Source organism: Cynocephalus volans, chromosome 3 (genome assembly GCF_027409185.1).
Source record: "Cynocephalus volans isolate mCynVol1 chromosome 3, mCynVol1.pri, whole genome shotgun sequence".
Lineage (NCBI taxonomy): Eukaryota > Metazoa > Chordata > Mammalia > Dermoptera > Cynocephalidae > Cynocephalus > Cynocephalus volans.
This window is the reverse complement of record NC_084462.1, coordinates 186,386,303-186,528,956: the sequence shown is the minus strand read 5'-3', so window position 1 is coordinate 186,528,956 and position 142,654 is coordinate 186,386,303. Positions and strand designations below refer to the sequence as shown.

Here is a 142,654-nt window from a genome sequence, read left to right as displayed (position 1 = left end):
CCAAGCTGATTCAAGTAACTCAGGAGCCCAGGATGGGGCAGCTGGATGCTAATATCCAAGACAATGGGAGAAAGGCCCTGAAGGCATTTCAGAAGTTTGGAAGAGCGCCCCACCCATCACAGACCCAGAGGCCAAGGAGAATGGAGATTTTTCTGGAGGACAGACCTGGGCATCGTTGCCCTCATCCAACTGGGCCCTGAATTCTGGCTGCTCTGGCTACAGCAACTCTGCCTCAGCAGCTCTGGGGAGCATAAAGCTGAAAACCGTGGTGGCATCTGCGTCATGTTGAGTCTGCAGGCCAGTAGAAAATGAATGCAGTGGAGATGTGGCAGCCTCCACCCAGGGTCCAGAGGACATATGGAAAAGCCTGGGGACCCAGGCAGAGACCAGCTGCAGGGGCGGAGCTGCAGCAGAGGTCATCTACTGGGGAAGTGCCTAGTGCAGCCAGGATGGCAGGAGTGCCACCAGGAGCCCAGAACTGTGGGGTTTACTGGCAAAGTCAGCACTGGCATGGAAGAGCTGTAGGTACCAGGGCGGCTCAATGGGCTTCATCTAGCAGAGCTGTAGGAGTGAGGCTGCCCTGTGCTTTGGGGGCCCAGATGCTCCACTGCGCTTCATGTTTGCCCTGTTGGGTTTTGAATTTGTTCGGGGCCTCGTTTTTCTTTCTTCTTGTCTATTCCTCGCTTTTGGAATGGGAATGTGTACCCAGTGTCTGTCCCACTGTGCCTTGAAGTAGATAAATTTGTTTTTGATTTTTACAGGTTCACAAATAGAAGGAGTTTTACCTTTAGCCTCAGATGAGACTTCGGGCTTCTGAGCTGGTGCTGGGATAAGCTAATGACTTTTGGGATGGCAGGAATGGAATGTAGACCTGTGGTGACAGACCTCAAGGTGTATAGAACATACAGTAGGTACTGAGGTTATGTGAATGCAAGGGTCAGTTATGCTCGGTAAGGGAACATCACCGAAGATTCCAAATGTGTCGATTGTATTGCCAGGACCCCTGAAGGTGTGGATTGTAGGGAAAGCGAAGAGAAATGGTCAGGCTCCCTCGGGAATCTTGCTGAGTGTTTGACGTGAATATGTAACTGCGATGTGTGCCCAGGTGTTCCTTGGATATTGTCTGCTTATGCGGTTGTCTAACTGACACCCAGGCATTCGTGGTTGTTGGACTTAAATATAAAGGATGGGTGGATCTGATGCACAGTGACCCTTGCCACCAGGACGCCCCAGGTGGGCCACAGCAAGGCTGTTGCTGCCAGTGCCACTGGGATGCTCCAGGAGGCCACCACCACTGCTGCCACTGCTGCTGAGGAGGCTGAGGCCTTAGCTCATGTCATCTTCCAATGGCTCCCGGGATCTTTCCCAAATATCAAGCTCGTGGAACCATATGTGAGGGGTGGTGACCCAGCCAGACATGTGAGGGTTCTGTGGCCCATTCTGAACCATGGGTTTGGAGATTCTCTGAGCTCTCACCTGACAACAACCTATTACGACTGGGATGGACTAGGGTGCATAGAAACTGAACATTGAGTTTTAGATTTCATGGCCCATTAGTGAACTGAGAGAATAAATCACCTCGTGATATCTGTCCCCAGGGCCCTGTCAGGACACGGGCAGATAAGATCGTAGGGGCTGAAGGGTGAAGTGTCACGTGGTGGAGCGTGGGGATGCTCACTGCATCCTCACTGCATCCGAACTCACTCCACACTTAGGGCCTTCGTGCCTCTGGCTTCATTGGCTCCAATTTCCTTCCATGACCAAGGTAAAGGGAGTGACACCAGGGAGTCACAGGGGCAGCCCCATGGACAAGCAACAGGAGGCAGAGGAGCCCCTGGGCATCCTGCACTTCCTCCCAATTTCTCTCTTCCGCACAGCAGCACGTTTTCTCTGAGTCCCTTACAAGCCTCAACCCTCCACCTCCGCATCCTCCCAGGGTGAGGGGAGAGCATCTGCACAGCACTTGGATGGGCCAACACCCCACTGGATGTCTGTGAGTAATCACCAGTCAACACGACAATGATGACAGTAATCATAACAAAGCACCCTCCTACAGCACGTGGACTCATCCGCTTTGGTCTCTGCTCTCAGGACGCCCTTCAGTGAGGTGGGCTTCACATGCGAGCTCAGGGACACCCCACTTACATTCCTGCACCTGGAGCTGGAGTAGAGTCGTGTGCATGAAAGGATGCTGTGGAGGGTAATTTGTTCAAGTCAAGCTGTCATGCAGTTATATTTGGAGCAGGTAGATACATTTCTCAGATTTGTGAAACAGACAAGTTTTAAATTTCAACTGAGTTTCTTTGGTCAAACAAAAACAAAACAGAGCAAAGGAAAAGAAAGAAAGTGAACAAAACAAAAATCATGAACCAGGCAGCCCTCCAGACTACAGCAGGTTCAGAAAACCACACCAATCACATTCTCTTAAAGCATTTGTAGAAAATAAACTGCACTGTAGAAACAACATAATTGCTTACAGTGTAATTAATTAATTGGTTACAGAGCCTCCTCCAATTAACTGAAGCTCTGCTATGGCAGTAAAACGTCATATTTGTTCAGTCTGTGCGACCTGGCACAGAAGCCTAGTATAAATCACTGGCCCCCCACAAATTTTATTTAACATTCCCCTTCCCCGCTGGTCAAGCTGTAACCTGCATGAGACCATGAACAGCAGCTCCCAGTCACCGTCACCGTAGAGTTCAAATCTCAAAATGGTGTTCATAGATCATGGTGTCCTCATGATCATATGTTTCTTTCAATATGTCCAATTCATTCATTCATTCATTCATTTAAGACATTTAGATTTTACATATTTGTGGGGTACACAGTTGAATAGCCATACATGTGCACAATGTCTGTTGATCACATCAGGGTAATTAGCACATTCATCGTTACAAAACTGAATGACATGTTTGTGATGATGACGTTCTATCTCCTCTCTTCCAGCCAGTAGATGACATGCAGCAAATGAATGTTAATTACAGAGGCCTGGCTCCGCTGTGCACCCACACGACATACTTTTTTCTATCTGGGTGGCATGTGTCCACGAACCAACCACTCACTAAACCCCATCCCCTTCCTGCCTCTCGTAACCACAGGTCAGTTCTCTCCATCTGAAATTTAACATTATTATTATTGTTTCTCTTTACTTCCTTCCTTCCTTCCTTCCTTCCTTTCTTCCTTCCTTGCTTCCTTCTTTCCTTCCTTTCTTTCTACCCTCCTTCCCTCCTTCCTTCCTTCCTTCCTTCCTTCCTTCCTTCCTTCTTTCCTTCCTTCCTTTCTTCCCTCCTTCCTTCCTTCCTTCCTTCCCTCCTTCCCTCTTTCCTTCCTTCCTTCCTTCCTTCCTTCCTTCCTTTCTTCCCTCCTTCCTTCCTTCCTTCCTTCCTTCCCTCCTTCCTTCCTTCCTTCCTTTCTTCCTTCTTTCCTTCCTTTCTTTCTACCCTCCTTCCTTCCTTCCTTCCTTCCCTCCTTCCCTCTTTCCTTCCTTCCTTCCTTCCTTCCTTCCTTCCTTCCTTCCTTCCTTCCTTCCTTCCTTCCTTCCTTCCTTCCTTCCTTCCTTCTTTCCTTCCTTCCTTTCTTCCCTCCTTCCTTCCTTCCTTCCTTCCTTCCCTCCTTCCCTCTTTCCTTCCTTCCTTCCTTCCTCCCCCCCACCTCCCTGAGTGACAATCTGTGGAATTTCTCTTTCTGTGCCTGGCTTACTTCATTTTTGATGAAATTCTCCATGTTCATCAGTGTTGTGAATGACAAAACTTTGTTTTCCTTTATGGCTGAGTAGTATTTTACTGTCTATATGCACCACATTTTCATTATCCAATCGTCTGTCAACAAACGTTTATGCTGGTTCCAAATCTTGGCTATTATAAATATAGCCTCCATAAACATGGGCTGCGGGAGTTCCTTCCACAGATGATTTACACTCCTCTGGGTATACATCAGCGGTGGGATCTGCAGCGGTGTGCCGGGGGTCCTCGCGCAGACCCAGAAGGAGAAGGAGCTGACAGGATCATCCCCAGGGTGTTGGGACCGATGGATCTCGGGGAAAAGTGAGCCTGCTGCCCACCAACTCAGTCCCATGAAAGAGACACTCAGACACGGCAGGGGTTCTGGCAGGGCAGTTCCACTTTATTGCCGTTACACTGCAACTGATATAAGGAAGCAAGTAGGGGCTTTCCATGAACTAAGCAATCAATTCAAGGATCACGCGGGCATGCATTTTGTACTAACATGTTTAGCATAGTGATCACACAGGGTTCACGAGTGTGGAAATACTGGAGGACCAATAAAAACCTTTTGGAGCTATCTTGGGTTACACATCCCCTACTTCCTGCGGGCACCACCTTCATCCTCCATGCATAGGCACCATGTGGCTCACAGATAATGTTTGCTCCTAAAAATGAGCCCAACATCTCCCCCTGTTTTCTCTATAAAAAGAAGAACAACCCTGTAATGGGCAGTTGAAGGTGTCTAACCTCGCAACCTTGTTGGCTTTTTTGTGACTGTGCCTGTCTTAGGGTGTCCCCCTCTGGGGATCTTACCCATCATTGGCTAGCCAGCCACTGTGGAGAGCCAGCGGAGCCCCTTAAAGATTGCTGTGGATTTTTTGGAGGGCCATATTGATCCAAGTGTTTGGGGGCAATTTTCTTGGGCCACATTTTCTACCACTTGGGTGAGCATAGTTATGGATCCTAGATTTCGTCGAATGAGAGCCATGATTTTAGTAAAAATTAAAGGACCAAACTTTAGCACTAAGAGGAGGATTAAGAGGGGGCCCGCTAAGGCAGATATCAAGGTGGTAAGCCAGGGAGAACTGATAAAAATAGACTGAAACCAGCTCTCATTGGCCTCTCTTTCTCTTTTATGTCTTTCCAAGCCCTCTCTAAACTTTGTCATAGATTCTTTTACTATTCCAGAATGATCAGCATAGAAGCAACATTCTTCCCTGAGAGCTGCACATAAGCTTCCCTGTTGTAAACACAGGAGGTCTAATCCCCTTCTATTTTGTAATACAACTTTGGAAAGAGAAGTTAATGATTTTTGCAAATGGGTAATTGATGTTTCAAGCCTATCTAGATCTATGTCTATAGCCTCCCTTAAAGCTTGTGTGTGGGTGTAAGTATATCCTATTCCAGCAGCCCCCGCCCCAGTGCCTACAATCCCCAATTAAGTACTAATGGCAACAGCAGCCCCTAGTGCCCTTTTACTGTGGTGAGGAAAGGTACCTGTCCAATATTCAAACATTTCTTCCCCTTTATGCCATAATAATCGGGGAACATTATCCACTGATACTCAAGTTTCATGAGATAAGGATTGATTAAACACACAAGCAGTAAGCCCTGATTTGGCGCATAAACATCGCCCAAGGCTGGGTTTAGCCCAGGTGCTGTTGAGGATAATGGTATTGGAACAAAGGGAGGGGGTTCTTTACAACAACACATAATCCTTTTCCCAACATATGTTGTATGGTTAAACCAGGATGGGTTCTGTTGTAATTACTGGCACACTGGGTGCTGTTAGTGGTGAGGATGGTTACGTTACTTAATGCCACAGCCTCAAAATATGGGGGATGAACATCATAACATAACCAACAATCTTTTGTCCACGTTTGTTGCACTGGTAGGTCATTGGTTCCCCATGTGCCAAGAGCCAGATGGTCCATAGGATGACCAGGTGACGCATCATGCTGCTGTTGACGTTGTTAAGGACAAAGGCAATCAGGATTGGAGCGAAACTCTCCCACGTGGATTAAGAGGCAGGTTCACCCGGGTTGTCACATAAGTCTCCTGAAAGAGAAGAACTTGCCTCAGGGTTGTTGTTGTCCCTGGGCTGGATTATTGGTTCAAGATTTTGAGGTACAAATTTAAGGGTTTTGGCCGGTATCCATATGTGTCAGGGTTCGTCAAAGGGGAATACACACCCAAATCCCAATCCCATATTTAGGAGTGGGTCAGGTCCTCTCCAGTGTCCAGAAATGGGGTCCTTCCATCTAACGTGTACCTCGGGCTTTATGTCTTGATTAGACCAGTGCTTTTGAAAAGGTGTCATTAGATTATTTTTGGAAAAATTTATAATGTTTAATGTAAATAATGTAAGAACCCAAATGCCCCAAGGGATCACACCCTGATCACATAAGTCCTTCTCGGCCACACCCCATCATGGCGCTGGTTGCCCTTCTCTTCTGTACTCTCCTTCCCGCAGGCACAAATCACTCACCAGTCAGCTCTCCCCAAGCCCCATGCGGTATACTAAGTAGGGATTGTATTTTAAGCCAATCAGCCTTCCCTAGAAGCCCTATATATGTGTGTGTGTGCTGCCTAATAAATGAGCTCTCTCTGGTGGATCGTCAACTGGTGTCGACTCGTCCTTTCATTTGGTGCCTAAACCCGGGACCGAGCATCTCTCGAGCAGCGACACTTTTCAGATCGCAGCGGCAACATCTTCCAAGTCGCCCCTCAGGGCTCTCTCAAACTGTAACACTTTTCAAATTGCAGCAGCATCACTTTACAAGTCGCCCCTCGGGAACTCCGTCCCGCCAGGACCGGCCTCCCTTCCACCGCTCACCATTGACGGTCCACCCTCATCCATTCTTTTCGGCGCTGGCTCCTTCCACTCACCACTGGCTCATCATTAGGTAAGCCCCCTTTCCTAAAGGGCACCAGCCCTTTTTCAGGCTACCACAGGGAGTCTAGATCGTCTGGTAGTCCCTAACGCCCATACCCACCCCACCACAGTCTTCATGACCACCGTAAATTCCCAAACTATAACAGGTTCCAAAGCCCCGGTAAACTTTTATTTTCATTTTCAGAGGTTAAAAGCCCCATTCTGTTCTCTCCTTCACCCTCCTGTCCACCACTCTCTTCTCTCCACTTCCTGGGTCCGGGACCTGACCAGAAAATCCTGGTGCTCGGTTCCTTCAGGCACCAGGCTTTTGCCCTAGAGAAGTGGAGGTCTGAGTGACGACCCACACCTCCCTTCTCTCCTCCTGGTTCGTACCTGAACCTGCTGGGACTGACGTGACCTACTGGGGACGCCCTCTAGGATCCTGCCTTTCTCAACCGGCCGAAGGATCTGTCCTATCACTAAATCTCTGTCCGATTTCTGTCTAAATTCCCATTAAGAGACCAGAATGGGCGCTTCCTCCTCCTCCCTAGGGGACTCTCCACTTCAATGCCTTCTGAAAAACCTCACCAACCTTTCCCTCAGGCCGGATATTGAGCCCAAACTCCTCACCAAATTCTGTACACAAGATTGGCCTTATTATCCTTTAGATAATCAAAACACATGGTCCCCTGAGGGCACACTAGATCCTAACATTCTATGAGACCTCTTTAACTACTGCCAGCACCTAAAAAAATGGAAGGAGATCCCCTACATCGAGGCTTTTCACCTCTTGGCTCAGAACCCTGCCCTCTGCTCCTCCTGTGCTCCCTCTCAAGTCCTTTTAGCCTGTAAACCCTCTTCACAGTCACCCCTCGATTCTTCCACCTTCGACCCTGCTGATGAACCCCCACCCTACCGAACTCCTCCTCCCCCCGTGCCTCCGGTGCCCGCTCCTCCTCCCCCGTCATCCGCGTCACCTTCTGCACCTCCTGCGCCATCCACTCCCCCGTCTTTACCCTCCCCTACTCCTGACCCACTAAGCCCCCCTTTCACCCGTTCCGAGGACCTCCCCCCGCCCCTTCAACAATCGCCCCACTACGTGAGGTAGCTGGGGCTGAAGGAGTAGTTAGGGTCCATGTTCCCTTTTCCCTAGCTGACCTTACAGAATCAGAAAAAAGACTAGGCTCTTTCTCTACCGACCCTACCACCTACATTAAAGAATTCCAATGGATCCTGCAGGCCTACAGCCTCACACATCATGACATCTTCATGCTCCTAGCCAATACCCTCCTCCCCGAGGAACGCCACAGGGTCTGGGATACAGCCCAAACCCATGCCACTGACACCCATCGTACCAATCCGGATCACCCGCCAGGCCCCCAAGCAGTCCCAGAACAGGAACCTAACTGGGATTATAACACAGCCCAGGGAATCCAGGCTCGAGACCATTTTGCCTCTTGCTTAATAATTGGTCTCAAAAAATTGGCTCACAAGGTCGTCAATTTCCAAAAAATTCAAGAAATTGTCAAAAAAAAGGAGGCAACTCCCTCCGAGTTCCTCAATAGATTAACTCGGGCCTTTCAACAATACACTAACTTAGACCCCAACTCAGAAGACGGCCGGCATGTCCTTATGACCTATTTCCTGGCCCCATCCTACCCCGACATTAAAACTAAACTTAAAAAATTAGAGCAGGGTCCTGCAACCCCTCAGACCAAAATCCTGTCAGTGGCCTTCAAGGTTTTTCATAATCAGGAGGAGGAAAAATAACGTCGAAAACAAAAGGCCGACCACGCCAACTTCCAGATGTTGGCCCGGCTTATCAAACCCTCTGGGTGCCCTCCCACAGCCTCCACCTCTAAGCCTCCACCTGGAGCCTGCTTTAAATGTGGAAAGGAAGGGCATTGGGCAAAGGCTTGCCCCACCCCCAGGCCACCCACCACTCCTTGTCCAAAATGCAAAAAGAAGGGACATTGGGGATCTGATTGCCCCCTTGCCCAAAGGGGTGAGGGACCAACTGCCACACAGTCCCCCGAACCGTGGACACCACCTATGGTGGGCCTCACTGAGGAGGACTGATTAGGACTGAAGGAGCCTTGGGCCCTTCCCGACCATCTCTATAACAAAACAAGAGCCCAGGGTATCCATGGTTATGGACGGCCACCCAATATCTTTCCTCCTGGACACTGGAGCCACCTTTTCGGTCTTAAGGGAATATAAAGGCCCCACCACCTCCAGCAGCTCTCCTATAGTCGGGGTAGGAGGTAAACAAATCTTTCCCCAAAAAACCCCTCTTTTAACCTGCTGCCTTCTAGGCACTCAATCCGTTTTCTCCCATTCCTTTCTAGTCATGCCACAATGCCCTGTCCCCTTGTTGGGACGGGACATTCTATCACGGCTTCAAGTCTCCATTACTTTGCCCCTGTCCTCTTGCTCTTCCCCCATTTCCTTCCTCCTAGCACTAGTTCAAGCCCAAGATCCTACTAATTCCACCCCTCCAAAGAAGGCCTTACCCATGCTAACACACCCTGTAATCCCCACAGTTTGGGACACTGCCAGCCCCGCTCTGGCCCAGTGTTCCCCTGTACAAATAAAACTAAAAGACCCCTCCAAATATATTTGTCAGGCTCAGTATCCATTAACCACAACAGCCCTCCTCGGGTTAAGCCCCATCATTCAGGCAATACTCCCATACTCGCTGTAAAAAAACCTAACGGCGCCTTTTGTCTCGTCCAAGATATCCGCCTTGTACCTATCAAAACAGTTGGACCCGGGCCGAGCCCATGGCGCACTCGGTAGAGTGCTGCGCTGGGAGCGCGGCGACGCTCCCGCCGCGGGTTCGGATCCTATATAGGAATGACCGATGCACTCACTGGCTGAGTGCCGGTCACGAAAAAACGACAAAAAAAAAAAAAAAAAAAAAAAAAACAGTTGGACCCCACTGTACGAGGCTGGGCACCCTGTCTAAGAGCCCTAGCAGCGGGGCAGTTGCTGCATAAGGAGGCATCCAAATTAACATTTAGGGCACCTCTCACCATTCTCTCACCACATCACCTCAAAGACCTCCTTACCTATAAGGCTCTCCAATCCCTCCCACCTTTCAGAATCCTAACCCTCCTATCCTCGTTTCTGGAAAATCCTGCCCTATCCTTCACTACCTGCCCAACCCTAAATCCAGCCACCCTACTGCCTATACCAGATTCCCCCAACACCCCTTTGCACAGCTGCAGAGAAAGCCTTCAAAATTTTATACCTTACCGCTCTTCCATCACTGAGGGACCCCTATCTCACGCTGATCTCACATGGTTCACGGATGGGTCCTCATTCAAGGAAGGAAACACTCAGTACGCAGGGTATGCCATAGTCTCCCTTGATTCGGTTATAGAGGCCCAACCTTTACCCAAGGGTACTACCAACCAGCAGGCCGAACTTATCGCTGCCACGCGAGCCTGCGTTCTAGCTGAAGGAAGAAATTTTAACTTATACACTGACGCCAAATATGTTTTTCATATACTTCTCTCTCATGCCGCCATATAAAGAACGTGGTCTGCTTAACACCAAGGGTAACACAATCACCAACTCAGCATTAATCTCCACATTAATTGAGGCATCCCATTTACCTTGTGAATTAGGACTCATTCATTGCAGAGCCCACCAGAGGGATGATTCCCCAATCACTCGCGGGAATTGTAAGGCTGACCTCACCGCACGCACTGCGGCAATGCACCCACAGACAAAAAACCAACTTCCCATTCTTCCTTATGGCTCCCAAGGTTCATAGACACCCTCTCAGCCTCAACCCCCTAATGATGCCATGACCTGTTTCACTCTAGCCCCCAAGATTTATCCCAGTTTTTACAAGCCTTCTTCTCAATCACCCCATCTGACAAAGCCCTCTTGCAAAAAATTTCCTCCTCATGCACAATCTGATAGCGTACCAATCCTAACACCCCTCTCAAACCTGGGCCATACCCCTCCCACCAGGCCAGAGGTCTGACACCTGCGGCCGACTGGCAAGTCGATTTTATGCACATGCCTTCTGTCCAGCACCTCAAATACCTCTTGGTGTTTGTTGATACCTTTTCAGAATGGGTAGAGGCATTCCCTACATCCAATAAAAAGGCCTCCACCATAGCCCAGACTCTCCTTTCCCAAATCATCCCACGATTTTGGATGCCCACTTCCATTCAATCTGACAATGGACCTGAATTTACCGCCCAGGCAATACAGAAACTCTCGCAGTCACTCTCTCTCCCCTGGCACTTACATTGCCCTTACTGACCTCAGGCATCCGGAAAGGTAGAGAGAACCAACAGAACCTTAAAGGACATACTAACTGAATTGTCTCTGGAATTACACCTTGATTGGGTGCGTCTTCTACCTCTCACTCTACTCAAGACCAGGGCTCTCCCTAAAAGGCCCTCCAATCTTTCCCCTTTTGAAGTCATGTATGGTAGGCCCCTCCTACCCCCGGGGATCACAGCGACTGAAGGACCCATACCACCCACCATGGCCTTACCCTTGCTCTCCCACCTTCGCTCCGAGCTATGGAAGTACCAGGACTGGCTACTTCCAGATCCGTCACCTTCCAAAAATAACCTTTCACTCAGCCCAGGCCAATTAGTATTCTACACTTCCCCGGAACCTAAAACCCCACTAACCCCTAAGTGGGAAGGCCCATGTCCTGTCATCCTTTGCACTCCAACTGCTGCTTAACTTGCCCTGCCAGGTAAAGTGTATCCCTCATCCTACCAACCCTCTCAAACTCTGCCTATCCCGGACCTCAGCCCTACCCCCAATTCTGGAGACATGAACCTTCTCCTTGGCCTTCTCCTGTTCCTTTCACTTCACCCAGGGAGCCTTCAGACCCCTTCCTATATATGGCTCAACCACACCTCACCGGGTCTCTCCCCCGGAAATTGTTTTCTTTGTGCCTCTCTCATGCGACTTCTCCTGGCGGCCATCCCCTTAAATGCTTCCCTTCCTCTCGATGTTACCTCCTCCCCACCATCAGAACCCCTTAACTTTCCAGATGTCCCTCTCTGGGAGCCTGACAACAAACACAATAATACTTTGTTGCCCCGTCACTGTTTCATCGGAAACTCTTCCTCCCTAACTTTTCCTCTGTCTTATTCTAATCTTAAAACAACCATTCATACCCACACCGTCGCCCCATCAGGCTCTTTTTCTGGTGCAATGGAACCCTCTCTACCTCCATCCTGCCTAATCTTACTGCCCCATGCCTTCTTGTCACCATCGTTCCTCAACTCACTCTGTACACAAGTTCAGAACTGTTCCATCTTCTTCATCCACCCTCAAGGCAAAAAAAAGGGCTGCCTTCCTCCCGATCATGGTTGGTATTTCCCTAACAACATCAGCGGTCAGAGCCGGCCTGTCGGGAGGAGCCTTAGGACACAGTTTATGGGCGGTCGAAGACATAAATGCTAAACTTGAAGGGGCTCTGACCTCCACTGCCGAATCTCTTTCCTCTCTACAGAGCCAGATCACCTCTTTAGCTCAGGTCACCCTCCAAAACCGTAGAGCACTAGACCTCCTCACTGCAGAAAAAGGAGGTACTTGCATCTTCCTTGGGGAAGAATGCTGTTATTATATCAATGAATCTGGTCTAGTAGAAACAAACGTCATCAAACTCACCGACTTAGCTTGCAGCCTACGAACCACATCCAGTTCTAACCCCTTTCCTTTTTTTATCTTAAACCCTGTCCTAACTTGGATTTGGCCCATTTTGGGACCTCTAATCATTATCCTCATAACCTGCCTTTTCTTGCCCTGCATCATTAGGTTTCTTCAAACCCAAGTGGGAAAAATCTCTAATCAGGCCTTTAACCAGCTTTTGCTTAGAAACTACCAGCTTCTAGGTACCGATGAACCCCCTGCCTCATCTCGTGAGTGCCTCAGCCGATGCTGAAGAGACACCACCTTACAGAGGGAACGCGTCCTACACGCCCGCGCCACCGACGCCTGGCTGCTCCCTCCAGTCTCCAACTACGAACAATGGAACCAGTGCATATTCGACTTGTGGCTTCAAGGAAGGTTTATGGACTTTTCCCCTTTTGAAATTACTTGTTTCTCCACCCTCCTTTGGGGTTTCATAATGGGTATTTATGTACCTTCCTCCCTTTGCCCCCCCCACAACGCCCCAGTTCAGCACGAAGTAGCTCGATGACTTCAACTTACCTTTTCCTAAAACAAGAAAAAGGAAGGAATGTAAGAACCCAAATGCCCCAAGGGATCACACCAAGGAATGTAAGAGCCCAAATGCCCCAAGGGATCATACCCTGATCACATAAGTCCTTCTCGGCCACACCACATCATGGCGCTGGTTGCCCTCTAAGTAGGGATTGTATTTTAAGCCAATCAGCCTTCCCTAGAAGCATTATATAATGTGTGTGTGCTGCCTAATAAACGAGCTCTGTCCGGTGGATCGTCAACTGGTGTCGATTCGTCCTTTCAGCCTTCCCTGCCACAAGCTATCAGATGTAATCATTTATTACATTGATTACTTCATGCTGATTGGAACTGGCGAGCAAGAGGTAGAAACTGTTATAGACTTACGGTGAAGAATTTTGTGTGTCAGTGGGTGGAAAATAAACTCGCCTCAAATTCAGTGGACTTTACTTCCGTGAAATGTATTCTTCTTTTTTGGAACATAGTTGATTGTACATATCTGTGGGTAACGGTTTTGAATATCAATCCCTGTGTGCAGCATGTGTGTTCAAATCAGGATAATTCGAATATTCAACATTACACAATGTAATTGATTTAAGTGGACTTTTAACAATTCCTCCGTTACCCCTGTCACCCTCACCCTTTCCCACCTCTGGTAACCTCCGTTCTGTTGTCTTCTTTTGAAAGTTCAACATATTATTGTGATTGTTGTACCTCTTTTTTCTTCATTGTCAGCTCCCATTTCTAAGAGAGGCTATGTAGCATTTCCCTTTCTGTGCCTGGTTTGCTTTACTTAACGTAATGTTCTCTAAGTTCCTCCACGCTGCTGTGGATGACAGTACTTCATTATTTTTAAGCAGGGTCATATTTCTTTGTGTTTTTACAGCACATTTTCCTTATGCAGTGTTGGTTCTCAACCTTGACTACTGTTAATAGACCTAGATATGGGACTGCTGGTATCCCACAGACGGGATGGTTTCCATTCTTTAGGAATATTCCAGCAGTTGGATTGCGGGATCATATGGCACTTGTGTCTGTATTTGTTTGAGGAAGTCCCACTCTGTTTTCCATAAGGGGTGCGATTATTTAAAGCAGCACCAACAGGGTACAATAGTTTGTCTTTCCCCACATCCTCAGCTGCATATTTTATTCCCTGTCTCGTTGATAACAGCAAGTCTAACTGTGGTGAGATGACATCTCAATGTGGTTTGGATTTGCATTTGCCTGATGTGGAAAGATGTTGAGCATTTTTCCATGTGTCTGTTGGCCATTCGTAGATCTTCCTTTGGCAAATGTCTATGCAGCTCCTTTGACCATTTTTTAATAGGGTTGTTTTTTAACTGTTATGAGTTCCTTGCATATTTTGGATATTTATCCTTTGTCAGATTCATAACTTACAAATACTTTCTCCCACTCTGCAGGTTGTCTTTTCACTATTTTAGTTGTTCCTACTGCTATGCAGAGGGTTTTCGGTTGCTATAATAAGATTGGTTTATTTTTGTTGTTGTCGTGTGTACTTGTGGGGTCATATTCAGAATGTCTTTGCCCAGTCCTACTTTCTGAAGTGTTTACCCTATGTTTTCCTTTAGGAGTTTTATAGTTCCAGCATATAGATTTAAGTACTTAATACATTTTTTGTACTTAACATTCTACAATTTATTTTTTATTGGCTATAAATATTCATGAGATAAAAACCTGATTGTCAGCCCTCGTGCTGAAGATGTGAGTTCCAGATTCAGACTGGCAGCATGTCCATTACCACAACTTGCATTAATGCCCCGTGTCCCCCACACAATGATCCCGAGCGTCCCTCGAACTCCCACGTCCCCACCACTCCATTTTTTATCCCAATGTATGCTCTCTCCCTCTGCAAATCCTGTGCACCACTGTGGTCTTTCTTTCCTTCCTTCCATCTCTCTCAGCTCCCACTTATGAGTGAGTACATGTGGCAATTATCCCTCTGTGCTTTGCTTATTTCACTCAACGTAAGTTTCTCCAGGCTCCTCCATGTTGTTGTAAATGGGAGAATTTCATTCTTTTTTATTGCAGAGTAGTATTCTATGCTGCATATATACCACAGTTTCCTTATCCAATCAACCATTGATGGACATTTAAGATGGTTCCATGTCTTGGCTATTGTAAAGAAGAGCTGTGATGCATATGGGAATGCAGGTGTCCCTTCAACAAGATGATTTCCATTCCTCTGGATATATACCCAGAAGTGGGTTTGCTGGATTGTATGGAAGATCTATTCACAATCATTTGAGAAATCTCCACATTGTTTTCCATAGTGGTGGTACTAATTTACAGTTCCACCAGCAGTGCTGGAGCGTTCCCTTCTCTCCACATCCCCACCAGCCTTTCTTATTCACTGTCTTTTTGATTACAGCCAGTCTAACGGGAGTGAGGTAGAATCTCGGTGTTGTTTTAATTTTTATTTCCCTGATGACTAGGGATGTTGAGCATTTTTTCATGTATTTGTTGGCCATTTGCATGTCTTTCTTTGAAAAATGTCTGTTCAGCTCATTTGCTCATTTTTTAACTGGGGTATTTGTGTTTTTACTATGTAATTGCTTGAGTTATTCTGTAATATGGAATTAATCCCTTGTCGGATGCATAGTTAGCAAAAATTTTCTCCCACACTGTAGGTTGTCATTTCACTCTCTTGATTGTTCCCCTTGCTGTGCAGAAGGTTTTTAGTTTTATATAGTCCCATTTGTTTATTTTTTCTTTTGTAGCTTGTGATTTCAGGCTCATGGTCATAAAGTCCGTGCACTGACCTAGTTCCTGAAGTGTTTCACCTATATTTTCCCTTAGTAATTTTATGGTTTAAGGTCTAATATTAAAGCCTCTAATCCATTTTGAGATGATTTTTGTATATTTTGAGAGGTATATATCTAGTTGCATTCTTCTGCATATGGATATCCAATTTTCCCAGCATCACTTGAGGAAGAGGCAGTCTTTTCCCAATGTATGTTTTTGTTCCCATTCTCCAATATCAGATGGCTGCAAGTCTGAGGGGTGATATATTGATTCTCAATTCTGCTGCACTGGTCTGAGTGTCTTTTGTTATGTCAGTACCATGCTGTTTTTGATACTATAGCTTTGTAGTATAATTTGAAATCAAGTAGTGTTATGCCTCTGGCTTTATATTCTTTGCTCAGGATTTCTTTGGCTATTCGGGGTCTTCTGTTTTTCCACATGAAAATTACGACTGTTTTTTTTCCCCATTTCTATGAGGAATCTCATTGGCATTTTGAAGGGGATTGCATTGAACCTGTAGATTGCTTTTGGTAGTATAGACATTTTCACAATGTTAATTCTTACAATCCAAGAGCATGGAATATCTTTCCTTTTTTCGTGTCTCCTCTAATTTCTTTCAGAAGTGGTTTCTACATCTCATTTGAGAGATCTTTCACCTCCTTTGTTAAATTGATTTCTAGGTTTTTTTTTTTTCTTGGCGTTTGTAAATGCGCTTACTTTATTTCTCTTTCTGTTAGTTTATTAGTTCAGTATATAAATGCACCTGACTTGTTAATGAAGTTATTAAAAAGATCTAGGAGTTTTTTGATAGAGTCTTTAAGTTTTTCTATATAGAGTATCATATCATCTGCAAATAGAGACAGTTTGACTTTGTCTCTTCCAGTCTGGATTCCCTTTATTTCTATCTCTTGCCTGATTGCTCTGGCTTGTACCTCCTGTACTATGTTAAACAGCAGTGGTGAGAGTGGGCATCCTTGTCTTGTACCTGTTCTTAAGGAAAAGGCCCTCACTTTTTCCCCATTCAGAATGATACTGACAGTGGGCTTGTCATAAATGGCTCTTATCATGTTGAGAAACTTTCCTTTTATACCTAATTTGTTGAGAGTCTTTATCATGAAGGGATGTCAAATTTCGTCAAATGCTTTTTCAGCATCTGTGGAGATAATCATAAGGTTTTTGTTTGTGAGTTTGTTGATGTGATGCATCACATTTATTGACTTTTATATGTTGAACCATCATTACATTCCTTGTATGAATCCCACTTGATCTTGTTGTATAATGTTTTTAATGTGTTGCTGTATTCTGATTGCAAATATTTTGTTGAGGATTTTTAAATCTATATTCACCAAAGATATTGGTCTGTATTTTTCTATTTTTGTTTTGTCTTTACCTGGTTTTGATATCAGAGATATGTTCACCTCATAGAATGAGTTTGAGAGAGTGGCTTCTCTTTCAATTTTTCGAATAGTTGGAGAAGAATTGTCATTAACTCCTCTTTAAACGTTTGAGAGAATTCATCCGTAATGCTATGCAGACCTGGACTTTTCTTTGTTGGAAGATTGCTGATTTCCGATTCAATCTCCTTGCTTGTTATTGGTCCGTTCTGGTTTTCTGTCTGTTCTTGATTCAGTCTTGGTAGTTTGTGTGTGTCTAGAAACTTGTCCATTTCTTCCAGATTTTTATATTTGGTTTCATACAGTTGTTCATAATACTCTCTAGTTATTCTTTGCATTTCTGAGGTATTGGCTTTAATGTCTCTTTTTTCATTTCTGATTTATGTTATTTGGGTCTTCTCTCTACTTTTTTATTTTTTTTAATTTTTTGTCGTTGTTGTTAACCTAGCTAATGATTTGTCTATTTTATTTATCTTCTTAAAATAGCAACTTTTTGGTTTGTTAATCTTTTCCATTGTTTTTTGGGTCTCTATTTCATTTAGTTCTGCTCTGATCTTAATTATTTCTTTTTCCGTCTACTACCCTTAGGTTTGGATTGTTGTTGTTTTTCAAGTTCTTAGAGGTGTACTCTTATGTGGTTTAATTGAAGTCTTTCCGTTCTTTTGATGTATGCATTTATTGTAATAAACTTGCCTCTTAGCATTCCATTTTGCAGTATCCCACCAGTTTTGTTATGATGTATCTTTATTTTCATTAGTTTCAAGAAATTTTTTGATTTCCTGTTTAATTTCTTCTTCGACCTGTAGGTCATTTAGGAGCCTGTTTTTCAGTATTGATGTATTTGTATAGTTTCATGAGTTTTGCTTATTATTAATTTTCAGTTTTAGTCCATTGTTGTCTGAAAAGATACTTGGAATGCTTTAAGGTTTTTAAATGAGCGGAGACTACATTTTTGTCCTAGTATGTGGTCCATCCTGGAGAATGTTCCATGACCTTATAAGAAGAAAGTATATTCTTTTGTTGTTTGGTGAAATGTTCTGTATATATCTGCCAGGTCTTGTTGGTGTAAGGTGTAGATTAAATCCTGTGTCTCTCTGTTGATTTGTTGCCTGGGAGATCTGTCCCATATCATGAAAGGGTTGTTCAGATCACCCACTGTTAATGTATTAGAGCCTATTTCTTTCTTTAGGCCTAAGAGAGTTTGCTTTCTTATATCTGGGTCCTGCAGTATTGGATACATATGCATTTATGATTATTATGTCTTCTAGCAGTATAGATATATTTATCATTATATAGTGGTGTTGTTTCTTTTTATGCTTTTTGGTTTAAAGTCTATTTTGTCTGATATAACACTATGAATTCCTGCCCATTGTTGGATTCCACTTGTGTGGTATGTCTTTTTCCATCTCTTCACATTAAGTATGTGTGTCTCTAAGGGTGAGGTGGGTCTCTGAAGACAGCATGTACTTGAGTCTAGCTTTTTAATCCAATCAGTCAGTTTGTGTCTTTTGAATGGGGACTTTTATCCATTCACATTATGGATAGTTAAAGACAAGTACTGTTTAATTCCTGTCATTTAACTGCTTCTTGTTTAGATGATATAAATATCTTATTATCATTACTTACCCTTTATTTCTCTTCTCTACGGTGGCTGGAAATTTAAGGGGGCATGATTTAGCTCTCTTACTCGCTGTCGCTTTTTTTGTTTAAATGTTGTGTTTTGCTCTTTCTTGTGTATTTGTGATAGTGGTCATCCTTATTCAGATTCCAGAAGAAGGAACCCCATGAGAAATTCTTACAGGCCCCGTCGTGTGGTGGTGAACTCCCAAAACTTTAGTTTGTCTGGGAAATACACTATTACTCCCTCATTTCCGAAGGAGAGACTTGATGGGTTAATTTCTTGGCTGACAAATTTTTTTTTTTCTTTTAGTATTTTTTTTTATTTTACTCCTCCAAATACATTGCAGTTGATATTCATGTCCCTTTACCCATTCCTTTTCAACCCTTCGCTTCCCCCCACACCGTATCTGTTCACTTGACTTAAGAAGTTCAAGGAATTTTTGTGGTTACTCTGTCTTCTTCAACCCCACCCCTTTGTTTGCTTGTGGGTTTGTTTATTTTTTTATTTTTAGCTCCCAAAAATAAGTGAGAACATGTGGTATTTCTCTTTCTGTGCCTGACTTGTTTCAGTTAATATAATTTTCTCTATGTCCATTTATGTTGTTTCAAATGGTAGTATTTCATTCTTTTTTATAGCAGAGTAGAATTCTATTGTGTAGATGTACCACCGTATCCTTATCCAGTCATCAGATGATGGACATTTGGGCTGGTTCCAACTCTTAGCTATTGTAAAGTGTGCTGCAATGAACATTGGAGTACAGGTATACCTTTGATTTGATGGTTTCCATTCCTCTGGATATATCCCCAGCAGTGGGATCGCTAGGTCACATGGTAGATCTATCTGCAATTGTTTGAGGAACCTCCATGTCATTTTTCCATAGAGGCTGCACCATTTTGCAGCTCCACCAACAGTATATGAGAGATATTCTTTCTCCACAACCTCAACCTCGCCAGCATTTATCATTCACACAGTCTTTTGGATGTTAGGCATCCTAACTGGAGGGAGATGGGATCTCAAAGTGGTATTGATTTGCATTTTCCAGATGCTGAGTGAGGTTGAGCATTTTTTCATGTGTCTGTTGGCCATTCATATATCTTCCTTTGAGAAATGCCCACTTGCACAGGTAAGACAAACATAGGATTCCTAATAGAGACACCTACACTCCACAATTGGAGAAGTGGAGGCCCGTGCAAGACACTGGACCACAGGGATTCCAACCAGGGTCCTCTGTTCCTAGATCAGCACCTGCTTTTGTTGCTAGAGAGACTCTGTGTCCAGTGCCCTCTGTGGCGCTGTCCTGGCTGTGCCCTCTGAGAATGTGGACAGGGTTGGCTTCAGGTCCAGTGAGACCATCCCCACACATCAGGGGGCTCAGTGTGGTTGAACTGACTGGGCATAGATTTGCATGTCTGGCCCTCCTCATGGAGACCCTGGCTCCCTCTCAGAGGCATCTAAAGTGTTCCTGGGTAATGGAGGAACAGACAATCCCACCACACATCTCATTCCCAAGTCTACACCAGCATCATGTTTGCTTTTGTTCAGTTTGACAAAGCAAGTCACAAACCCAGGCCTAGGGTCAGTGTAGAGGCACTACCTATATGCAAGATACAGGAAAGAAGGACAAATTTCTTGCCCATTACGGTTAATACTAGTCCCATTGTGAATGCATGGTGGGGGTTTGTGTGTATGTGTGGATGTGTTTGTGTGTATGTGTGTGGGTGTGTTAGGGTGAGTGGGTGGGTGTTCCTGGGTTAGAAGATGCGGAGTGGGCTTTGAGACCCTTCATTCTGCTGTGTCCTTCAGTTGGAGGAGGTGAAGATGACAAGAGACTCTCCCAAAGCCCCTGAGAGTTCCTGGACTCACCGTGAGTGTCGACGGTGTCATTGCACCTGAGAGCTCCAGGGAAGAGACTCCCTGGTAGTTTTATCAAACATTTGCTTGGAGATTCCCTGCAGAGCACTTTGTGTTTAGTGAGGCCAAATCACTATCTCAAGAAATGCTGAAAAATTATATGGTGTCACTGAAAGAACACCCTGAAGCTGGGGCACAGACCTTCAGTACTGCAGTACAGGTGCTGTGACAAGAACACACTGTAAGCTCAGACAGGAGCCTCCACTGCAGGGCAAGGGCTGCACTGCAGGGGGCGCTCAGGAACTGCCCATGACAGGCTCCAGCAGGTGCAGAGGTGGCTGGTGAGGAGCTGCCTCTCCAAGCCTGGAACTTCATCTTTCAAAAATAGTGATATAAATGCAAATATTTACAGCAGTGCTGATGTTCCGATAAATATTTTACTGTACTGGGAGCATGTACCTCACACAATAATACAAGGATAGCCACACTTAGAACAGATTTTTAGCTCTTGTAGGTATCTTAATAGTAAAATAATGGAGTACTCGGATGCCTTCATTAATTCAAATGGTGCAGAATTTGGGGTGACACACTGATCCCAGGAATAGGAAATTCAGATTTCAGGTCTTGGTAATGTTACCTGGGTTGGTGTTTGACAGGAAAGTGGTGATTCACAGACAGCAGTAGATGAATGAGCCTGAGTGGATCATAAATAAATTAGTAATAGGTGGAGCAAAGCGCATGAATGGAAACTATGTAAATTCTGTGTGAATTCTATGATGTGAATTTGGTGATAAGACTCAAATTTATTCAAACTCAATTATGACTAAATATTTTGGAAGGTGTTAGCTTATGAAGAGCCCCATTCAACTTCTACTGTTAATGTGATCAGAAACACAGCCATGGATTATATGTATTAGGGTTATTCTGAGAACACAGGGTCTTTCTATCGATCAGCCTGGGAGCCCAGGTCACCAGACAGGTGCAGGGGAAACGAGCTCAGGTTGCCCAGTAGATCTCACAGCTACTCATGGCCCCAGCTGGACGCTCATGTGGAAAAGCCATTGGTCACTCTCTCAGAGCTTGCAATGTGCTCTTATGGTGCCTGGTGGGACCAGAACAGGGTCAAAGCAACTGCTCAGCAAAAGAGACCGTGATGGGCTCATAAGTGATCCAAGTTATCTCCACGCCATCAAATGTGGATCACAGTGAGGAGCGTGACCTGTGGGGGCTTGTTCCTCAGAGCGAGGGGCTCTGCCTGCCCAGAGTTCAGGGTGTGACAGGAGACGCATGTCTTCAAGGTGGATTCGGACGTGGGCCCTCCTCATCTCACTCCTGCATGGCCCATATGTCCCTGATCTCCTCTGAGGCTGAGGTCTTAATTGAACTTTAAGATATTCTACCTCATGAATATGCAAATCCTGAGTTCTACTGTGTTCGACTGATAAACACATCTGATAAATACAGGTGTGTCTGTGTCCTGAGAGCATCCAGGTAGACAAGTATCTGGGATGTAGGTGTGCTTCTAAAAGTTTCAAAAGTTGTCTATTGTAATGGTTTTTCCAGAAGATGTGAGAAACCTCTTTGTTTGCAATGTGTCCCTAAGACCTGCAGTACAACAAAATAATGTGTCCTTATTTCTGTTTTGGACTAATTGATGAGCTCAAATAAGTGCAAAAATTCCTCTCCTTGAGTTTTTTATATAAGGCAGAGGATTATCTCTAATGGAAAACTAACAACGTAGGAGAAATTCCTATTAATAACACACAGTTGTATTTAAAGGTATGAGTCATTAACACATTATTTCAAGGTTCTCAATGTGAGTCTCTAATAAATCTAAGAAATGCACAGCACTTCCTTACTAAAGATAAAACTATTTTGAGTACAATCATAGCATTTATTCACATCGTCTGCATGTGTTTGTATGCACAACTAACAAATTTTGACGTTAGGTTATTTTTCAGATTAGTTATTTCATATCACATTGTTGATTATTTTGTGTTGCTATTTAAGCACAAAGCAAAGAGAGGTGACTGGACCTTACTAAACAATGACACAAATCACAAACTATTGAAACAAGACGCCCAGATGTGAATGGATCCAGGCTTGAGTATTTCAACAGCCCATGAATCCAGGTGATTGACTTCCCTAGATTTGGACACTAATTCACCTGGCGTTTTAGCTTCATGCTACAGTTCACTCTTATGATTTGTGGACATGAATGACTTTCCAAAGAGTCACACAGAGATATGAAGATACCTTCTTTTATGCAAGAGAGGAGATGATTCTTCTGAAATGCCCTCCTGAAGAATCAGGAAAGCCCCAGCAGACCATCTCTCCTGCCTCCATGAGTAGAAATATGTCACGTGTCCACATGGACAGAAGTCCCTAATGGGAACAATAAAAATGCACCAATAAAGTTGGTCCTGTTAGTCATATGAGATCACTAGAGACTGATGTCAAGGTCCACATTAACTACATTTACATAGTTTGTGTTTAATCATACCCAAAGTCACTACATACATCTTCACCAAAATTTCCGTTGTCACAACTGAGTTTCATCTGTACAGATCTTCCTCAACTTATCATGGAGTTGCGTCTCAATAACCCCATTGTATGTTGAAAATATTTGAAGTCAATATACTTTTAATCCTTTGCTAAACACAGTGGTTAAGCCAAAAATGTGTTAATTCTAGACGTCATAAATGTTTGTCATTAAATATTTGCCAAGTACTACATCCTTAATTGTTTCCCTAAGTTCTCTTTCAGTAGTTTTACAGTTCGGGGTGGTATATTTAAGTCTCTATTCCATTCTGAGTTGATTAGGTATATGGTGAGAGGTGCAGATCTAGTTTGATTCTTCTGCACATGGATGTCCAGTTTTCACAGGACCATTTCTTTAGGGGACTGGAATTTCCCCAATGTATGTTCTTAGTGCCTTTTTGAAAGGTCAGTTGACTTTAAGTATGTGGATTGATTTCTGGGTTCTCTGTTCTGTTCTATTGCTCCGTGTGTGTGTGTTTATGACAGTATGATACCTCCAGCTTTATTTTATTTTATATTTTTTATTGCTCCGGATTGCTTTGGCTCTTCAGTGTCTTTTGTTTTTCCATATGACTCCTAAGATAGTTTGTTTGTTTGTGTTTTGTATTGTTTTTACATTTCTGTGACAAATGTCATCACCAGTTTGTTTGCAAAGTATCCATTTGACATGTACTACTCCAAAATCATACTTTCTATATGAATATATGTGTATGCTCTTGTGTTTAGAATTTGGGCAAGCTCACTTTATATAAATGTTGTCATATGTCAGACGGAAACAAAATAAATCAGCTTTTTATCAACTGATAGAGTAACATTTTTGCCAATGAATTATCTGAGATCATTATCAAAGTAGGCAGACAATAAATAAAACATATTTGCATCCTCTGAAGAATGGAAGCTGATGAAAATCTACCTGGAGATGTCTAAGGAGTCCTTGAGGCTTGTTTACCAGCCATGTCCCACCTTTAGAGAATCCCCAGGGTTTTCTTGTTGACTGGGTGCATATGGTGAAAAACAACCTCGGCTGTCTTTGTCAAGTTTCACCACAAGTGCTGATTTAAGATAGTAACCAATTTGTCTATATTTTGTACAGCTGATTAATAGAAACATTTAAGTAATATTAACTTGAATCAGCAGCAGCCATAAAGTAGCTTTCTTGAGAACGCAGTTTATCTGTGAGGACAGGGCAGCTGCGGACCCCTGGACACCTGTCACCTCACACACCTTGTGTCAGAGGATGTGCAGGGGGCCCCATGAGCTTCAGAGCAGTGAGGTGGAGGAGCCAATGGGTGGCTGGAGTCAGACAACGTCAGGGAAAGGCTGAATAGTCTGTCAAAACCACCATCCCTGGTGCCCCCTGTGGTCAGAGTCCACCAATAAATATCTCTGAGCCTGAACATTTGGAACAGACCTGAAGGAGGCTGGGATAGGAATATCCCACGTTAGAAAGTCTGACATGGAGACCCTGAGCAAGGTACAGCACGGTGATTGGTTTGTGACCAAGTACCACAGCCTTGCAGGTTAGATTATTGTCTGTAGGCATAATTGAACTTCAATAAAGCCTTGAAAAGTCTATGTTTCTTTTTCAGCATTGCTCTGGCAGGTATTTTTATTGCTGATTTCAGGTCATGTGTTCCCAACTATCTTACATTCAAATACTTACAACCTTGCAAGGCAAGTATTGCTAAAACCTGCACTTTTATGATGAAAGCTCCCATTTTGCCTTTTACTTTCACCCTTCATTCTATTTAAACCTCACACGATGACAGGCACATCTCGGCGTGGTTTGCTGCATTAGAATTTGCTCTGTAAGATCATTCTTGACCCCTGCTCCCGCATTTCTTCTTTGCCTTAAGGGTCAATTCTTGGATCTCTTCTCACTTTTCCCTTTTCTCTCTCCCCTCATGCTCATTGGAGTTTCAAAGGAAACAAACTAGAAACCTGAATTTACTCCACTGATGCTATGAACTTTCATTCCTTTATTGCCTCTAAAACCAAGACATAAAATCATCTCATTCCATGTTTCTGCTGGTTTCCAATGCAACTCTTTTTTTGTATTTTATTGTAATCCTATATTTTTTGTTTACATTTTCTTATTGATTCATTAAATATATAAATACTACTAAGTATTATTATTATTGGTATAATCATTGTTTTAATACTGTTTCTTTTATTTATAGCACATTTGCAATTTTCTCTGCTAGTATTTTTCTCACATTTCTCCCACTTTGAGACAATTTCATTTCCATGAATATATTTTCTCTATTCAGTGGTATGAGACTCCTGATTAATGACTTTTCAATATTATTTTTATGAAAATATATTTTTTTGCAAGAGATCCATCCACAAAACACAACATCCAGCATACACATCGTTGTAGCAGGATAATTATGATACAAGGAACAGTGTGCGATGCACTAAGTCCCCACAACACACAGTGTGGTCCTGCTCACTTTGTACCTCGGGAGATTCTTCCTGTACACTGTGCCTTCTTGAAGAACATCCATAAAAAGCCTGCAAGGATCACATTTGTGTCTGTTACAAGGAATTGCTCAGCATCAATCAGAGGCATCGCTCCAGGTAGATTTTCAAAAATGATCAGTGGTGAGTGTGTGTGTCTCTGTGTGTGTATGTCTGTGTATCTGTGCGTCTGTGTGTCTGTTTGTGTTTGTGCAGAAAGAGAAAAGGCAAGAGTCAGAGAGAGAGAGACAGACAGACAGACAGACAGAAGTGACACGTGCTTAGCGTGTTAGACTCCAGTGCACCCCCACCGGTCTCTTTCAATCTGAAGACAACACATAACATACATTTTGATCTTTTGATGTCAGTTAGAGCATATGATTAATTATGCCAAAATGAATGTGCACAGATGCCACACACACACTCACAGCCTGGTTCATTAAATTAAAGTTCAGCAGGCATCACATTCAGTTGCACAGGATGAAGAAGTTGTGTAGATTTGTGGTACAACACTGGGCCCCCCATTACCAATACTGTTTTGTGCACTTGAACTGTCAGTAGAGTCCAGGTTCAATGTCTTCATATCAAATAAAAAATAGTCTATCTGAAATTCCTCATTCCCTCCTCTTCTGTTTAATGTGACATGAGGGACTGTCCCTGCATGACATGGACCTGCCCTTGGGATTGCGAGGGAGCTCCCAGGGGCAGACTCAGCCCAGCATCCAGCCCAGCCCCTGGCCTCTTTCTCTGTGCTGGGCAGTGTTACACGGGGCAGTGACCACAGTCATGGAGGGACTGTCACGGACCCCAGCACATGAGCGTCAAGGGGAAGTTTGTTTTTACAAGTTTTATGCTCTGGATGGTTTTACTGCTTGCACATTAACCATTATAATTGAGGTTTTTAAAGGATATCTTAAAAAATCAGGGATAACTGATGAAATTGGAGGATTAAATGAAAGATTAACATCCATAAAATTTGGATGAGAACTGAATGTAGATAGGAAAAATTGACACTACAGATGGACATGGCTTACTCTGTGATGCGGGCGTTTAAAAGTCTTTTGCTCTTTCCCAAATACTTAGAATCACTTTACTGAGTAATGCACAAGGCGTCATTTTTTGCAGAGTCCCTGTGGGTTCCCATGTACTGGGTCTTGTATCACAGGGTGGACAGAGCTCAAGGTAGGCTTGAAACTCATGGAACAGCAACAATGTAACAATGTAACAAGCTCTCAAGTGTGATGAGAACCACATGACAGGACAGGGTACAGGGAAAGAAAGCAGGGGTTCTGCTGGGATCAGTGCTGGGAAGCAAGACCCAGAGCCTCGGTTTATGGAGCAGAGTTGGGCTGCAGCAAGATGACACAGAGGATGGGAGTTGAAGGAAGGGAGATCTGGGCTCAGAAAGCTGGGGACACATTTCGGTTATTTCAAACTCACCAGGTTCTCTCCTATTCCATAATTGCATGTCAAATAATTTTAAGAAAAATGAAACTATACAGGCACTTAAAAAATACAAAGTCTCTCACCTAAGTTTATAACCACTTATAAGAACACAGCTCCCCCACATGCAAATTTTCCTTCAAGCTCTAGGGTAAATGTGGATGCTTGGGTGGTGGAAGCTCACAGGTCTGTCCTCAGACAGGGCTCAGGTCTCTGTGAAAGGCAGAGTTGAGATCTAACAGAAGATGAGACTGTGGGGTCTTCTCCTTTACCTGGTGACAACTTCCAAATGTGAGTTTCTCAGATGTCAGGCACGGGTCTGTGGGATGGTCGTGACTGCACATGACTGACAGGTTCTGATTCTCCTTGTCTCCAGGTGTCCTGTCCGAGGTGCAGCTGCAGGAGTCGGGCCCAGGACTGGTGAAGCCCTCGCAGACCCTCTCCCTCACCTGCACAGTCACTGGTGACTCCATCACAACCAGTAATTCCTACTGGAGCTGGATCCGCCAGCTCTCAGGGAAGGAGCTTGAGTGGATGGGACGCATCAGTTATAGTGGAAGCACAGCTTATAGCTCATCCCTCAAGAGCCGCATCTCCATCACCAGAGACACGTCCACGAACCAGTTCTCCCTGCAGCTGAGCTCTGTGACCGACGAGGACACGGCCGTGTATTTCTGTGCAAGAGACACAGTGACAGGAAGACAGCGTGAGCCCAGACACAAACCTCCCTGCAGGATACAGGAGGGATCTGGGCTGCAGGGGGCGCTCAAGGCCCACCCAGCTCCTGTGCCCCATGGAGCAGGTGCAGAGAGGGGATGGGGGTTCCTCTTGGGATCTGAGGTTTCCTCTGCTCTGCTGACTCCCAGATGTCCCTCAGGGTCATTTCCTGCTTTGTTCTTTGTGACTCTAATTCCCATGTTCTCACTGCAGGCCACACAGAGTGAAGTAACTTTCCTCATTTGTAGAGAAGATGTTTCCTCTCACTGGGACATTTACCCCCCGCCAGGTTTTACCATGACCTGTTCTCTTTCCTGACACACAAATCATTGTATCGATTCTTTTGTTCCTTTGATCAAGAATATTTTCCCCTAAATTTTAGATAAGTCCAGATGCAAACTGTCCATAAATGCACTTTTTTTCTCAGCCAAGCCCACATCCCGTCATTGTTATAATCATGCTCCATGACCTCAACCCATAGGGTCTCTGTCCTCCCTGGGGCGGTTAAGCCTCTGGGTCCTCATCCACACCGTGGACACTGATGTTCAGGATTTGTCCAACTCTCTGTCCTTCCATCAGTTTCCCGGATGGAAAAGCAGTTTCTTGAGGGCCCGACACAGCTCTCATGTTTCCATGTGGACAATTCAGTGTGACAAGCACAGTGATAAATCCCACCAGAGCCCTGCTGGGCTGAATTTTTGGTCTGCATCTGTCAAAGTGTCCTCGGGAACTGTGTCCTAAGACGTATCTCTCAGCTTGCTTGGGAATAGTCCACGTAGATAATGAAAACCCGATGGACAGAATCCCAATCCCTGCCCACTCTCTAATGTCCCCAAAGTATCCCTCACACACTTGCCCTGATAACGCCATCTGAAGAGCTAGGGCTTAGGGCTCAAAGAGCACCCAAGTCTGTTGCACAGACTGAGTCACAAACCGTCCACACGCAGGTCTGTAAGCTGGGTAGTTGGAAAAATGTCCTGGGGGCCGTGGGTAAAAGATTAATTGACTTTATTCAGAGCTGGTAGCAGGCATCCTAGCGGCTTCTCTGAGAGTTTTGAGAAGCACCGTAGATCAGACCTGTTAGTCCTTTATACTTAGGTCCATAACCCAGGACACCTGGGTGCCCAGATGCAATTACCTTAAGTAGTAAAAAGAAACACCTGAGGATATTTACAGCAAATGCTCGGCAATATTTTTAACATCTGAGGGGCCCTGACCATTTTCCTATATTTTCCCAACAATCCACTGCTTCAGGGTCCCTTACCATATTATCCATGTGTTCAGAATCTTCTGGAATGTTCCCTTAGCTAGGATAAATGACCCTTACATTCATATAACTATTGTCTGTAAAATATGCCTTAGACTTGTACTGCAGTTCTGTCCTTTCAACTATTAGCCACACATGCCCAGTTAGTAGTCATCACTGGTGTGAACTTCAGTGCATATTCAATAAGCAGACACATTGGTAACACGAACGTATGCATGTGCCCAGTTGACTGTGGTGCCCACAGCCAGAGCACTATGGGGGAAAAGACAGAAGGGTTATTGGTACCAATAGGAGCAGTTCTCACCCCTCTGGTAAGGTGCATGCTAGTTTGCCAACCTGGGAAAGGATGGTTGCAGGAATAGTTATCTTACCTGATTTATGCTACCTTACATTATCGGCTAACACTGTTGGATCTGTAGGTTCTACATGTAACACTACAGGGGAACTCATAATTGGCCATAATGACAATATAAACATGCCCTTTGGAATAGAGTGCTCATCTGTTCCAGGCCATGTTACCTTTACTTGATTACGCCAGGTACTTGTCATCCAAGGTGAAATTTCCAAATCTTCTACTAGTCCTTTTCCCCAAGGCCCTATTAGGCCTACCCAGCGTATACCGGGGGCTTCTATTCTCCAAGGCCATTCCCATTGTACTGTCTGTTCCAGTAGTAAACAGGTTGGGGCTAGTAAGAGAATATTTCCATTCTTGCCAAAAGCTCAAGTAGTGATCTGCTCTTGTTTATGTGCTGCAGCCCCATGCAACAGATCTTCCACTGGAGAGGGCCTGCACTTGTGGGGTCTCTTATTTAGAATCCTGACTGTTGCCGGGACCACTGTGTCCACCCCTTCAGGGACGGGGGTTGGGCAGATAGCCTTAGCTCCTGTTTTAGGAGACCATTGTATTGCTCAATCATCCCTGCTGCCTGGGGATGATATGGCACATGCAACTTCCACTGAATAGACAGCTGGTAAGCCCACCTCTGAACCTCATGTCCAGTAAAGTGCATTCATTGTCACACTCTGTGACTACAGGAAGGTCATACAGGGCCTCAAGGCTATGCAGTGCCTTCACAGTGTTTACATTGTCTGAGGCCTTACAAGGCCATACAAGCAGAAGACCAGTAGCTGCATGAGCAGCAGTGAAGATGTATCTGAAATTCTCTGACCTGGGCAGTGGTCCAACAAAGTCCACTTGCCATCAATCCAGGGGCACTCTTCCTTGAGTTATTTGTGCGTCTACATGGGGCACCCACTGGGAGTGTGGACACTCTTGAGCACATACTGGACAAGCATGACAGGCATTCACTACATCTTCCCATTTTATAGGCAGGGCCCATCTTTGAGCCGCCATCCACATGGTCTTGCTGCCAGCATGTTGCATTCGTTGATGTAACCACTGGGCTACATCAGCATCTGCGGCTCTCTCCAGCCATCTTACCTTAGCCAAGGCAATGGCTTCATCATTTCCTGGACTGGCTAAACAGGAAGTGTCCTGTGACATGGAAAAGAGTTACTTCTTTCTCATGCCCCAATTCCCATAACTCTTGCCACATGGCTTGTCCCCACAGGGGTCAGTAGGCAAACATCCCCTGTTGATACTTCCAAGTAGAAATCCAAACGGTTAAACCTTTGTACACAGCCCAGCTGTCAGTGCAGATGGTTAATGGCCCAGGCTCATTTTTTATCACCACCCAAAGAGCTTTCAATTCTGCCCATTGACTGCTTTGCCCTGTGCCATTTTCATACCATATGGTATCCGTTAAGGGCTGGACAGCAACAGCTGCCCATGATGCTGAAGGTCCCATGCTAGAGCCATCTGTATACCAAGCTTGCTCTGTGATAGGTCCCTGTCCCTCATGGAAAGGTGTGGCCTCCACAACCACTACTCGGCCTAGCAGAGTTCGCAAGTCTTTGGACAGAGTACTCGCTGACACAGTGCTCCTTTGTTCTATATATGCTCCCCATGTAGACAGAGTGGGAGTCTGAGCTATGCCTGTTTTAGGGTTGGTTGCCCACATGCACAGCCAACCTAGTGTGAGATATGTTGTCCTTACTAGGATTTTGGCAGTTCCTGTGATAGCTTCAGTGGCCATCAAGGCAAAATATACGGCTGCTAGATGTTTTTCTATCAGAGAACAGCATAATTCAGCACCCTTCCAGAGCTTAGCGTAATTCAGCACCTTTCCAGAGCTGAGACCAGAATCATGCACGTGTTTCAAATCGGTCTTGTCTCTGCCACAAACCCCATCCTAACCCCTCCTGGGATATATGTACATCTAATTCAAAAGGCTTAGTGGGATCAGCCACTTGTAAGGCCTATACTTGCTATACTGCCCTCTTTGTAGATTGGAAAGCCTGTTCTACTTCCTCAGTCCAATGCCAGGGGGCTCCTTTCTTTATTAATGCATACATTGGGCATGCCATTTGAGCCATATGGGGTACGAAAGTTCTCCAATACCTCAGAATCTCAAATATGTCTGCAGCTGAGCTACAGTTTGTAGGTTAAGGTACACATGTATCTTATCTGTAACAGCTTCTGGGATGACCCCCTCTTACCCAACCAGACAACTCTTAAGAATTTGACTGACAGTCCAGGTCTTTGCACTTTGGCTGTGTTCATGGCCTGCCCACATAGTTCCAAATGGCTTAGCAGCATTGGAGCTTCCTGGGTTAAATTTGTTAGAGAATTAGAGGTTAACAACACATCATCAATGTAGTGAAACATTGTAACTATGCTGGACCTTGTCCTCTTGGCTAGTTCCCCAGCCACTAAACCATGACAGATGGTTGGGCGATACAGATAACCTTGGGGAAATACTTGAAAGTTTCCACTGCGTCCCATCCCAGGTGAAGGTGAACTTATCTTGGCTATCAGCTGAGATTGGAACCAACTCAGAATGTGTTTGCCATTTACTCACAATCTTGGGAGTTCTCTAGTATTCCCTCACATGGTTCAGGTAGCTGCACTCACCCATTCCATTAGGGAGTGATTACTTGGCACTTGTGCATATCAACAGCTGCTATATTCTGCAGCTGCTGCCTCAGGGAAGGGTGGCTGGTATTAGAGGCCACCTCTTCCATCTTCTCACCAGAGCACATCACACTATTCACAGATCTTATAACATCAGTAGCCAAGCAGCCAGGAGCTCCCCTTTTTCTGCCAAAACTGTCTCTGCAAGTCAAATAATTCAACGTGGGAATAAAGGACATAGGTAGTGAACTGGGTCACCTGTGGATTGTGTGCCGGGTGGCTGCCTTGTCCTATAGGGTGCTTGCACTTCACTTTTTGGTGCACAACAGGTCATGCCTGGAGATGCACAGTCTCCCCCAACTCAGCGCTGGGTTTGTCGTTAGCCCTGGAGTGAGAAGCAGGGGTGGCCACTCACTGCATGTCATCCTCCAGGACAGTCATTCATGCTTCCTTCAACTCTGCTTTCTTCTTCAAATCTTGATCAGTTTGCAGCACACTGAGTAGTAGCCAGGCTCTGGTCAGCAGAAAAGTGACCATCAGGCACCACATCCTCAAGGACAGCCACATTTCCTCTTCCTCCCAAGGGGTTCTCTGAGGACGCCCTGCTTCATGGAATGCCTGGTCTATGCTGACTTGCAGTATTGTAAGCAGCAACCAGATCCAGGTCAACAGGAAAGTGGCCAGAGGGTACAGAATATTCAGGAGGAGCCACATTACCTCCTTCTCCCAAGGGGCTCCTGTACGTGCCCTCAAAACCTGCTGACTATGCCAATTGTAGAGGTAGGGCTAGGGCTCACAAACTGGGTCACGACCCTCCACATGCAGGTCTTCAAGCTAGATAATAGGAAAAAGGTCCTGGGAGCTGTGGGTAAAGATTAATAGGCTTTATTCAGAGCTGGGAGCAGCCGTCCTAAGGGCTTCTCTGAGAGTTCTGAGCAGCACTATGGATAAGAGCTGTTAGTCCTTTATACTCAGGTCCATAACCCAGGACACCTGGGTGCCCATATGCAATTGCATTAAGCATTAAAAAGGAACACCTGAGGATATTTACAGCAAATGCTCGGCAAGATTCTGAACATCTGAGGGGCCCTGACAATCTTTCTATATTTTCCCAACATAAGACATTCAAAATTTACTGTCTTTGCTATTTTGGAAGTTACATTCGATCATTGGCTATAATTTCTGTGCTATTCTATGAATATCAAATATTCGTCAATTCTTGGGGGAAGGAGGGTATGATGAGATGTTGTTCTCCTTAACTTTTGAGGGATTATTTACCTGAATCAGGAATCGTGGGTGTTGGTGGTTGCAGCTTCCAACACTTTAAATATTTAAAACTTCTCGATTTTTGTTTGCATTGATTCTGACAAGAAGTCCTCTGAAATGCTTATGATTCTTCTTTTATGTGTAAGCGTTTCTAAACACAACCACTTTAGATATTTTCTGCAGTTTTAATCTGATAAAATTTAATATCTTGGTCATGTGTGTGTGTGCGTGTGTGTGCGTGTTTGTGTGCACACTTGCGTGTGTGTGCATGTGTGTGCATGTTTGTAAATGTGTGTGCATGTGTGTGTGTGTGCGTGTGTGTGTGCGTGTGCGTGTGTGCGTGTGTGCGTGTGTGTGCATGTGTGTGTGCGTGTGTGTGTGTGTGCACTTCATTTCTGTTGCTTTTATTTATGGTGTTGGTGCTCTGTGAACTTCCTTCATCTGCATTTTTATGTCTGCCATCAATTTTGACAAACTCTCTTCCATTAATACTTCCATGATCTTATCAATCCCTTAAAGTTTTCAATATGCAAATCTGTTATTAATTTTGTTAAATATGTTCCCAAGAATTTATTTTTGTTCTGATTCTGTTTTAAATGGGATTGTTTTACAGATTTAATCTTTAGATAGTTCATTGCTAGTGCTTCTATTATTTGTCACAGTTCATAGGTGGAGTCTTTAGGGTTTTTATATAATAGATCATGTTATCAGGAAACAAAAACAATTTTTATTCTCTTTCATAAGTGGATGTCATTTATTTATTTTTATTACCTCAATGCTCCTGACTAGAATTTCCAGTTTGATGTTTAATGGAAGTGGTGAGAGAGGGTGTTATGGTCTTGTTCTGATCACACATAGCAAACATAAACTTTCAATGTTAAACTTGTTATTAGCTGTGGAATTATCATATACGACCTTTTATGTAGTGAAGGATATTACTATGACAAATTTGTTGAATTTGTTGTTAATAAAAATAGGTGGAAATATGTCAAATGCTTTTTCTATCTCTGTTGAAAGGATCATATGCTTTTTCTCCTTCATTCTGTAATGGCATTGATCATATTTATTTACTTGCTTCTTTTGAGCCATCCTTTCATCCCAGAGATAAAAGCTACTTAATATTGGTTAAGAATATATTATAAATCTAAAATAATTGAAACAGCTCGGTGATGACATACAAAAATAGATAGAGCAGATAGAGCAGAAAGCCCAGAAATAAAACTAAAAATTTACATTCACCTGATTTTTAACAAAAGTGCCAAGAACCCTCAATGAAAAGAGCACAGTTTCTTCAAAAAATTTTGTTGGGAAAATTGGGTATTCAAATTAAGATTAATGAAATTGCGCCCTCATACAAAAAGCAACTCAAAATGGAATAAGAAGTACATTTGAGTCCTGAAACTATGAAACTATTAGAAAAGAAAACATAGAGGAAAATCTGTACAACTTTGGTCTGTGGAAAGCAGCAAGAGCTGTGGAAGGTGACACAGGACTGGTTGAGTGGGAAACTCAGGACCCTCTGCCCCCAGGGCCCAGCTCCATGGGCAGGTGCAGAGCAAGTCTGGGAGTGAGAATGGCTTTTTTGGTTGTTGGTAGGGGTCTGCATTTTCCTTTTCAATGAGCAAAACTATGCCTGTAGACATACTCCACCTTCCTATCTTTAAGTATACATGTCCCTAAACCCCAGACTCTGAGAAAATAGGACGGTACTCCAGTGACTGTGGCATTTTCTTATTTGGAATCTGCTGTTTTACACAGATGCACAGTCCTTGATTTTTATTAGCACCTCTTCTCCATTTCAAAGTCATTGTTCCTGGTGTGGATAGCTAAGATTACTCACTGTATGTCCTGGACTGTCGCAGGGGAACATTTTTTACATAGGCTTTAATACAATTACACAACCTGTAACTTCTCCCAGCTTATTTTAAATAAAAAAGCCTAAAAGAAGTAATCAACTGAAAATGACAATTTCAAATAGAGAAAGGAAATGTTCCTAACAGGGTGGGACTAGAAGCCCAAATAGTGATTCTGTGAGTCATGCAGTGTCATTCCCAGAAATAAGAAATGGACCAGCACCATTCAGTGGTACGTCATGCCCAACTAACGTTCAGAGTCGCTGTGATCCAGTGACTCCCACGTGCCTGGTATTAGCCTTTGAACAGGATGGTCTACAGTGGTCATCCTGGACGTGACTCTCCACAGGACATTGGGTTAAGGGGAGGCAGGGCACAGAGTGTCCAGCTCACAGGTCTGCAGATGTAGGAGGAGCTGCGCTTGAGAAAACACCACTGAGGAGTCACCTGTGACATGAAGCAAGTGACGAGATCACGAACCTCAAGACTGAGTCTGATGTGACAGTCAAGGCTGACATTGGAAGTGTCGGGGCAGGAGTGTGAACAGAGGTTTTCTAAATGAGATTGAGGAAGATGGAATCTCTAGAAATATCCACAGCGATAGTTCTAGTCCCACATGACTTTGTCATATAGTGGTGGGGGGGGCATCTTTTCTATGCATTTGCCTTAGTGACTTGTCTCAGGAACAGGAATGGGTAGGGGACTTTCTTTCTCTCTGAATAAATACATGCGTATATATGTACATGGGTATGTATATGCTTACACACACACACACACACACACACACACACACACACACTCACATCTGAGTGTGATAGGAAAGTCTACATCTTCTGGAAAGAGTCAACTAAAAGCGTCTAAAAAATTCCAACTGTCTCACTTGAAGTCACACATAACAGGTTTGTGTGCAGAGAGACTGAGGCCACCAGCTGAGAGACAGCATCTAACAACAGACACGGTCAATGGAGCACATGAGGATCAAAGGGTCATGGACCTCTCCTTGAACCTAGAATCTCTTTAATTCAAATGTTTCTTCATGTTCTGTACTGTCGAACCCTCCACCTTCCATCCCCCCTTCTCTTCATATTTGTCTGGAAACAGGAAGACCAGGCAGTGATGCAGAGAAGAGTCTCTGAGGTTCTGTCTCCCCAGTTCCTCTCAGCAGCACAAGGTAAAACGCTCTGCCCAGACAAGGACAGACAGAGACCGTCCCCTCGGCTCCCACACTTATATCCTCAGGGGCCTCCTCATGCAAAGCAGACCCCAGTGTCAGGCTGAAAGGCCAGCCCTGGGCTGAGCAGCCCCAGTCTCCTTCCACCAGGAGCCCTTCATCAGAGCATGGATGTCCTGGGGCTGCTTCTCTGCCTGGTGGCTGCTCCCTGCTGTGAGTGTTTCCGGGACTTCAGGAAATGGAACCTGGGAATGTGGTGGTTTCATGCATGTTTGACTGACGGTGATGCTTCTTGTCCCCAGGTGTCCTGTCCCAGGTGCAGCTGCAGGAGTCAGGTCCTGGCCTGGTGAAACCCTCACAGACCCTGTCTCTCACCTGCTCTGTCTCTGGATTCTCTTTAACGAGCTATGATTTGCACTGGATCCGCCAGCCTCCAGGAAAGGGGCTGGAGTGGGTCGGTGCAATATCGAGTGGTGGAAACACATATTATAATACAGATCTTAAATCCCGAGTCACCATCACCAGGGACACCTCCAAGAGCCAATCTTATTTAACATTGGGCAGCCTGATAGTCGAGGACACGGCCGTGTATTACTGTGTGAGAGACACAGTGAGGGGAAGTCACCGTGAGCCCAGACACAAACCTCTTGGCAGGAAGACAGGAGGGGACTTGGTGGTTGAGCGAACCCAGAACACACTACATGGAGAATTTCCACTCAGGAGCAGGTGCACAGGACACCCAGGGTTTCCTTTCAGTCCTTGGTGTTTCCTGTCTCTGTTCAGTAAAAGTCATACTCAAGAGCTCTTGTTTTTGTTTTCCTTTATTTGCTTTATGTGTTCCCTTAAAATGTGGTTTCTCTTACCTTAAAACGATTAATGTAAAACAAAAATTAAGTTTAATGTGCTTTTTTTTTGGTATGATGCTACAATTTACATGACATCATGTTCACCATTTTAACCATTTGATACTGGTTAGTGACACTTCATATTTTCACAAGGTTTGTCAGCTGTCACCACTGTGTAGTTACAGAACATTTAATCACCTGAAAGGAAACCCCACCCCCTACAAGCAGGCACTGCTCATCCCACCCTCTCCAAGCCCCTGAGGACAGCTAATGTGTTTTCTGTATCTATGGACACGCCTGTTCTCGATGTGTTGTATGAATGGGATTATGTAACACGTGGCCTTTTGTGTCTGCTTCTGTTGTGTGGTGTAATATTTCCTAAGTTCATTCATTTTGTAGCATGTGTAAATAACTTCATTTTTGGTAGGTGAATAGTTTCCAATTGTATCGATCTGCCACAATTGTTTATCAATTCATCAGTCAACGAACATTTGAGTTGTTCACTTTCTGGCACCATGAATAGAGCTGCTGTGAAGATTTGTGCACATTTGGGTTTGGACACCTCTTTTCCGCTCTGCTGGGCAAATACCTAGGGGTGTTTTTACTGGGTCATAGGGTTGTCCTGCATTTAACGTTTTATCTAACTGCCCAAATCATCACCACAGCACTTGAGCTTTTTCCCTAAACCCCAACACTATGGAAGCTTTCCAGTGTATACACATCCATGAGGACAATGTTTCCTTTAAAAACATACAGCCATCTTAGTGCCTCTGAAGTAAACCCAAGTGTTTATATTTGCATTTTCCTAATAACTAATGACGTTGATGATCTCTTAATTTGCTCTTCAGCTATTTGCCTTATTTCAAGAAATGTGGATTCTATCAGTTGCCCATTTTTAATTGAGATTTTAATCCTTTTGTTGATGGGTGTAAGATCTCGATATAAATCATTTTCTGGACAGAACCATGATGGCTGAAGTCCCTGTGGTCAGAGATGCTTCAGTTCTGCCCACATGGCACCAATACATGATAAAAACCAGGTGGCCCCCTTTCCTCCCCAGCCATCTTCTGATGGTGTGAGAATCTCTGGAATGCTCCATCTCTGCTGCATTCAAGCAGCAATAACAGTGAAAAGTCTGCCTTTATGGAATAAAGACAGGAAGAGAAACACCCAGGAAGAACAGAAAAGAGGGAGCAGCAGGGAGGGGAACAGCTGGGAGGAAACTGCTGCACCTGTGTGGAGACCTGGCTCACCTCCGGATCTGCAGGTGCAGCTAAAGGGGATTCACAAAACAGACTCTGAGAATGAATATGGGTGCAGAGCACAGTCAAGGGTCCAGGCTGCATCCTGAGAGGTGTGCACAGGGATCATGACTGATCTGTGCTTCAAAGACTGTGTGTGTGTGTGTGTGTGTGTGAGAGAGAGTGTGTGTTTGTAGCGTGCTGGGAAAGGTGAACTTACACCTGCTGAAAGCATGGCAGGACACTGAGTATGACTGAAAATGACTGTTTTAACCTTAAACTATTTATTTTTCCTATTAAAGGATGATAAAGCAAAGGAAATAAATCACAATATATAAATCGTTGTGAGCAAGAATGGTATTGTTATTCAAATCTACCATGGAGGTGCAGAAAGAGAAATTATAAAATGGAAAAGATATGAGAAAAGAATAAAATGGTGGGGGTTGATGGGGAGGGGGAGATCAGGGCTGCCTCAACAGGTCAGAGGTGGACAAGGTCTCAAAGGCTGAGAACCCTGTTGTCAAAAAAGGGGGGACACACTTCAATTTTCCCCAATCCTCCCTCCCAGAGAAGAGTGACTACCGGGCACTTTATGATGGAGTGTCCTCAGGTGGATACAAGAGCAGTGGGATGTCTCCAGCCCATGCACTTCGGCACAAGCATTACTTAGCCCCTCCCACTCTTCTGTCCTCTGCATCCAGCAAGCCACGTGTTTATCTGATCTGTGTCCCTGTGTCAAGGTTGTGATGACAGCTGCATACTCAGGGATGACAGCTGCATGCTCAGGGATGACAGCCTGCATGCTCAGGGATGACAGCCTGCATGCTCAGGGAAGACAGCCGGCATGCACAGGGATGACAGCCTGCATGCTCAGGGATGACAGCTGCATGCTCAGGAATGACAGCTGCATGCTCAGGGAAGATAGCCTGCATGCTCATGGATGACAGCCTGCATGCACAGGGATGACAGCCTGCATGCTCAGTGATGACAGCCCTGCATGCTCAGGGATGACAGCTTGCATACACAGGGATGACAGCCCTGCATGCTCAGGGAAGACAGCCTGCATGCTCAGGGTTGACAGCTGCATGATCAGGAATGACAGCTGCATGCTCAGGGATGACAGCTGCATGCTCAGGGATGACAGCTGCATGCTCAGGGATGACAGCTGCATACTCAGGGATGACAGCCGCATGCTCAGGGATGACAGCTGCATGCTCAGGGATGACAGCTGCATACTCAGGGATGACAGCCGCATGCTCAGGGATGACAGCCGCATGCTCAGGGATGACAGCTGCATACACAGGCATGACAGACCTGCATGCTCAGGGATGACAGCTTGCATACACAGGGATGACAGCCCTGCATGCTCAGGGAAGACAGCCTGCATGCTCAGGGTTGACAGCTGCATGATCAGGAATGACAGCTGCATGCTCAGGGATGACAGCTGCATGCTCAGGGATGACAGCTGCATGCTCAGGGATGACAGCTGCATACTCAGGGATGACAGCCGCATGCTCAGGGATGACAGCTGCATGCTCAGGGATGACAGCTGCATACACAGGCATGACAGACCTGCATGCTCAGGGATGACAGCTGCATGCTCAGGGAAGACAGCTGCATGCTCAGAGATGACAGCTGCATGCTCAGGGATGACAGCCGCATGCTCAGGAGCATGCAGAAGATTTAGATGAGGACAGTGTGCATCCTCTGGTGCCTGAGCCCAGCTCTGGGAAGCGGCTTGGATGCACATGGTCACTGCACTTCCTCATTCTTGGGTGTTGAGGGCTCCTGGCACATGCGAACTTCCCCCAAGCTCTGCTTATATCAGGGTGACAATGCTGGGGATTGTCAGATTTCTCCCTCAATCTCTCATCATCCTGTGTAGTTTCTCTGTGAAAGACATTGTTCTGTCTCTCAAGAAGATGAACATTTTACCCTTTTTCCTTTGTCTGCTGACAGCTTCCCCGTGTGAGCATCAAGGGTTTCAGAAATGTGATAGGAGGAGTGTGCTGTGTGACACTCACGAGGATTTTCCCTCTTTTTCCAGGTGTCCTGTCCTAGGTGCAGCCACAGGAGTCACACCCAGGACTGGCGAAGCCATCGCAGACCCTCTCCCTCACCTGCACCGTCTCTGGTTACTCCGTCTCCAGGGGTTGTGGTTGGAGCTGGATCTGCCAGCCTCTGGGGAAGGGGCGTCAACGGCTTGGATATGGTCACTACAGCGGATCATCATGGAGGACAAACTATGGCCCCTTGACTCAGGGCCACATCTCCATCACTGCTGAGGGGCCGAGAACCAGTTCTCATTGCAGCTGAGCTCCGTGACCACTGAGGACACAGCCATGAACGACTGTGCAGGAGACACAGTGAGTGTCCAGTTTTCCAGCACGATCTACTGAAGAGTCAGTCTTTTCCCCAATGTACGTTCTGGCTGCATTTGTCAAAGATCAGTTGGCTGTAAGTATGTGGTTGATTCCCGGGTTTTCTCTTCTGTTCCACTGATCTGAGTGTCTCTATTTATGCCAGTACAACACCATTGTGGTTGCAATAGCTTTGCGTTATAATTTGAAATCAGATAGTGTTATGCCTCCAGCTTTATGTTGTTTTTTTCTTAGGATTGCTTTGGATATCTGGGGTCGTTTGTTATTCCATATGAACGTTTGGGTTGCTTTCTGTATTTCTGTGAAGAATCCCATTGATACTTTGATGGGAATTATATTGAATCTGTAGATTTTGGGGGGAAGAATGGACATTTCCAAATGCAGTAAAATGAAATTGGACCTGTACATCTCACCATATACCAATACCAATACAAAACGGATTAATCTTAATTATAAAATCTGAAACCATAAAATTATTAAAGGAAAATACAGGGGAAACAGTCCAGGTAATAAGACTGGTCAAAGACTTTATGAATCCTACCCCAGAAGCACAAGCAACAAAAGAAAACTTAAATAAATGGTATTATATCAAACAACTTCTGTACAGCAAAGGAAATAATCCAAAGAGTGAAAAGACAACCTCTTGAATGGGATAAAATATTTGTAAATGATACACCCCAATACGGCAATAATATCCAGAATATACAAATAAACAGCTATACATTAAAATAAATAAATAAATAAATAAAATAATCATCGTCATCATCATCATCATCATGTTATTAAAAAATTAGCAAATGAAATTAATAAATATTTTTCAAAGGAACGTATACAAATGGCCAACAGGTACATGAAAAAATATTCAGCATCACTAGTCATCTGAGAAATGCAAATAAAACTACATTGAGATATAATCCCACCCAAGTCATCCTGGCCGTTGTTAACAAGACCGAGAACAGCAAACACGGGTGAGGTGAGGACGCAGGGAAAGGGGAATTCTCCTAAACTGTTGTTGGGACTGTAAGTTAGCACAGCCATTATGGAAAACAGTATGGGATGCCTCAGAGAACTACTGATATCACTGCCATATGATCCAGCAACCCACTGCTGGGTGTATATCCAGAGGAAGGGAAGTCATCGTGTCCAAGGGACACCTGCACTCCCATGCTCATCACAGCTCTATTTACAACAGCCTAGAGGTGGTGTCAACGTAAATTTCCATTGACAAATGATTGGATAAGGAAAGTGTGGTATATGTGCACATTGGAATACTACTCAGCCATTAAAAATAAGGAAAGTTTTCCATTTGCAGCAACATGGATGAACCTGGAGAAAATTATGTTAAGTAAATTAAGCCAGAGAAAGTAACAGTAATAGCACATTCTCACTCATAACTGTGTGCTAGGAAGGAAGGAAGGAAGGAAGGAAGGAAGGAAGGAAGGAAGGAAGGAAGGAAGGAAGGAAGGAAGGAAGGAAGGAAGGGAGAAAGAAAGAAAGGAAGGAAGGAAGGAAGGAAGGAAGGAAGGAAGGAAGGAAGGAAGGAAGGAAGGAAGGAAGGAAAGAAGGAAGGAAGGAAGGAAGGAAGGAAGGGAGGGAGGAAGGAAGGAAGGGAGAAAGAAAGAGAGAGAGAAAGACGGAATAATTCAATGCCACAACAATATGTTGAACTTTCTCAAGGACAGAACAGGGCTATGGATACTCACGATGGGGGTCAGGAGGGAGGGCGGTTGGAAGTAATAGGTCAGGTTGTGGACATGGGCAGAGATTATGATTTGGAATGATGACTATGCTAATAATAATAAATATTCAAAATATGGAAATATGTATGGTTAAAATATTGGAAAAACTTGTTTTGCGTATGAAGTTTTTGCTCATTTCTTACATTTTATTTTTTATTATTGTTATGTTCTTGTACTGCATCTTCTATATTTTATCATTTAGTGTGGTTACCTGAGAATAAGCATAATTAGTGACCAGCTCATGACCTGTCAGAGGTTATACTTAAGTGCCTTGATGTTAACAGTTCCACCCTTGATAGATCTGTCCCTGTCTTGGTTAATTCATCCAAAGTTCACAGAATCTAGATGTCTGTCAAAGGTTTTACTTTCTGTGTCCCGAGGCCTTTCATCCAGAAGCAGGTTGTTCACTGGGATTCTGTCTGGTGAGTCATGAATACGTCCTGGGTGGAGATGACAGCAGCCTCCACTAGAATTTCAGACAGTGACGGCCTCTTCTGAGGCTCAGGGCTTCTCACACATGAGCCCCTTCCCTTGTGTGCCTTTTGCCAAATTCAAGAGTCTTCAAATGTAGATTTTGACATTTTTATCTAGATTGTGTGTTGTTTTTCTTGTGGAGGGCATGTGACCTGGTTTTCATTGACCCGTTCCTGAAGACACACCGTGACCACTGTGAATTCATGTCCTCATGTCTCACTAGGAAATGCAGAAATCGTTAATGATGAGAACTGGACCGAGGACCCTGCATGATCACAACACTTCCCCTAGACGTGACCTTGATAACAGAGCCAGATGGTGGGACAGTGGAATGACTATCATCACAACTCCTCCCTCTGTCCGTCATCCAGAACTTCACCTCACATTTCCAACTCCAGCTGCAGGGCCCCTGGGAAATGAAGCTTAACTCCATGGCTGGGAAGAAAACGTGAAAAGTCCATTTGTTGTGCATGCGCGTCTTCCCATCTTTTGGTTTGTTCCATATCTAATTATGTCTGCCCAGGTGTCACTTACACTTGGTGAAATCAGAATACTCCTCCGAGTAGCCGGTCAAAGTCAACCTCTAAAGGTGCTTCTGGTTTCTTCTCAAACATTCAGAAAGCTTGGAAATTGTTACCCTTACTCTAAGAACAAGAGCAATCTAGACAAACTGAACATCAGTGCTGGTCATGGGCCCATCATAGCACTGAAATTGCAGATAAAACTGGTGCCCTAAAAACTGGAGAGACAGGCACATCCAGAATGACAGGTGAGAACTTTTAGCCTAAATCTGAAGCTGCCACAGGTCCAATCTGGTAAAAACGTTTCCATAAAATTTCTATAAATGGATGGGGACAGTTGTGGAGTATGTGAGGGTGAGACCTCCTGGGATTTGCACACCCCACATCACTGTGGCCTTTCCATGCAGGAATCTCCAGGTTCCCAGGTTGAGGACTGAGATAGGTCCCCTCATGCATCTGTCACGTGCAGGACTAATCCCTGAGATGTGCAGCCACAGCCTTCACCGGGAAGATTCTCCTTCCCAGTAACATTTTCAAACCTTACTGTGAGAGAGAGAAGAGACTTCTTCCCACTCTAGATCCATATGCAGTGATTCTGTGTCACCTAAACAGTTGAAAACACTCAGAGGAGGTGAGATTCAAGGAAACAGAGGAAGATGCTTTAGCAACTTGAGTAGAGGGCGGAGGAAAATGAGTCGTGACAGGAAGGGCCCTTGTGAAAGGAACATCGTGGAGACATGAGGACATTAGTAATCAATTTCATAAACATATGTAACATTCTCATACCCCACTCTTTTCCACTAGACCAGAAAAGTAAGAGTGGATTAAATCTGAAAGTTGCCAATGCTCAGATTCTGAGTAGGAGAGCTTAGGGGAGCCCAAAGACAACACGCGAGAAACAATTGTAAACAGTGGGTGATTAGAAGACTCTGAGAGCTGCAACTATTAAAGAACCTCAGCGCCGCTCTCTCAGGCAGCGTCAGCCTGTGATAACTCCAGGGTGAGACTCACGGGGACACCCATCCCATGCAAGCACCGAGCTGAAGTCGGAAGCCTAGAGTTACTGTAACTGGGCCAGGAAGCTGATGTGTCTCCTAAACTGCTGTTGTTAAGTGACGTTCTTTCCTGCCTGAGACTTGAGAACCACAAACACAATTCAGCAGCCTGTGAGCCCATCAGTGCAGAAAAGACATGGACACGATCCCCACGAGAGACGTCTCCAACAGAAAGATGTAGGGGCAGATTCCCATCGCAGACACTGGCCCACAGGGGCCCTGGCCCCCAAGCCCACTTTTCCATGTCCCCTGTTTCTAGGTCAACTCCTGCTTCTGCTCCTCCTCCTGGGGAGATGAACCATTGAACCCCCCTCTGCGGCTTTGCCCTCGGGTCCTGACTGTGTTCTTGAGTCAGGGGACAACAGGCGTGTGGGTCTGGTGAACCCTTTCCACACATCGAGGGTGTTAATTGTGGGTGCACTGACTGGGCTTGGCTCCTTGTGTGTGATCCTCTGCTCAGTGAGCCTGGAACCTTCTCATGGGCATCTGCAGGGGTCCCGGGCACTTGGGAAACAGGCAAACCAACTGCGTAGGCCCTTCCCAGTCTCCACCTGAGTCCTGTTGCTTTGGTTCTGTTTGACAAAGCAAGACACGCACCCAGGGCCAGAGTCATTGTGGGGAGCACTACCCATGTGCTAGGTACAGGAAGAAAGGACAGGTGTTCCACCCATTATGAAGATAACTATCCGCAGCGTGTGAGCCTGTGTTTGCAAGAGTGCATGTGGGCTGGATGTTGGGCCTCATGTTTCTATACTTACAGATATTCTATGATGTGAACTTTTATGAGAAGAGCTTGAAGGAGGTAAAAGACCCTCCCCAGGACCACCAGTTTCTGGAATCACTGTGTGTATCTTCTGTATCCACTTCAGTGAAGGGGCTGCCTGGTGTTTTAACAAAATCTTGTCTAAAGTCTTCTTTCAGAGTTGACTGGGTTTAGAAAGTCAAATTCACTATCAAGAGTTATGTCAAAATCATATGGTGTTATTGAAGGAGCTTCTTGAATCCCAGGTACAGCCATTTAATACTGAGCTAGAGATGCTGGGAGAACACACCTTGAGCCCAGACATAAAACTCCCCTGCAGGGCGAGAGATGGGCTGCAGGAGGCACTCAGGACCCACCCAGCACAGACTCCAGACCCAGGAGCAGGTGCAGAGGTGGTTGTGGAGGGGTTTCTTTGCAAAACTTTACTTTTTCTTTTTACGATATATAGAAATACAAACATGATACACACACACACACACACGTGCATTTTTAAAAGACTACTGATGTTTGTAAGTTTATCCTGTTATAATGGGAGCTATTGTGTAACTCAAAAGGCCATGAGAAATACACTCAAAGAGAGGATTTCTGAAGCTTTAGCAAGCTTAATTGTAAGAATGTGGAGGAATGAGATGGCTTTGTTAACTCAAATGTTGCAGAATTTTCAGTTTCACACTAATCTTAGCATTAAGACATTGAGATTTCAGGAATAGCTTATGCTGGCTGAGCTAGGTGTGTGAAGGGGAAACTATGGATCTGAGTTTGTAGCAGGCACATGGATCCAAGTTGGTAAAAAATAAAGAAGTAACATGCGAATCAATCAATATTCATTGAAAGTCTGTAAATACTGTCCAAAATTCGATTCCGTAGAGTCGGGAAAAAGACACAAACCTGTTCAAAGCTCATATTCCTGGACAAGGTTTGGAAACCCATGTGTTTGTCAAGAGCCCCATATGATTCCTATTGTCAGTGTAACCAGACGCACGTCCCTGCACCTCCGATCACAGGGCTAGTCTGAGAACTGGGCATCTCTGTTGAACACTTGTGGAGCTCAGGACCCTCAGGCAGGTGCTAGAGAAATAAACTCAGGGTGCCCAGGAGATGCCACGTCTCTCTGTGGGTCCTGCCGGCCACTCATGTAGAGCAGCCAGCGGTCACTCTCTGAGATGTCACAGGGCTCTTCTGTTCTGATGAAACCAGATGGAGTCAAAGTACCTGCTCGGCATCACGAACACTGACAGAGCCATAAAGAAATCAGGTGATCTCTGTACTATTCACCAAGGTAGGTTCCGAGTGAGAAAGTGTTTTGTGGGCTTTGTCCTCACAGGGAGAAGCTCTGTCTGCACAGCGTTCAGGGCATTGTAGGGGATGCACGTGCTCAATCACAATCTACTGGGACCCTCAGCATGGCCCTGCAGGTATATGGTGACAAGGTGAAGAAGGGGGCTAGAGATGGGTTTTCAAATGAGTCTATTATTTTCTATGCATGCATAAAATAATAAAAATAACTTTTCTAACAGGCATGTGATTCTTGTATTTGTATGGGCATGTTTTACTCTAGGTTTGTGTGTTATATGTTTTAGTATGTTAGTATGTAGGTTGATGTGTGCATTAGTGTGTGTGTCCATGTGTGCATTGTACTGAGCGTGCAAGTTTTGAGTTTTAATGTGCAGCTGTTAATGTGTGAGTGCATGTTTATGTTTCACTTAGTGGATGTTATTTTACGCATGTCAATATGTGTTATTTTGTGTGTGTCTACATTCTGTACTTCAGTGTATTTGTTAGTACGACTGTTTCTTGGTGGGTCTATTTTATAGCTTTTACATTGGCATGAAAACAATAAAAAAACTGGGCTTTTCTGTTTCTTCATAGTCGTTCTTGATTTTTCTACAAAAGGTTCAAGTGCTGCAAAAATCTTCCTAATCACAACAAATTATGTTTATGTCATTCATATCTAGTCTCTCAAACTTTTCACTAATAAATAACTCATCTGAATGGCATGAGTTTATTACAGATTGATTTTAGCGACATTTACACCTTTGTTTGCCTCTCAGAGATGTATCCAGATCTTCTCATCAATGTTTGATTGTTCCATGTGTCCTATCTTTCTATAAATTCTGGAAGATCAGCTGGGTCCTTCATCGGCTGAATGTATTGGTTACATTCAGGACCAATGGACCTCTATCCACCATCTCCAAAGTTCACTTTGATTCCAAGAAAAACTGACATCACAGTCCACCAAATACAGTGAACCCCACAACCCCCTTCAGGAAGAACCCAGCTGCCCTGCAGGAAGTGGTTTTTGCAACACCATGGGACATGTGACATTGAGTGATGGGGTGTGCATCACTGAAAGCTCCCGAATTAGTGATTCTGTATATTCTCGGTGGGTCAGATTATATAAAATAAGTGCTAGGATGTGAGGAGCTGTCTGTTTAAACCATCAGAATTTCTATTACCTGATGCTCTGGAGCACTGCAAGTGACCATGATGGTCAGAGAGGTTGCATGTATTTACAAAACACTTCTAGGAGAAATGCATGCCTACTTTAAAAACTTTAAATAGAATACCATATTGAATATTTCAACAAGCATAAAAAAAATATGCCACAGAGTGAAGAAACCTGTCATAAAACATGAGAAACTCTAAATGTTGTTCTCATAGCACACATGCAGCACACACACACAACACACACATGAACCTCAGGTTTTATTTTCACTCTGTTAATTGTTCCCTTCAATGCACAGTATTTGTCTGAAATTGCTTTGTCTATATTTGCTTTTAGTCTATTATTTAAGAAATTATTGCCAAATCTAATGTCATGATGATTTCCTCCTAAGCTTTCTTCTAGAAGTTTTACAGTTTTAGGTCTTATATTTAGGTATTTAAATGATTTGTGTTGATTTTTAAATATTGTGTAAAGTAATGGTTCACATTTATTCTTTCACATCTGAACGTTCAGTTTTCCCAATGACATTTCCTGAAAACAACATTTTCCCTCTGCATTGTAGTCAATAGATTCAGAATGTATGATAAGCCCACAGCTAATATCATTCCCAATGTTGAAAGAATGAACTTTTATTCCTAGATCTGAAACAAGTAGGATGTCCACTCTCAGCACTTTTATTCAACATATAAATTGTGACCAGAGCAATTCAACAAGGAAAGTTAATACAAGCTGTCCACGTTGAAATAGAAGTACTCGTGAAATTAATTATATCCACAGATCAGAGAATAAGTTCATGAGCTTGTCTGTGGATTTCCATTTATTCTCAATCACTAAATATGTTTTTTGACTTATGGAAGAGTCTGAAGTATGTAGACTGTCATGTTTGTGTTGCTGAGGTATAAGTTTGCAACATTTCCTTGGAGGAAGTGTTATTTAAAATGCTGACCTGGAAAAGCATTCACGTGTGAGTCTTCACATGAAATTTGTAAAAATATGAGATTTTTGTGCATGCAAACGTCCTGGGATGTTCAGCTTACATGCACGATATCAACAGTACTTGAGATTCACCAGCCCTTTAACTGTGGGTAACAGCAAATTGGTTTACTTTTGAAACTCAACTAGTTACACATAAATTATATTAAGAGAAATACGTGAGGTACAGAAAGAGAAACACCACGTGTTCCCACTTATTTGAGGGAGGTAATAAAAATGAATTATTAAATATGCAAACAAATGTGGGGTAAGAAGACACAATAATCACAATTGCTCAAATGTGTTAAGACAAGTGGACAGACACGATGTCAATTGTGGGAGTGGTAGGGGGAGGGGTGAAAGGAGGAACTGGCAAAGGGACATGAAAATCAACTACATTGTATGTTGTTCAATTAAAATAATAAATAAATAAATATAAAAAAATCTCATTGATACATATTTCCCGATGAGAGGCAAGTAAAAGGAAAAACTCACAACACACACACATACACACACACACACACACACACACACACACACACACGCAGAAGATCTGAAATTGTTTAGAGTCTTCCCATTAGCATTATAACTTGATCTGGTATCTGCTACATCTGTCATTAGTAATACCTCTAAATGTCAGGAGCTCTTTTTCCAAGGTGTCCTATTATCTTCTGGGATCTGAGGACACAGTAGCAACCGATCCACACCCACCTACGTACATGCACAACTATTCTATTTTCTTATTTGTGAGTAAGAATTTGAATCCGTGTGAACCCAGACACAGACCTCCCTGCAGGGAGACAAAAGGCAGCTGTGCTGAGGGGGCCCTCAGGGTCCACTCTAATCGTAACCACGCCAGGAGCAGGTGCAGAGAGGAGCTGAGAAGAGACGTTCTGTGGGGATCAGGGACTTTGTCTCTTCTTCTAGCTCTCAGTGACCCCAGGGACACTTTCTGATTTTTGTTTGTTTATTTCTATAATTACTCGCATTTCCACTGGAGGTGAGGAAGGAGAAAATAACATTCTTTCCAGGTGTGATATTTGCACTCACAAACATCATTTTGCCATTTTCTCATATGACATTTATTTTCTTTATTAAAAATAAATAAATAAATAAACCAGATCATCCAGAAGATTTTCATCCTACACGTGACTGTGAATTATTTCCCACAAAGAGAAACGCAATGGAGCCCATGTTTCTTCGGTCTGGGGTTCCAGCGTCTGTCTCAGGCAGTTGCAGGTCTGCCCCGTGTGTCATCCACCGGGACCTCTGTCCCACGAGCGTCGTGTTTTACTGTGGAAGTTCCACCTCTTGCTCCTCATCCACGCAGGTGGACACGGGTGTTCAGGGTGTGCCTCGCTGCCTGTCGATCCCTTGGACCTCTGGATGGAAGAGCAGCCAAACCCAAGGTGCGGCCGTCAGGTTTCCCTGTGAAGCATGAGGACGGGTGCAGAGAAGAAAATGCATCACAGCCCTGCTGGACTGTGTTCTGGGCAGGGGCTCTAAAATCAGCCCTGGGTCAGTGTCCTAAGATGTGTCTCTCAGTTTCCACACAGGAATTTCATGTAGATAAAGAGAACTATCTGGATGGAGACCTGGTCCCTGCCTGCCCTCTGCTGTCCCTTAAGTATCACACAGAAACTACTGGCCCCATAATCACCTCTGTCTTCCACTGTCTAAATTCAAAATAATCTGTCCTAGACACTGAGGTCCATGGAGTCTAAGCCAAGGTCACTCTTCCCAGCTCTGAGGCAGGAGCAGGGTGGAGGCTCAGCAAAGCCTGACCATCAGAGCACAAACCCACCTCACCTCCTAACATCTGTCTCATGTGTCCATCTGTCTGTGGACACCCCATGGCAAGTTACACTCAGGGGACCTGAGCTGCCTCAGATGTCCCGATGAGCCCCTGGGTCACATACACACATGATTCCAGGCCACGCAGGCACCACTGCAGGGCAGGATGGGTCATGTGGGAACACAGCCATCTGCTGCCCCCTGAGCTCCTCTCACAACCCACATGCCTGATGGTAGAGAATGTCTAGATGGTCCTGCCAGGGGTCCAGCTCTGTCATGGACACACTCCTGTGTGCTGAGGTCACAGAGTGACCAGCAAGTGGGCTGGATGGCCTGGGCACCAAGAAATCTCCAATGTCCCCAGGGAACAGAGCCCAAATATTCAGGTAAAATAAGAGTTATTAATGGAAATTCCTATATTAGGAAAAAGGGAGCAATCACAGCTGAAATCATATATGGGGAAATAACAAGTAACAATTAGCAGAAACGATGCAAGTGTTCTTATTTTAAATTTGAATACAGATAGAGAAATAATTGAAGAGTATTGAGTGCAGCACACACGTCTAGAAACAATGATTTCTGCCATTTCTTTATACTTTTGTCCTCTGAAGTTATCATTTAACTCAGCTGTCCTCTTAACGCTCTAACCACAAAAATTGCAATCATCAAATTGACAAGAGACACTCCTGTCCGTGTAACTAATAAGAACCTGGCAATGGTTCACTGTGTTCTCAGCGCATGTCTTCCTGTTCGTCTCCTCCTCACAGAGTAAAACCCTGACCTGTGTGTGAGCTCCTCACAGCACAAAGTCTTTGGAGGATAAAAAGGATGTTGGGTGAGACACCAGGATCACACAGCCCGTGTGGCTCAGAGCGACCTAAAGGGTTTCTACCACCTCGACTGCCTCACACCTGGACACCTCCCGACTGGTTTTCTTAGCAGCTGGCACAGGAGACACTTCTTGAGAAATCCCACCACCACCCACGTGTCTCACGTTATTCATCATAAACTGAACATGTGGAATGTCCTGGAGGCCTCCAGGTCTTTGCAAGTTGCATCCTCCTGTTAGCTTGTTACAACCCACGGTCTACACACACAACTCTACGCACTGCTCCTAGTGCGACAATTAGCATCCAGAGATGTCCCATCCTACTGATCCTGTCCTCATGCCTTGGGCTCCACAAACTCTGAAATATTAGTCCTCGGTGGCCACTCTGCCTTTCTAGAAATATTCTCTCAGTAATTAGTGTAATTACTTGTGCTAGAATTTCCTCGATTAGTTTACAGTTTGAATTCTAAATGAAAGCCATTCCTCTGCTGGGTGAGAAGTTCAAGGAATAAGAGTTTTATTATAAATAACTTAACCGATTCTTCTCCACTCTTTCTAGAACCCTGTGTGCATCTCAGGGCTTCCCTCAGCTCAGACCATGCAAGTGACCAGAGCTCCTCCCAGCAAGGCTGGCCCAGCCCCTCCCCTGAGTGCCTGTGGTCATGGTGATTGACATCCCACCCACCTGACACCTGGCCCTCTTCCTGTGAGGACACCCGCCATCCATCCACAGGGGGGTGAGCTGATCACTGCTGCCAAAATCCACTCTTGACAAGCAGCAATTTGTCCTAAGCATACCTTTTTCATCTCCTAATGTGGGTTTGCTCTGTTTCCACAGTGCTTCTGCCTAAACCTTGGGGAAATGGAGTTTTTTTGTGGCTGCCCCCACCTTAGATGAAAGGGATTCAGGACAAGTTTCCTGTCGGGACTGTGGCTCCTGGGCATTTCACACTGTAACTCGTTCACCACACTCAGCTGCAACAGACCCCGCGCATGTTTCTAGCTTCATCTGGTGCTAGTTGATGTGTCGTCCAGCAGCCTCCGCCCCAGATCAGCTGATGTGCTGACCTTGCTCTCCCTGAAAGTTCTAGTCTCTCTCCAGATTTCAGGGGCCTTGCTTGTATTATAAACTCAGTTATTGGAAAAACTGAATAAGGTTTCCTAAATCTCACCTTCTCCAGATTGTGTTTGATGTTGTTGTTATGATAAGAAACACACACAGGTACTCGGCTGCCCACCTCTCCATGCTGAGCAGCAGCTGTATTTGTAGGACCAAGAAACTAGAAAATATCCAACTATTAATCCACAGCTTAATAGATAAACTGTTTTAAATTCATGAAATGGAATACTGCCCGTCATTACATCCAATAAATACTTGATACACACAAGATGGTTAAATTTACAGGTATGTATCCCAAGTAGAATAACCAAAGCAGATAAAAGGACACAACACGTTATTCCACTTTTAAAATTTCCAGAAAATAAAACATAATGTAAAGTAAAAAAAGAAATATCAGTAGTTGTCTGGTGATACAGTAGAGGCAGGGAAGACTGGTGTGCAGTCATCCAGAGAGTGATGCCCCCAGACATGGACTGGCTCTCATGCCCACAGACAGGTGCACATCAAGGGAAAGTGTGCTTTTAAAAGTTTAGTAATAGGGATGTTATTACTGCTTTCATGTTAACCATTGTAATCGATTTTATTTTTTGATATCTGATAAGATTGGTAAATTAAATGAAGGAATAAAGTCTATAAAATGTGGGTGAGAAGTGAATTGAAGATGAAACTTTGTACACTTTAGATGGACAGGAATGACCATGGAATGGAGGCACTTAGGATTTTTATCTTTCCTAGATATTGAGAATCAGTGTCCTCAGTAACGCTCAGGGCACCGTTTTCTGCAGAGTCTCTGAGGGTCCTGATGTGCTGTGTCTTGTATGGCAGGATGGAAAACACAAGGCAGGCCTGGAACTCATGGAACAATAACAATATAACAACAAGCTCTGAGGTGTGATGAGAACCACATCACAGGAGAGGGTCCAGGGAAAGAACCAGGGGTCGTGCCGGGATCAGAACTGCAGAAGCAAGACCCAGAGCCTGAGTTTATGTGGGAGAGTTGGGCTGGGTCCCAGTCAGCACAGAACACAGGGGTTGAAGGAGGTAGATCTGGGCTCAGAAAGCTGGGGCCACGTTTTGGCATGTTTGAAGCTCACCAAGTTCCCTCCCATATTATAAATACATGTCAGATAATTTCAAGAAAAAAGAAACGTACGGGCATTTCAAAAAATACAATGGTTCCCACCTCAGTTCCTCAGCACTTATAAGGACTGAGCTCTCCCACATGCAAATATTCCTTCATGCTCCAGCGTAAATGTAGACTCATGGGTGGTGGAAGCTCACAGGTCTCTCCTCAAACAGGGCTCAGGTCTGTGCGGAAGGCAGAGTTGAGATCTAATAGAAGATGAGATTGTGGGGTCTTCTCCTTTGCCTGGTGACAGCTCCACAAGGTGAGTGCTCAGATGTCACGCATGGTTTCTGGGAAGTTTGTGACTGAAAGTGACTGAGAGCTTCTGATTCTCCTTGTCTCCAGGTGTCCTGTCTGAGGTGCAGCTGCAGGAGTCGGGCTCAGGACTGGTGAAGCCCTCGCAGACCCTCTCCCTCACCTGCACCGTCTCTGGTGACTCCATCACAACCAGTGATTATGGTTGGAGCTGGATCCACCAGCTCTCAGAGAAGGGGCTTGAGTGGATGGGACGCATCAGTTATAGTGGTGGTACAGCTTATAGCTCATCCCTCAAGAGCCGCATCTCCATCACCAGAGACACGTCCACTAACCAGTTCTCCCTGCAGCTGAGCTCTGTGACCGACGAGGACACTGGCGTGTATTAATGTGCGAGAGACACAGTGACAGGAAGTCAGCCTGAGCCCAGACACAAACCTCCCTGCAGGACACAGGAGGGGTCTGGGCTGCAGGGGGCGCTCAAGGCCCACCCAGCTCCTGTGCCCCATGGAGCAGGTGCAGAGAGGGCATGGGGGGTTCCTCTTGGGATCTGAGGTTTCCTCTGCTCTGCTGACTCTCAGATGTCCCTCAGGGTCATGTCCTGCTTTGTTCTTTGTGACTCTAATTTCTCACATTCTCGCTGCAGGCAACACAGAGGGAACTAACTTTCCTCATGTGCAGATAAGAAGGTTCTTTTCACTGGGGACTTTTCTTTTTCAGGTTTTTTCATGACCTGTTTTTTTTCCTGACACACAAATCATTATGATCTAGTATTATTTTCGTGAAACTTTTGATCAGTCCTGGAGCACCCTGTCCCTAACTCAGCATTTTTCCGTATACAAAGTGCAGCTACACCCACGTGGTTATTATCATCCTACAGGACCCCTGCCCATGGCGTCTCTATCCTCAGTGAGGCAGTTTAGCCTCTGGGTCCTCATCCACACTGTGGACATTGATGTTGAGGATTTGTCCCACTCGCTGTCCATTCCTCAGTGTACTCGATGGAGAAGCAGATGCCTGAGGGCCACACACAGCTCTTATGTTTCCATGTGGAGGATGCAGGGTGACAAGCGCACAGATATAAACCCAGCAGAGCCCTGCTGGGCTGAATTTTTGGCTGGGTCTCTCAAAGACAAGACATGATAAGATGACAAGATGAGCAACAGACTCTATAAAATGTCCCCTGACTTCCTTGTTTTTGTCTCCTCTGTGGACCACATTTTCATGGACACTTCTTAAATAGTGTCTAAGGTGCATGTGGTGCTTTAGTTTTTCTCTGTCATGATACAGAAGCCCTGTGGATGTGGGTAAGGTGTGGGGTAGGGAAGAAGTGCACAGTCCTAGGATGAGTTCTGTCCTGTAGTGAGCTGTGTCCTGGGTGGGACCTTCCCAAGTGCTTCTCCCTTTACCCTCCTTTAGGGGACACTGCAAGTCTCTTGTGGGAGGGGGAGGGGATTCATTTTTTTTCTTCTCTCAGGTCAATGATGCTCTGATGAATCTGCAGTCCATTAGGATCAGCTAAACTCGCTTCTCCTGAAGTCAAGGCGTCTTATAGAGAAAGTCATGCTCTGGGGTATTTCAGAATGGCTCCTTCCTCCCTTTCTCTGCTGTGAACATCAGGATTCTTCTCTGATATTTTCTTGGAGAACACGGTTGAGCCCCTGAGGTAGAGTTTAAAGTTTGGGGATCCCTGAGACCATTGCACTGGGCTGCACCCAACTCTCAGACTTCCCAGCTCTGAGTCTTCAGCAATTCTTCAGCTGCAGCTCTGGTTTATCTCCCCCAGTCCTGGGTCCCACGGAGGTTTCTGCTCATGAGTTTCTAATCGGACAGTTTATGACCCTCTGTGTCTTCCTGGCTGCATCCTCAGTTTTGGGGACAGCAGTTCACGCTGTGGCTTCACTTCTTTTACAGATATAAGAATTGTCACCAATTTCCATTTTGTTCCATGTTTTTCTTGTTGTCTGGATGAGAGTGATGACACCCAAGCTTCTTACGTGTGAGACCTGAACCCAGAACTCCTCGTGTCACACCTGGAGGAAAGGGCTGTGTTGGTGTTTCCTTCTGGTTGCTGCTTGTTTTCTTCCACTTGTCACATTGAAGATGTTGAATAGAAGCTGTGCTGGCCGCTGTCCTCAGCTCATTCGGGATTTCTGAGGGACGCCTTGATCCTTTACCACTGTGTGGTCTGAGAGAGGCTGTATCTCCTTCACTTTTTATGAATATCATCTTATGTGACAAATCATAATTGTGTTCATTTATGGGGAACACAATGATGTTTTGATCAATACATGATGTGGAATAATTGGATCTGTTGGGAAAATATAGGAAAATGGTCAGGGCCTGCCGGAGTCCAGCTCCAGCTGGTTCTTGGAGCCTGAGAAGGACGTGTGGAGTCGGTGAAAGAAAAACAAAGAAGAAAAAGACGATGGACAGTGATGTCTAGTGCATTAGCGACGACACACGAAAGCCGCTGTCCTTTATTTATATCATATCAGTCCTCCGATTACACAAAGCAAACATTTTTCATTAGGTTAATATTAAACTGTGAACATAAAACTGATCAGAACAATACTGAAATCATTTTCTTTCGATCATAGCGAATCATAAGATTTTAAGGAACTACATGTCATTATTTATAAATCATAATCTTTGGGAAAGTACATATTATTCTTCAAATTGAAAAAGGTAATGAATCATCTCAACCGATTGTTCTCAATCAGTCACAGGTCACAATCTCCCGATGAAGTCCCTGTCTTTCTTTAAAGGGAAACAAACTAAACCAGCAACAAGAGCTTCTAACCGAGGTCAGTGCAGTGGCCGGAGGCCTCACGGTTGGCAGCAACGGCAGCTTTTACGTAGAACATTCAACCCTTACAACATATGATTTTTATATATCCATCACCTATTTTGATTTTAAATTTTTATCTTAATCACCTAAAAGCAACAATTATTTAAAAAGCACATCTTTTTATAATATGATCTAACTATTTGTATAAAACAATTTTTTATTTAAAAATTTTTGAATAACTTAAAAGCCCAGATCTAACAGATATTTTCATAAACAGAACTTTGAATTTTTTGCTCATATTTAGTCTTATCATACCATACATCTGTCCTCTGTATATGGCCCTGTGTAAGAACCAGGGGGTCTGTCAGCTCGGTCTTGCCGAGCATTTGATGTAAATGTGCGTGTGTGCCCGGGTGTCCTGGGTTATGGACTTAAGTAGAAAAGATGAGTGGCTGTGACCCATGGTGCCCCCACAACCCTTGGAAGCCCAGGGGGCCATGGGGCAGCCTCTAATGCAGCTGGAGGGTGTTGCTGCAAGCTGTTGCTGTCATTGCCCCCAGGACACTCCACAAGGTGCTGCCACCACCACCACTGCCCTGACAATACAAATGGAAACATAGTAGAACTAAACTAATAAGACATTTTGGCTTCAGTTACAATTTGCCTTTCTCAAGAACTGGAATAGTTGTGTAGATTTACAAGGTCAAGCTGGTCAATATATCCATCACATCAACTTATTATTTATGTGGGAAGACATTTGAAATTTACTCTCCTTGCTATTTTGAAATATATTATTACTGACTATAGAAACTATTGTTACTGACTATAGACACTCAGGCCAGTGGAACAGAATTGAGAATACAGAAATCACCCCTCAGTCTGACAGCCATTTGAGATTGGACAAAGGCAACAAAAATCTACACTGGGGACAAGACTTCCTCTTCAACAAGTGATGTAGGGAAAACTGGATGTCCATATGCAGAACAATGAAACTAGGTATGTACCTCACACCATATACTAAAGTCAACTCAAAGTAAATTAAAGACAAGTATAAGACCTGAAACTGAAAAATTACTAAGGCAAAATATACGTGAAACAATTCAGGAACTAGGTGTGTGCACAGACTCTATGGACATGAGCCTGAAATAACAAACAACAAATGAGAAAATAAATGAATGGGACTATATCAAAATACCACGCAGTTTCTCATGCCCTCATATATTTAAATTACTGACATCCCAATATGTTTGCTGTTTATTTCACAAAACTGTGTTTCATGGGGGTTATAAACTATATACAATTGTATAACTGTATTAATATATGAAAATTGTGGATAGATTTTTTACAACTTATTGAAATATATTTTACTTCTGATAATATCTACCTATAAAAGTGTACAGTTTAGAAGACTTCAGTATATGTTACTCACAAAATAATTAACAGTATTTGTGCAACCACCAACAGAATTTAATTTTAGATTCTTTGAATATCCCAAAATGAACAAGTCTCTTCAGGGTCACTTTCCAGTCCTCCCTTCCCCCTGCTTATGCCGGTCCAGGTGACCACTAACCTAATTTCTGTCTCCATGTATGCCTATCCAAGATAACTTTTATAAGTGGAATTAATCACATGCAGTGTTCAGTATTCAGGTTCTTTTATGTTATAAGTTTCTGTTTTGTGCCATGTTGTATGAATATGATAAAAGTGAGTAATAATAAGAGATATTGATGAAGATTTGGAGCAATTGGTTTGTTCATAAAATGCTGGTGAGAACATAAAATTGTATATCCACTTTGAAGAACTGTTCAGCAGTTTCTCAAAATGTAAAGCGTAAATATTGGCTTTGCTGCCTCCCGTGCACATTGATAACTTGTTGTGTGGAGGATCTGGAGGAGGTGCTGGAGCACTAGGCAGGGGGCTCCTCCTCTCCCCCTTGAGCACCAACCCAGGAGGCCGGAGCTGAGTGATTCTCCCCAACCCTGGAGTAGCCAGAAAGAAGGTAGGACCCTGCAGATATGTGCATCCTGGCAGATTCACACTATGATGCTTTAGCACACTGGACATTTGGAAATTCATGAAATGTATCTAGTTTCATCTTTATTCTAGTGTGTTTGCCATCTAGTGATCTCCGACCCAGGTGAGCTAAGGTTTGGTCCTGTTTTCCCTGAAAACTACTCTCTCCAGATTTCAGGTTTGCTGTTTGTCTTGTTAACTTTGCTCTTTGATTTGTTTAAGAAAATGTGCTAATCTGCCACTTATCCAATGCACTTGCTATTATTGTTGTGTTTGTTGAAAGAATAAGAAAAAGCAGTTTTACTCAGTGTCTACATTTGTAATCTAAGAGCAGCTTACTTTATAATATCCAAAATCTGAGCATGATACAAATTCCCCTCAACAGGTAAACTGAGAAAAGGAAGCATTTTCACACATTGGAATACTATTCCGTAGTAAAAGCCATGAGTGTCTGATTCACACAAGAAAAGATTGCATCTCGGACCAAGATCGCGAGGAAGTATAACAAGGAATTAAATGCAGCGACTGCATATTCCATTGACTTAAATTCTAGATGAGAAAAAAATACTGTGAAGTAACATAAAGAAGTTCACGAGTTGCCTGGACATAGGGTGAGAGGAAGTAAGCAGTGGGACGAAGAAATCAGAAGAACAACAGGAAATGCTTCAGGATGAAATACTTGTACACTATTTCCATTGTGGTGGTGACTGTGCAGGTGCACATGTATGTCAGCACTCATCAAGTGCACACTTTAAAAATGTGCAGTGTGTTCTGTCTATTATAGCTCCTTATGATGGTTACAAATAAAACCAGGTGTCAATACAGAAAGAGAGATAGAGAAATACTGAAACATATAATTTCAGAGATCCTTTAAATTGCATCTGCATGAACTCTGGTTCTCTAAGTATGATGCGAATAAAAGACAGAACACAGGAAAATCACAAAGTGTTATTACAGGAAGGAGAAACTAACTAGGCAAATGTCACTAGGAAGGCCCTGCTCTGTCCTGGGGTTGGATCCGTGGTGTGGAGCACAGACCCAGACACTGAGGCTCCCTCTGACCGTACATGAAATCCTGGATACAGTGTATAATTTTTTGACGGTTTTGTTTATACCTGTACGTCTATATAAAGAATTAAAATTCATAAGTGACTCAAATACTTTGTTTCTGTGCAAAAATAACGTAAGTTGGATTATAGGTGTGTGTAAAAGGTACGGTCATATAATAAAAAAACATTGTCTCAAATATAGTTATTGCCACCAAACTCCCCTGGAGCCCTCACATCTGTTCTGGACTCTGCCCTCTTCATAGGCTCCCACCACAGAGCCTGCTATGTAGCAGGAGGACATGCAAATAGGGCCTCGCTCTGCTGATGTAAAGCAGCCCAGCCCTGACCCTGCAGCTCTGGGAGACGAGAACCAGCCCCAGATTCCCAGGTGCTCCAACTCGGTGATCAGGACTGAACACAGACGAGTCACCATGGAGTTTGGACTGAGCTGCGTTTTCCTTCTTGCTGTATTAAAAGGTCATATTAAGGCGAAATAGAGACATTGAGAATGTGTGTGGTTATGGGTGGGAGAAATAGTGGATTCATGTGAGAGTTTTTTGACCAGGGTGTCTCTGTGTTTGCAGGTGTCCAGTGTGAGGTGCAGCTGGTGGAGTCCGGGGGAGGCTTGGTGAAGCCTGGGGGGTCTCTGAGACTCACCTGTGTCGCCTCTGGATTCACCTTTGATAACTATGTCATGCACTGGGTCCGCCAGGCTCCAGGGAAGGGACTGGAGTGGGTCTCAGCCATTAGCGGGAGTGGTGGTAGCACATACTACGCAGACTCCGTGAAGGGCCGATTCACCATCTCCAGGGAAAACGCCAAGAACACACTGTATCTGCAAACTGAAAATGCGAGAACTGAGGACACGGCCACGTATTACTGTGCGAGAGACACAGTGAGGGGACGTCAGTGGGAGCCCAGACAAGAACCTCCCTACAGGGACACACGGGACCACCAGGGGGCGCTCAGGACCCACCAAGTTCAAGGCTGATTCCCTTGGGCAGGTGCAGAGGGGCCTGTGCTTCCTGTTGGGTTCAACGGAATCATCCACTCTCCAAGTTCTCAGCTGTCCCCTGAGACGTTTTATGTCTTGTTACTTGTGTCTTTAATTCCTCACACCCTCACGGGGTAATGAAGGTGCATCTGATGTGGTCATTTTGCAGATGAGATGTGGCAATGCACATGCTGCCAGCACGAATCTGCACTTCACGTCTTGGGCACTAGGGATGACAATCAGCTCTGTATCTCATGAATATTCATAACCAATAATATATAAACATATATATACATTAACTATTTTTAAAAAAAGTTTCACTAGGGTCATTTCCTTCCTGAATTCCTGTGACTCATGTTTCATTCTCTAGAAACAGACCATCCTGAAGATTCTCCTCATTTCTTTTGTGGAGCTAATTTCACTCATAGAAAAACAGCTGCATAGTCCAGTCGCTCTGTGTCCCAAGCTCACACTCTTTGGCCTCAGAGAAGAAGCTTTTGTCCCTTCATGGACACCTTCACTCCGACAGACTACCTGTTCCCCTCAGGGTCTCGAATAGATTTGATCGTCAAACATCCAACCCCACATTGTCTCCTAATGTGCATCGTTTGTGTCATTCCATTCATGGACACCCTGGACAGGTCACCTGAAGTGGGTCACCTGCAGCTTCTTCACTGTGCTGCTGAGCCCATGTGTCTCTCACATGCAGAACCATGTAATTCAGGCACTACTGCAGGTCAATCCTGCAGCAAGTTGGAGGCACAGGTGGCTAATGACCCCACAACACCTAGAACAACTCACGTACCTTATGCCTTATAATGTGCAGATGGCTCCACCAACTGTAGGACACACTGGTAGGCAAATCTCTGAGATGCTGTGTTTGCACAGTGATGCGTTGGTTGTCCAGGTCACCCTCAATATAAAGTTTGTCTCCAGTGAGCAGAGCACATATATGAAATCAAATATCTGTGAGTTCCAGTGTTATGGAACAGAGCTGAGGAAGGGCTAAAAGACTAATCTAAAACTCTGAAAAGCTTTTATAAAAACAAAGAAAATATACTAAATGTAAAGGATCTAAGCATTCTATTTAAGAAGTTGGACAAAGGGCAGAAAATGTGTATTTTAACCAAGCATACACCTTTTCTTTTAGATTTTCTTAACTTTTCTTCACATATGGCAGGGGAAGTGAAACACAAAGAAGCAGTGTCTCAAAGACTGTTTTGAGTAGATTCATTTCACAGAACAGAAGTTGTGATTATTTTATTTTAAATTATAACAACATGAACAAAGACTATCAGACATGAGGCAATAGATCATTTTTACATCTGCACTGCACTATGCTCCTCTATAAAAATAATAATATGTGTTTGAGACTCTGCTCTATGCCAGGCAGGCCCCACCCAACCATTATGTAGAACAGCCAAGATTTCCAATTTCTACATGAGCCAGTTAAAGTTTTATATTCATTTGACAAAACAAACCCTTCTGGAAAATGTCAGATAATCCCATTGAATCAAAAAACTGTTTTTGCAGAAAAGTAGATACATTATTGTCTTCTTTTATTGAATAGATGATATTGTAGCACATATATTAAAAGGTGACTTTTTAAAGTGAGTGTAATTTTTAATACTGTTTTAAAATAATGCCTTTCCGATAGTATATACACACTCACTGGCACTCTCTAAAAGTACCAATTAACTTTATTGCACAGGCATATTGCTAAACACAAAAAAGTGCAAATATTAAATCTAGGTCCTATACTAACAAATTTGTCATGAACAGGACATTGTGAATTTTGGAAGGTTTTTTCAACATCTGTGTCCTCGTTTTCTTCTTTTCTTCATAGAGTAAAACACTGACCTTAAACTTGAGCTTCCCCATCCCAAACTGTGGTGGGTGGAAAAGATTCTGAGTAAATCAGAATGATCACATGGACTGTGTGGTCCACAGTGACCCCTGGGTGCCACTGTCACTTATGCAGTCCTATACGTGGCCATATCCTGAGTGATTTTATTAACCACACACGTTTGGTATTCGTCTTAAAAAACAAAAACCCTCCATTTAGGAGGACTGTACCTCTGGGTCCTCACACACACACTGAAAGTGTGAGTATCCCGAATGTCTTCAGGTATAACATGTTTCACTCTCTCTTGGACTTGCTCTAATTTTTGTCCACACCAGCAATTCCACTCTGTGCTCTCACTGATAGAATTAACATTCTGAGATGACAAATCTGATGGCTCTTCTTTGGTCTCCGTCTACTCGACACTTTGGAAGCCTTTGTAGCTTTGGTCCTCCCTGGGCACTCATCTTCTTGAAATAATCTCTTCAGTTAGTTATTTTCTGGCATTTATACTTGGCAACTCCATCACATCCTGATATTTTTCCACATCTTCCTGAAAATTAATGTTGTAATTTCTCAGGGAATTTTCTAACAATCTATGACACAACTTTTCAGGGCAATTATAATGTTAAAGTCCAACCAAATGCATTGACATGTGAGAGTATCAGTACCTCATGAGAGGAAAACAGGTTCTGCTAAGGCAGTGGGTCCAGGGAATGAGGTCATTGATCTTTATATAACTATCGATATTTCTGTACCAACCTTTGTGCCTTTTCTGTATATATCACGCTTTCCTGAGAATACAAGATGAAGTTTGGGGACGCTCCCTCCACGACTGGCCTCGCTCCTCACACTGAGTGCCTGAGATGACGGTGACAAACACGACACCATCCATCATCATGGGACAAACACTAATCCTCTTGGTAATAAGTTGATTGCTTCATGTCACATTCACCCATGAGAGCCAGAAAATTGTCCTCATTAGAATTTTCTCATCTAATTTTTATTGGCATTATTTACCTATTCATTCATATTTTTCTTAATTTTTAAATGCATTTTGAAGTAACTTTAGGCTTATACATATCTTGCAGTAATAAGACAGAGAATACCATGTGCCCTTCACCTACACTTTTAGCTTTATATTTGTTTATGGTAGTTAGTCTCATCCAGTATGAGGATTTGCCTTTGTTGGCAAAGTCCTTTTCTCATGACCAATGTCCTTGGTGCTGAAAGTCTGGATCTTATATGAGATCCTGCAGGATGTTGTCTAAGACCAAGGACACTAGTTGTTGTTGAGTCATAGGACGTGAGGCCATGGGAACACACGCATGGGCTAAAGTTGTCATCTATCATTTCGATATTTCCAGAAGCAGAAAGACTAATAGAACAATGGAAGGGCCAATTCAAGTCTCTGAAAATAAAACCAAATTGATGTGTCTGAGGATGTTTTATGACATCGTCTTCCAGAAGAAACTCTCAGCTCTAAATTAATTCCATCACAGGCATTTCACTGTAATCTAGTGTCTAGCATATGGTCCAAATCAATCTGCACTATAGGACACTTTAGCCCAGTAGCTACAACACAGGGGTCTGGGAATAAGAGTGTTGAAGCAGGATTAATTCCTTTCACCATGTTTGCTGTGACTAAATGCAAAGTTTTATTTATGCCTTCACAGTCCTTCCACTAGGGCACAGAAGTGGTTCCACGTAATTTGAGTCTATGTTTGCTGTCTTCTTAAAGGGGATACTTATGACTGTGGCTCAGCTGATGAAGAGAGTGTCTCTACCAGGGATGGTAACTGCCCCATGTCTTTCAGGCTAAGATGGCACCTACGCACCGCGACAAAGAGGAGTCAGTCTGGCCTTTGTGGCAGAGTGGACTGAGTGGACCTGTGTGGAACCAACTAAGAAAAGAGAAATATAAGGACACGCTGGACTGGATTTTTGTTGTTTCCTTTCATGTCTCCCAGGCCAAGACAAATGTTAGCAGCAATTGCATTGGATATTTCTGTATGGACAAGATCCACCTTTACCTGAAAACAGCTCTCAGGTAATGCATAACTTCCTTCGCTGTAGTGGGAACTTTGACTCCCACAGGTCGCTACTGCCCTGATTTGTAGATAAGTTAAACCTCTCAGGGGTATCCACCAGCAGTGGAGGTTGAAACAGGAAGATATCGCCCCACTCTTAGTGCCCCAGGTCCACATGTGGCTTCTCAAGAAGTTCCAAGGGAAGGATCTCTATTTCCTACTGGTGGTGACCTGCATAACATCAAGCCCATCCATTCAACTTGATTTGCTATTTTAAAGAATAGAAATTTGTTTTAGTGCATTTTAAACTTTAGTTCCCAGACTATCTTTCTTCAGTGATCGAAGGATCTAACACTGAACATGATTTTATTGAGAACTTTTGAGCACTGATCAGCATAAATGGAAAATAATAATTGTCTCCCGTTTTCCTAGATTAATATTTATAATATTATTATTCTACGATTTAAATTTTTTTCTTTCATTTTTTTCTTAAAAGTAAATTTATTATATTCTTTTTATTGTTTTTATTGAATTTTTTTGTAAATATCTGAGGGGTATGGCTTTGAATATCCATATCTGTGTACAATATACAAGCTCATATCAGAATAAATAATATATTCAACATTGTACAGTGTGATATATTTTGGGGTTCTTTATCAATTCCATGCTAAACCCATCCCCCTCCTCATTTCACACTCTGGTGGCCTACGTACGATCTCCCCTTTTGAAATTTCTACAAGTTATTGTCATCATTGTATCTTTATTTCTTTTTCTGTTTTATTTTTAGCTCCCACTTATGAGTGAAGACATGTGGTATTTCACTTTCTGTGCCCAGCTTATCTCACTTAACATAATTTTCCCCAAGTTCATCCATATTGCTGCAAATGGCAGACTTTTGTTATTTATTTTATTGGCAAAGTAGTATTACATTGTGTACAGATACCAAAGTTTACTTATCCAGACACCCACCAATTGGCATGTAAGTTGGGTCCTAATCTTGGCTACGGTAAATAGAGCTGCGTTAAACATGGGAGTGCAAGTTTCCCTTCAACATGATGATTTCCTTGCCTATGGTTATGTACCCAGCAGTGGGATTCCTGGATCATATGGCAGATCTATCTGTCATTGTTTGAGAAACTTCCATGCTGTTTTCCATAATAGCTACAGTGATTTACAGTCTCACCAACAGTGTAGGAGGGTTTCACTTTCTCAGGATCCTGTCCAGCATCTCTTACTCTGTATTCTGCATAATGGCCAGTCTATCTGAATCATATGATATATAAGTGTGGTTTTGATTTGTATTTCCATGATGTTTAGTGATGTTGAGATTTATTTAATGTGTCTGATGGCCATTTGTATATCATCTTTTGAGAAATGTCTACTAGGCCCCTTTGCTCAATTTTTAATCTGGTTCATTATAGTTTTTCCTATGGCAACATTTTCTGGGTTCCTTGTGTATTCTGTATAATAATCCCATGGTGGATGCATAGTTTACAAATATTTCCTCCCACTCTGCAGGTTGTCTTTTTGTTTGGTTAATTGTTTCCTTTGCTGTGTAGAAAGTTTTTAGTTTGATATAACACTATTTGTTTATTTTTTTTTTCTTTTGTCACCTGTGCTTTTGAGATATATCCATAAAGTTTTTCCCCAGTCCTAATTCCTGGAGTGTTTCACCTGTGTTTTATTTTAGAAGTTGTAAGGTATCAGGTCTTACATTTAAGTCTTTAATCCATTTTGAGTTGATTTTCAAATATGGTGGAAGATACAGGTCTAGTTTTATTTTGTTATAGATGGTTTTCCAGTATCTCCAGCACCATATATTGAAGAGTCAGTCTTCCAAAAGCGTATTTTCCTTGTGTATATGTGTGTGTGTGCTCTTGTGTTTAGAATTTTGACAAGCTCACTTGATGTAAATGTTTTCATAATACAGGTTGTAAACACAAAATAAAGCATCATTTTATCAACTGAAAGAGCTCTAACATTTTTCCAATAAATTACTTCAAGACATTGAAAAAAAAATAGTAAAACAATAAATAAAACATATTAAAATCCCCTTATGAATGGAAGCTGAAGAAAATCCACCAGGAAATGTCCAAAGTGTCTTTGAGGCTTGTTTCATGACCATGTTCCACTTGTAGAGAATTCCCAGGATTGTCTTGTTGACTGGTTACACGTGGTGAAAAAGAACCTCGCGGTGTTTGTAAAGTGTCAAGGCCAGCGCTGACTTAAGATTGGAAACTATTCGTCTATACCATGTACAGCTGATTAATATAAACACTTAGCTAATATTAATTTGAAATCATCTGCAGCCATCATGCAGCTATATTTACTTTTTATTTATTTATTTTTAGTTTTTATTATTAGCATACTCATTATAGAAAATCTCAATTTTTCTTTATGCCCTTGACCCGCCTTGTCGCTCCCATCCACCCTCCCTCCCTTCCCCCGTCTCGAGTGTCCTTAGGTTTGTTCCCTCCTTCTGAACGTTCAACGTATTGTTGTGGTCTTTTCTTTCTTCCTTTCTTCCTTCCTTTCATCCTTCCTTCCTTCTTTCTTTCTTTCTTTTCTTTTCTTTCTTTCTTTCTTTTCTCTTTCTTTCATTCTTTCTTTCTTTCTTTCTTTCTTTTCTTTTTTCTTAAGATGCAGTTATGATTGAGAATATGCAGTATTTCTTTGTCTTTCTATGGCTTATTTCACTTAATATGATTTTCTCCAGACTCTTCCATGTGGCTTCTAATGGCAGAATTTCATTTTGTTTTTATTAATGAGTAATATTCTATTGTGTATATAAACCACATTTTCTTTCTTTCTCTTTCTCTTTCTTTCTTTCCTTTTTTCTCCTTTCTTTCTTTCTTGAATTCTTTCTTTCTTTTCTTTTTTCTCCTCTCTTTCTTTCTTTCTTTCTCTCTCTCTTTCTTTCTTTCTTTCTTTCTCTTTCTTTTTTCTCTTTCTTTCTTTCTTCTTTCCTTCCTTCCTTCCTTCCTTCCGTCCTTCCGTCTTTCTTTCTTTCTCTCTTTTTCTTTCTTTCTTTCTTTCTTTCTTTCTTTCTTTCTTTCTTTCTCTCTCTCTCTTTCTTTCTCTCTCTCTCTTTCTTTCTTTCTTTCTTTCTTTCTTTCTTTCTTTCTTTCTTTCTTTCTTTCTTTCTTTCTTTCTTTCTTTCTTTCTTTCTTTCTTTCTTTCTTTCTTTCTTTCTTTCTTTCTTTCTTTCTTTTCTTAGCATGCAGTTATGATTGAGAATATGCAGTATTTCTCTGTCTTTCTTTGGCTTATTTCACTTAATATGATTTTCTCCAGACTCATCCATGTTGATTCAAATGGCAGAATTTCATTTTGTTTTTATTAATGAGTAGTATTCTACGGTGTATATAAACCACATTTTCTTTACCCTGTAGTCTGTCGAGGGACATTTAGGTTGGCTCCATATCTTGACTATTGGAAATAGAGCTGTGATTAACATGGGAGTGCAGTTGTCCCTTTGACAGGATTTCCATTCCTTTGGATATAAATCCAGTAGTAGCATTGCTCGATCATATGACACTTCTATCTGTAGTTTGTTGAGAAACCTCCATATTGGCTTTACTAATTTACAGTCCTACCAACAGAGTAGAAGTTTTCTGATTTCTCCACATCCTCACCAGCATTTGTTATTCACGGTCTCTTCAGTAATGGCCAGTCTATCTGGGTTGAGATTATATCGCAACGTGTTTTTGATTTGCATTTTCCTAATGATTACTGATGCTGAACATTTTTTTCATTTATCTGTTAGCCATTTCAGTATCTTCTTTTGAAAAATGTCTACTGTCTACTCATCTCCATTGCACATATTTCTGTTTGAATATCTGTTTTGTTTTTTTTTTCTCTTTTGGCATTGAGAACCCTATGTATTCTGTATATTAATACCTTGTCAGATGTCTAGGCAAAGACTTTGCGAATAAGATCTGAAACGCACAAGGAACAAAAGCAAAAACATACAAATGGGATTATATCATTTACAAAAGCTTCTGCACATCAAAAGAAAAAATCAACACAGCAGAAAGACAAACTACAGAAGGCAAGCAGCTTTCTTGAAAGCACAGATTATCTGTGAGGACAGAGCAGCTGCTGACCCCAGGACACCTCTCACAGCTCACACACCTTATGTCAGAGGACATGCAGACAGCGCCACCAGCTGCAGAGCACTGAGGGGGACAAGCCTGTGGGAGGCTGGGGTCAGACATCAGTCAGGGAATGGGCTGAGTAGTGTGGTCCAAACAATCAAGCCCTGTGACTCAATGACCACAGGACACATATACAGCTAAATATAAGAGCCCTAAAGTTTGGGAACAGATCGGAAGCAGGATGGAGATAGACATGTTCCTCTGAGAACACTTTTAGGGGAAAATTACTAAATCACATTAGCAAATGAGCTCAGTTTTCTAATTTGGAACCTGGACACAGGACAGAAGAGTGTGTCTCTATGTTTCAACTGAGCATGATTATTAATGGAGACCTTTTAAAATGATTACATGCGGTTTTCCTTTACATACAGTGACAGTCTCAAAATTATCACACAGATCAGATGTGAACTTCCAAGGGCTGACTTCGTAATATACAAACAGCAAATCAACCAGTGTCACACTCACTTTTGTATTTAAAGGGGAAATCTGAGGTGACTCAGAGTATTTTAGTTAACATTTACTAATTTCCTCAAGACACTGTTACATTTGAAGTTGAACTGCATTATTCTGTGTTAGAAAGTCTGATAGGAAGACCATGAACAAAGTGTGACATGGTGACTGGTTTGTTACCACGTATCAAGAACGTGTAGCTTGTAGTGTTATCTTCACGCATAATTGAACTTCAGTAAAGCCTTTGTCTAACATCTAATGTTTTATATCTGCATTGCTCTGGCAGGTATTTTTATTGTTGATTTCTGGTCCTGCACTCCCAACCATCTTGTATTCATGTACTTACACCGTTGCACAGCAAATATTGCTAAAGGCATGCAATTTTTGTAATGAAAACCCCATTTTGCCTTTTCTTTTACCTTTCAGTCTACTTAAACTTCATCCAATTACAGGCACATTTTGAGAAGGTGTGGTGTATCACCGATTTATCTCTAACATTATTCATGATCCATATGCCCCCTTTCTTCTCTGCCGAGTAGGTCTATTCTTAAATCTCATCTCTTTATTCATCTTGACAATTTTCTTTATCTCTCTTTCTTCTATATCAATGATTCCACATATATAAAGAGATTATCTCCTCAGTTCATGTTTCTGCTGGTTTCTCATCACATTGGTGTTTGGTGATTTACTATTATTGTTTATTATTATTATTATTATCATCATTATTTTTTCCTTAGGGTTTCACTAAAAATGCAAGGAATATTAATTGTTAGTATTAATGACATAATAATAGTTTTTAATATTGTTTGATTTATTTAAAGGACATTTAAAATTTTCTCAGCTAGTACTTTTACCACTTTTCTGACATCCCATCTAAGACCATTTTTTTTCATGAAGATATTTTCTCTTTTCAGTGGTGTGTGAGTCTTACTTAATGAATTTTCAATACTATAATTATCTTAAAATATTTTTTTTAAACTAGGTCTATCCATAAAACACAACACTCATTCCAAGTTAGAAACCAGCATGCGCATGAGGCCTGCAGGACAATTATGATTCAAAGAAACAGGCTGTGATGCACTGATTCTCAAACACACAGGGCCATCCTGTCACTTTGTACTATGGGACATACTTCCTACACACTGTGACTTACTACAGAACAGGACTGTGAGGTTCACATTTTATTCTATGAGAAGGAGTTATCAGGATCAATCAAATGGACAGTTCTGGGTAGATTTTCAAAAGACCAATGGTGAGCGTTTGTGTGTATGGGTGGATGGGTGTGGAGAGAGAGAGAGAGAGACAGAGACAGAGACAGAGGTGACACGGACTCAGTGTGTCAGGCTCCAGTCCACACACAAACCTGTTGTTCTCATTTATCCGGAAAAAGCAGATAACACACACTTTTTAGCTTTTGATGTAAGTCAGGGCCATATGACATATTATGCCCAAGGAAGTGTACACACTTATAACACACATCCTCACAGCCTGGCTAATTAACGTAACGTTCTACAGGAGGAAAGTGGCAGTTATGCAGGATGAACAAGGTCTAGAGATCTGCTCTACAACACTGCATTCGTGGTTCACATCCTGTGTCATGCACTTGAATTGTGTTACTAGGGAGACCTCATGTTTAGTGTCTTTACAGCAGTTAAAAAACATTCCACCTGAAATTCACCATTCCCTCACCTTCTGATTTCTGTAAATGTCTGTCCACAAGTTGCAGATTCTGGTTCTGAAACCAGTGGGACTCTTGGTTCCTGAGTGACGTTATGAATCAGTCACCTCTTCTCACTGCAACTTCCCTCCTGAGCACGTTAGAACAGAAACGAGCAAGATGCAGGTCTTTGTCCTTGTCCCTTACTCGACTGAGAGGCTGCGCTGCTTCTTCATGAGGCGGAGCTTCCTGACAAGTTCTCCTGGACACACAGAGCTGGGCCACTAGGACGCTGGAGAGTCACCTGAGGGTTTGAATAAAAATTAAACATAGATGCACATACACAGAGTTATTTCAAATCTCCTCTCTGATAATTCCAGAATCTGTGTCATATCTTATTCTGGTTGTAATACTTGATTTATCATTTCAGAGTGTTTGTTTTTCATCATCTTTCACCAGGTCTTTCAACATTTTGATAAAACTCCAACACAATGTAGGAGTCAACAGGACCTGAAGAATCATCCCCAAATTGCCCACCAGCAGCTCCTGTCTTGTCATTCATTGAGGACTCTTGAAGGGCTGTCCCTCCTTGGGACTGACATGGAGCAGACAGGGGCAGGCACAGCACAGCGTCCAGCCCGGCCCCTGGCCTCTCTCTCTGTGGTGGGCAGTCATCCAGAGAGTGATGCCACAGACATGGACTGGCTCTCATGCCCACAGACAGGTGCACATCAAGGGAAAATTTGTTTTTAAAAGTTTAGCAATAGGATGTTATTACTGCTTTCATGTTAACCATTGTAATCAATTTTATTTTTTGATATCTGATAAGCTTGGTGGATTAAATGAAGGAATAAAATCTATACAATGTGGGTTGCAAGTGAATATATGTTGAACTTTTGTACACTTTAAATGAACAGGAATGACCATGGAATGGAGGCATTTAAGATTTTTATCTTTCCCAGATATTGAGAATCAGGGTCCTCAGTAATGCACTGGGCACCATTTTCTGCAGAGTCTCTGTGGGTTCTGATGTGCTGTGTCTTGTATGGCAGGATGGAAAACACAAGGCAGGCCTGGAACTCATGGAACAACAATATACCAAGTAACAAGCTCTCAGGTGTCACGAAAACCACATCACAGGAGAGGGTCCAGGGAAAGAACCAGGGTTTGTGCTGGGATCCGAACTGTAGAAGCAAGACCCAGAGCCTGAGTTTATGTGGGAGAGTTGGTCTGGGTCCCAGTCAGCACAGAACACAGGGGTTGAAGGAAGGTAGATCTGGGCTCAGAAAGCTGGGGCCACATTATGTCATGTAGCTCACCAAGTTCCCACCCATACCATAAATACATGTGTAATAATTTCAAGAAAAACAAACAAACAAACACATAAGCACTTCAAAAAATACAATGGTTCCCACCTCAGTTCCTCAGCACTTATAAGGACAAAGCTCCCCCACATGCAAATTTTCCTTCAAGCTCTAGAGTAAATGTGGACAATTCTGATGTGGAAGCTCACAGGTCTGTCCTCAGACAGGACTCAGGTCTCTGGGGAAGGCAGAGTTCAGGTGAAATAGAAGATGAGACTGTGGGGTCTACTTCTTTGCCTGGTGACTGCTCCTGAAGGTGAGGGTCTCAGATGTCACACATGAGTCTACGGTATGGTTGTGACTGCATGTGACTGAAAAGTTTTGATTCTCCTTCTCCCCAGGTGTCCTCTCCAAGGTGCAGCTACAGTAGTCAGGCCCAGGACTGGTGAAGTCCTCGCAGACCCTCTCCCTCATGTTCACCGTCTCTGGTTACTCCATCACCAGTGATTATGGTTGGCACTGGATCCGCCAGCCCACAGGGAAGAGCTTTGAGTGGATGGGACGCATAATTTATACTGGAAGCACAGGTTATAACCCATCGCTCAAGAGCCGCACCTCCATCACCAGAGACACATCCAAGAACCAGTTCTTCCTGCAGCTGAGCTCTGGGATTGATGAGGACACAGGTGTGTATTACTGTGGGAGAGACACACTGACAGGAAGTCAGCATGAGCCCAGACACAAACCTCCCTGCAGGACACAGGAGGGGTCTGGGCTGCAGGGGCCGCTCAAGGCCCACCCAGCTCCTGTGCCCCATGGAGCAGGTGCAGAGAGGGGATATGGGTTCCTCTTGGGATCTGAGGTTTCCTCTGCTCTGCTGACTCTCAGATGTCCCTCAGGGTCATGTCCTGCTTTGTTCTTTGTGACTCTAATTTCTCACATTCTCACTGCAGGCAGCACAGAGTGAAGTACCTTTCCTCATGTGCAGATGAGAAGGTTCTTTTCACTGGGGACTTTTCTTTCTCAGGTTTTTTCTTGACCTGTTTTTTTCCTGACAGACAAATCGTTATGATCTAGTATTATTTTCCAGAAACTTTAGATTAGTCTTGAGGACCCTGTACTTAAATCAGCATTTTTCCGTATACAAAGTGCAGTTACAGCCACGTGGTTATTATCATGCTACAGGACACCTGCCCATGGCGTCTCTATCCTCAATAGGGCAGTTTAGCCTCTGGGTCCTCATCTACACTGTGGACATTGATGTTCAGAATTTGTCCCACTCTCTGTCCATTCCTCAGTGTCCTGGATGGAGAAGCAGATGCCTGAGGGCCACACATAGCTATGATATTTCCATGTGGAGGATTCAGGGTGACAAGCACAGAGATGAAGACACAGCAGAGCCCTGCTTGGGTGAATTTTGGGGTGGGTCTGTCAGAGACAAGAGCCTGACGGGATGACAAGACAAAGAACAAACTCCATAAAATGTCCCTGATGTCCTTGTTTTTGTCTCCTCTGTGGACTACATTTTCATGGACACTTCTTAAATCGTGTCTAAGGTGCATGTTATGTTTTAGTTTCTCTCTGTCATGATACAGAAGCCCTGTGGATGTGGGTAAGGTGTGGGGTAGGGAAGCAGTGCACAGTCCTAGGATGACTTCTGTCCTTTAGTGAGCCGTTTCCTGGGTGGGACCTTTCCAAGTGCCTCTCCCTTTACCCTGCCTTGGGGGACACTGCAAGTCTCTTGCGGGAGGGGGAGGGGATTCATTTTTTCTCTTCTCTCAGGTCAATGATGCTCTGATGAATCTGCAGTCCATTAGGATCAGCTAAACTCGCTTCTCCTAAGGTCAAGGCGTCTTATAGAGAAGGTCATGCTCTGGGGTATTTCAGAATGGCTCCTTCCTCCCTTTCTCTGCTGTGAACATCAGGATTCTTCTCTGATATTTTCCTGGAGAACACGGTGGGCCCCTGAGGTAGAGTTTAAAGTTTGGGGATCCCTGAGACCATTGCACTGGGCTGCACCCAACTCTCAGACTTCCCAGCTCTGAGTCTTCAGCAATTCTTCAGCTGCAGCTCTGGTTTTTCTCCCCCAGTCCTGGGTCCCACAGAGGTTTCTGCTCATGAGTTTCTAATCAGACAGGTTATGACCCTCTGTGTCTTCCTGGCTGCATCTTCACTTTTGGGGACAGCCGTTCACCCAGTGACATAAATTCTTCTACAGATATAAGAATTGTCACCAATTTTCATTTTGTTCAGTTTTTACTTTTTTCTGGATGGGAGTGATGACACCCAAGCTTCTTATTGTGAGACCTGAACCCAGAACTCCTCGTGTCACCCCTGGAGAAAAGGGCTATGTTGATGTTTCCTTCTGGTTGCTGCTTGTTTACTTCCACTTGCCACATTGAAGGTGTTGAATAGTAGCTGTGCTGGCCGCTGTCCTCAGCTCATTTGGGATTTCTGAGGGACACCTTGATCCTTTACCACTGTGTGGTCTGAGAGACGCTATATCTCCTTCACTTTTTGTTAATATCATCTTATATGACAAATCATAATTGTATTCATTTATGAGGAACAGAGTGACGTTTTGAAAAACGTATATAATGCAGAATAATTATATCTGTTGGGAAAATATAGGAAAATGTTCAGGGCCCCTCAGATGTTCAAAATATTGCTGAGCATTTGATGTAAATGTGCACGTGCGCCCAGGTGTTCCTTGGTTATTGTCTAATGTAATTGCGCACGTGCACCCAGGTTTCCTGGGTTATGGACTGAAGTATAAAGGATGAGTGGCTCTGACCCACGGTGCTCTCCCCACCCCTGGGAGGTCCACAGGGGCTATGGGAAGCCTCTCCTGCTTCTGGAGGGTTTTGACCAAGCTGTTGCTGCCAGTGCCACTGGGACCCTCTGCAAGGCCGCTGCCACCACCACCTCTGCCACCACCAGACTTGTCAGCTGCTGGACCTGAAAGCTGCTGCTGCTGTTGCTGAAGATGGAGCTCATGTCATCTGCCAATGATACCGGGATCTTTCCAATTACCTAGTGTGGACCTGTGTGTGAAGTGTCTGTTGACCGAGCCTGGCATGTGAGGGGTTTGTGATGCAGCTTGTACAATGGGTTTGAAGGGTCTGAGCACTAGCCCTGACAATACAAATGGAAACATAGTAGAACTAATCTAATGAGACATTTTGTCTAGTGATGTTTTGCCTTCTCGACAACTGGAAGAGTTGTGTAGATTTTCCAGGTCAAGCTGGTCAATATATCCATCGCATCAACTTAGAATTTTGGGGGGAAGACATTTGAAACTTACTCTCCTTGCTATTTTGAAATATATTTTTACTGACTGTAGACACTATTAGTACTGACTATAGACACTCAGACCAGTGGAGCAGAATTGAGAATACAGAAATCACCCCTCAGGCTCACAGCCATCTGATATTGGACAAAGGCAACAAAAATCTACATTGGGGACAGGACTTCCTCTCAGCAAGTGATGTAGGGAAAACTGGATGTCCATAAGCAGAAGGATGACACTAGGTATTTACCTCACACCGTATACAAATTCAACTCAAAGTGGATTAAAGACTTAAGTATAAGACCTGAAACTGAAAAATTACTAAGGCAAAATATAGGTGAAACAATTCAGGAACTAGGTGTGTGCGCAGACTCTATGGACATGAGCCAGAAATCACAGAGAACAAAAGAGAAAATAGACAATGCACTCATATCCTTTAAATTACTGACATCACAATGTTTGTTGTTTGTTTCACAAAAGTATGTTTCATATGGGTTATAAACTGTAAAAAATTGTACAACTGTATTAATTGATGAAAGTTAATGATAGATTTTTTTATAAATTATTGAAATATATTTTACTTATGATAAAATCAACCTATAAAAGTGTACAGTTTAGAAGACTTCAGTATATGTTACTCACAAAATAATTAACAAAATTTGTGCAAACACCACCAGAATTTAATTTTAGATTATTTGAAGATCCCCAAATGAACACATATCTTCAGTGTCACGTTCCATTCCTCCCTTTCTACTGTTTATCCCGGTCCAGTGACCACTAACCTAATTTCTGTCTCCACGCATGCCTATTCTGGATAATTTTCATCGGTGGAATTAATAATATGCAGTGTTCAGTTTTCGGGTTCTTTTATGTTTTAGGTTTCTGTTTTGTGCCACGTTGTATGAATATGATAAAAATGAGGAATAATAAGAGCTATTGATGAGGATGTGGAGAAATCAGTTTGTTCATAAAATGCTGGTGAGAACATAAAATTTATATGCACTTTGAAAAACTGTTCAGCAGTTTCTCAAAATGTAAAGCATAAATATTGGCTTTGCTGCCTCCCGTGCACATTGATAACTTGTTGTGTGGAGGAGCTGGAGGAGGTGCTGGAGCACTAGGCAGGGGGCTCCTCCTCTCCCCCTTGAGCACCACCCCAGGAGGCGGGAGCTGAGTGATTCTCCCCAACCCTGGAGAAGCCAGAAAGAAGTTAGGATCCCTGCAGATGTGTGCATCCCGGCAGATTCACACTCTGATGCTTTAGCACACTGGACATTTGGAAATTCATGAAATATTTCTAGTTTCATCTTTACTCTAGTGTGTTTGCCATCTAGTGATCTCCGACCCAGGTGAGCTAAGGTTTGGTCCTGTTTTTCCTGAAAACTACTCTCTCCAGATTTCAGGTTTGCTGTTTGTCTTGTTCACTTCACTCTTTGATTTCTTTAAGAAAATGCACTAATTTGCCACTTATCCAATGGGCTTGCTAGTGTTATTGTGTTTCTTGAAACAATAAGAAAAAACTCTTTTACTCCATCTCTACATTTGTATTCTAACAGCAGCTTACTTTATAATATCCAGCATCTGAGCATGATCCAAATTCCCATTAGCAGGTAAACTGAATAAAAGAAGCATTTTCATACATCGGGATACTACACCGTATTAAAAGTCATGAGTGCTTAAGTCACACATTTTGAAAAAAAGATCAGAATGAAGTATAGCAAGGAATCCCAAGCACTGACTGTATATTACATTTACTTCAATTGTAGATGAGAAAAAAATACTGTGAAGTAACATAAAGAAGTTCACGAGCTGCCTGGACATACGGAGAGAGGAAGGAAGCAGTGGGATGAAGAAATCAGAAGAACAGCAGGAAATGCTTTGGGATGAAATATTTGTGCACTATTTCCATTGTGGTGGTGACTGTGCAGGTGCACATGTATGTCAGCACTCATCAAGTGCACACTTTGAATAGGTGCAGTTTGTTCTGTCTATTATAGCTTCTTATGATGGTTACAAATAAAAGCAGATGTCAATAGAGAGAGATAGGGAAATACTGGAACATATAATTTCAGAGATCCTTTAAGTTGCATCTGCATGAACTCTGGTTCTCTAAGTATGATATGAATAAAAGGCATAAGACAGCAAAATCACAAAGTGTGATTACAGGAAGGAGAACCTAACTAGGCAAATGTCACTAGGCAGGCCCAGCTCTGTCCTGGGGTTGGATCCATGGTGTGGAGCACAGACCCAGACACTGAGGCTCCCTCTGCCCAAAGATGAGCACTTGGATACACTGTATAATCCTTTGATGATTTTGTTTATAACTGTACATCTATATAAAGAATTAGTATTCATAAGTGCCTCAAATACTTTGTGTTTCTGTGCAAAAACAATGTAGATGAATTATAAGTATCTATCAAGTTATAATCGTATAATAAAAAACATATTGTCACAAATATAGTTATTGCCACCAAACTCCCCTGGAGCCGTCACATCTGCTCTGGACTCTGCCCTCTTCATAGGCTCCCACCACAGAGCCTGCTATGTAGCAGGAGGACATGCAAATAGGGCCTCCCCCTGCTGATGTAAAGCAGCCCAGCCCTGACCCTGCAGCTCTGGGAGACGAGAACCAGCCCCAGATTCCCAGGTGCTCCAACTCGGTGATCAGGACTGAACACAGACGAGTCACCATGGAGTTTGGACTGAGCTGCGTTTTCCTTCTTGCTGTATTAAAAGGTCATATTAAGGCGAAATACAGACATTGGGAATGTGTGTGGTTATGGGTGGGAGAAATAGTGGATTCATGTGAGAGTTTTTTGACCAGGGTGTCTCTGTGTTTGCAGGTGTCCAGTGTGAGGTGCAGCTGGTGGAGTCCGGGGGAGGCTTGGTGAAGCCTGGGGGGTCTCTGAGACTCACCTGTGTCGCCTCTGGATTCACCTTTGATAACTATGTCATGCACTGGGTCCGCCAGGCTCCAGGGAAGGGACTGGAGTGGGTCTCAGCCATTAGCGGGAGTGGTGGTAGCACATACTACGCAGACTCCGTGAAGGGCCGATTCACCATCTCCAGGGAAAACGCCAAGAACACACTGTATCTGCAAACTGAAAATGCGAGAACTGAGGACACGGCCACGTATTACTGTGCGAGAGACACAGTGAGGGGACGTCAGTGGGAGCCCAGACAAGAACCTCCCTACAGGGACACACGGGACCACCAGGGGGCGCTCAGGACCCACCAAGTTCAAGGCTGATTCCCTTGGGCAGGTGCAGAGGGGCCTGTGCTTCCTGTTGGGTTCAACGGAATCATCCACTCTCCAAGTTCTCAGCTGTCCCCTGAGACGTTTTATGTCTTGTTACTTGTGTCTTTAATTCCTCACACCCTCACGGGGTAATGAAGGTGCATCTGATGTGGTCATTTTGCAGATGAGATGTGGCAATGCACATGCTGCCAGCACGAATCTGCACTTCACGTCTTGGGCACTAGGGATGACAATCAGCTCTGTATCTCATGAATATTCATAACCAATAATATATAAACATATATATACATTAACTATTTTTAAAAAAAGTTTCACTAGGGTCATTTCCTTCCTGAATTCCTGTGACTCATGTTTCATTCTCTAGAAACAGACCATCCTGAAGATTCTCCTCATTTCTTTTGTGGAGCTAATTTCACTCATAGAAAAACAGCTGCATAGTCCAGTCGCTCTGTGTCCCAAGCTCACACTCTTTGGCCTCAGAGAAGAAGCTTTTGTCCCTTCATGGACACCTTCACTCCGACAGACTACCTGTTCCCCTCAGGGTCTCGAATAGATTTGATCGTCAAACATCCAACCCCACATTGTCTCCTAATGTGCATCGTTTGTGTCATTCCATTCATGGACACCCTGGACAGGTCACCTGAAGTGGGTCACCTGCAGCTTCTTCACTGTGCTGCTGAGCCCATGTGTCTCTCACATGCAGAACCATGTAATTCAGGCACTACTGCAGGTCAATCCTGCAGCAAGTTGGAGGCACAGGTGGCTAATGACCCCACAACACCTAGAACAACTCACGTACCTTATGCCTTATAATGTGCAGATGGCTCCACCAACTGTAGGACACACTGGTAGGCAAATCTCTGAGATGCTGTGTTTGCACAGTGATGCGTTGGTTGTCCAGGTCACCCTCAATATAAAGTTTGTCTCCAGTGAGCAGAGCACATATATGAAATCAAATATCTGTGAGTTCCAGTGTTATGGAACAGAGCTGAGGAAGGGCTAAAAGACTAATCTAAAACTCTGAAAAGCTTTTATAAAAACAAAGAAAATATACTAAATGTAAAGGATCTAAGCATTCTATTTAAGAAGTTGGACAAAGGGCAGAAAATGTGTATTTTAACCAAGCATACACCTTTTCTTTTAGATTTTCTTAACTTTTCTTCACATATGGCAGGGGAAGTGAAACACAAAGAAGCAGTGTCTCAAAGACTGTTTTGAGTAGATTCATTTCACAGAACAGAAGTTGTGATTATTTTATTTTAAATTATAACAACATGAACAAAGACTATCAGACATGAGGCAATAGATCATTTTTACATCTGCACTGCACTATGCTCCTCTATAAAAATAATAATATGTGTTTGAGACTCTGCTCTATGCCAGGCAGGCCCCACCCAACCATTATGTAGAACAGCCAAGATTTCCAATTTCTACATGAGCCAGTTAAAGTTTTATATTCATTTGACAAAACAAACCCTTCTGGAAAATGTCAGATAATCCCATTGAATCAAAAAACTGTTTTTGCAGAAAAGTAGATACATTATTGTCTTCTTTTATTGAATAGATGATATTGTAGCACATATATTAAAAGGTGACTTTTTAAAGTGAGTGTAATTTTTAATACTGTTTTAAAATAATGCCTTTCCGATAGTATATACACACTCACTGGCACTCTCTAAAAGTACCAATTAACTTTATTGCACAGGCATATTGCTAAACACAAAAAAGTGCAAATATTAAATCTAGGTCCTATACTAACAAATTTGTCATGAACAGGACATTGTGAATTTTGGAAGGTTTTTTCAACATCTGTGTCCTCGTTTTCTTCTTTTCTTCATAGAGTAAAACACTGACCTTAAACTTGAGCTTCCCCATCCCAAACTGTGGTGGGTGGAAAAGATTCTGAGTAAATCAGAATGATCACATGGACTGTGTGGTCCACAGTGACCCCTGGGTGCCACTGTCACTTATGCAGTCCTATACGTGGCCATATCCTGAGTGATTTTATTAACCACACACGTTTGGTATTCGTCTTAAAAAACAAAAACCCTCCATTTAGGAGGACTGTACCTCTGGGTCCTCACACACACACTGAAAGTGTGAGTATCCCGAATGTCTTCAGGTATAACATGTTTCACTCTCTCTTGGACTTGCTCTAATTTTTGTCCACACCAGCAATTCCACTCTGTGCTCTCACTGATAGAATTAACATTCTGAGATGACAAATCTGATGGCTCTTCTTTGGTCTCCGTCTACTCGACACTTTGGAAGCCTTTGTAGCTTTGGTCCTCCCTGGGCACTCATCTTCTTGAAATAATCTCTTCAGTTAGTTATTTTCTGGCATTTATACTTGGCAACTCCATCACATCCTGATATTTTTCCACATCTTCCTGAAAATTAATGTTGTAATTTCTCAGGGAATTTTCTAACAATCTATGACACAACTTTTCAGGGCAATTATAATGTTAAAGTCCAACCAAATGCATTGACATGTGAGAGTATCAGTACCTCATGAGAGGAAAACAGGTTCTGCTAAGGCAGTGGGTCCAGGGAATGAGGTCATTGATCTTTATATAACTATCGATATTTCTGTACCAACCTTTGTGCCTTTTCTGTATATATCACGCTTTCCTGAGAATACAAGATGAAGTTTGGGGACGCTCCCTCCACGACTGGCCTCGCTCCTCACACTGAGTGCCTGAGATGACGGTGACAAACACGACACCATCCATCATCATGGGACAAACACTAATCCTCTTGGTAATAAGTTGATTGCTTCATGTCACATTCACCCGTGAGAGCCAGAAAATTGTCCTCATTAGAATTTTCTCATCTAATTTTTATTGGCATTATTTACCTATTCATTCATATTTTTCTTAATTTTTAAATGCATTTTGAAGTAACTTTAGGCTTATACATATCTTGCAGTAATAAGACAGAGAATACCATGTGCCCTTCACCTACACTTTTAGCTTTATATTTGTTTATGGTAGTTAGTCTCATCCAGTATGAGGATTTGCCTTTGTTGGCAAAGTCCTTTTCTCATGACCAATGTCCTTGGTGCTGAAAGTCTGGATCTTATATGAGATCCTGCAGGATGTTGTCTAAGACCAAGGACACTAGTTGTTGTTGAGTCATAGGACGTGAGGCCATGGGAACACACGCATGGGCTAAAGTTGTCATCTATCATTTCGATATTTCCAGAAGCAGAAAGACTAATAGAACAATGGAAGGGCCAATTCAAGTCTCTGAAAATAAAACCAAATTGATGTGTCTGAGGATGTTTTATGACATCGTCTTCCAGAAGAAACTCTCAGCTCTAAATTAATTCCATCACAGGCATTTCACTGTAATCTAGTGTCTAGCATATGGTCCAAATCAATCTGCACTATAGGACACTTTAGCCCAGTAGCTACAACACAGGGGTCTGGGAATAAGAGTGTTGAAGCAGGATTAATTCCTTTCACCATGTTTGCTGTGACTAAATGCAAAGTTTTATTTATGCCTTCACAGTCCTTCCACTAGGGCACAGAAGTGGTTCCACGTAATTTGAGTCTATGTTTGCTGTCTTCTTAAAGGGGATACTTATGACTGTGGCTCAGCTGATGAAGAGAGTGTCTCTACCAGGGATGGTAACTGCCCCATGTCTTTCAGGCTAAGATGGCACCTACGCACCGCGACAAAGAGGAGTCAGTCTGGCCTTTGTGGCAGAGTGGACTGAGTGGACCTGTGTGGAACCAACTAAGAAAAGAGAAATATAAGGACACGCTGGACTGGATTTTTGTTGTTTCCTTTCATGTCTCCCAGGCCAAGACAAATGTTAGCAGCAATTGCATTGGATATTTCTGTATGGACAAGATCCACCTTTACCTGAAAACAGCTCTCAGGTGATGCATAACTTCCTTCGCTGTAGTGGGAACTTTGACTCCCACAGGTCGCTACTGCCCTGATTTGTAGATAAGTTAAACCTCTCAGGGGTATCCACCAGCAGTGGAGGTTGAAACAGGAAGATATCGCCCCACTCTTAGTGCCCCAGGTCCACATGTGGCTTCTCAAGAAGTTCCAAGGGAAGGATCTCTATTTCCTACTGGTGGTGACCTGCATAACATCAAGCCCATCCATTCAACTTGATTTGCTATTTTAAAGAATAGAAATTTGTTTTAGTGCATTTTAAACTTTAGTTCCCAGACTATCTTTCTTCAGTGATCGAAGGATCTAACACTGAACATGATTTTATTGAGAACTTTTGAGCACTGATCAGCATAAATGGAAAATAATAATTGTCTCCCGTTTTCCTAGATTAATATTTATAATATTATTATTCTACGATTTAAATTTTTTTCTTTCATTTTTTTCTTAAAAGTAAATTTATTATATTCTTTTTATTGTTTTTATTGAATTTTTTTGTAAATATCTGAGGGGTATGGCTTTGAATATCCATATCTGTGTACAATATACAAGCTCATATCAGAATAAATAATATATTCAACATTGTACAGTGTGATATATTTTGGGGTTCTTTATCAATTCCATGCTAAACCCATCCCCCTCCTCATTTCACACTCTGGTGGCCTACGTACGATCTCCCCTTTTGAAATTTCTACAAGTTATTGTCATCATTGTATCTTTATTTCTTTTTCTGTTTTATTTTTAGCTCCCACTTATGAGTGAAGACATGTGGTATTTCACTTTCTGTGCCCAGCTTATCTCACTTAACATAATTTTCCCCAAGTTCATCCATATTGCTGCAAATGGCAGACTTTTGTTATTTATTTTATTGGCAAAGTAGTATTACATTGTGTACAGATACCAAAGTTTACTTATCCAGACACCCACCAATTGGCATGTAAGTTGGGTCCTAATCTTGGCTACGGTAAATAGAGCTGCGTTAAACATGGGAGTGCAAGTTTCCCTTCAACATGATGATTTCCTTGCCTATGGTTATGTACCCAGCAGTGGGATTCCTGGATCATATGGCAGATCTATCTGTCATTGTTTGAGAAACTTCCATGCTGTTTTCCATAATAGCTACAGTGATTTACAGTCTCACCAACAGTGTAGGAGGGTTTCACTTTCTCAGGATCCTGTCCAGCATCTCTTACTCTGTATTCTGCATAATGGCCAGTCTATCTGAATCATATGATATATAAGTGTGGTTTTGATTTGTATTTCCATGATGTTTAGTGATGTTGAGATTTATTTAATGTGTCTGATGGCCATTTGTATATCATCTTTTGAGAAATGTCTACTAGGCCCCTTTGCTCAATTTTTAATCTGGTTCATTATAGTTTTTCCTATGGCAACATTTTCTGGGTTCCTTGTGTATTCTGTATAATAATCCCATGGTGGATGCATAGTTTACAAATATTTCCTCCCACTCTGCAGGTTGTCTTTTTGTTTGGTTAATTGTTTCCTTTGCTGTGTAGAAAGTTTTTAGTTTGATATAACACTATTTGTTTATTTTTTTTTTCTTTTGTCACCTGTGCTTTTGAGATATATCCATAAAGTTTTTCCCCAGTCCTAATTCCTGGAGTGTTTCACCTGTGTTTTATTTTAGAAGTTGTAAGGTATCAGGTCTTACATTTAAGTCTTTAATCCATTTTGAGTTGATTTTCAAATATGGTGGAAGATACAGGTCTAGTTTTATTTTGTTATAGATGGTTTTCCAGTATCTCCAGCACCATATATTGAAGAGTCAGTCTTCCAAAAGCGTATTTTCCTTGTGTATATGTGTGTGTGTGCTCTTGTGTTTAGAATTTTGACAAGCTCACTTGATGTAAATGTTTTCATAATACAGGTTGTAAACACAAAATAAAGCATCATTTTATCAACTGAAAGAGCTCTAACATTTTTCCAATAAATTACTTCAAGACATTGAAAAAAAAATAGTAAAACAATAAATAAAACATATTAAAATCCCCTTATGAATGGAAGCTGAAGAAAATCCACCAGGAAATGTCCAAAGTGTCTTTGAGGCTTGTTTCATGACCATGTTCCACTTGTAGAGAATTCCCAGGATTGTCTTGTTGACTGGTTACACGTGGTGAAAAAGAACCTCGCGGTGTTTGTAAAGTGTCAAGGCCAGCGCTGACTTAAGATTGGAAACTATTCGTCTATACCATGTACAGCTGATTAATATAAACACTTAGCTAATATTAATTTGAAATCATCTGCAGCCATCATGCAGCTATATTTACTTTTTATTTATTTATTTTTAGTTTTTATTATTAGCATACTCATTATAGAAAATCTCAATTTTTCTTTATGCCCTTGACCCGCCTTGTCGCTCCCATCCACCCTCCCTCCCTTCCCCCGTCTCGAGTGTCCTTAGGTTTGTTCCCTCCTTCTGAACGTTCAACGTATTGTTGTGGTCTTTTCTTTCTTCCTTTCTTCCTTCCTTTCATCCTTCCTTCCTTCTTTCTTTCTTTCTTTTCTTTTCTTTCTTTCTTTCTTTTCTCTTTCTTTCATTCTTTCTTTCTTTCTTTCTTTCTTTTCTTTTTTCTTAAGATGCAGTTATGATTGAGAATATGCAGTATTTCTTTGTCTTTCTATGGCTTATTTCACTTAATATGATTTTCTCCAGACTCTTCCATGTGGCTTCTAATGGCAGAATTTCATTTTGTTTTTATTAATGAGTAATATTCTATTGTGTATATAAACCACATTTTCTTTCTTTCTCTTTCTCTTTCTTTCTTTCCTTTTTTCTCCTTTCTTTCTTTCTTGAATTCTTTCTTTCTTTTCTTTTTTCTCCTCTCTTTCTTTCTTTCTTTCTCTCTCTCTTTCTTTCTTTCTTTCTTTCTTTCTCTTTCTTTTTTCTCTTTCTTTCTTTCTTCTTTCCTTCCTTCCTTCCTTCCTTCCGTCCTTCCGTCTTTCTTTCTTTCTCTCTTTCTTTCTTTCTTTCTTTCTTTCTTTCTTTCTTTCTTTCTTTCTTTCTTTCTCTCTCTCTCTTTCTTTCTTCTCTCTCTCTTTCTTTCTTTCTTTCTTTCTTTCTTTCTTTCTTTCTTTCTTTCTTTCTTTCTTTCTTTCTTTCTTTCTTTCTTTCTTTCTTTCTTTCTTTCTTTCTTTCTTTCTTTTCTTAGCATGCAGTTATGATTGAGAATATGCAGTATTTCTCTGTCTTTCTTTGGCTTATTTCACTTAATATGATTTTCTCCAGACTCATCCATGTTGATTCAAATGGCAGAATTTCATTTTGTTTTTATTAATGAGTAGTATTCTACGGTGTATATAAACCACATTTTCTTTACCCTGTAGTCTGTCGAGGGACATTTAGGTTGGCTCCATATCTTGACTATTGGAAATAGAGCTGTGATTAACATGGGAGTGCAGTTGTCCCTTTGACAGGATTTCCATTCCTTTGGATATAAATCCAGTAGTAGCATTGCTCGATCATATGACACTTCTATCTGTAGTTTGTTGAGAAACCTCCATATTGGCTTTACTAATTTACAGTCCTACCAACAGAGTAGAAGTTTTCTGATTTCTCCACATCCTCACCAGCATTTGTTATTCACGGTCTCTTCAGTAATGGCCAGTCTATCTGGGTTGAGATTATATCGCAACGTGTTTTTGATTTGCATTTTCCTAATGATTACTGATGCTGAACATTTTTTTCATTTATCTGTTAGCCATTTCAGTATCTTCTTTTGAAAAATGTCTACTGTCTACTCATCTCCATTGCACATATTTCTGTTTGAATATCTGTTTTGTTTTTTTTTTCTCTTTTGGCATTGAGAACCCTATGTATTCTGTATATTAATACCTTGTCAGATGTCTAGGCAAAGACTTTGCGAATAAGATCTGAAACGCACAAGGAACAAAAGCAAAAACATACAAATGGGATTATATCATTTACAAAAGCTTCTGCACATCAAAAGAAAAAATCAACACAGCAGAAAGACAAACTACAGAAGGCAAGCAGCTTTCTTGAAAGCACAGATTATCTGTGAGGACAGAGCAGCTGCTGACCCCAGGACACCTCTCACAGCTCACACACCTTATGTCAGAGGACATGCAGACAGCGCCACCAGCTGCAGAGCACTGAGGGGGACAAGCCTGTGGGAGGCTGGGGTCAGACATCAGTCAGGGAATGGGCTGAGTAGTGTGGTCCAAACAATCAAGCCCTGTGACTCAATGACCACAGGACACATATACAGCTAAATATAAGAGCCCTAAAGTTTGGGAACAGATCGGAAGCAGGATGGAGATAGACATGTTCCTCTGAGAACACTTTTAGGGGAAAATTACTAAATCACATTAGCAAATGAGCTCAGTTTTCTAATTTGGAACCTGGACACAGGACAGAAGAGTGTGTCTCTATGTTTCAACTGAGCATGATTATTAATGGAGACCTTTTAAAATGATTACATGCGGTTTTCCTTTACATACAGTGACAGTCTCAAAATTATCACACAGATCAGATGTGAACTTCCAAGGGCTGACTTCGTAATATACAAACAGCAAATCAACCAGTGTCACACTCACTTTTGTATTTAAAGGGGAAATCTGAGGTGACTCAGAGTATTTTAGTTAACATTTACTAATTTCCTCAAGACACTGTTACATTTGAAGTTGAACTGCATTATTCTGTGTTAGAAAGTCTGATAGGAAGACCATGAACAAAGTGTGACATGGTGACTGGTTTGTTACCACGTATCAAGAACGTGTAGCTTGTAGTGTTATCTTCACGCATAATTGAACTTCAGTAAAGCCTTTGTCTAACATCTAATGTTTTATATCTGCATTGCTCTGGCAGGTATTTTTATTGTTGATTTCTGGTCCTGCACTCCCAACCATCTTGTATTCATGTACTTACACCGTTGCACAGCAAATATTGCTAAAGGCATGCAATTTTTGTAATGAAAACCCCATTTTGCCTTTTCTTTTACCTTTCAGTCTACTTAAACTTCATCCAATTACAGGCACATTTTGAGAAGGTGTGGTGTATCACCGATTTATCTCTAACATTATTCATGATCCATATGCCCCCTTTCTTCTCTGCCGAGTAGGTCTATTCTTAAATCTCATCTCTTTATTCATCTTGACAATTTTCTTTATCTCTCTTTCTTCTATATCAATGATTCCACATATATAAAGAGATTATCTCCTCAGTTCATGTTTCTGCTGGTTTCTCATCACATTGGTGTTTGGTGATTTACTATTATTGTTTATTATTATTATTATTATCATCATTATTTTTTCCTTAGGGTTTCACTAAAAATGCAAGGAATATTAATTGTTAGTATTAATGACATAATAATAGTTTTTAATATTGTTTGATTTATTTAAAGGACATTTAAAATTTTCTCAGCTAGTACTTTTACCACTTTTCTGACATCCCATCTAAGACCATTTTTTTTCATGAAGATATTTTCTCTTTTCAGTGGTGTGTGAGTCTTACTTAATGAATTTTCAATACTATAATTATCTTAAAATATTTTTTTTAAACTAGGTCTATCCATAAAACACAACACTCATTCCAAGTTAGAAACCAGCATGCGCATGAGGCCTGCAGGACAATTATGATTCAAAGAAACAGGCTGTGATGCACTGATTCTCAAACACACAGGGCCATCCTGTCACTTTGTACTATGGGACATACTTCCTACACACTGTGACTTACTACAGAACAGGACTGTGAGGTTCACATTTTATTCTATGAGAAGGAGTTATCAGGATCAATCAAATGGACAGTTCTGGGTAGATTTTCAAAAGACCAATGGTGAGCGTTTGTGTGTATGGGTGGATGGGTGTGGAGAGAGAGAGAGAGAGACAGAGACAGAGACAGAGGTGACACGGACTCAGTGTGTCAGGCTCCAGTCCACACACAAACCTGTTGTTCTCATTTATCCGGAAAAAGCAGATAACACACACTTTTTAGCTTTTGATGTAAGTCAGGGCCATATGACATATTATGCCCAAGGAAGTGTACACACTTATAACACACATCCTCACAGCCTGGCTAATTAACGTAACGTTCTACAGGAGGAAAGTGGCAGTTATGCAGGATGAACAAGGTCTAGAGATCTGCTCTACAACACTGCATTCGTGGTTCACATCCTGTGTCATGCACTTGAATTGTGTTACTAGGGAGACCTCATGTTTAGTGTCTTTACAGCAGTTAAAAAACATTCCACCTGAAATTCACCATTCCCTCACCTTCTGATTTCTGTAAATGTCTGTCCACAAGTTGCAGATTCTGGTTCTGAAACCAGTGGGACTCTTGGTTCCTGAGTGACGTTATGAATCAGTCACCTCTTCTCACTGCAACTTCCCTCCTGAGCACGTTAGAACAGAAACGAGCAAGATGCAGGTCTTTGTCCTTGTCCCTTACTCGACTGAGAGGCTGCGCTGCTTCTTCATGAGGCGGAGCTTCCTGACAAGTTCTCCTGGACACACAGAGCTGGGCCACTAGGACGCTGGAGAGTCACCTGAGGGTTTGAATAAAAATTAAACATAGATGCACATACACAGAGTTATTTCAAATCTCCTCTCTGATAATTCCAGAATCTGTGTCATATCTTATTCTGGTTGTAATACTTGATTTATCATTTCAGAGTGTTTGTTTTTCATCATCTTTCACCAGGTCTTTCAACATTTTGATAAAACTCCAACACAATGTAGGAGTCAACAGGACCTGAAGAATCATCCCCAAATTGCCCACCAGCAGCTCCTGTCTTGTCATTCATTGAGGACTCTTGAAGGGCTGTCCCTCCTTGGGACTGACATGGAGCAGACAGGGGCAGGCACAGCACAGCGTCCAGCCCGGCCCCTGGCCTCTCTCTCTGTGGTGGGCAGTCATCCAGAGAGTGATGCCACAGACATGGACTGGCTCTCATGCCCACAGACAGGTGCACATCAAGGGAAAATTTGTTTTTAAAAGTTTAGCAATAGGATGTTATTACTGCTTTCATGTTAACCATTGTAATCAATTTTATTTTTTGATATCTGATAAGCTTGGTGGATTAAATGAAGGAATAAAATCTATACAATGTGGGTTGCAAGTGAATATATGTTGAACTTTTGTACACTTTAAATGAACAGGAATGACCATGGAATGGAGGCATTTAAGATTTTTATCTTTCCCAGATATTGAGAATCAGGGTCCTCAGTAATGCACTGGGCACCATTTTCTGCAGAGTCTCTGTGGGTTCTGATGTGCTGTGTCTTGTATGGCAGGATGGAAAACACAAGGCAGGCCTGGAACTCATGGAACAACAATATACCAAGTAACAAGCTCTCAGGTGTCACGAAAACCACATCACAGGAGAGGGTCCAGGGAAAGAACCAGGGTTTGTGCTGGGATCCGAACTGTAGAAGCAAGACCCAGAGCCTGAGTTTATGTGGGAGAGTTGGTCTGGGTCCCAGTCAGCACAGAACACAGGGGTTGAAGGAAGGTAGATCTGGGCTCAGAAAGCTGGGGCCACATTATGTCATGTAGCTCACCAAGTTCCCACCCATACCATAAATACATGTGTAATAATTTCAAGAAAAACAAACAAACAAACACATAAGCACTTCAAAAAATACAATGGTTCCCACCTCAGTTCCTCAGCACTTATAAGGACAAAGCTCCCCCACATGCAAATTTTCCTTCAAGCTCTAGAGTAAATGTGGACAATTCTGATGTGGAAGCTCACAGGTCTGTCCTCAGACAGGACTCAGGTCTCTGGGGAAGGCAGAGTTCAGGTGAAATAGAAGATGAGACTGTGGGGTCTACTTCTTTGCCTGGTGACTGCTCCTGAAGGTGAGGGTCTCAGATGTCACACATGAGTCTACGGTATGGTTGTGACTGCATGTGACTGAAAAGTTTTGATTCTCCTTCTCCCCAGGTGTCCTCTCCAAGGTGCAGCTACAGTAGTCAGGCCCAGGACTGGTGAAGTCCTCGCAGACCCTCTCCCTCATGTTCACCGTCTCTGGTTACTCCATCACCAGTGATTATGGTTGGCACTGGATCCGCCAGCCCACAGGGAAGAGCTTTGAGTGGATGGGACGCATAATTTATACTGGAAGCACAGGTTATAACCCATCGCTCAAGAGCCGCACCTCCATCACCAGAGACACATCCAAGAACCAGTTCTTCCTGCAGCTGAGCTCTGGGATTGATGAGGACACAGGTGTGTATTACTGTGGGAGAGACACACTGACAGGAAGTCAGCATGAGCCCAGACACAAACCTCCCTGCAGGACACAGGAGGGGTCTGGGCTGCAGGGGCCGCTCAAGGCCCACCCAGCTCCTGTGCCCCATGGAGCAGGTGCAGAGAGGGGATATGGGTTCCTCTTGGGATCTGAGGTTTCCTCTGCTCTGCTGACTCTCAGATGTCCCTCAGGGTCATGTCCTGCTTTGTTCTTTGTGACTCTAATTTCTCACATTCTCACTGCAGGCAGCACAGAGTGAAGTACCTTTCCTCATGTGCAGATGAGAAGGTTCTTTTCACTGGGGACTTTTCTTTCTCAGGTTTTTTCTTGACCTGTTTTTTTCCTGACAGACAAATCGTTATGATCTAGTATTATTTTCCAGAAACTTTAGATTAGTCTTGAGGACCCTGTACTTAAATCAGCATTTTTCCGTATACAAAGTGCAGTTACAGCCACGTGGTTATTATCATGCTACAGGACACCTGCCCATGGCGTCTCTATCCTCAATAGGGCAGTTTAGCCTCTGGGTCCTCATCTACACTGTGGACATTGATGTTCAGAATTTGTCCCACTCTCTGTCCATTCCTCAGTGTCCTGGATGGAGAAGCAGATGCCTGAGGGCCACACATAGCTATGATATTTCCATGTGGAGGATTCAGGGTGACAAGCACAGAGATGAAGACACAGCAGAGCCCTGCTTGGGTGAATTTTGGGGTGGGTCTGTCAGAGACAAGAGCCTGACGGGATGACAAGACAAAGAACAAACTCCATAAAATGTCCCTGATGTCCTTGTTTTTGTCTCCTCTGTGGACTACATTTTCATGGACACTTCTTAAATCGTGTCTAAGGTGCATGTTATGTTTTAGTTTCTCTCTGTCATGATACAGAAGCCCTGTGGATGTGGGTAAGGTGTGGGGTAGGGAAGCAGTGCACAGTCCTAGGATGACTTCTGTCCTTTAGTGAGCCGTTTCCTGGGTGGGACCTTTCCAAGTGCCTCTCCCTTTACCCTGCCTTGGGGGACACTGCAAGTCTCTTGCGGGAGGGGGAGGGGATTCATTTTTTCTCTTCTCTCAGGTCAATGATGCTCTGATGAATCTGCAGTCCATTAGGATCAGCTAAACTCGCTTCTCCTAAGGTCAAGGCGTCTTATAGAGAAGGTCATGCTCTGGGGTATTTCAGAATGGCTCCTTCCTCCCTTTCTCTGCTGTGAACATCAGGATTCTTCTCTGATATTTTCCTGGAGAACACGGTGGGCCCCTGAGGTAGAGTTTAAAGTTTGGGGATCCCTGAAACCATTGCACTGGGCTGCACCCAACTCTCAGACTTCCCAGCTCTGAGTCTTCAGCAATTCTTCAGCTGCAGCTCTGGTTTTTCTCCCCCAGTCCTGGGTCCCACAGAGGTTTCTGCTCATGAGTTTCTAATCAGACAGGTTATGACCCTCTGTGTCTTCCTGGCTGCATCTTCACTTTTGGGGACAGCCGTTCACCCAGTGACATAAATTCTTCTACAGATATAAGAATTGTCACCAATTTTCATTTTGTTCAGTTTTTACTTTTTTCTGGATGGGAGTGATGACACCCAAGCTTCTTATTGTGAGACCTGAACCCAGAACTCCTCGTGTCACCCCTGGAGAAAAGGGCTATGTTGATGTTTCCTTCTGGTTGCTGCTTGTTTACTTCCACTTGCCACATTGAAGGTGTTGAATAGTAGCTGTGCTGGCCGCTGTCCTCAGCTCATTTGGGATTTCTGAGGGACACCTTGATCCTTTACCACTGTGTGGTCTGAGAGACGCTATATCTCCTTCACTTTTTGTTAATATCATCTTATATGACAAATCATAATTGTATTCATTTATGAGGAACAGAGTGACGTTTTGAAAAACGTATATAATGCAGAATAATTATATCTGTTGGGAAAATATAGGAAAATGTTCAGGGCCCCTCAGATGTTCAAAATATTGCTGAGCATTTGATGTAAATGTGCACGTGCGCCCAGGTGTTCCTTGGTTATTGTCTAATGTAATTGCGCACGTGCACCCAGGTTTCCTGGGTTATGGACTGAAGTATAAAGGATGAGTGGCTCTGACCCACGGTGCTCTCCCCACCCCTGGGAGGTCCACAGGGGCTATGGGAAGCCTCTCCTGCTTCTGGAGGGTTTTGACCAAGCTGTTGCTGCCAGTGCCACTGGGACCCTCTGCAAGGCCGCTGCCACCACCACCTCTGCCACCACCAGACTTGTCAGCTGCTGGACCTGAAAGCTGCTGCTGCTGTTGCTGAAGATGGAGCTCATGTCATCTGCCAATGATACCGGGATCTTTCCAATTACCTAGTGTGGACCTGTGTGTGAAGTGTCTGTTGACCGAGCCTGGCATGTGAGGGGTTTGTGATGCAGCTTGTACAATGGGTTTGAAGGGTCTGAGCACTAGCCCTGACAATACAAATGGAAACATAGTAGAACTAATCTAATGAGACATTTTGTCTAGTGATGTTTTGCCTTCTCGACAACTGGAAGAGTTGTGTAGATTTTCCAGGTCAAGCTGGTCAATATATCCATCGCATCAACTTAGAATTTTGGGGGGAAGACATTTGAAACTTACTCTCCTTGCTATTTTGAAATATATTTTTACTGACTGTAGACACTATTAGTACTGACTATAGACACTCAGACCAGTGGAGCAGAATTGAGAATACAGAAATCACCCCTCAGGCTCACAGCCATCTGATATTGGACAAAGGCAACAAAAATCTACATTGGGGACAGGACTTCCTCTCAGCAAGTGATGTAGGGAAAACTGGATGTCCATAAGCAGAAGGATGACACTAGGTATTTACCTCACACCGTATACAAATTCAACTCAAAGTGGATTAAAGACTTAAGTATAAGACCTGAAACTGAAAAATTACTAAGGCAAAATATAGGTGAAACAATTCAGGAACTAGGTGTGTGCGCAGACTCTATGGACATGAGCCAGAAATCACAGAGAACAAAAGAGAAAATAGACAATGCACTCATATCCTTTAAATTACTGACATCACAATGTTTGTTGTTTGTTTCACAAAAGTATGTTTCATATGGGTTATAAACTGTAAAAAATTGTACAACTGTATTAATTGATGAAAGTTAATGATAGATTTTTTTATAAATTATTGAAATATATTTTACTTATGATAAAATCAACCTATAAAAGTGTACAGTTTAGAAGACTTCAGTATATGTTACTCACAAAATAATTAACAAAATTTGTGCAAACACCACCAGAATTTAATTTTAGATTATTTGAAGATCCCCAAATGAACACATATCTTCAGTGTCACGTTCCATTCCTCCCTTTCTACTGTTTATCCCGGTCCAGTGACCACTAACCTAATTTCTGTCTCCACGCATGCCTATTCTGGATAATTTTCATCGGTGGAATTAATAATATGCAGTGTTCAGTTTTCGGGTTCTTTTATGTTTTAGGTTTCTGTTTTGTGCCACGTTGTATGAATATGATAAAAATGAGGAATAATAAGAGCTATTGATGAGGATGTGGAGAAATCAGTTTGTTCATAAAATGCTGGTGAGAACATAAAATTTATATGCACTTTGAAAAACTGTTCAGCAGTTTCTCAAAATGTAAAGCATAAATATTGGCTTTGCTGCCTCCCGTGCACATTGATAACTTGTTGTGTGGAGGAGCTGGAGGAGGTGCTGGAGCACTAGGCAGGGGGCTCCTCCTCTCCCCCTTGAGCACCACCCCAGGAGGCGGGAGCTGAGTGATTCTCCCCAACCCTGGAGAAGCCAGAAAGAAGTTAGGATCCCTGCAGATGTGTGCATCCCGGCAGATTCACACTCTGATGCTTTAGCACACTGGACATTTGGAAATTCATGAAATATTTCTAGTTTCATCTTTACTCTAGTGTGTTTGCCATCTAGTGATCTCCGACCCAGGTGAGCTAAGGTTTGGTCCTGTTTTTCCTGAAAACTACTCTCTCCAGATTTCAGGTTTGCTGTTTGTCTTGTTCACTTCACTCTTTGATTTCTTTAAGAAAATGCACTAATTTGCCACTTATCCAATGGGCTTGCTAGTGTTATTGTGTTTCTTGAAACAATAAGAAAAAACTCTTTTACTCCATCTCTACATTTGTATTCTAACAGCAGCTTACTTTATAATATCCAGCATCTGAGCATGATCCAAATTCCCATTAGCAGGTAAACTGAATAAAAGAAGCATTTTCATACATCGGGATACTACACCGTATTAAAAGTCATGAGTGCTTAAGTCACACATTTTGAAAAAAAGATCAGAATGAAGTATAGCAAGGAATCCCAAGCACTGACTGTATATTACATTTACTTCAATTGTAGATGAGAAAAAAATACTGTGAAGTAACATAAAGAAGTTCACGAGCTGCCTGGACATACGGAGAGAGGAAGGAAGCAGTGGGATGAAGAAATCAGAAGAACAGCAGGAAATGCTTTGGGATGAAATATTTGTGCACTATTTCCATTGTGGTGGTGACTGTGCAGGTGCACATGTATGTCAGCACTCATCAAGTGCACACTTTGAATAGGTGCAGTTTGTTCTGTCTATTATAGCTTCTTATGATGGTTACAAATAAAAGCAGATGTCAATAGAGAGAGATAGGGAAATACTGGAACATATAATTTCAGAGATCCTTTAAGTTGCATCTGCATGAACTCTGGTTCTCTAAGTATGATATGAATAAAAGGCATAAGACAGCAAAATCACAAAGTGTGATTACAGGAAGGAGAACCTAACTAGGCAAATGTCACTAGGCAGGCCCAGCTCTGTCCTGGGGTTGGATCCATGGTGTGGAGCACAGACCCAGACACTGAGGCTCCCTCTGCCCAAAGATGAGCACTTGGATACACTGTATAATCCTTTGATGATTTTGTTTATAACTGTACATCTATATAAAGAATTAGTATTCATAAGTGCCTCAAATACTTTGTGTTTCTGTGCAAAAACAATGTAGATGAATTATAAGTATCTATCAAGTTATAATCGTATAATAAAAAACATATTGTCACAAATATAGTTATTGCCACCAAACTCCCCTGGAGCCGTCACATCTGCTCTGGACTCTGCCCTCTTCATAGGCTCCCACCACAGAGCCTGCTATGTAGCAGGAGGACATGCAAATAGGGCCTCCCCCTGCTGATGTAAAGCAGCCCAGCCCTGACCCTGCAGCTCTGGGAGACGAGAACCAGCCCCAGATTCCCAGGTGCTCCAACTCGGTGATCAGGACTGAACACAGACGAGTCACCATGGAGTTTGGACTGAGCTGCGTTTTCCTTCTTGCTGTATTAAAAGGTCATATTAAGGCGAAATACAGACATTGGGAATGTGTGTGGTTATGGGTGGGAGAAATAGTGGATTCGTGTGAGAGTTTTTTGACCAGGGTGTCTCTGTGTTTGCAGGTGTCCAGTGTGAGGTGCAGCTGGTGGAGTCCGGGGGAGGCTTGGTGAAGCCTGGGGGGGGTCTCTGAGTCTCACCTGTGTCGCCTCTGGATTCACCTTTGATGACTATGCAATGAGCTGGGTCCGCCAGGCTCCAGGGAAGGGGCTGGAGTGGGTCTCAGCCATTAGCTGGAGTGGTGGTAGCACATACTACGCAGACTCCGTGAAGGGCCGATTCACCATCTCCAGGGAAAACGCCAAGAACACACTGTATCTGCAAACTGAAAATGCGAGAGCTGAGGACACGGCCACGTATTACTGTGCGAGAGACACAGTGAGGGGACGTCAGTGGGAGCCCAGACAAGAACCTACTGCAGGGACACACGGGACCACCAGGGGGCGCGCAGGACACACTGAGCTCAGGGGCCTCGTGGCAGTGGCAGGTGCAGAGGACACTGAGGTGTTTCCTGAAGACATCAACGGTTTCGTGTCCTCTCCAAGGTCGGAGGTGTCTCCTGAGACACTTCATGCCTTTTTCTTTGTGTTTTGAACTCCTCACATCCTCTCTTGGTTAACGACGGAGAAACTGACGATGTTTTTTGAAAATGAGATTTGAGCAGTCACTAAGGTGACTTTTCCGTCACCGAATTTCTATGACTCATGTTTCATTCATGACAAGCAGATCTTCCGGAAGATTCTCATCATTCTTGACTGGAAATAATTGAACTAAAAAAAGGCCCTTTGGCTGTGTGTTCTAAGCTCACATTCTTTGACCTCTGACAAACACCGTTTGTTCATACATGATCTCCTTACCTCAGATACACACAACTCTGACCCTTGTGGATTTGAATAAAGGTTTGTCCATCGATGAACTCAACCCCACTCAGTCCCCTAATGCCCATATGGTGTGTTCATCTATCTACGGAGGCCTGAACAGGTGACAGGCGGGTCAGCTGAACCTTCCTTACCTATGAAAGTGAGCCCTTGTGACTTTCAGACATGTAACCAGGCAATTCAGGCGCTAGTGCAGGACAGGCCTGCATCTTGTGAGGGGAACATGCGGCTGGTGGTGCCAGGCCACCTATAACAAGTCACACAACTTATGGCAGAGCATGTCCAGATGGATCCACCAGCTTCACAGCACCTGGTGGACAAGACCAAGAGACGCTAGTGTCACGCAGTGATTAGGTAATGGACCAAGCAGGCTTGTGACCCTTAATGTAACCAATGTCCCCAATGAGCAGACCCCATATATGCAGTCAAATTCACAGGGCAGAACGGTGGTTTTCAGAGAATTGGAGTTGTAGGAATAGAGAGATACTGGAAAAGGTCGTAAAGCTTTTATTTAACAGGATGAATGACTTCTGGAGATCTGATGTACACCCTTGTGACATTAGTTACTAATGGTGTATTTTATACTTGATAACTTCTAAGAGGGTATATGTGAACTGTCCTCGAGATACACATACAAGTGATAAGTGTATGAAGTGATAGATACTTTGGTACTCACATTGGTGTATCATTTTACAATGTATGTGTATATCAAAATGTATCAATTGCACACCCAAAATGTATATAACCAATGTCCCCAATGACCAGGAGACATACATGCAGTCAAATACCTATGATTGCCAATGATGTGGATTAGATATGAAGAAAGGCTGAGAGAGCAATCCACAACAGTGAGTGCTGTTAGAGGAAATTAATGTACCCTGAATTCAAATGAAACGTGCATTCTTTGTAAGAACGTAGGGAAAGGTGGAGAATGTGTATTATAACTGAATCCAGGGGCTGCCACTGAGCTGATTTGGTTAGAGTGTAGCCTTATAACACAAATGTCACATGGTTGGGTCCCTGTAATAGCCAGTCTCTCTCTCTCTCTCTCTCTCTCTCTCTCTCTCTCTCTCTCTCTCTCTCTCTCTCTCTCTCACACACACACACACACACACACACACGCGCGCACCCACAAGGCTATAACTCTTAGTACACGAGATATATGAAAAATTCATAAAATTCAACACAAAAAAACAGCCCTTTTAAATTCTTCTTCAGTGCACGGTGGCTCTTACCTGCATGTTAGTTTCATGATAAGGGCATCGGTGACCTTGAATGTCTGATGCAATGTTAACTAAATTAACTAACACATTTTAACAATGTCATATATAACAATGAAAAAGTACAGTGACAAGTGTGAACTTCTTATTTCAGAGATGCTAATGCAATGTGAATTTAAATTAGATTTAAATAAATAGTAATTTTTCTGTATATTTCTCACAGAAAATGTGCAGTCTAGCAGCATGTGGAAAGATGCACAGTCTCTGACTTATGATGATTCAACTTAAGATTTCTCAACTTTTCCATCGTGCAAAAGAGCACACATTCTGAAAAAAAACTGTATTATATGGAGATATAATGTGCTAAGGAATGCACGAGGTAAAATATCTATTGGGACATCAAAAACATAAAATGTGTCTGAGGGGAGTTAATTGCTGGGTTCTTCTCAATCAAAAGTAACTTGTTATTGCAACCAAAGGAACTTTGATAACTACTGCATGTTGTGTATGAACCTCGTGCTAACCACTAAGCAAGAAGCTATAGGGACACACGAAAGTGAAGCAGAAAGGAATCAAAGCATACTGATGCTGCATATCATCAAGTCAGAAAGGAAGACCGCAGGAGAGAAAGACAGAATCACAGGATCATCAGAGAAATCCGAAAAATAAATAAATGAAAAGGCTATAGTAAGTCCTCACCTATCAATATATACATTGAATGTAAATGGATTAACGCTTCAGTCAAAGACATAGATTAGCAGAATAGCACGCAAAATGTTCACAGTGAAAGGAATAAAAGTGATGTAAGGAAGGAGAATCTGAAAGATAGGAGGGGCAGCTACACTTACTTAAGACCAAATAGAGTTTAAGTCTGAAATTGTAAAAAGAGATTAAAAAGCTATTCATAATAATAAAGCAGTTCATTCATCAAGAACATTTAACAACTCAAATACGTATGTGTACATAAGTACATACATAGAGAGTGTATGCAGACATAAATATGTAAATAAATATTAATAGACCTGGAGGGAAATATACAGCAATTGTCACAGTGGGTTTGGAATGCCCTACTTTCAAAAACAGATCATTCAATCAGAAGTTCAATAAAGAAACATCAGACTTGAACTACATCTAAGACCAAATGGACCTAAAAACAGTGAACAGAACATTCCATCCATCAGGGGCAGAGCGCACATTCTTCTGAAGCCCACATGAAAAATCATTCAGGATAGATAATATGTTAGGCCACTAAAATAGTCGTAAACATATTTACAAAGATTAAGTTTATTGCAGATATTATTCAGCAAGATCAAGTTCACTTTAATGCTGGATGCAAAGATCGTTCAACACACGCAATGAATAAATGTAGTTCAGTACATTAAAAGAACGAAACCACAAAAGAAAATTAAACAAATGGGACTATGTGAAAATAAAAATACTTCTGCTCAGCACTGGAAACAATCAACAGAGCAGAAAGACAACCTACAGAATGGGAGAAAGTACTTACAAAATATACACCTGGCAAGGGATTTATATCCAGAATGTGTAAGGATCTCAAACAACCCCACTGTAACTTCTCATTGTTTGAGAAATGGCCGTTCTGTTTTCCATAACAGCTGAACTAACTAACAGTTCCACGGGAAGTCTAGAAGTGTTCCCATTTGTCTGCATCCTCACCAGCGTTTGTTATTCTGTGTCTTTTTGATTTTAGCCAGTGGAACTGGAGTGAGGTGATGTCACAATGTGGTTTTCAATTGCATTTCCCTGATGCTTAGTGATGTTGAGCATTTTTTCATGACTGCTGGCCATTTGTATGTCTTTTTTGACAAATGCATTTTCAGCACCTTTGTCAATTTTTAAAATATGTATGTACATATGTACTTTACATATATATGTACATATGTATTTTACTGTGAAGTTGTTTGAATTCCTTGAATATTCTGGGTATTAGTCCTTGTTGGATGAATATTTTGTAATTTTTTCCGTATCTGTAAGTCATCTTTTCATTCTGTTCAATGTTCCCATTGCAATGCAGAAGATTTTAGTATGATATAATCCCATTTGTTTGTTTTTCCTTTTGATTCTATTTGATGTCTTTTGTTGTTCCATATGAATGTGAGGATTGTTTATTCTATTTCTCTGAAGAATGCAATTGCATTGAAACTGTATATACCTTTGGGTAGTATGGACATTTTCACATTAACACTTCCAAACCATGTACATGACATGGCGTTCCGTCTTTTGGTGTCCTATTTAATTTCTTTCAGCATTGTTTTGTAGTTCTCATTGTAGAGATCTTTCACTTCCTTGGTTAAATATATTTCTAGGTATTTTATTTTGGGGTGAGTATTGTAAATGGGATTGCTTTTTCAATCTCTTTTCTGATAGTTTGTTCTTGGTGTATTAAAACACTACTGTATTTTACATATATTGATTGTGTTTCAGACTAATTTATGGAATTTGCTTGTCACTTCTAAGAGTTCTTTACTAGATTCTTTAGGTTTTTCTTTATATAAGATCATGTCATCTGCAAAAGGGAAAAATTCGACTTTGTTTTGGCCCATTGGGTTTCCCTTTACTTCTTAGTCCTCTCTGAATGCTCTGGCCAGCTCTTCCGATACTATGTTAAATAGGAGAGGTGACAGTGGCCATCCTTGTCTTCTCCCTGCTCTTAAAGAAAAACAAACAAACAAACAAAAAGAACACTTTTGTTTTTTCTCTATTCAGGATGATGTTTTTGGTAGGTTTGTCATGTTTGGCTTTTACTAGTTTTTATTAATTTTTATTTTTTCCTGCTATACCTAATTTGTGAAGAGTCTTTATCATGAAGGGATTGCGTATTTTATCAAATGCTTATTCTATGTCTCTTGAGATGACCATATGATTCTTGTTCTTGATATTTTTTAAATTTTTGAAGTAATGAATCATGTTTATTAATTGAGTATATTGAACCATCCTTGCATCCTTTGGGAGAATCCCACTTGATCATGTCAGGGTGCTCAGTGTGGTTGCACTGACTGGGCATGGCTTTGTATGTCTGGCCCTCCTCAGGGAGACCCTGGCCCCCTCTCACAGGCATCTAAAGAGTTCCTGTGTGATGGTAGAGCAGGAAATCCCACAATGTGTGCACTTCCCAAGTCTACACTGGCATTGTGTTTACTTTTGTTCTGTTTGACAAAGCGAGTCACAATCCTAGGCCCAGGGTCAGTGTAGAGGCACTACCTACATGTAAAATACAGACAAGAAGTACATATTTCCTGCCCATTACCATTAACACTAGCCCGTGTGTGTGTGTGTGTGTGTGTGTGTATGTGTGTGTGTGTGTGTGTGTGTGCGCGCGCGTTTACCTGCATTATTAGCTGTGGAGTGGGCTCTGAGCCCCATAATTCTGTAGACTCAGGTGTTTTCTGCTATGACCATCTGCAAGATAACCCTGAAGGAGAAAAGAGACTGTCCCAACCCCCCGAGAATTTCTGGACTCACCGTGAGTGTCAACTATGTCACTGCATCTGCCAGCTCCAGGGAACAGGCTTCCAGGTAGTTTTATAAAACGTTCACTTGTTTTTTCTCTACAGAGCATTTGGGTTTAGTGAGACCAATTCACTATCTTAAGAAATGCTGACAAAAGCATATGGTGTCCCTGAAAGAAAACTCTGAAGCTGTGGCACAGACCCTTAATACTGCAGTAGAGACGCTGCGAGGATAACACACCCTGAGCCCAGACAGGATCCTCCCCTGCAGGGCCAGCACTGGGCAGCAGGGGGTGCTCAGGACACGCCCAGCACAGGCTCCAGCATGTGCAGAGCTGGCTGGGAAGAGGCTGTCAAGGCCTGGAGCTTCATCTTTCAAAAATACTGACATAAATGCAAATATTTAAAGCAATGCAGATGTTCCTATAATATTTTATTTTACTGGGAGCATTCAGCTGAAACGATAATGCAAGGAGAGCAATATTTAGAAGGAATTTTTAGTTCTCGTAGGTGTCTCACTAGTAAAATTCTGGAGTACAGGGGTGCCTTCATTAATTCAAATGGTGCAGAATTTTGGGTTACACACTGATCGCAGTAACAGGGCATTCAGATTTCAGGTCTAGTGATGTTACCTGGCCTGAGTGTTTGACAGAAAAGTGGTGATTCAGAGATGGTGGCAGATGAATGAACCTGAGTTGATCATAAATAGATTAGTGATATGAGGACCAATGTGCATGAATGGTAACTATGTAAATACTGTGTACATTTTATTATGAGGAGTTGGGGACAAGATTCAGATTTATTCAAAACAGAATTTTCAAGCAATATTTTGGAAAACATTTGTTTATGAAGTGCCCCATTCAACTTCTTGTCAATATAATCAGGGACCCAGCCCTGGATCACACAGTCCATGGTTATTCTGAGAATCAGGGGTCTTTCTACTGAGCAGCCTGGGATCATAGGTCACCCAGACAGGTGCAGGGAAACAAACTCAGAAGTGCCCAATAGATCTCACAGCCACCCATGAGTCCTGCTGGACACTCATGGTCACTCTCTCTGAGTTACAGAGGCTGCTCTGGTGCCTGGTGAGGCCAGCATGGGGTCAGTGCAACAGCTCAGCAATAGCGACACTGACAGGCTCATAAATGATCGAGGTGGTCTCCATAATACTCAGATGTGGGTTCACAGTGAGACAAGTGTCCTGGGGGGTCTTGTTCCTCAGAGAGGGGAGCTCTGCCTGCTATGAGCTCAGGGGTGAGGCAGGAGATGCATGTCCTCAAGGTGGATTAGGACCTGGACCCGCAGCCTCTCACTGTGGCGTGGCCCATGTGCCATCGGTCTTCTCCTCTGAGGCCGAGCTAGTTATTGAACTATAAAATACTCCACCTCATGAATATGCAAATGACCTGAGTTCTACTGAGGTGAACAGAGTTGTGTGTGTCCTGAGAGCATCCGGACAGCCAAGTAATTGGGATATAGGAGCGGTTCTGAAAGTTCCTGAGCTTGTCTATTTTAATGTTGTTTTCCGGATGATGTGAGAATCCCCTTTGTTTGAAAAGTGTTCACCGACGTGCACTTCTCCAAAATCACGTGTGCTTATTCCTGTTTTGGCTAATTTATGAGCTGTAATAAGTGAAATAATTTCTCTCATCTGGAGTTATTTTACATAAGGCAGAGGATCTTAGTCTAATGTAAAGATAACATTGGAATAGCAATTCCTGGTTAATAAAATAACCAGTTGTGTTATAATGGCATAATTAATAAACACAAAAAAATTATTTCAAGGTTCTCAATGTGAGTCTCTAATAAATCTAAGAAATCTGCGGAATTGCCATAAATACGATAAAATTATTTTGAGCACATAGCATTTATTCACAACTTCTACCTGTATTACTACCAACAAAATAATTGGTACCTCACCTCGAACTCAGGTTATTTTTCAAGTCAGTTATTCATTTTCCTTTTAATCTTAACATCTCTAGATGATTATGTGCTCTGTTTCAGCAGAAAGTAAACAGAGGTGACTGGAACTGACTAAACAATGACACAAATCACAAGGTAGTGAAACAAGAAGAACATATGAGAATGGATCCAGACTTAGGTATTTCAACAGTTCATGTATCCAGTTAATTAATTTTCTCAATGTTAGACACTAATAAGCTTCACAATTTAGCTTCATGACACAGTTCGCTCTTATCAAGTGTGGACATGAATGACTTTCCAGTCACACACAGATATGATGATATTTTGTTTTATACAAGAAAGGGGATCATTCTTCTGAAATGCCCTACTGAAGAATCAGGAAAGCCCCAGCAGACCATCTCTCCAGCCTCCATGAGTAGAACTGTGTCATGTGTCCACATGGACATAAGTCCCTAATGGGAACAATAAAAAGGCACCAATGAGGCTGCCCATTTTTTGTCTTATATAATCACTAGAGACTCATGCCATTGTTCACCTTGAATATATTTATGTAATTTATGTGTAATTAGGTACATCCTCAATAAAAAATTCCTAGTCACGACTGAGTTTCATATGTGTGTGCTCTTGTGTTTAGAATTTTGACAAGCTCACTTTATGTAATTTTTTTCATATCACAGGTTGGAAACACAAAATAAAGCAGCTTTTTATCAACTGAAAGAGCTGTAACATTTTGCCAATGGATTATATCAAGACATAGAGAAAAGAGGCAGGTGTTAAATAAAACACCTCTGAATCCTCTGAAGAATGGAAGGAAGTTGAAGAAAATCCCCCTGCAGATGTCCAGAGCCCTTGAGATTTGTCTCTTGGCCATGTTCCACCTTCAGAAATTCCCAGGATTATCTTGTTGACCAGTTACATATGACCAAAGCAATATTAGCTCTCTTTGAAAAGATTCACCACCAGTGCTGATTTAACATAGTAACCAATTTGTCTATATCAAGTAGAGCTGATTCATAGAAACATTTTTTGGATTTTGTTTTATTTTATCAATATACAATGTATTGATTATTAAGGCCCATTACCAAAACCTCCCTTCCCCCTGCCTCGCCCCCTCCCAACAACCTCATATCTGTTCACTTGTTGTAACAACTTCACAAGGAATTGTAATTGTTGTGTCTTCTCCTCCCCACAGATTAATTGTGTATTTATTTATTTATTTTTAGCTTCATGAAATGAGTCAGGCACAGAAAGAGAAATACCACATGTTCTCACTTATCTGTGATTAAAAGAAACATTTATCTAATATTAACTTGAAATCGTCTGTAGCCATCAAGCAGCTTTCTTGAGAACACTTTTTCTGTAAGGACAGAGCATCTGCTGACCCCAGGACACCTCTCACAACACACACACCTGGTGTCAGATGACGTCCAGCTGGCCTCAGAAGCTGCAGAGCACTGAGGTGGACAGTCCCATGGGTGGCAGGAATCAGACAACAGAGAAGGAACGGGCTGAGTATTCTGGTCAAAACCATCATCCTTGGTGTCCTCAGTGGTCAGAGGACACATACAAATATCTCTGAACCTGAAAATTTGGGAACAGACCTGAAGCACGATGGAGATAGGAACTTTGCACTGAAAACACTTTTAGGGAAAAATTAATAAATTACATAAGCAAATGAGCTGAGTTTTCTACTTATGAACCTGGACACAGGACAGCAGGGTGTGTTTATCCTTTGAATTGAGGGTCAGTATTAGTGGAAACATTTTTAAACAATCATTTGTGCCTTTCCTTTAAACACAGTCATGCTCTAAATTTACCAGGCTAGTGGAATGTGAACTTCCAAGGGCTGACAACATAACATACAAATAAAAAATCAACCAGTGTCAATCTCACTTTTGTAATTAAAGAGGAAATTAAAAGTGTTGCTGAGTATTTTTAACCTTTTACTAGTTTCCTCATGACCCTGTTACATTTGTTTCCTCATGACCCTGTTACATTTGAAATTGAATTGAATTATCCCATGTTAGAAAGTCTGATGGGAAGACCCTGATAAAGTGTAACATGGTGATTGATTTGTTACCAAGTACCACAGCCATGCAGTTTAGGGCATTATCTTCAGACATAATTGAACTTCAATAAAGCCTCGTCATAACATCCGTGTTTTTATGTCAGCTTTTCTCTGACAATATTTTCATTGCTGATTTCAGGTCATGCATTCCCAAACATCTTACCTTCAAATACTTACAAACTTGCACTGCAGATATTGCTGCAAGCATGCATTTTTTGCAATAAAAGCTCTCATTTTGCCTTTTACTTCTTTTATTCAATTTTTTTTATTTTCTATTTTATTTTATTGGTTATGAATATTCACAGGGTACAAAGCTTACCGTCGGCACTTGTGGCCAAAATGTGGTGGCCAGATCAGTACTATTAGCATGCCTATTACTACGAATTGTGGTTATATTCCTCATGTCCCCCACACAATTAATCCCTTATGTCCTTCCCCCTCCGTCTTGTCTCCACCCCATTACACAACCCCAGGTCTGCTCTGTCCCTCTGCAAGACCAATGCACCCCTGTGGCTTTTCTTTCCTTCCTTCATTCTCTCTTACCTCTCACTTATGATGGAGAACATGCGGCATTTTTTCCCTTTTGCTTGGCTTATTTCACTCAACATTATTTTCTCCAAGGTCATCCATGTTGTTGTGAATGATGGAACGTCATACCTTTTCATGGCAGAGAAATTTAACACAGTTACGTGCACATTTTGACGTGATGGGGTGTGTTGCTTTCTGATCTCTAAGGTTATTCTCAATCCATGACCCCCTTTCTTCCTTGCCTTGTAGGTCTGATTCTTGAACATTTTACCTTTTTTCACCGTGATAGTTTTCTCTTTCCCTCTCCTTGTCTCTCTCTCTCTCTCTCTCTTTCTTCTATATTTGTGTTTCAGAAGAGAATAACGTACAAATCTCTGTCCTATCCAAGTCTAGTGATGCTCAGAATTTTGATCCCTATAATTCCTAAATCCATGAGATAAAACCTCAAGTCACCTCTCTGTTGGTCTCCAATGCCATTGCTGTTTAGTAATTTATTTTTTTGCTGTTGTTTAGGTTTGCCTACTGATTCATTAAACATATCAAAACTGCTCATTATGGTTATTATTTGTATAGTCATTGTGTTTAATATTGTATCATTTAAAGCATAATAAAATTCTCTCTGCTAGTATTTTTTCTCCCTTTTCTGACATTCTATATAAGACATTTTTTGAATATATTTTATCCTTTCATTGGTGTGAGAGTCCTGCTTAATGAATTTGAATATTATTTTTTCTTTAAATAAATAAAAAATAGATCCATCCACAAAACAGAAACACTCCTAATGCAAGTTAATATGCAACATGTATATGAGACTAGCAGGAAAATTATGATACAAGGAACAGCGACGATTCACTGTCCACAACACACAGGGCTGTCCTGCTGAATCTGTACCTTGGGAGATTCTTCCTCTACATGGTGACATATTTCAGAACAGGGCTGTGAAGTTTCACATTTCACATTTGTGTATGTTACAAGGAATTGCTCAGCATCAATCAGAGGCATCGCTCAAGTTAGATTTTCCAAAAAGACCACTGGCGAGTGTGTGTGTGTGTGTAGGGGCAGGAGAGAGAGAGAAACTCAAGTGACACATGGTTAGTGTGTTACCCTCCAGTTCCCCCAAACACCTGTTGTCCTCTTGCATGCAGAGTTGACAGACAACATACGTTTTTGATCTTTTGATGTAAGTCAGGACCATATGATTAATTAAGCCAATGGAAAGGTACACAGATACACAGTCACAGCCTGGATAATTATATGAAAGTTTAACAGATACAAAGCTTCAGTTACACAGGATGAACAAGTTCTAGGGATCTGCTCTATAGCACTGCACCCACAGTTAACAATACCGCATTGTGCACTTACAATGTGTTAACAGAGAAGAGCTCATGGTAAGTGTATTTACAACAGTTAAAAAATAGTCCACCTGAAATTCATCATTCCCTCACCTTCTGTCTTCTATTAAGCATCAGTCCACAAGCTGTAGGTTCTGGGTCTCAAACCAGTGGGAGTCTGGGTTCCTGAGTGACTTTATGAATCAGACACCTCTTCTCACCGCAACTTCCCTCCTGGACACATTAGAGTAGAAATGAGCAAACACTACGTATTTGTTCTTGAAACTTTATTGCACTGAGATGCGGGAGTGTTTGCTACACTAGGCAGAACGTCCTGATAAATTATCCTGGGCTAATAGACATGGGCAGCTGGGATTCTGCATAGTCAGCTGAAGGTTTAGAAACAAACCGAAACAGAGTTGCACATACACCTAGTTATTTTAAATCTCCTCTCTGATAATTCCAAAACCTATGTCACATCTTATCCTGGGTCTGATACTTGCTTTGTCATTTCAGTGTGTTTGTTTTCCTTTGCCTTTTTTCAGGTCTTTTACCATTTTGGTAAAATCTCAGCAAAATTCATGAGTTAACAAGAACTGAAGAATCAGCCCCGAATTGTCCATCAGCAGCTCCTGACTTATAATCCATTCAGGAGCCTTCAAGGGCTGTCCCTCCATGACATGGACCTGCTCTTGGGACTGAGAGGGGGCTCACAGGAGTAGACACAGCACAGCATCCAGCACAGCCCCTGGCCTCTTTCTCTGTGGTGGGCGGCATCTCAGAGGGCAGTGACCACAGTCATGGAGTGGCTGTCATGGGCCCCAATGCAGCGACATCAAAGGGAAGTGTGTTTTTAAACTTTCATATTAGGGATATTATTACTGCTTGCATGTTAACCATTGTGATTGATATTTTCACAAGCGGGGATATCTGATGTGATTGTAGGACTAAATGAAAGAATTACATCAATGTTTAAAATAATAAGGGTGAGAACTGAATTTCTGTTGAAAATTCGAACACATTAGAAGCACAGGATTTACCTTGGGAAGGCGCATTTAAAAGAGTCCATTTATCTTTTCCAAACAGTGAGAATCAGTTTCCTGAGTACTGTACAGGATGCTGTATTTTGCAGAGTCCCTGTGAGTTCTGATGTGCTGTGTCTTGTATCACATGGTGGACAGAGCACAAGGCAGGCCTGGAACACGTGGAACAGCAACCATGTAACAATGTAACAAGCTCTCAGGTGTGATGAGAACCACATGACAGGAGAGGGTGCAGGGAAAGGAAGCAGGGGTTGTGCTGTGATCAGAACTGTAATAGCACGACTCAGAGCTTGAGTTTGTGGGAAAAGCTGGGCTGGGCCCAAGACAAGGCACAAGAGAAGGTAGAAGGAAGGTAGATCGGGGCTAAGAAATCTGGGGCCACATTATGGAGTGTTCTTTCACATCTGATAATTATATGTCATGTAATTTTCAGAAAATAATAGAATATAGGCCCATCAAAAATGCAGAAGTCCCACCTCAGTTCCTTACCGCTTATAAGGACAGAGCTCTCCCACATGCAAATTTTCCTTCAAGCTCCAGGGTAAATGTACACTCATGGGTGGTGGAAGCTCACAGGTCTGTCCTCAGACAGGGCTCAGGTGTCTGGGGAAGGCAGAGTTGAGACCTAACAGAAGATGAGACTGTGGGGTCTTCTCCTTTGCCTGGTGACAGCTCTCCAAGGTGAGTGTCTCAGATGTCACACATGGGTCTACGATATGGTTGTGACTGCATGTGACTGACAGTGATTGATTCTCCTTGTCTCCAGGTGTCCTGTCCGAGGTGCAGCTGCAGGAGTCGGGCCCAGGACTGGTGAAGCCCTCGCAGACCCTCTCCCTCACCTGCACAGTCTCTGGTGACTCCATCACAACCAGTTATTACTACTGGAGCTGGATCCGCCAGCCCACGGGGAAGAGCCTTGAGTGGATGGGAATAATTGCTTATGATGGAGGCACAGCTTATAACCCGTCCGTCAAGAGCCGCACCTCCATCACCAGAGACACGTCCAAGAACCAGTTCTCCCTGCAGCTGAGCTCTGTGACTGATGAGGACACGGGCGTGTATTACTGTGCGAGAGACACAGTGACAGGAAGACAGCGTGAGCCCAGACACAAACCTCCCTGCAGGATACAGGAGTGGTCTGGGCTGCAGGGAGCGCTCAAGGCCCACCCAGCTCCTGTGCCCCATGGAGCAGGTGCAGAGAGGGGATGGGGGTTCCTCTTGGGATCTGAGGTTTCCTCTGCTCTGCTGACTCCCAGATGTCCCTCAGGGTCATTTCCTGCTTTGTTGTTTGTGAGTCTAATTCCCATGTTCTCACTGCAGACAACACAGAGTGAAGTAACTTTCCTCATTTGTAGATAAGATGTTTCCACTCACTGGGACCTTTCATTTCTCAGGTGTGAACATGACCTGTTCTCTTTCCTGACACACAAATCATTGTAAAGATTCTTATCTTCATGTGATCAACAATATTTTTCCCTAAAGGTTAGCTCAGTCCAGGCGCACAGTGTCCCTAAATGGACGTTTTCCTCAGTCAAGCACACATGCTGTCACATGGTTATGATCATCCCTCAGGAAATCTGTCCATGGGGTCCGTGTCCTGCCTGGGGCAGTTTATCCTCTGGTTCCTCATCCACACCATGGACACTGATGTTCATTATTTGTCCCACTCTCTGTCCATCCTCCAGTGTCCTGGATGGAGAAGCAGCTGCCTGGGGGCCAGACACAGCTCTTACACTTCTCTGTGGAGGTTTCAGGGTGACAAGCACAGAGAGAAATTCCCACCAGGGCCCTGCTGGGCTGCATTCTGGGTGGGGCCTCTCAAAGCAGCCCTGGGAACTGTGTCCTAAGTTGTGTATCTCAGGTTCCCTGGGGCGATTCCCTGAGGATATTGAGAAGCAGCTGGACAGAGCCCTGCTCCCTGCCCACTCTCTGCTGTCCCTCAGACATCACGGACACTTGCCCTAATACCATCCTCTGTCTACCACTGTTTAAATTCTCACTAGATCTGTCCCTAGACACTCAGCTCCCTGAGTCAAGGTCCCTGCTCAATTCTTACCAAGTCTCCTGTGCAGGTGCAGATGAGGGGCCCAGTAATGAGGCTGATCATTGAAGGTAGGGACCTCACGTGGTGCTGAGCAGGCACCTACGGCTTACGAATGTTTCATAAAAAGAGAAAATACCACATGCAATGGAGGTGAGACAACAGCACAACGCAGGAAAGAAACATTGACAGGCTGGAGCTATTAATTAGAAACTGTGTCTCTGCAAAAGTCACTGTAAAGTCACTGTAAAGAGGATGACAAGGCAAGCTACGGACTGGATAAAATGTCCTCTGGTGTCCTTGTTTGTGTCTCCTCTGTGGACTAGGTTTTCAGAGACTTCTTAAATAGTGTCTAAGGTGCATGTGGTGTTTTGGTTTTTCCCTGTAAGTATGCAGAAAATCAGTAACTCTTCTAATATCTGTAAAAGAAGTGAGTTCACAGGGTGAACTCCTGTCCCCCGAATTGAAGATGCAGTCAGGAGGACACAGAGGTCACAACTTGTCAGATCACAACGTTGTGTGTAGGGTGTGGGTAGTGTGGGTGGTAGGGAAGCACTGCACAGTCCTATGACGAGTTCTGTCCTTTAGTGAGCCGTGTCCTGGCTGTGACGTTCACAGGCGCTTCTCCCTTCATGAGGCTCTTAGGCGAGACTGGAAGGCTCTCAGGGAAGGGGACAGAGTGGGGTGTTTCTCTTCTCTGTGGTCAATTATGCTCTGAAGAAGTAATCACCTCTTGGGATCAGCTAAATTAGTTTCTCCTGAGGTGACCTTCTGACGAGCCTCCTGCTCTGGTGAATCTCAGAATGGCTCCTTCCCCCTTTCTCTGCAGGGAGCATGACGGTTCTTTTATGGTATTTTCATTGAGAACCTCATCGTACCGCTGAGGTGGAGTTTAAAAGGTTGGGATCTCTAAGACTGCCCCCTTGGGACGGACCCAACTCTCAGATTTCCCCACCCTGAGTCTCCAGCAATCCTTCACCTACAGCTCTGGTGTATCTTCCCCCATCCTGGACCACACACAGGTTTCTGCTCATGAGTTTCTGATCAGACCAGCTGTGACCCTCTGTGTCTTCCTGATTGCATCTTCAATTTGGGGACAGTAGTGTACCCTGTAACGTCACTTCTTTTAGATATTTAAGAAGAGTCACTGATTTTCTGTCTGTTCAGTGATTTTCTTGTCTGGATGGGAGCGATGACGTCCAAGCTTCTTATGTGCAAGACCTGAAACCAGACCCCTTATGTCGCACCCGAAGGTCAAGGACTGCGTGTGTGTGTCCTCGTGATTGTTGCTTGTCTACATCCACTTGTCACATTGAAGGTGTCCAATAGGAGCTTTGCTGGCAGCTGTGCTCACCTCGTTCGTGATTCTGAGGGACGCCTTGATCCTTCACCAATGTGTGGTCTGAGAGAGGCTATTTCTCCTTCACATTTGTTATTAATGTTTTTGTAAATGACACATCATAATTGTATTCATTTGTGGGGAACTATGTGGTGCTCTGATAAACGTATATAATGTGGAATAATTAGGTCAAAGTGATCAACGTATTTATCACCTCATTTTATTTTTGTGGTGAGACATTTGAAATTCACTCTTTGCTATTTTGAAATATATAATCTATTCTTATTGGCTATAGTTGCTGTGCTATTCAATTTATATCAAATATTTATTCCTTTCTGGATGGAAGGTGGATACGAGGAGTTGTTGGTCTCTGTCCATCTTGGAGGATCATTTAGCTGAATTGAGAGTCCCAGGTGGTGTTGGTTGAAGCTTCCAAACTTTAAACATTTCAAATCTCTCAATTTTTGTTGGCTTTGATTCTTACGAGAAATCCGCTGTAATTCTTACCTTTATTCTTTTATGTGTAAGAGTTTCTTAGCCTGACCACGTTAGGTATGTTCTGAGGATTTAATGTTATAACACTTAACATCTTGGTCATGGGTGTGTAAGTGTGTGTGTGTGCATGTGTGTGCGCATGTGTGTGTACGTGTACATATGTGCATGTGTGCATGTGTGCATGTGTGTGTACGTGTACATATGTGCAGGTGCGCATGTGTGTGTACGTGTACATATGTGCATGTGTGCATGTGTGTGTGTACGTGTACATATGTGCATGTGTGCATGTGTGTGTACGTGTACATATGTGCATGTGTGCATGTGTGTGCATGTGTGTGTACGTGTACATATGAGCGTGTGCGCATGTGTGTGTGCGTGTACATATGTGCGTGTGTGCATGTGCGTGTACGTGTACATATGTGCGTGTGTGCATGTGTGTGTACGTGTACATATGTGCATGTGTGCATGTGTGTGTACGTGTACATATGTGCGTGTGTGCATGTGCGTGTTTGTGCTTCATTTCTTTTGCTTTGATTCATCCTGTTAGGTGCTCTGTAGCTTCCTTGATCTGCACTTTTGTGTCTGCCCTTTACTTACAAGTTTTTTTCAATGCTTTAGAGTTTTCAATATTCAAATCTTTAAGCAATTTGGTTACATTTATTCCCAGGAATTTAATTATTTTTTCTGATGCTACTGTTAATAGAATTGTTTTACTGATTTATTTTTAGATAGTTTATTGTTAGTGTATAGAAACACTACTGCTTTCTATGTGCTGATTTTTTATGAGCAATATTACTAAATGTGTTTGTTGGTTCTCACAGTTAACAGACAGAGTCTTTACGGTTTTTATATATGAGATCATGTTATCAGCAAACATACAGTTTTTATTATCCTTTCATAAGTGGATGCCATTTATTTATTTTTATTACCTCAATGTTCTGGCTAGACTTCCAGTTCTATGTTGAAAGGAAGTGGTGAGAGAAGTTCTTATTCTGATCATGTTTAACAAACGTAGACTTTCACTGTTAAGCATGTCATTAGCTGTGGGATTGTCCTATATCACCGTTAATATAGTGAAGGATAATATGTCTATCACTAATTTGTTGAAATTTTTGTTATGAAAAGATATCGAAGGATGTCAAATCCTTTTTCTGCCTCTGTTGAGATGATTATAGGTTTTTCCCCTTCATTCTGCAATGGCATTTATCATATTTATTTACTTGCTTCTTTTGAACCGTCTTTGCATCCCAGAGATAACTCTGAGTTAATCATGGTTCAGAATCTATTATAAAGCTAAAATAATCAAAACAGTATGGTGATGACATACACACAGACATACAGACATATAGTCCAGAGAGCCCAGAAATAAAACCAACATTTATGTTCAACTGATTTTTAACAAAGGTGGCAAGAACACATAATGAGAAGAGCAAAATGTCTTCCAGAATTTTGTTGGGAAAATTGGATATCCACATGCAAAAGAATGAAATTGCACCCTTACACAAAAATCAACTCAAAGTGGAATAATAATTAAATTTCAGTCCTGAAACTATGGCACTATTAGAGTAAAACACAGAGGAAAATCTCCACAACATTGGTCTGGGGAAAGCAGCAAGAACCCTAGAAGGTGACACAGGACTGATCTAGAGTGGCACTCCTGACCCTCTGCCCAAAGGGCCCAGCACCTGGAGCAGGTGCAGAGCAAGTCTCTGAGCATGTTTTTGTTGTTGTTGTTTCTTATTTGTTTGTTTGTTTGTTTTCTTTTTTGTGTGTAGGTTTCTGTATTTTCCATTTCAATGAGCAAATCTTTGCCATTACACCTACTCCACCATTCTACACTTGAACCTAAATTTTTCTTAAACCCCACACTCTGAGAAAACAGGTCATTTACTCCAATCACTTTACCATTTTCTTATTTGGAATCTGATGATTTACACAGATGTAATGTATAGTCCCTATTTTTTATTTGTACACCTTCTCCATTTCAAAGTCATTGTTTCTATTGTGTTTACCTAAGATCGTCTGCTGTATGACTTGTACTGTCATAAGGGAGCAATTTGTACATCTATTTTAATACAATTTCACAACTTACAACTTCTTGCAGTTCATTTTAAATAAAAAGGGCTAAAAGAAATAATCAACTGCAAACACAAACAATTTCAAATTGAGAAAGAAAGTGTGCCAAAAATGGTGGGACTAGAATCCCAAAGACAGAAGCCGTGGGTCATGCAGTGTCATCACCAAACAGTAGAAATGGACCAGAACCCCGACACTGGCACCCTATGCCCAGCTGACATTCAGAGTTGCTGTGATCCATTGAGTCCCAGGTGAAAGTGATGGGATATAGTCATCATCCTGGACATGAATCACCAGAGTACATTGGGTAAGGGGAGGCAGGGCACAGAGCATGTCCATCTCACAGGTCTGCAGGTGCAGGAGGATCTGCCCTGGAGAAAACACCACCGAGGAGTCACCTCTGAGCAGAAGCAAGTGATGAGATTATGAACCTCAAGACTGAGTCTGATGTGACCGTTAAGACTGACGTTAGAAGTGTTGGGGCAGGAGTGTGAACAGATGATTTGTGAATGAGACTGAGGAAGATGGAGTTTTCTAGAAATTTCCACAGTAATATTTCTAATCCCATGTGGTTGTTCCAAAAGTGGAGGGATATTCGTGTCTACATGTTTGCCTTGGTAACTGTCTCTGAGAAGCAGGATGTACTAGAGGCCTCTCTGTCTCTCTGTCTCTCTGTTTCTCTAAAATACACACACACCCCACAAAGGCACATACTCGTATCTGTCTATCTGAGGAAAGTCTGCCTGTTCTGAAGGGAACCAACTCCAAGATTCTCCAGAAGCACAACTGTTTTATTGAAGTCACACATAAGTGATGTGTGTGCAGAGAGACTGAGGCCACTAACTGACCATCAGTTTCAAAGACCAGACATGGGAATAGAGCACGTGAGGATCAAAAGGTCACGGACTTCTCCTGGAACCAGAAATCACTTGAAACATTTCTACATGTTCTGTGATGACAAACTCTGCATTCTCCATTTCCACTTCTCTTAATATTTTTCTGGAGACCGGATGATGACCAGGCAGTGAGGCAAAGAAGAGTCTTTGAAGTTCTGCCTCCAAATTTCCTTTCAGCAGCAAAAGGTAAAACATTCTGCACAAGTGAAGGGTAGGTCGACACCCTCCTCTCACCTCCACACTTATAACCAGTGAGACCTCCCTCGTGCAAAGCAGACCCCAGTGTCAGGCTGAACGCTCAGCCCTGGAAGAAGCAAACCCAGTCTCCTTCCACCAGGAGCTCTACATCAGAGCATGGATGTCGTGGGGCTGCTCCTCTGCCTGGTGGCCACTCCCTGCTGTGAGTGTCTCTGGGACTTCAGGAAAGGGACTTGGGCATGGGGTTTCCAGTGTGTTTGACTGATGGTGATGCTCCTTAACCCTAGGTTTCCTGTCCAAGTCGCAGCTGCAGGAAACACGGCTGTGCCTGGTGAGGCCCTCACAGAACCTGTTCCTCACTTGCACTATTTCTTGATTCTCTTTAACCAGCTGTGATGGGCACTGGATCCACCAGCCTCCAGAAAGGGGACTGGAGTGGGTCAGTGTGATATGAGGTGTGTGGAAGCACAACTCTTAAATCCCAAGTCAGCATCACGAGGGAAACCTCCAGGAGCCAAACTTATTTAACTAGGAGTGGCCTGAGATCCCAGGACACCACCATGTACTACTGAGCAAGAAATACAGTGAGGGGAACTCAGTTCAAGCCCAGATACAAACAAACCTCTGCTGGAAGACAGGCGTGGACTTGGCGGTAGGAGGAGCTCAGTGCACACTTAGTACGGAATTTCCACTGAAGAGCAGGTGCAGAAGATAAACAGGGTTTCATTTCAGTCCTTGTTCAGTAGAAGTCTTTCTCAGGAACTCTTATTATTATTTTTTTCATTTCCTTTGTGGGTTCCTTTAAAATGTGGTTTCTGTTACCTTAAAACGATTAATGTAAAAACAAGTTGAATTTACACGGGCAACCAAAAGAAAAAATAAACAAATGGGATTATATCAAACTAAAAAGCTTCTGCACAGCAAAAGAAACAATTAAAAGAGTTAAAAGACAACCAACAGAGTGGGAGAAAATATTTGCAAAATATATATCTGACAAAGGATTAATATCCAGAATATATAAGGAACTCAAACAACTGTACAAGAAGAAAACAAGCAACCCAATTAAAAAATGGGCAAAAGAGCTAAGTAGGCATTTCTCTAAGGAAGATATACAAATGGCCAACAGACATATGACAAGATGCTCAACATCAGTCCGCATCCGGGAAATGCAAATCAAAACCACATTGAGATACCATCTAACCCCAGTTAGGATGGCCAAAATCCAAAAGACTATGAACGATAAATGCTGGCGAGGCTGTGGAGAAAAAGGAACTCTCATACATTGTTGATGGGACTGCAAAATGGTGCAGCCTCTATGGAAAATGGTATGGAGGTTCCTCAAACAATTGCAGATAGATCTACCATACGACCCAGCTATCCCACTGTTGGGAACATACCCAGAGGAATGGAAATCATTAAGTCGAAGGTATACCTGTTTCCCAACGTTTATCGCAGCACTCTTTACAATAGCCAAGAGTTGGAACCAGCCCAAATGCCCATCATCGGATGAGTGGATACGGAAAATGTGGTACATCTACACAATGGAATACTACTCAGCTATAAAAACGAATGAAATACTGCCATTTGCAACAACATGGATGGACCTTGAGAGAATTATATTAAGTGAAACAAGTCAGGCACAGAAAGAGAAATACCACATGTTCTCACTTATTGGTGGGAGCTTAAAATTAATATATAAATTCACACACACACACACACACACACACACACACACACACACACACACACAAACCGGGGGGGGGAAGAAGATATAACAACCACAATTATTTGAAGTTGATACGACAAGCAAACAGAAGGACATTGTTGGGGGGGAGGGAGAAGGGAGGGAGGTTTTGGTGATGGGGAGCAATAATCAGACACAATGTATATCGACAAAATAAAATTTAAAAAAAAAATATATGTTTTCTTTAAGGCATGTGATGGTACAATTTATATAAAATTACATTCACCATTTTAACCATATTAAACTATACAGTCTAGTGACACAATATTTTCACACGGTTTGTTAGCTATCACCAGTGTCTAGTTACAGAACATTTTCATTGCCTCAACAGTAAAGCCCACACCCTACACACAGTCACTTTTCATTCCTGTCTCTGAATGCCCCTAGAAACCTCTCATATGATTTCTGTCTCTATGGATGCACCTATTCTGCATATTTCATAAAAATGGAATTATATAATATGTGGTCTTTTGTGCCTGCTTCTTTTACATGGTGTAATGTTTTCAAAGATCATTCTTGTTGTAGCGTGTGTCAGTACCTCATTCATTTCTATAGGTGAATACTTTCCAATTCTACCACATTTGTTTATCAACACATGTGAGTGAAAGTTTGGAATTATTTACTTTTTAGCTCCTGTGAATAGTGCTGCTGTGATCATTCATGGAAATTTCTGTTGGGCACCTCTTTTCACTTATCTTGGCATATAAATAGGAGTGGAATTACTGGGTCATGGCGAATTCTGCATTAAACTGTTTACTTAACTGCCAGAATCATGGCCACAGTAGTTCTACCATTTTGCCTGAACACCAGCTCTCTGCAATTTTTCCAATGTTTACATATCCATGAGGATACTTATTCATTTCCTTTAAAAATTGGGGCCACTTTAGTGGATCTGAAGTGCTACCTTGTGTTTTTATTTGTATTTTCCTGATAACTGATGACATTGACGATCTTTTCATTTGCTCTTCAGATATTTCTCTTATTCACTTTTAAGGTGTATTCCATTCCTTGCCCATTTTTAATTGATCATTTAATCCTTCTGTTGATGGGTTATGAAATATCTTTATATATAACATTCTAGAAGGTAGAAAGATGATGACCGCAGTCCCTGTGAATCGGAATTGTTTTTGCTGTGTCCACAGGACACCATAAGTGCCAACAACCAGGCAGCACCCCTTTCCCTCCCAGCCATGTCCTGGTGATGTGAGAATCTGGAATTATCCATCCCTGCTGAATTCATACACCAGCAACATTGAAACTCTGCCTTGGAAGAATTAAAGACAGAAAGGGAACTCCCTAGGAAGCAGCCAGTGGAGACAGCAGCAGGGAGAGGAGCAGGTGGAGAGGAAGCTGCTGCATCTGCATGGAGACCTGGCTCACCTCCTGACCTGCAGGTGTGTAGCTGAAGGGGACCCACAAAGCACAGGCTCAGAGAATGAATGTGGGTGCAGACCACAGTCCAGGCTCCAGGCTGCCTCCTGAGAGGTGTGCAAGGGATCATGCCTGAGCTGTGCGCAAAAGGGCTAAGAAACCCAAATTGACATCAGAATGACAGTTACCAGCAGAAAGATCAGGACATGCAGTTTGCGGCAAAGTATGATTACGGTTGTCTAAACAAGCAATAAAGGTAAAACCAATATTTCCCAGTAACGTTGAACATGACTTACAGTCTTATAACATAGTCTCAAAAAGGTTCAGTAGAAAACTTTTCATTCTTTTTTACAATGTAAAAATCATGGATGGACTTTAGCTTTGTTGTTGAGTTCAGAATTGCTTTGGCTATTTGAGGTCTTCTGTGGTTTTAAACAAATTTTAGAATTTCTTTTCATTTATGTGTAAAAAATTGAAGTGCGATTTTGATAAAGATTGTGTTTAATGCTTGGCATAGTATAAAACTCACAATTACATTAATTCTTCAAATCTGTGAACCCAGGTTTTTTGGTTGTTTTTTTTTTTTCCATCATTTTCATTCTTTTTTCATCAATGCTTTAGAGTGCTCAGTATACATATTTTCACCTATTTGATTAAATTTTCCCCTAGAATTTAATTGTTGTGATGCTGTTGTCTCCTCCAGCAGGTCTTCAAGTTATCCTACAAAGTTATGGCTACCAGAACAGCATAGTACTGGCTTAAAAGCAGACACGTGGATCAGTGGAACTGAATAGAGAACCTAGAAATCAACCCACATGTTTACAGCCAACTGATCTTCAGTAATATCACAAGAACATTAAACGGGCAGAGGACAGCCTCTTCAAGAAATGGTGCTGGGAAATCTGGATATCCATGTGTGGAAACATGCAACTAGCACAAATGTCGAGACCCCTCGATGCTATAGTGAAGAGGGTCGGTAGCTAGGATAGGAATGCTCCCCACAAGAGGCACTTGATTAAGCTAAATTGTTTGCCAAACATGTACAGGTCAAAGAAAAGTTGATGCCAGGTGTAAGATATAAAATGGATGCTAGTGTCTATCTAGAGGGATTTGATTGAGGTCCATGGTGGAAGCAGAATGGGAACTGCATCCCATTAGGATTCTGGACACCAGTACAGAAAAGTAGGAAAACCATACACAACCCTATTGAGAACAGATCCTGGCCAACTATCTGACACTGCAGCAGACTGAAGTTTTGACATCAACTTGCTGGTGGAAGTGTGCACCTCCGTGCCAGTGAGTGGCTGGATTAAAGACATGCTTTTGAAGCTGATGAGTGTCTGGGCTCATGTTAGTGGATTGCAGCAATGACATGCTAATTACGACATTAAAACTCTTACAAAACTAGTCTGCTGTCAGAAGAACTATACACACTTCTGGGGCCTGGTTACATACATGAATTTGGACCCTACCCCAACACTAGAAGATTTTGCTCCACTTCTCCATTCTGTGGTGGAAGGTGTAGACACCCGTCACTAGGATATCTGGTGTGGAGATGGTAGAAGCAGGGAAATCCACTCACCTGCCATTTCTCTGCCATCCTGTTGAGCTCTGGCATCATCTGGTATGAAGGAAGAACTAAACTGAGAAGCCAGTGCACTGAAATTCAAGTGGTGAGGATCACACTGACTCACAAGTTGATGCTGTTTAGAACGGTCTGACGACTTGGATGCCACAGTGGTACAAAAACAAAAACAAAACAAAACAAAAAAAACCACAAAACACGACAAAAACAACAACAAAACTGGACAGTACTCAAAGACTCTTTGGGGTGTGGAATTGTGGAGGGACATGAGGAATCTGCTTCAAGCCACAACCCCAGGTGTCTTAAGGCAACTGTCAGCTCAGTCCTCAACCACCTTGCTGTGCACTCATGAGGCTGATGCCTTACCTACAGCCCCAGCTGTTCTGCTATAAGACTTGCTAACACCCTCTGAAGTGGCTCACTGGGCTCATCAAAATTCCAGACACTGGGGCCAACAAAGAATATAGGACACAGAGAAGAGACTGCTCTACCCATAAAATGTTCAGATATTCAGGCTGAAGACAAGGATTTTCCACAGAGTCATTTGAGACCATGTCCCCAAGACACCTGCCAGGGAATATTGGGTGTTCCACCCACCTGTCACTCTATGGCAGGTAGACACGTCTGGGGTCCTGGCTTATAGACAGGGATCACAGGAGTCATTTCACTGGACATGTTGCCTAAGAGTCGTCAGAGGCCCACATCATAGTATGGACTTTTCATCTGCCTTGGAACCACACAACCACTGGACTCATTGAACGTATGAATGGGATGTTGAAAACTACACTGAAAACGTTGGCACCAGAGAGGACCAGAAGGGCATGTTTTCCCAAGTGACTGAAGCCATAAGACTCATAAATGCTGCCTCACAGTGCACAAGGCTGTGGATGACTGGCTTGCAGGACACACACCAATAACCACAGCTCTAAACATGCAAGGACAAGAAGGGGGACTGCATTCCATCTGGCAGCTGAGGGACTGGTTCTGCATTTGCCACAGGACATCCCACCCAGTGACACTTTGGTAGACTGGAAACTAAAGTGGCACCCCCTCCCAGGTGTCTTGCTGTTGTCATTGCATTGGGGGAGACCTTACCTCTGGCATCACACTCAACCACTCTTTATCTAAATGGGAGCCTCCCTCACCACTAGAGCCCCCATGGCACTCATTAAGAAGGGGACAGAAATTAGGTTACTGGTGTGGCCTCCAGTTGAGGCTCACAGCTACGATAATATTGTACCTAATGATAATGTCAAAGGTTAAATGTGTGGCACTGCCCACCCTGGAAAATGCCCAAACAATGCGTGCTGTTGGCCGATGTTATCAAACAGCAACTATGTTATCATTAGATAAAGTCTTACCTTTTCTCATGCCTTTTCAACCTTTTGTCTTATCTCTGTACCTTCCTCATTTTCAGGGTCCTGCCTGTAGCAATGGTGAATGCCTTTCTGACCTGGCCTGCCACCTATGCTGAAGCTCACAATTGGTCAGACTGCGGGGTGTGTGGATTTGTGCCAATGTCCAGTCCAGGAGGGATGTCATGGAAGGGTATCCGCATTAACAGAACTGCATGTGAACTCTGGGTGGGGCTGGTGACCCAGCCTGGCACATGAGGGTTATGTGACCCAGTCTTTATATGACAGGTCTGTGACCCAGTCTGTACAATGGGTTTGAAGGTTCTCTGAGGCCTAGCCTGACAGTTAGAGTTGTCGGTCGGATTCCAATCAGGTAAAAGAGGCCAGTAACTGGTGTCATGGGTAGGATGCCAAGCAAGTAGAGAAGCAGAAAGCCCAGTGGGAGTGGCAGGAAATGTGGCTGCACTTGAGCATGTGGCCCCCAGTGGCTGCTTTCCTGCTGACCAGATCTGGCTGTTGCTCACTGTACTGTGAGCCGAAATGGACCGGAATCCCCATGAAGCAACATGGCCTGAAGATTTGCAACAGAAAGCAGTCTTGGGAACATGGCTACTTGCCCTGGAGGCTGAAGTACAGCAACAGGTCACTCTTGCTTCCAATACTGGGGATGACCAACCCAATGCCGAGTTGGGGGAGACTGTGCATCTCCTGAGGTGACCTTTTCCTCATCAGAAAGTGGAAGATGAGCAGCCTATGGGACCAAGCAGACTGGCAGGCAATGCACAGGTGACCCAATTCACGACCTATGTCCCATACACCCAGGTCGAATTGGTTGGCTTGGGAAAGGGTAAAGTGGCAGAAACAGGCAGAGACCCTGGCTGCTGCGTCTATGGGACCCAGGGGTGGATGGTGTGATGTGCTCTGGAGAAGACATAGTAACCACATGTCACAGTTGTCTGACATGCAGATGGCTCACTGGGTGCTGGATATACCTGGGAAAGCTTGCTAGGTGCCACGTATCCCTGAGAAGATTTACAAGGTGCCACAGAAGCCCGATGGCCTGACAGGTGGCCTATTAACCTGAGAAAAAAGTGCCACATGCAGATAGGCAGGTTACCTGAGGATGGCTGCCCTTGCAGAATTTCACGTATGTCTTCACCTGGTGAAAAGGTGGACAAGTCAGCCTCCATTATGATGTGGAAATGGTTACAGGATAGCTGCAGACATGAGCAAGGGTAGGACAACCACTCCTTGAGGGGGTGTGTGAATGCAGCTGTTGGAACTGTGTGAGCAAATGTTGGAGAACTGCCTGAGACTGTGAGTGAACTGCGGGCAAATGCCAAGCTGATTCAAGTAACTCAGGAGCCCAGGATGGGGCAGCTGGATGCTAATATCCAAGACAATGGGAGAAAGGCCCTGAAGGCATTTCAGAAGTTTGGAAGAGCGCCCCACCCATCACAGACCCAGAGGCCGAGGAGAATGGAGATTTTTCTGGTGGACAGACCTGGGCATTGCTGCCCTCATCCAACTGCGCCCTGCATTCTTGCTGCTCTGGCTACAGCAACTCTGCCACAGCAGCTCTGGGGAGCATAAAGCTAAAAACCATGGTGGCATCTGAATCATGTTGAGTCTGCAGGCCAGTAGAAAATGAGTGGAGTGGAGATGTGGCTGCCTCCACCCAGGGTCCAGAGGACATATGGAAAAGCCTGGGGACCCAGGCAGAGACCAGCTGCAGGGGCAGAGCCGCAGCAGAGGTCATCTACTGGGGAAGTGCCTAGTGCAGCCAGGATGGCAGGAGGGCGACCAGGAGCCCAGAACTGTGGGGTTGCTGGCAAAGTCAGCACTGGCATGGAAGAGCTGCAGGTACCAGGGCGGCTCAATGGGCTTCACCTAGCGGAGCTGTAGGAGTGAGGCTGCCCAGTACTTTGGGGGCCCAGATGCTCCACTGCGCTTCATGTTTGCCCTGTTGGGTTTTGAATTTGTTCGGGGCCTGGTTTTTCTTTCTTCTTGTCTATTCCTCGCTTTTGGAATGGGAATGTGTACCCAGTGTCTGTCCCTCTGTACCTTGAAGTAGATAAATTTGTTTTTGATTTTGACAGGTTCACAACTAGGAGTTTTACTTTTAGCCTCAGATGAAACTTTGGGCTTCTGAGCTGGTGCTGGGACAAGCTAATGACTTTTGGGATGGCAGGAATGGAATGTAGATCTGTGGTGACAGACCTCAAGGTGTATAGAACATACAGTAGGTACTAAGGTTATGTGATTGCAAGGGTCAGTTATGCTCAGTAAGGGAACATCACAGAAGATTCCAAATGTGTCGATGGTATGGCGAGGAACCCTGAAGGTGTGGATTGTAGGGAAAGTGAAGACAAATGGTCAGGCTCCCTCGGGAATCTTGCTGAGCATTTGACGTGAATATGTAACTGCGACGTGGGCCCAGGTGTTCCTTGGATATTGTCTGCTTATGGGGTTGTCTAACTGACACCCAGGCATTCATGGTTGTTGGACTTAAATATAAAAGACGGTTGGATCTTATGCACAGTGACCCTTGCCACCAGAATGCCCCAGGTGGGCCATAGCAAGGCTGTTGCTGCCAGTGCCACTGGGATGCTCCAGGAGGCCACCACCACTGCTGCCACTGCTGCTGCTGAGGAGGCTGAGGACTTAGCTCATGTCATCTTCCAATGGCTCCCGGGATCTTTCCCAAATATCTAGCTCGTGGAACCATATGTGAGCGGTGGTGACCCAGCCAGACATGTGAGGAATCTGTGGCCCAGCATGGCATGTGAGGGGTCTGTGGCCCATTCTGAACCATGGGTTTGGAGATTCTCTGAGCTCTCTCCTGACAACAACCTATTACAACTGGGATGGACTAGGGTGCATACAAACTGAACATTGAGTTTTAGGTTTCATGGCCCATTAGTGAACTGAGAGAATAAATCACCTTGTGATATCTGTCCCCAGGGCCCTGTCAGGACACGGGCAGATAAGATCATAGGGGCCGAAGGGTGGAGTGTCACGTGGTGGAGTGTGGGGATGCTCACTGCATCCTCACTGCATCAGAACTCACTCCACACTCAGGGCCTTTGTGCCTCTGGCTTCTTTGTCTCCAATTTCCCTCCATGACCAAGGTACAGGGAGTGACACCAGGGAGTCACAGGGGCAGCCCCATGGACAAGAAACAGGAGGCAGAGGAGCCCCCGGGCATCGTGCACTTCCTCCCAATTTCTCTTCCGCACAGCAGCACGTTTTCTCTGAGTCCCTTACAAGCCTCAACTCTCCGCCTCCCCATCCTCCCAGGGTGAGGGGAGAGCAGCTGCACAGCACTCGGATGCGCCAACACCCCACTGGATGTCTGTGAGTAATCACCAGTCAACACGACAACGACGACAGTAATCATAACAAAGCGCCCTCCTACAGCACGTGGACTCATCCACTTTGGTCTCTGCTCTCAGGACGCCCTTCAGTGAGGTGGGCTTCACATGGGAGCTCAGGGACACCCCACTTACATTCCTGCACCTGGAGCTGCTGTAGAGTCGTGTGCATGAAAGGATGCTGTGGAGGGTAATTTGTTCTAGTCAAGCTGTCATGCAGTTATATTTGGAGCAGGTAGATACATTTCTCAGATTTGTGAAACAGACAAGTTTTAAATTTCAACTGAGTTTCTTTGGTCAAACAAAAACAAAACAGAGCAAAGGAAAAGAAAGAAAGTGAACAAAACAAAAATCATGAACCAGGCAGCCCTCCAGACTATAGCAGGTTCAGAAAACCACACCAATCACATTCTCTTAAAGCATTTGTAGAAAATAAACTGCACTGTAGAAACAACATAATTGCTTACAGTGTAATTAATTAATTGGTTACAGAGCCTCCTCCAATTAACTGAAGCTCTGCTATGGCAGTAAAACTTCATATTTGTTTGGTCTGTGCGACCTGGCACAGAAGCCTAGTATAAATCACTGGCCCCCCACAAATTTTATTTAACGTTCCCCTTCCCCGCTGGTCAGGCTGTAACCTGCATGAGACCATGAACAGCAGCTCCCAGTCATTGTCACCGTAGAGTTCAAATCTCAAAATGGTGTTCATAGATCATGGTGTCCTCATGATCATATGTTTCTTTCAATATGTCCAATTCATTCATTCATTCATTTAAGACATTTAGATTTTACATATTTGTGGGGTACACTGTTGAATAGCAATACATGTGCACAATGTCTGTTGATCACATCAGCGTAATTAGCACATTCATCGTTACAAAACTGAATGACTTGTTTGTGATGATGACGTTCTATCTCCTCTCTTCCAGCCAGTAGATGACATGCAGCAAATGAATGTTAATTACAGAGGCCTGGCTCCCCTGGGCACCCACACGACATACTTTTTTCTATCTGGGTGGCATGTGTCCACGAACCAACCACTCACTAAACCCCATCCCCTTCCTGCCTCTCGTAACCACAGGTCAGTTCTCTCCGTCCGAAATTTAACATTATTATTATTGTTTCTCCTTCCTTCCTTCCTTCCTTCCTTCCTTCCTTCCTTCCTTCCTTCCTTCCTTCCTTCCTTCCTTCCTTCCTTCCTTCCTTCCTTCCTTCCTTCTTTCCTTCCTTTCTTTCTACCCTCCTTCCCTCCTTCCTTCCTTCCTTCCTTCCTTCCTTCCTTCCTTCCTTCCTTCCTTCCTTCCTTCCTTCCTTCCCTCCTTCCCTCTTCCCTTCCTTCCTTCCTTCCCCCCCCATCTCTGAGTGACAATCTGTGGAATTTCTCTTTCTGTGCCTGGCTTACTTCATTTTTGATGAAATTCTCCAGCTCATCAGTGTTGTGAATGAAAAAAGTTTGTTTTCCTTTATGGCTGAGTAGTATTTTACTGTGTATATGCACCACATTTTCATTATCCAATCGTCTGTCAACAAACGTTTATGCTGGTTCCAAATCTTGGCTATTATAATATAGCCTCCATAAACATGGGGTGCGGGAGTTCCTTCCACAGATGATTTACACTCCTCTGGGTACACATCAGCGGTGGGATCTGCAGCCGTGCGCCGGGGGTCCTCGGGCAGACCCAGAAGGAGAAGGAGCCGATAGGATCATCCCCAGGGTGTTGGGACCGACGGATCTCGGGGAAAAGTGAGCCTGCTGCCCCCCAACCCAGCCCCATGAAAGAGACACTCAGACGCGGCAGGGGTTCTGTCAAGGCAGTTCCACTTTATTGCCGTTACACTGCAATTGATATAAGGAAGCAAGTAGGGGCTATCCATGAACTAACCAATCAATTAAAGGATCACGCAGGCATGCATTTTGTACTAACATTCTGAGCACAACGATCACGCAGGGTTCACGAGTGTGGAAATACTGGAGGACCAATAAAAACCTTTTGGAGCTATCTTGGGTTACGCCTCCCCTACTTCCCATGGGTACCATCTTCATCCTCCACCCATAGGCACCATGTGGCTCACAGATATTGTTCGCTCCTAAAAATGAGCGCAACATCTCCCCCTATTTTCTCTATAAAAAGAAGAACAACCCTGTAATGGGCAGTTGAAGGAGGCTAACCTCGCAACCTTGTTGGCTTTTTTGTGACTGTGCCTGTCTTAGGGTGTCCCCCTCTGGGGGTCTTACCCATCATTGGCTAGCCAGCCACTGTGGAGAGCCAGCAGAGCCCCTTAAAGATTGCTGTGGATTTTTTGGAGGGCCATATTGACCCAAGGGTTTGGGGGGAATTTTCTTGGGCCACATTTTCTACCACTTGGGTGAGCATAGTTATGGATCCTAGATTTTGTCGAATGAGAGCCATGATTTTAGTAAAAATTAAAGGACCAAACATTAGCACTAAGAGGAGGATTAAGAGGGGCCCGCTAAGGCAGACATCAAGGTGGTAAGCCAGGGAGAACTGTTAAACCAAGACTGAAACCAGCTCTCGTTGGCCTCTCTTTCTCTTTTATGTCTTTCCAAGCCCTCTCTAAACTTTGTCACAGATTCTTTTACTATTCCAGAATGATCAGCATAGAAGCAACATTCTTCCCTGAGAGTTGCACATAAGCCTCCCTGTTGTAAACACAGGAGGTCTAATCCCCTTCTATTTTGTAATACAACTTCGGAAAGAGAAGTTAATGATTTTTGCAAATGGGTAATTGATGTTTCAAGCCTATCTAGATCTATGTCTATAGCCTCCCTTAAAGCTTGTGTGTGGGTGTAAGTATATCCTATTCCAGCAGCCCCTTCCCCAGTGCCTACAATCCCCTTTAAAGTACTAATGGTAACAGCAGCCTCTAGTGCCCTTTTACTATGGTGAGGAAAGGTACTTGTCCAATATTGAAACATTTCTTCCCCTTTATGCCATAATAATCAGGGAATATTATCCACTGATACACAAGTTTCATGAGATAAGGATTGATTAAACACACAAGCAGTAAGTCCTGATTTGGTGCATAACCATCACCCAAGGCTGGGTTTAGCCCAGGTGCTGTTGAGGATAATGGTATTGGAACAATGGGAGGGGTTCTTTAAAACAACACATAATCCTTTTCCCAACATATGTTGTATGGTTAAACCAGGATGGGTTCTGTTGTAATTACTGGCACACTGGGTGCTGTTAGTGGTGAGGATGGTTACGTTACTTAATGCCACAGCCTCAAAATATGGGGGATGAACATCATAACATAACCAACAATCTTTTGTCCACGTTTGTTATACTGGTAGGTGATTGGTTCCCCATGTGCCAAGCGCCAGATGGTCCATAGGATGACCAAGTGACGCATCATGCTGCTGTTGACGTTGTTAAGGACAAAGGCAATCAGGATTGGAGCGAAACTCTCCCACGAGGATTAAGAGGCAGGTTCACCCGGTTGTCGCATAAGTCCCCTAAAAGAGAAGAACTTGCCTCAGGGTTGTTGTTGTTCCTGGGCTGGGTTATTGGTTCAAGATTTTGAGGTACAAATTTAAGGGTTTTGGCCGGTATCCATATGGGGCAGGGTTTGTCAAAGGGGACTACACACCCAAATCCCAATCCCATAGTTAGGAGTGGGTCAGGTCCTCTCCAGTGTCCAGAAGTGGGGTCTTTCCATCTAACGTGTACCTTGGGCTTTATGTCTTGATTAGACCAGTGCTTTTGAAAAAGTGTCATTAGATCATTTTTGGAAAAATTTAGAATGTTTAATGTAAATAGTGTAAGAACCCAAATGCCCCAAGGGATCACACCCTGATCACATAAGTCCTTCCTGGCCACACCCCATCATGGCCCTGGTTGCCCTTCTCTTCTGTACTCTCCTTCCTGCAGGCGCAAATCGCTCACCAATCAGCTCACCCCAAGCCCCATGCGGTATGCTAAGTAGGGATTGTATTTTAAGCCAATCAGCCTTCCCTAAAATCCCTATATATATGTGTGTGTGCCGACTAATAAATGAGCTCTCTCTGGTGGATCGTCAACTGGTGTTGACTCGTCCTTTCATTTGGTGCCTAAACCCGGGATGGAGCTTCTCTCGAGCGGTGACACTTTTCAGATCGCAGCGGCAACACCTTCCAAGTCGCCACTCAGGGCTCCCTCGAGCTGTAACACTTTTCAAATTGCAGCAGCAGCACTTTACAAGTCGCCCTCGGGAACTCCGTCCCGCCAGGACTGGCCTCCCTTCCACCGCTCACCATTGACGGTCCACCCTCGTCCATTCTTTTCGGCGCTGGCTCCTTCCACTCACCACTGGCTCATCATTAGGTAAGCCCCCTTTCCTAAAGGGCACCAGCCCTTTTTCAGGCTACCACAGGGAGTCTAGATCACCGGTAGCCCCTAACGCCCATACCAACCCCACCACGGTCTTCACGACCACCATAAATTCCCAAACTATAACAGGTTCCAAAGCCCCGGTAAACTTTTATTTTCATTTTTGGAGGTTAAAAGCCCCATTCTGTTCTCTCCTTCACCCTCCTGTCCACCACTCTATTCTCTCCACTTCCCGGGTCCGGGACCCGACCAGAAAACCCTGGCGCTCGGTTCCTTCAGGCACAAGGCTTTTGCCCTAGAGAAGTGGAGGTCTGAGTGATGATCCACACCTCCCTTCTCTCCTCCTGGTTCGTACCTGAACCTGCCGGGACTGACGTGACCGACTGGGGACGCCCTCTAGGATCCCGCCTTTCCCAACCGGCCGAAAGATCTGTCCTATCACTAAATCTCTGTCAGATTTCTGTCTAAATTCCCATTAAGAGACCAGAATGGGTGCTTCCTCCTCCTCCCTAGGGGACTCTCCACTTCAATGCCTTCTGAAAAACCTCACCAACGTTTCCCTCAGGCCGGATATTGAGCCCAAACTCCTCATCAAATTCTGTACACAAGATTGGCCTTATTATCCTTTAGATAATCAAAACACATGGTCCCCTGAGGGCACACTAGATCCTAACATTCTATGAGACCTCATTAACTACTGCCAGCACCTAAAAAAATGGAAGGAGATCCCCTACATCGAAGCTTTTCACCTCTTGGCTCAGAACCCTGCCCTCTGCTCCTCCTGTGCTCCCTCTCAAGTCCTTTTAGCCTGTAAACCCTCTTCACAGTCACCCCTCGATTCTTCCACCTTCGACCCTGCTGATGAACCCCCACCCTACCGACCTCCTCCTCCCCCAGTGCCTCCGGCATCCGCTCCTCCTCCACCGTCATCCACATCACCTTCTGCACCTCCTGCGCCATCCACTCCCCCGTCTTTACCCTCACCTACTCCTGACCCACTAGGCCCCCCTTTCACCCATTCCTGAGGACCTCCCCCTGCACCTTTAACAATTGCCCCACTACGTGAGGTAGCTGGGGCTGAAGGAGCAGTTAGGGTCCATGTTCCCTTTTCCCTAGCTGACCTTACAGAATCAGAAAAAAGACTAGGCTCTTTCTCTACCGACCCTTCCACCTACATTAAAGAATTCCAATGGATCCTGCAGGCCTACAGCCTCACACATCATGACATCTTCATGCTCCTAGCCAATACCCTCCTCCCCGAGGAACACTGCAGGGTCTGGGATACAGCCCAAACCCATGCCACTGACACCCATTGTACCAATCCGAATCACCCGCCAGGCCCCCAAGCAGTCCCAGAACAGGAACCTAACTGGGATTATAACACAGCCCAGGGAATCCAGGCTCGAGACTGTTTTGCCTCTTGCTTAATAATTGGCCTCAAATAATCGGCTCACAAGGTCGTCAATTTCTAAAAAATTCAAGAAATTGTCCAAAAAAAGGAGGAAACTCCCTCCGAGTTCCTCAATAGATTAACTCAGGCCTTTCAACAATACACTAACTTAGACCCCAACTCAGAAGACGGCCGGCATGTCCTTATGACCTATTTCCTGGCCCAATCCTATGCCGACATTAAAACTAAACTTAAAAAATTAGAGCAGGGTCCTGCAACCCCTCAGACCAAAATCCTGTCAGTGGCCTTCAAGGTTTTTCATAATCGGGAGGAGGAAAAAGAACGTCGAAAACAAAAGACCGACCACGCCAACTTCCAGATGTTGGCCCGGCTTATCAAACCCTCTGGGCACCCTCCCACAGCCTCCACCTCTAAGCCTCCACCTGGAGCCTGCTTTAAATGTGGAAAGGAAGGGCATTGGGCAAAGGATTGCCCCACCCCCAGGACCCCACCACTTCTTGTTCAAAATGCAAAAAGAAGGGACATTGGGGATCTGATTGCCCCCTTGCCCGAAGGGTGAGGGACCAACTGCCACACAGACCCCCGAACCGTGGACACCACCTATGGTGGGCCTCGCTGAGGAGGACCGACGGAGCCTTGGGCCCTTCCCGACCATCTCTATAATGAAGCAGGAGCCCAGGGTATCCATGGTTGTGGACGGCCACCCAATATCTTTCCTCCTGGACACTGGAGCAACCTTTTCAGTCTTAAGGGAATATAAAGGCCCCACAACCTCCAGCAGCTCTCCTATAGTCGGGGTAGGAGGTAAACAAATCTTTCCCCAAAAAACCCCACTTTTAACCTGCTGCCTTCAAGGCACTCAATCCGTTTTCTCCCATTCCTTTCTAGTCATGCCACAATGCCCTGTCCCCTTGTTGGGACGGGACATTCTATCACGGCTTCAAGTCTCCATTACTTTGCCCCCGTCCTCTTCCTCTTCCCCCATTTATTTCCTTCCTCCTAGCACTAGTTCAAGCCCAAGATCCTACTAAGTCCACCCTTCCAAAGAAGTCCTTACCCATCTTAACGCACCCTGTTAACCCCACAGTTTGGGACACAGCCAGCCCCGCTCTGGCCCAGTGTTCCCCTGTACAAATAAAACTAAAAGACCCCTCCAAATATATTTGTCAGGCTCAGTATCTATTAACCACAACAGCCCTCCTCGGGTTAAGCCCCATCATTCAGGCAATACTCCCATACTCGCTGTAAAAAAACCTAACAGCGCCTTTTGTCTCGTCCAAGATATCCGCCTTGTACCTAACAAAACAGTTGGACCCCCCTGTATGAGGCCGGGCACCCTGTCTAAGAGCCCTAGCAGCGGGGCAGTTGCTGCATAAGGAGGCATCCAAATTAACATTTGGGGCACCTCTCACCATTTTCTCACCACATCACTTCAAAGACCTCCTGACCTATAAGGCTCTCCAATCCCTCCCACCTTCCAGAATCCTAACCCTCCTATCCTCGTTTCTGGAAAATCCTGTCCTATCATTCACCACCTGCCCACCCCTAAATCCAGCCACCCTACTGCCTATACCAGATTCCCCCAATACCCCTTTGCACAGCTGCATAGAAAGCCTCCAAAATTTTATACCTTACCGCTCTTCCATCACTGAGGGACCCCTATCTCACGCTGATCTCACATGGTTCATGGATGGGTCCTCATTCAAGGAAGGAAACACTCATTACGCAGGGTATGCCGTAGTCTCCCTTGATTTGGTTATAGAGGCCCAACCTTTACCCAAGGGTACTACCAACCAGCAGGCCGAACTTATCGCTGCCACGCGAGCCTGCGTTCTAGCTGAAGGAAGAAATTTTAACTTATACACTGACTCCAAATATGTCTTTCATATACTTCTCTCTCATGCCGCCATATAAAGAACGCGGTCTGCTTAACACCAAGGGTAACACAATCACCAACTCAGCTTTAATCTCCACATTAATTGAGGCATCCCATTTACCTTGTGAAATAGGATTCATTCATTGCCGAGCCCACCAGAGGGACAATTCCCCAATCACTCGCGGGAATTGTAAGGCTGACCTCACCGCACGCACTGTGGCAATGCACCCACAGACACAAAACCAACTTCCCATTCTTCCATACGGCTCTCAAGGTTCACAGACACCCTCTCAGCCTCAACCGCCTAATGATGCCATGACCTGTTTCACTCCAGCCCCCAAGATTTATTCCAGTTTTTACAAGCTTTCTTCTCAATCACCCCATCTGACAAAGCCCTCTTGCAAAAAATTTCCTCCTCATGCACAATCTGATAGTGTACCAATCCTAACACCCCACTCAAACCTGGGCCATGCCCCTCCCACCAGGCCAGAGGTCTGACACCTGTGGCCGACTGGCAAGTCGATTTAACGCACATGCCTTCTGTCCAGCACCTCAAATACCTCTTGGTGTTTGTTGATACCTTTTCAGGATGGGTAGAGGCATTCCCTACATCCAATAAAAAGGCCTCCACCATAGCCCAGACTCTCCTTTCCCAAATCATCCCACGATTTTGGATGCCCACTTCCATTCAATCTGACAATGGACCTGAATTTACCGCCCAGGTAATACAGAAACTCTCGCAGTCACTCTCTCTCCCCTGGCACTTACATTGCCCTTACCGACCTCAGGCATCTGGAAAGGTAGAGAGAATCAAAAGAACCTTAATGGACATACTAACTGAATTGTCTCTGGAATTACACCTTGATTGGGTCCGTCTTCTACCTCTCACTCTACTCAAGACCAGGGCTCTCCCAAAAAGGCCCTCCAATCTTTCCCCTTTTGAAGTCATGTATGGTATGCCCCTCCTACCCCCGGGGATCACAGCAACTGAAGGACCCATACCACCCGCCATGGCTTTACCCTTGCTCTCCCACCTTCGCACCGAATTATGGAAGTACCAGGACTGGCTACTTCCAGATCCGTCACTTTCCAAAAATAACCTTTCACTCAGCCCAGGCTAATTAGTATTCTACACTTCCCCGGAACCTAAAACCCCCCTAACCACTAAGTGGGAAGGCCCATGTCCTGTCTTCCTTTGCACTCCAACTGCTGCTTAACTTGCCCTGCCAGGTAAAGTGTATCCCTCATCCTACCAACCCTCTCAAACTCTGCCTATCCCAGACCTCAGCCCTACTCCCAATTCCGGAGACATGAACCTTCTCCTTGGCCTTCTCCTGTTCCTTTCACTTCACCCAGGGAGCCTTCAGACACCTTCCTATATATGGCTCGACCACACCTCACCGGGCCTCTCTCCCGGAAATTGTTTTCTTTGTGCCTCTCTCATGCGACTGCTCCTGGCGGCCGTCCCCTTAAATGCTTCCCTTCCTCTCGATGTTACCTCCTCCCCACCATCAGGACCCCTTAACTTTCCAGATGTCCCTCTCTGGGAGCCTGACAACAAACACAATAATACTTTGTTGCCCCGTCACTGTTTCATCAGAAACTCTTCCTCCCTAACTTTTCCTCTGTCTTATTGTAATCTTAAAACAACCATTCATACCCACACCGTCGCCCCATCAGGATCTTTTTCTGTTGCAATGGAACCCTCTCTACCTCCATCCTGCCTGATCTTACTGCCCCATGCCTTCTTGTCACCATCATTACTCAACTCACTCTGTACACAAGTTCAGAACTGTTCCATCTTCTTCATCCACCCTCAAGGCAAAAAAAAGGGCCGCCTTCCTCCCAATCATGGTTGGTATTTCCCTAACAACATCAGCGGTCAGAGCCGGCCTGTCGGGAGGACCTTAGGACACAGTTTATGGGCGGTCGAAGACATAAATGCTAAACTTGAAGGGGCTCTGACCTCCACTGCCGAATCTCTTTCCTCTCTACAGAGACAAATTACTTCTTTAGCTCAGGTCACCCTCCAAAACCGTAGAGCACTAGACCTCCTCACTGCAGAAAGAGGAGGTACTTGCATCTTCCTTGGGGAAGAATGCTGTTATTATATCAGTGAATCCGGTCTAGTAGAAACAAACATCATCAAACTCACCGACTTGGCTTCCAGCCTACGAACCACATCCAGTTCTAACCGCTTTCCTTCTTTTATCTTAAACCCTATCCTAACTTGGATTTGGCCCATTTGGGGACCTCTAATCATTATCCTCATAACCTGCCTTTTCTTGCCCTGCATCATTAGGTTTCTTCAAACCCAAGTGGGAAAAGTCTCTAATCAGGCCTTTAACCAGCTTTTGCTTAGAAACTACCAGGATCTAGGTACCGATGAACCCCCCTTTTCATCTCGTGAGCGCCTCAGCCGATGCTGAAGAGACACCACCTTACAGAGGAAATGCATTCCTACACGCCCTCGCCACCAACGCCTGGCTGCTCCCTCCAGTCTCCAACTACGAACATTGGAACCGGTGCATATTCAACTTGTGGCTTCAGGGAACGTTTATGGACTTTTCCCCTTTTGAAATTACTTGTTTCTCCACCCTCCTATGGGGTTTCATAATGGGTATTTATGTACCTTCCTCCCTTTGCACCCCCCACAATGCCCCAGTTCAGCAGGAAGTAGCTCGATGACTTCAACGTCCCTTTTCCTAAAACAAGAAAAAGGGAGGAATGTGAGAACCCAAATGCCCCAAGGGATCACACCCTGATCACATAAGTCCTTCTCGGACACACCGCATCATGGCGCTGGTTGCCCTCTAAGTAGGGATTGTATTTTAAGCCAATCAGCCTTCCCTAGAAACCCTATATATATGTGTGTGTGCTGCCTAATAAACGAGCTCTCTCCAGTGGATCGTCAACTGGTGTCGACTCGTCCTTTCAGCCTTCCCTGCCACAAGCTATCAGATGTAATCATTTATTACATTGATTACTTCATGCTGATTGGAACTGGCGAGCAAGAGGTAGAAACTGTTATAGACGTACGGTGAAGAATTTTGTGTGTCAGTGGGTGGAAAATAAACTCGCCTCAAATTCTGTCGACTTTACTTCCTTGAAATGTATTCTTCTTTTTTGGAACATAGTTGATTGTACATATCTGTGGGTAACGGTTTTGAATATCAATCCCTGTGTGCAGCATGTGTGTTCAAATCAGGATAATTCGAATATTCAGCATTACACAATCTAATTGATTTAGGTGGACTTTTAACAATTCCTCCCTTCCCCCTGTCACCCTCACCCTTTCCCACCCCTGGTAACCTCCGTTCTGTTGTCTTCTTTTGAAAGTTCAATATATTATTGTGATTGTTGTACCTCTTTTTTCTTCATTGTCAGCTCCCATTTCTAAGAGGGGCTATGTAGCATTTCCCTTTCTGTGCCTGGTTTGCTTTACTTAACGTAATGTTCTCTAAGTTCCTCCACGCTGCTGTGGATGACAGTACTTCATTATTTTTAGGGCAGGGTCGTATTCCTTTGTGTATTTACAGCACATTTTCCTTACGCAGTGTTGGTTCTCAACCTTGACTACTGTTAATAGACCTAGATATGGGACTGCTGGTATCCCACAGACGGGATGGTTTCCATTCTTTGGGAATATTCCAGCAGTGGGATTGCTGGATCATATGGCACTTGTGTCTGTATTTGTTTGAGGAAGTCCCACACTGTTTTCCATAAGGGGTGCGATTATTTAAAGCAGCACCAACAGGGTACAATAGTTTGTCTTTCCCCACATCCTCAGCTGCATATTTTATTCCCTGTCTCGTTGATAACAGCAAGTCTAACTGTGGTGAGATGACATCTCAATGTGGTTTGGATTTGCATTTGCCTGATGTTGAGCATTTTTCCATGTGTCTGTTGGCCCTTCGTAGATCTTCCTTTGGGAAATGCCTATGCAGCTCCTTTGATGATTTTTTAACAGGAGTGTTTTTTAACTGTTATGAGTTTCTTGCACATTCTGGATATTTATCCTCTGTCAGATTCAAAACTTACAAATACTTTCTCCCACTCTGCAGGTTGTCTTTTCACTCTCTTAGTTGTTCCTACTGCTATGCAGAGGGTTTTTGTTTGCTAAAATAAGATTTCTTTATTTTTGTTGTTGATGTCTGTACTTGTGGGGTCATATTCAGAATGTCTTTGCCCAGTCCTACTTTTTGAAGTGTTTACCCTATGTTTTCCTTTAGGAGTTTTATAGTTCCAGCATATAGATTTAAGTACTTAATACATTTTTTGTACTTAACATTCGAGAATTTATTTTTTATTGGCTATAAATATTCATGAGATAAAAACCTGATTGTCAGCCCTCGTGCTGAAGATGTGAGTTCCAGATTCATACTGGCAGCATGTCCATTACCACAACTTGCATTAGTGCCCCATGTCCCCCACACAGTGATCCCCAGCGTCCCTCGACCTCCCACGTCCCCCCCACTCCATTTTTTATCCCAGTGTATGTTCTCTCCGTCTGCAAGTCCAGTGCACCACTGTGGTCTTTCTTTCCTTCCTTCCATCTCTCTCAGCTCCCACTTATGAGTGAGTACATGCGGCAATTATCCCTCTGTGCTTTGCTTATTTCACTCAACGTAAGTTTCTCCAGGCTCCTCCATGTTGTTGTAAATGGGAGAATTTCATTCTTTTTTTATTGCAGAGTAGTATTCTATGCTGCATATATACCACAGTTTCCTTATCCAATCAACCATTGATGGACATTTAAGATGGTTCCATGTCTTGGCTATTGTAAAGAAGAGCTGTGATGCATATGGGAATGCAGGTGTCCCTTCAACAAGATGATTTCCATTCCTCTGGATATATACCCAGAATTGGGTTTTCTGAATTATATGGAAGATCTATTCACAGTCATTTGAGAAATCTCCATATTGTTTTCCATAGTGGTTGTACTAATTTACAGTCCCACCAGCAGTGCTGGAGCGTTCCCTTCTCTCCACATCCCCACCAGCCTTTCTTATTCACTGTCTTTTTGATTACAGCCAGTCTAACGGGAGTGAGGTAGAATCTCGGTGTAGTTTTAATTTTTATTTCCCTGATGACTAGGGATGTTGAGCATTTTTTCATGTATCTGTTGGCCATTTGCATGTCTTTCTTTGAAAAATGTCTGTTCAGCTCATTTGCCCATTTTTTAACTGGGGTATTTGTGTTTTTACTATGTAATTGCTTGAGTTACTTCTCTAATATGGAATTAATCCCTTGTCGGATGCATAGTTAGCAAAAATTGTCTCCCACACTGTAGGTTGTCATTTCACTCTCTTGATTGTTCCCTTTGCTGTGCAGAAGGTTTTTAGTTTGATATAGTCCCATTTGTTTATTTTTTCTTTTGTAGCTTGTGATTTCAGGCTCATGGTCATAAAGTCCGTGCACCGACCTAGTTCCTGAAGTGTTTCACCTATATTTTCCCTTAGTAATTTTATGGTTTAAGGTCTAATATTAAAGCCTCTAATCCATTTTGAGATGATTTTTGTATATTTTGTGAGGTATATATCTAGTTGCATTCTTCTGCATATGGATATCCAATTTCCCAGCACCACTTGTGGAAGAGGCCGTCTTTTCCCAATGTATGTTTTTGTTCCTTTTCTCCAATATCAGATGGCTGCAAGTCTGAGGGGTGATTTATTGATTATCAATTCTTCTGCACTGGTCTGAGTGTCTTTTGTTATGTCAGTACCATGCTGTTTTTGATACTATAGCTTTGTAGTATAATTTGAAATCAAGTAGTGTTATGCCTCTGGCTTTATATTCTTTGCTCAGGATTTCTTTGGCTATTTGGGGTCTTCTGTTTTTCCACATGAAAATTAAGACTGTTTTTTTTCCATTTCTATGAGGAATCTCATTGGCATTTTGAAGGGGATTGCATTGAACCTGTAGATTGCTTTTGGTAGTATAGACATTTTCACAATGTTAATTCTTACAATCCAAGATCATGGAATATGTTTCCTTCTTTCGTGTCTTCTCTAATTTCTTTCAGAAGTGGTTTCTACATATCATTTGAGAGATCTTTCACCTCCTTTGTTAAATTGATTTCTAGGTTTCTTTTTTCTTGAGATTTGGAAATGCGCATACTTTTTTCTCTTTCTGTTAGTTTGACTTGTTAATGAAGTTATTAACTAGATCTAGGAATTTTTTGATAGAGTCTTTAAGTTTTTCTTTATATAATATCATGTCATCTGCAAATAGAGACAGTTTGACTTTGTCTCTTCCAGTCTGGATTCCCTTTATTTCTATCTCTTGCCTGATTGCTCTGGCTTGTACCTCTTGTACTATGTTAAATAGCAGTGGTGAGAGTGGGCATCCTTGTCTTGTACCTGTTCTTAAGGAAAAGGCCCTCACTTTTTCCCCATTCAGAATGATACTGACAGTGGGCTCGTCATAAATGGCTCTTATCATGTTGAGAAACTTTCCTTTTATACCTAATTTGTTGAGAGTCTTTATCATGAAGGGATGTCAAATTTTGTCAAATGCTTTTTCAGCATCTGTTGAGATAATCATAAGGTTTTTGTTTGTGAGTTTGTTGATGTGATGCATCACATTTATTAACTTTTGTATGTTGAACCATCATTGCATCTCTTGTATGAATCCCACTTGATCTTGTTGTATAATTTTTTTAATGTGTTGCTGTATTCTGATTGCAAATATTTTGTTGAGGATTTTTACATCTATGTTCACCAAAGATATTGGTCTGTATTTTTCTATTTTTGTTTTGTCTTTACCTGGTTTTGATATCAGAGATATGTTCACCTCATAGAATGAGTTTGGGAGAGTGGCTTCTCTTTCAATTTTTAGAATAGTTGGAGAAGAATTGTCATTAACTCCTCTTTAAACGTTTGAGAGAATTCATCCGTAATGCTATGCAGACCTGGACTTTTCTTTGTTGGAAGATTGCTGATTTCCGATTCAATCTCCTTGCTTGTTATTGGTCCGTTCTGGTTTTCTGTCTGTTCTTGATTCAGTCTTGGTAGTTTGTGTGTGTCTAGAAACTTGTCCATTTCTTCCAGATTTTTATATTTGGTTTCATACAGTTGTTCATAATACTCTCTAGTTATTCTTTGCATTTCTGAGGTATTGGCTTTAATGTCTCTTTTTTCATTTCTGATTTATGTTATTTGGGTCTTCTCTCTACTTTTTAATTTTTTAAATTTTTTGTCATTGTTGTTAACCTAGCTAATGATTTGTCTATTTTATTTATCTTGTTGAAATAGCAACTTTTTGGTTTGTTAATCTTTTCCATTTTTTTTGGGTCTCTATTTCATTTAGTTCTGCTCTGATCTTAATTATTTCTTTTTCCGTCTACTACACTTAGGTTTGAATTGTTGCTGTTTTTCAAGTTCTTAGAGGTGTACTCTTATGTGGTTTAATTGAAGTTTTTCCGCTCGTTTGATGTATGCATTTATTGTAATAAACTTGCCTCTTAGTATTCCATTTTGCAGTATCCCACCAGTTTTGTTATGATGTATCTTTATTTTCATTAGTTTCAAGAAATTTTTTGATTTCCTGTTTAATTTCTTCTTTGACCTGCAGGTCATTTAGGAGCCTGTTTTTTAGTATTCATGTATTTGTATAGTTTCATGAGTTATGCTTATTATTAATTTTCAGTTTTAGTCCATTGTTGTCTGAAAAGATACTTGGAATGCTTTAAGGTTTTTAAATGAGCTGAGACTACATTTTTGTCCTAGTATGTGGTCTATCCTGGAGAATGTTCCATGACCTTATAAGAAGAAAGCATATTCTTTTGTTGTTTGGTGAAATGTTCTGTATATATCTGCCAGGTCTTGTTGGTGTAAGGTGTAGATTAAATCCTGTGTCTCTCTGTTGATTAGTTGCCTAGGAGATCTGTCCCATATCATGAAAGGGTTGTTCAGATCACCCACTGTTAATGTGTTAGAGCCTATTTCTTTCTTTAGGCCTAAGAGAGTTTGCTTTCTTATATCTGGGTCCTGCAGTATTGGATACATATGCATTTATGATTATTATGTTTTCTAGCAGTATAGATCTACTTATCATTATATAGCAGTGTTGTCTCTTTTTATGCTTTTTGGTTTAAAGTCGATTTTGTCTGATATAACACTATGAATTCCTGCCCATTGTTGGATTCCACTTGTGTGGTATGTGTTTTTCCATCTCTTCACACTAAGTGTGTGTGTCTCTACGGGTGAGGTGGGTCTCTGAAGACAGCATGTACTTGGGTCTAGCTTTTTAATCCAGTCAGTCAGTCTGTGTCTTTGAATGGGGACTTTTATCCATTCACATTTTGGATAGTTAATGACAAGTACTGTTTAATTCCTATCATTTAACTGCTTCTTGTTTAGATGATATAAATATCTTATTATCATTACTTCCCCTTTATTTCTCTTCTCTACGTTGGCTGGAAATTTAAGGGGGCATGATTTAGCTCTCTTACTTGCCGTCGCTTTTTTTGTTTAAATGTTGTGTTTTGCTCTTTCTTGTGTATTTGTGATAGCGGTCATCCTTATTCAGATTCCAGAAGAAGGAACCCCGTGAGAAATTCTTACAGGCCCCGTCATGTGGTGGTGAACTCCCAAAACTTTAGTTTCTCTGGGAAATACACTATTACTCCCTCATTCCCAAAGGAGAGACTTTATGGGTTAATATCTTGGCTGGCAAATTATTTTTTTCTTTTAGTATTTTTTAAAATTTTACTCCTCCAAATACATTGCAGTTGATTTTCATGTCCCTTTACCCATTCCTTTCCAACACTTCCCTTCCCCCCACACCGTATCTGTTCACTTGACTTAAGAAGTTCAAGGAATTTTTGTGGTTACTCTGTCTTCTTCAACCCCGCCCCTTTGTTTGCTTGTGGGTTTGTTTACTTTTTTATTTTTAGCTCCCACAAATAAGTGAGAATATGTGTTATTTCTCTTTCTGTGCCTGACTTGTTTCAGTTAATATAATTTTCTCTATGTCCATTTATGTTGTTTCAAATGGTAGTATTTCGTTCTTTTTTATAGCAGAGTAGAATTCTATTGTGTAGATGTACCACCGTATCCTTATCCAGTCATCAGATGATGGACATTTGGGCTGGTTCCAACTCTTAGCTATTGTAAAGAGTGCTGCAATGAACACTGGAGTACAGGTATAGCTTCGACTTGATGATTTCCATTCCTCTGGGTATATTCCTAGCAGTGGGATAGCTGGGTCACATGGTAGATCTATCTGCAATTGTTTGAGGAACCTCCATGTCATTTTCCATAGAGGCTGCACCATTTTGCAGGTCCACCAACAGTATATGAGAGTTATTTTTTCTCCACAACCTCAACCTCGCCAGCATTTATCATTCACACAGTCTTTTGGATGTTAGGCATCTTAACTGGAGTGAGATGGGATCTCAAAGTGGTATTGATTTGCATTTCCCAGATGCTGAGTGAGGTTGAGCATTTTTTCATGTGTCTGTTGGCCATTCATATATCTTCCTTTGAGAAATGCCCACCTGCACAGGTAAGACAGACATAGGATTCCTAATAGAGACACCTACACTCCACCATTGGAGAAGTGGAGGCCCGTGCAAGACACTGGTCCACAGGGATTCCAACCAGGGTCCTCTGTTCCTAGATCAGCACCTGCTTCTGTTGCTAGAGAGACTCCCTGTCTAGTGCCCTCTGTGGCCCTGTCCTGGCTGTGCCCTCTGAGAATGTGGACAGGCTGGGCTGCAGGTCCAGTGAGACCATCCCCGCACATCCGGGGGCTCAGTGTGGTTGAACTGACTGGGCATGGATTTGCATGTCTGGCCCTCCTCATGGAGACCCTGGCTCCCTCTCAGAGGCATCTAAAGTGTTCCTGGGTAATGGAGGAACAGACAATCCCACCACACATCTCATTCCCAAGTCTACACCAGCATCATGTTTGCTTTTGTTCAGTTTGACAAAGCAAGTCACAAACCCAGGCCTAGGGTCAGTGTGGAGGCACTACATATATGCAAGATACAGGAAAGAAGGACAAATTTCTTGCCCATTACGGTTAATACTAGTCCCATTCTGAATGCATGGTGGGGGTTTGTCTGTATGTGTGGGTGTGTTTGTGTGTAT

The 142,654-nt window shown here is 43.1% G+C and overlaps 1 pseudogene and 6 gene segments (V, D, J or C); all 7 read left to right on the top strand.

The window, feature by feature from the left end:
* Nucleotides 1-27,228: 27,228 nt before the first annotated feature.
* Nucleotides 27,229-27,803, top strand: LOC134372877 (Ig heavy chain V region 3-6-like; the record flags this gene model as incomplete). The annotated part of the segment is given in 2 exon segments: nucleotides 27,229-27,661; nucleotides 27,790-27,803. Coding segments are annotated over 2 exon segments (447 nt in total), but the record flags the coding sequence as incomplete, so codon positions are not given.
* An 8,471-nt stretch (nucleotides 27,804-36,274) lies between these two features.
* On the top strand, nucleotides 36,275-38,940 carry LOC134372876 (Ig heavy chain V region MC101-like). The segment is given in 3 exon segments: nucleotides 36,275-36,320; nucleotides 36,410-36,733; nucleotides 38,762-38,940. Coding segments are annotated over 3 exon segments (549 nt in total).
* A 14,689-nt stretch (nucleotides 38,941-53,629) lies between these two features.
* Nucleotides 53,630-54,057, top strand: LOC134372875 (immunoglobulin heavy variable 4-30-4-like). The segment is given in 2 exon segments: nucleotides 53,630-53,675; nucleotides 53,759-54,057. Coding segments are annotated over 2 exon segments (345 nt in total).
* Nucleotides 54,058-59,913: 5,856 nt separating this feature from the next.
* On the top strand, nucleotides 59,914-60,512 carry LOC134372874 (immunoglobulin heavy variable 3-23-like). The segment is given in 2 exon segments: nucleotides 59,914-59,998; nucleotides 60,106-60,512. Coding segments are annotated over 2 exon segments (453 nt in total).
* Nucleotides 60,513-77,896: 17,384 nt separating this feature from the next.
* Nucleotides 77,897-78,495, top strand: LOC134372873 (immunoglobulin heavy variable 3-23-like). The segment is given in 2 exon segments: nucleotides 77,897-77,981; nucleotides 78,089-78,495. Coding segments are annotated over 2 exon segments (453 nt in total).
* Nucleotides 78,496-95,874: 17,379 nt separating this feature from the next.
* Nucleotides 95,875-96,595, top strand: LOC134372872 (immunoglobulin heavy variable 3-23-like; annotated as a pseudogene).
* A 12,502-nt stretch (nucleotides 96,596-109,097) lies between these two features.
* On the top strand, nucleotides 109,098-115,883 carry LOC134372871 (immunoglobulin heavy variable 4-30-4-like). The segment is given in 3 exon segments: nucleotides 109,098-109,143; nucleotides 109,229-109,558; nucleotides 115,795-115,883. Coding segments are annotated over 3 exon segments (465 nt in total).
* Nucleotides 115,884-142,654: the final 26,771 nt, after the last annotated feature.